A 144,179-nucleotide genomic window follows, 5' to 3' on the forward strand; every position below is an offset into this window, starting at 1 on the left:
ACTGGCTGGGGTCACCAGCTCTGTTGGAGCACTTCTGAGAAAAGGAGGTCACTTCCTGCCATTAGCCCATCCAATTTGGACAACTATATTCTTTCTTTTTTGATTCCAAATCTGTCTTCTACTGAGTTGACTGCATTTATTTTAGTTTTGATCTCTAGAGACTTGCAGTTAATTAAATGCCATGAGACTTTTTCTTGAACTCTCAGGTCAGCCAGTCTCTTGGATCTGCTTTTGGAACCTAGCTTGAAAGTTTGTCTTGTCCCTCATTTTATTTGGGGTCAGTGTTAAAATACATTTACAATGTATTTTTATTATGAAATATTTTAAACATGCAGAAAGACCTAAAATAATAAAATAAATGCTCATATACCAACTAACTTTAGTAAGCTTCATGTTTTTCCATGTTGCTTTAAATATTAAAACAAAGCAAATCAGAGTAAAGTCAAACAAACAACCTAAAACTTCACAAATACTGTTGAATTATTTTGTGTGATCCTTTCAAGTTCTATCTCCTCCTCTCTCTCCCAAGCCATTGTTAATATAACAAGAATGGTTTGTGCAACATCGATGTAACCTGGCAGCCAAGGAGAGTGGACTGGAATGCACATGTGTGAACTTCACAGTACTAGTCACTGGGGGCGGTAGACGCTGTTGAGTGAGCATGTGTGGCCATTGAATTTAAAATGACTGAGTGAGTAGAGCAACGAATCTGCATCAGATTTTGCATTATGCTTGAACATTCCTCCACAGAAACTATTCAAATGGTTCAGAAGGCTGCAGCTATGGGCAGCTGGTGATTGGCAGCTTCATCACAACAATGCATCTGTTCATGCCTCACATCTGGTAGAGTTTTTTGGCAAAACATCTAATCACTCAGGTGGCTCAGCCCCCCTACAGCCCAGGTTTGGCATCCTGCAACTTCTGCCTTTTCCCAAAATTAAAATCACCTTTGAAAGGGAAGAGGTGTCAGACCATCAATGAGATTTAGGAAAATACGATGGGGCAGCTGATGGCAATTGGGAGAACTGTGTGAGGTCCCCAGGTGCCTACTTTGAAAGGGACTTACAAGAAACATTATACATAGGACAATGATGCCTATCTTCTTCAATAAATGTCTCTATTTTTGATATTACATGGCTGGATACCCTCTGGACAATTATATAAGTGTGTGTGTATGCATATATGTACATATATATGCATACACACACACAAGGTGGGGGAAAGTAGGTTTACAGGTATTCTTATGGAAAATAATAATTAATAATACGAGTAAACTGTTTTTGCAAACTCACAACTGTAAACCTATTATACTTTTGCCACACCCTGCATACATAAGTGTCACATTTTGAAAGTTGCTTTATTCAACTTAACTTCTGAGACTTGTCTGAGTTGATATATACAATTCCAATCAATTCATTTTAACCCCTGAATAACAACAACAAAGATATTAAACGCTGGAAGGAGAAAATCTATATATTTGAGCACATGTGGGAGATTTTCTAGGGTATAAACCTAGACATGAAAGAAAGTACATGGCTGTAGAAAAGAGGCATCTTCAACAATGAGCACTACAAAGGGACTGAACCGATTTATACACAAACTAATAGCCCCACTGCTCCACTATCTTGACAATATTTGGTATGATAAGACTTTGTACTTGTTGCCAGTCTGGTGGGAATTATACGTACATGTCATTGTGGTTCTATCTGCATTTATTTCATAACCAGCGAGGCTGAGTGTCTTTGCTTACAGTGCTTGGCCATTAAGTTTTCTTTATCCATAAACTGTTTACTCTTTTTTTCATCCTGAGTTTCTAGTCTGTTACTTTTTAAATTTTCACTTTGTATTCTGACATAAATCATTCAAACCCTCCAGTGTGACTTATAACTTGATCTATAGTTGTGCAGATATTTTTAGCACTAATGTAGTAAAACTTATTAATGTTACTCTTCATGGTTTGTGCTCACTGCATCTAAACAATGTTTTCCTGCAATACGTATATTTAAGAACCTATATTTATTTTAAAAGTTTAAAGTTCTGGTTTTCACATTCATCTTTTTCATCTCTCTGGGACATATCCCTGTGTGTATGGGGTAGACCCTCATCTTACTTTTTATTGACAAAGACAAGTATCATTGTCAAGTATCATTTGCTCAGTATCATTTATTAAGTGCCCCGATCTTTCCCCACTGATTTATAATGTCACCCCTGGCATTTGTCATATTTTCATATTTGAATGGTTCATATTAGGACTGTCTATTCTGTTACGTTATTCTGTTTAATCCCTGAAATAATGCTACAGTGTTTCCACACTATTTAGATTGCTATGTTTACTAATTAGCCTTGGGGTCTGGTAGGGAAGAACCCTCACCATGTTCTCTGCAATGGTTCATTTTATTTCATCTTGCCTGGGCAAGGGGGTACCTGGATTAAACACTACTTCTGAGTGTATCTGTGAGAGTATTTCCAGGTGAGGTAAGCATCCTAATTAATGAAATTAGTAAAGTAGTCACCTCCCCAAAGCGATTCAGCCTCATCTAACCTGGTGAGGGCTGGAATTTGCCCTTTCTGCTTCCTGCCTGCCTGCTTGAGCTAGGCTCTTGGTCTTCTCATGCCCTTGAACTAGTATTTATACCTTGATTTCCTTGGTTCTTAGGCCTTTGGACTCTGTCTGAAATTATACCACCAGCTTTCCTGGGTCTCCAGCTTGCAGATGACAGATCGAGGGTCTTTTCCTCCTCCATAATTGCATGAACCAATTCCTCACAATAAACCTCTTCCTATGTACATGCCTTATTGGTTCTATTTCCCTTGTAGAAGCCATGCTAACACAATCACCTTCAAATTGCCTCAGTTGTACTTGGCATCATGCTCCTCAATGTACATTTTAGTAACTGTCTGTTTAGCTAAATTCTTATTGCATTTTAGAAAGAAATTGCATTAAATTTATAGGTTAATAATGTGTGGTTTTTCAAATTATGTGACCCATACACAATTTTATATCTCTGTACTTAATCAGATTTTTAAAACTTCAGTAATATATCACATTTTCTCCCATAAAAATCTTAGGTACTTTTGTTGAATTTATTCCTACTCACTTACTTTTTGTTCTATGGGCACTTGGAAAGAATATATATCTGTACAAATGGGACATAAGTTTTTAAATATGTTTTAAATCAAGCTTGCTAGTTTTCTTGTTCAAACATTTTAATCCCTCTAATTTTTCAAATGCTTCGCTTCTCCATTTCATAAGGTGTGATAAAAATCGCCCATAATATTGTGGAGTTTTCAAAGTTGCCCATGTTCTGTCCATGAAAGCATAGATTTTTGACATTTTGTTGACTTTTCCTCCCCAATACCCAGAATGATGCTGAGCATCTGGCAGATACTCAATGAATAATCATTGAATAATTGTTTTATATATCATTGTAGACTACCTTTTATTAAAATATAGTATCTCTATTCCTATAAATAATTTTTGCCTTAAATTTTACTTTGTCTAATATTAATTTTGATATAGCAGCTTTCTTTTTTTATTGTTATTCTGTTACAGTTGTCCCAATTTTTCCCCCTTTGCTCTTCTCTGCCCAGCCCACCCCTCACTCCCACAGTCAGTCCCCACACTATTGTCCATGTCCATGGGTCATTCTTATGTGTTCTTTGACTCGTGCCTTCCCCTTCTTCCCACTGTTATCCTTCTTGCCCCTCCCCTCTGGTCACTGTAAGTCTGTTCCATGTTTCTATGCCTCTGATTCAATTTTGCTCATTAGTTTATTTTGTTCATTATATTTTTCTAATAAGTGAGATCATGTGATACTTGTCTTTCACCAACTGGCTTTTTGACTTAGCATAATAGTCTCCACTTCCGACCATGCTGTCACAAAAAGGTAAGAATTCCTTTCTCTCTGCTGCATAGTTATCCATTGTGTAAATGTACCAGTTTTTTGATCCACTCATTTACTGATGGACACTTAGGCTGTTTCCAGTACTTGGCTATTGCAAATAGGGCTACTGTGATCATAGCAGTGCTTAAGTTCTTTTGCATTGGTGATTTGGGATTCTTAGGGTATATTCCCAGCAGTGGAATTGGTAGGTCAAAAGGCATTTGCATTTTCAATTTTTTGAGAAAATTCCATACTGTTTTCCAGAGTGGCTGCACCAGTCTGCATTCCCACCAACAGTGCACTAGGGTTCCCTTTTCCCTACATCCTCACCAGCACTTGTTGTTTGTTGATTTATTAATGATAGCCATTCTGACTGGTGTGAGGTGGTATCTCATTGTGGTTTCAATTTGCATCTCTCTGATGGCTGGCGGTATTGACCCTTTTTCATATGTCTATGGGCCATCTGTATGTTCTCCTTGGAGAAGTGCCTATTCAGGTCCTTTGCCCATTTTTTAATTGGATTGTTTGTCTTCCTGGTGTTGATTTATATGAGTTCTTTATATACTTTGGAGATCAAACCCTTATCCAATGTATCATTGGCAAAGATGTTCTCCCATGCAGTTAGTTCTCTTTTCATTTTGATGATGGTTTCTTTATGAATGGAAGCATACATTATGTTCATGGATTGGAAGAATTGATATCATTAAAATATCCATACTACCCAAAGAAATCTATAGATTCAATGCAATTCCTGTAAAATTACCAATGGCATATTCCACTGATCTAGAACAAATACTCCAGAAATTTATATGGTACCAAAAAAGACCCCAAATAGTCTTAGCAATCTTGAGAAAGAAGAACAAAGCTGGAGAGATCACAGTACCTGATATCAAACTATACTACAAGGTCACTGTAATCGAACAGCCTGGTACTGGCATAAGAACAGACACATCAATCAATGGAACAGAATAGAGAGCCCAGAAATGAATCCATGTCTCTATGGTCAATTAATATTTGACAAAGTGGGACAAGCATACAATGGATAAAAATAGTCTCTTCAATAAATGGTATTGGGAGAACTGGACTGCTACATGCAAAAAAAAAAAAAAAAAGAAACTAGACCACCAACTTATATCATACATGAGAATAAACTCAAAATGGATAAAGACTTAAATATGTCGTGATATCATAAAAGTTTTAGCAGAAAACATAGGCAGTAAAATTTCAGACATCCCACGTAGCAATACTTTTGCTGATATATCTTCTAGGGTAAGGGAAATAAAGGAAAAAAATAAATAAGTGGTACTACATCAAATTAAAAAGCTGCTTTTTTTAATACATACTTGCCTAATATATTCTTTTACATCTCTTATGTTCAAATTTTCTGCATGGTTTTGTTTTAGGTCTTTTTCTTGTCGATATCATATGGCAGAATATTTTTACATCATGTCTGATAATGTGTGGATAATTATCTTACTGACTTCTCTCATCCTATTTTTCTTCTATTTTTGACCTTTCTCTTTATTTGATTGTATTCTTCATTGTTATTTCTTCTATTGGAATTTCTTCTATTGGAATTAATAAAGTATTATATTTGCCCTTTGTTGGTAGGATATCATAGATTATATATCTATTCATTCAGTAATTACCTTCATTTTATTTTTAATTTTTTATTGTGGTAAAATACAAAACAAAATTTACTCTCTTAACCATTTTTAGGTTATACAGATCAGTGGTATTAAACACATTTCATATTGTTTTGCAGTTAGTTACCACAGTCCATGACCAGAATTCTTTTTGTCTGTAAAACTGAAACTCTACACCCATTAGACAACAACTCCTCATCCTCCACCCCCACCCCTGCCCCTAGCAGCCACCATTCTACTTTCTGTCTTTATGTTTTTGACTAGTCTAAGTACATCATTTTGTGACTGGCTTATTTCACTAAGCATAATGACTTCAAGGATCATCCACGCTGTAGCATGTGTTAGAATGTCCTTCCTTTTTTAAGGCTTAAAAATATTCTCTTGTATGTACATCACACATTTTGCTTCTCCATTCAGCTGTCAACAGACACTTGGATCGCTTTCACCTTTTAGCTAATGTGAATAAAGCTACTATGAATGTGTGCGTACAAATATATTTTGGGGACCCTACTTTCAATTATTTTTGATAGATACTAACAGTGGAATTGTTGAATCATACAGTAATTCAATTTTAATTTTTGGAGGCACATTCATGCTGTTTACCACAGCCACGGCACCATCTCATATTTCCACCAACGGAGCACAAGGGTTCCAGGGTCTCCACATCCTCGCCAATGCTTGTTTTTTTATAATAGCCCTCCTAATGGGTATGAAATGGTAATTGTCTTTAAATTTCTAACACTCATACTTAACTATAAATTATTATAACAAGACAAAAGTTAAATTTTCATCTCATTCCAAATATGTCACAGATCCAAACACAGCCTAACTACCCATTGAGATTATTCTCCGGCCGCCTTTAATTCTCGTCCAATGATTTATGTTTATCTTTTTAAAATGCCATTCTACAGTCAGTATATACTTTACATGTTATTAACATCTGTGTTAACATTTTTCTCTGACAGTAGTTTTAGCAAACATTTAAACTCTCAATCGTCATCGGTCTTAAAAAACTCCTCATAATGCAGCTGAAAACAACTCAACCGAAAAGCACCCCAATATCCTTCTGTCATTTTGCCCCTTTTTGGTATTTTATACCTATATTTTTATAAACACGCATTCAGTCAAGAGCTGCTAATAGAGTTAAAGTAGTTTTTGTTAAAAATGGGCGTGAGAATTCTAAAAAACTCTCTGCAAGTAACAGTTGACAGATGTAACTCTACCATGATAACAGGAAGTTTCCCAAATCTTGATAACTCTTGCCTTTTAGAGAGAATGGTTTTCCCTTTACTAAATATTTGAGCTTTGGATTTTTAAGAAATTTTTCAACAAGCATGATCAAAAGGGCTAATGCCTTGAGTTTCTTATACAAGGAAATTTGCCAAATACTAATAGTATTAATATAATATCAATATCTAAACTTGTGAGCACTTGCCACGTACCAGTGCACTTCATCAAGCAGATTACGTGAATTATCTCATGAAATCCTTAACACAACTCTGAGGTAGTGTGCTGGCTTGAAGAGTGTCCCTCCAAAATGTATGTCTCAAAGCGTGATCTTATTGAAAATATGGACCTTGTAAATGTAATTAGTAAAAATGAGGTCACTCTGAATTAGAATGGACCCTAAACCTCTGGCTTGTATCCTTATAAGAAGAGGAAACAGTAGCATTTAGACTCAGAGAGAGTGACACATGAAGACAGAGAGATGGGAGTGATGTGTCTCAAGCCAAGGGATGACACGGATTGCCAGCAATCACCAGGAGATCCCCGGGGCAAAAGGACACCCTCCACTAGAGGCTTCCGAGAGCACACGGCCCTGCCAAAATCTTGACTTCAGACTTCTAGCATCCAGAACTATGAAAGAATAAATTTCTCTTGTTTTAAGCCACCAAGTTTGTGGCACCCGTTATGGAAGCCCTAGGAAACTAATAAAGGTAAGTACTCTTTGTTAATATATTTTATAGATAAATGAACTAAAGTTCAGGAAAGTTAGGTAATTCACTCAAGATCATATGGTTTGTAAACAGCAAAACTAGAATGAAAACCCAGAAGCCTGGCCCCAAACCCAGATATATTTGCATGTGAGAAAGAGATGCATATGTATGAATACATATGTATGTGTACATATAGAAATATACACACAGATACACACACACAGAGACACATGCACCCTCCCAACTACCACAAAGTCATACAGGTATAAGTGCTATGAAAGTTCAGAGGCAGATGAAAGCATTACAAGATAGTCTCACCCAAATTTATCAAGATGATAAAACTTGTGCCTTCGATGTTGACAGAATTAAATGAATCCAATACAATCTGGAGTGCTTGGGAAAAAGAGTGGGCAAAAACACATTAGAAGATGTAGTGTTAAAGCTGTTAAACCATTTTGGCTGTAGCACAGGGAGGGACTAAAGTGAGCATATGGTTGAGAGTGCAGAATGAAGGGAAGGGCTTAGAATACCAGGTACACCAGGAAAAGAAAGGGGGTCTTTATCATAAAGATGTAAATTACTAATGTAATTTAGTGTAAAAAATATTTGTCTTTGCAAAAGAGGACTTAATGAAAACTGTACATTTGGAAGATTAATCTGGCCACTAGACAGAATATGACCTATAGGGGAACAATATTAATTAGAAATAAACTGTTTTAAAGAAAAAAAGCAATAATCTAAGCATGAGGAAATAAAGGCCTAGATTTGAATGACAGCAACGGAAAGCAAAAAGATAAGCTAAAGGGTTGATAAATTTTGCCAAAGAGATTAGCAGACTTAATTTCTGATTGACTTGATTAATAAGGGCAATAAGAGAAAGAAATGGAAGAGAGCAGGCAGAAAGAAATGCCATTTTAAAAAAGATAAAAATATAAAGGGAAATGAGATTAGGACAAAGAATGTTACCTTAAGAAATTTAATTTACTTATATTTATGATCATCTTAACTATTGTCCTTTTTTATCTTGAAGATGAATTGACTCAAAATTTTCTCCTAAAATTGTTCATGTTATATGTTGTGGTCTTTCTCCTATGTTTACATAAAATCCTAAAAGCTACAGACTGTATGAAATAAGAAAAAAAATTATATAGCATTACATTTAACTTGGAAATCATCACACAACACATTTTCCTAGCAAAAAAATAGCAACTGGATTAACTAAAGAAAAAAAAATCTAGTTTTTGTTTTAGACTAATTAGCTCACCCATAAATTTCTCATTTATTAGTAATAAAAAATGAGACTGCTATATTTCATAATTGCCTAGCAAACTGATCTTTAATGTGTAGAACATGGCAAATCAGAAAAGCATTAACCAGATTGCAGAAAGAAAGTTTTACCCAGTCAGCAAAAACCAAGATGTCATTTATAAACTTCCTCTTTTACAAAGGGATGAAAAAGATCAGATTCTTTCGATTTCCTATAGCAGAGCTAACACACATGAAATAAAATACAGTTTCAGTGAGAATCACTCCAAGAATTTCAATTTTTTGCAAAATTATCTGAAGGCTGCATCCAAATGCCTGAGTTTGAATGGAAAACTGCTATTATCAATACATATTTCAATATAAGAAAAAATTGTCCTTCATTCCTCTCCCCCTGGGGTCATGAAGGTAGTATAATAAGGACAGAGACCACCCTGGTTTACACGACATTTGGAAAATTTATGACCCTACCAGCATGATGGAGCAGGCACAGTCCAGCACTAGTAGGCCTTCCCAGGCTTGTGAACCAAATACCCTCTGCACTGTGAAATTCTGTATGACTCCCTCTTCCTTCTCATCACCCAAACAACTGTATCGTAACTCTTTATCTAGTATCTAGCATTAACAGGTAACACAACCACCACACTAACATGGTTTTTCCTAGTAATTAGAGGGAAGGTGAAAAAAAATCTAAGATCTAACTCTTATTATAAATCCATACATAGTTTTAAGATGAAAGGTTAGAAGGTGGTGCTGTTTATTGTCTTCAGGGATGTAATGTTGAGATACTTTTTGCATATATTTCCCCATAGGCTGATCTGTTTCATTTGTTTCAGTGTTCCACAAACACCACCCCCAACACACCTATATATCCCTTCAATAATACTAACCATGTTAAAATGATATGTTAAATGTCTTCCTACTCAGGAGCATGTTTACTACACTAGGAACCTTTTCGTTTTCTCCTGGACTCAATATGTCCTAAATTAATGCAACCTAGCTACTTGGTAAGTTTCTGTCACATAGTGGGAGTGGGAACCATCATATTTACATCAGTCTTTTCATTTCTATTTGAGGATATGAGTGTATTGCTCTCCAATTAGACAAAAGTATCCCAACAGAAGTTTTCCACAGACTAAAAAGGAACTTTGTTTGTGAAATTTACACTTGAAGTTTTCCTCTTCCTAATCTTTAAAACTCTATTAAAACTGATATACATTTATTTCAATAATACACTGCAAGCCCAACCATACTGTAGAGTTCTTAAGGTCAAGTACCATATCTCTGAGTATATTTACAGGTATATTCCCCATAATATCAAGCACAATATCAAATACACACTGGAATATGATTAAATAGTCAGTAACTAAAAAAGGGAAATTACTTTTCAGTCAATTATGAAGTGGTCTGGTATTGCCCAAAATCAGGGAAAATACTTCATGACCTCTAAACTAGGACATTTAGGGGGAGGGGGAAGTATATGAAGACAATTACCATATCTTCCTGATAAACCAACCATTCTCTCCTCTCTTTGTAATTTAGAAATGCACAGCAATAGTTTGACTTCAAATACCAAGCTAAATGACAGCCCCATCATTCAAACACTGCGTGCAAATAGCTGACATTCTAGTCTTGCTGGGAGAGAAAGTTCTGCATTTGTTCAATTTGTAAATGTCTCTGTTAAATAGATTCTTTTTAAATGATCCATTGCTCTAAAGAAAACTAAGTGCTATCAAAATATTATATGTTCCTATTATTGCTTTAATTATGAAAGCATAGGCACTCGATGGAATTCTGAAAATAATCACTCTTACCTGTGCACTCCCTACTTTTCTACAAATTTGACAACAGTAGAGATGTCATATCTACATTAAAAAAAAAACTTATAACAACTTAATTGTCTTGATTCACCAAAACTTTTAGAACCTAAAAATTAAGTTAAAATCTGTTAAAGAAATAAAAAGGAAGAGATAAAAGAGAATGGACTTTGAGTTGGACATAACTGTATTCTATTCATGGCTCATCTACTTACAGCTCTAAAATTTTAGGCAAGTTTCTCTGGACTCTTTTTCTCACAGAATTCATTCTGCTAAAATAGGGTGGTTGTTTGAATTGATACGATAACATATATACAGTAAGTAATCCTGGGCCTGGAGAATAATACCTGCTCAACAAACGATAACACCTACAACTTCAGGGAGGAGAGGATGGGTAGGTGGCATGAAGAAGGGAAGGGCAAGTGTGAGGAAAAACTATTGCCAACAAAGGCATAGTTTTCTTCCTGGAAGAAATGACATAGGTGGCTGGTCACAGGCAGAGATTTGAGGAGATCAATACCTGGTCAGTATTGAGATGTGACTTGATTGAGTGAATGGGAGGGAAGAAAAGAACTAAAAGACAATGGAAAGGAAAAGAAAGAGTTAGAGACACAGAAAAGAAACTGTGCTAAGTATACTCACGCAGTGTGGAACAATTAAGGAAGTACAAACTACAAACACCGGGGTGCTGTCACCGCTGTCAGTAAACGTTAGCGAATGTAAATTGGGTCAAATACAATTTGAAAGAATGAATGAGATAAATGTGCTTGTAACAATGCATGAGAACCATTTATCAAATTAAAGCAACTTGTCAGCATTCATAAAGCCATGTGTGAGGAGGATGTGCATCCCTCAGCGCCATCCTCCATTGCCATGGACGCACTCCTGCCTTTAGGATCCCATCCCTAAATCCCAGACGTGGAGAGGCCAGGGGCAAAATGGTGTCTATGCCGTAGTGTTATTTAATCTACTTGCTCCCGCTTAAAAACTTTCATTTGTGAGTCTATATACTCCTGACTCCAATCGTATAAATATGGACCTAAAGAAAAAGTAGATTATCCAGTAGTGGATTATAAAAGTTGCACTCAAAACAGAGTTGTGGAAGAGGAAATAAACAAACAAAAAAGAATAATAGCCCAGTATCTCAGAAACCAAGTTTTATGACCATACGTTCTCAATTACTATACTACCCTTAAGCAAGGAAGTTTATACACAAATTGATTATGCTTTGGGGGACTGGAATCCAAATTGATTCTTATTACCTCAGAATACAGAGAAACACTGATGACTTAGGCAACAGCTGCAACTCATATGTGGTTTTCAAATGAGATAAATACAGAGAGTTGTGAAAAATAAATTATGAGCACATGTAAATAGAGATGATTCAGCTCACCAGGTTTTTTAGATGTTGCTTCATTTTTCTAAAATGTTTTCTTTAATTGCATCTCATTTGTTTAATGCATTATTTCTGATTTTCCGAGTTGCTTTCCATTACATTGGTTCATGTTATATAATTTCATAAAACTTCCAGTCAAGATGGTGAACATGGTACACAAGGTAAACACGGCTGCCTCCTCACACAACCACATCAAAATTACAACTAAACTATAGAAGAACCATCACCCAGAATCATCAGATATTGAGTTGAATGGAAGTCTGACAACTACAAAATTAAAGAAACCGCATCCATCCAGACTGGTAGAGGGGCAGAGACATGGAACAGGCTACTCCTATATCCACTGATGGTAGTTAAAATTTTGGGAGCAAGGTGTCCCAGCCCCACACCAGGCCCTTCAGCCCGGGAATCCAGTGCCAGGAAGATAAGTTCCCATACTTCTGGCTATAAAAACCAGCAGATACTGAGTCAGTGAAAGAAACTTCTGGAGTCCCAAGCAGTTTCCCTTAAAGAACACATACACGGACTCACTCAGATTCACTCTGTCTGAGCTCCAACACTTGGGTAGCAGTTTAAAAGGTACCAGTGGCATAAAGGGAGGAACTGAAGTGCCTGGCATCAAGGTGGGAGCTGGGAGACAGCTTTCTCCCAAACAGAAGGCTGGGCAGAGGCCACTGTCCCTTTTCAGGACCTTCCCCCAACAGAGCCACAGAGACAGAAGGCATATGCCATTATCAGAGAGTCAATCAACCTGGCTGACACTATTTTCCCTGCCCTGGAAATGCCCTGCGACTCCATCCCACCCAATTTACTTGGCCACCCAAGCTGTTAACAGTGGCTTTCCCACATGAATGGCTGGTCTCGGCTCATGCTTCACAAGTTCCTGAAAACTCTCAAACAAGCAACAGCCAACCTCAGTGAACCCCCAGCCCCCATACCTCTTGCTAAGTGGCCCCAGGCCTGGCACTAACAGCAGTCAGACTAGAGTTACAGCTTGGCTTCATCTGGGAAACTCCAAGCCCATCCAAGGAACAGCCATATCATCTTGCTTTGTAGTTCATGCAGGGTGGTCCCGGGCAGAACACAGGTGAGAGCTGACCTTGGCCTGTACCATCCAGTTAACTCCAGGATCTGTGTACCCAATGGACAGCCACAGACCACTTGGAGCACCACCATTCTTCTCCTGCAAGCTGATCCTCCACGGAGGTTGGAGGATGGTGGTCAGTAGTCACAGCCAGTCCTTGCAGCTAACTGGCCTGAGTAAATACCTCCCATTGACCTGCCAACAGCAATCAAGTCTCAACTACAGGTGAAGGGTGTACTCAGCCCACACAAAGGGCATACCTCGAGTACTCATCTTGAGTGATAGGGCAGGCTGTGCCACTGTACCCTACAGGACATCTAGTACATTAGGCCATGCTGCCAAGACACGGAGTCAAAGCAGCTCTACCTAATACATAGAAAGAAACACAGGAAGGCTGACAAAATGAGCAGACAAAGAAACATGGCCCAAATGAAAGAACTGATCAAAACTTCAGAAAAAGAACTAAACAAAATGGAGATAAGCAATCTATCAGATGCAGAGTTCAAAACACTGGTTATAAGGATGCTCAAGGAACTTAGTGAGGACCTCAACAGTGTAAAAAACATCCCGTCAGAAACAAAGTATACACAAAGTTGAAATAAAGAACAATTTATAGGGAAACAACATTAGAGAAGAAGCTGAAAATCAAATCAATGATTTGGAACATAAGGAAGCAAAAAAACAACCAATCAGAACAAGAAGAGAAAAGAATCCAGAAAAAAATGAAGAAAATATAAGCAGCCTCTGGGTCAACTTCGAGCATTTCAATATTCATATCACAAGGGTGCCAGAAGGAGACAAGAAAGAGCAAGAAATTAGAAATCTATTTGAAAAAATAAAGATAGAAAACTCCCTAATTTGGTAAAGGAAATAGATATCAAGTCCAGGAAGCACAGAGAGTCCCAAACAAGATGGATGCAAAGAGGCCCACTCCAAGACACATCATAACTAAAACACCAAAGTTAAAGAGTGAAACTTAAAATCAGCTAGAGAAATGCGGTTAGTTATCTACAGAAGAGTTCCCATAAGACTGCAGCTGATTTCTCAAAAGAAACTTTGCAGTATAGAAGGGATTGGCAAGAAATATTCAAAGTCATGAAAAGTAGGGACCTACAGCTAAGATTGCTCTGCCCAGCAAAGCTATTATTTAGAATTGAAGGGCAGATAAAGAGCCTCCCAGGCAAGAAAAAACTAAAGGAGTTCATCATCACCAAACCATTATTATATGAAATGCTAAAGGGACTTATTTAAAAAAAAAATAAGATCAAAACTATGAACAATAAAATGGCAAAAATACATATCTATCAACAATTGAATCTAAAAAGAAAACAAACTAAGCAAACAAGAACAGAGACAGAATCATGGGTACAGAGAGCATTTTGTTGGTTGACAGATGGGAGGGATGTGTGGGGAAAATGGGTGAAGAGGTGAGAGAATTAAGAAGTACAAATAGGTAATTACAGAACAGCCATGGGGATGTAAAGTACAGCACAGGACATGGAGTAGCCAAAGAACTTACATGCATGACCCATGGACATGAAAAATGGTGTGGGGATTGCCTAAGGGAGTTGAGGGTGCTGGACGGAGGGGAACAAAGGGGGAAAAGTTAAGACACATTTAAGAGCATGATCAATAAAACATAATTCAAAAAATTTTTTCATAATGAACATGAGAAAATAATGTTTTATCAACTACATTAATTAGACCCAAGTTCTTGTTAAGATAATATGTCATCCACTTTATTAGAAATGAACCTGTTATTTTTGTAACTGTTTTAGCCAACCAATTTTCTTCTAAACACACATTTAAGTCCATTCACAGAAAAATGACAATCCATACAGAGCTACTTGGAAAGGCAACTTTAGAATAAATTCTGTGGAGTAAATATATATAGATTCTCCCACAAACAGCTTCTTGACCATAATAATACATAAAGGTCCAACTATTCGGTTCATTACTAATCTATTCCTTTAGATTATTGCCAGTCTGGTGTACTTTCTGGTCTAGAGTAGAGACTTTACTTTCACACTCAATTTATTAGTTTCACCAAAGTCTCTGAGAACTGACTATGAGCCATTCACTACGCTAGATCCTGGTACCGCCAAGAGAAATAAGACAAGCCTTGTCATCCCCAGCTTACAGCCTCATCAAGAAACAGAGTAAAGTAAAGAAGGAAATAAGGTGTGCTTGCAACAATAGACAACTAAATACAGAGAGGGGGCAGAAAGGAGAATGCATGGATGGAGACACACACACACACACACACACACCCCCAGTGGCTTTGGGGAGTTTATTCTTGAGCTGAGTCTTGGAAGACAAGTAGGTATCTCCTACTATGTAAACATGTGGGGAGGATGCAGAGGGCATACCAGAATGAGCTGTATTATTAAAAAATAAAGAAAAATGACAAATTTGGAGAATTTCAAGTAGATTCATTTGCCTTCAGGATGGGATGCCAGAGGGATATGATGCAGTGAAAAGCTGGAAACAGTAAATAGAACAAGATTGTGGTTTGCTTTGCATGTCACACTAAAAAGTTTGGAATGTTGAAGTGTTTTTCAAAAGGGGAATAAAACATCACATTACTTCTTTTTTACAAAAAAAAAAAAAACCTCTCTACTGGCAGTGGAGAATTTGAATCAAGGAGGTACAAGGCTGTACATAGGGAGATCAACAATACGACATTAAATAATCCATGTGAGAAAAGGTAAAAGCCTTGAAATAAAGCCCTAGATGTAGGGAATAGGAAGGAGAAACAGACAAGAGAAAGTTAAAGAACAGACATTTAGAATAAAACCTAGGTTTACAGCTTAGCAGTTTGGGTGGAGGCTTATGACATTCACAGAAATAGGGAAAAATAAAACAGAAATATCAGAGTGTGGAGGAAAATTTCTTCAGCTTTTGGCCTCTTGAATTTGGGTTCCTGTGGAATATCCAGAGAGATGCCCATAGACTATTAGGAATATGGAAGTAATGCCTACTTTTCCTGCATTTGGACTCAATAAATTATTTTTGTGATGGTTATATATCTCGGGAAGCAGAAACAGATAACTATTAAGATGCACTCTCAAGTTCACACTTAAACAACAAAAAGTCAGATATAAATGGTACCTGCTGAGAGAGAGAACAATAATGATCCCTAGAAGGCATTTATCTTGTCCACCAGAAAAAAGGAGGCACTGGAGAAGCTACATTTTAGAGTCAGATTGGGGTCAAATTGAGCCAAATCCCTGCTTTGAATTTACCAACTAAGCCTAGGCAATTTATCCAGCCTTAATTACCCTATCTGTAAAATGAGGGTGATATCATGCCCTGGCTGGTGTGGCTGAGTAGACTGAGAGCCAGCCTGTGAACCAGAAGATCACTGGTTCGATTCCCAGTCAGGGCACATGCCTGGGTTGTAGGGCAGGTCCCCAGTTGGGGGTGTGCAAGAGGCAATTGGTCTATGTATCTCTCACATGCTGATATTTCTCTCCCTCTCTTTCTCCCTCCCTTCCCCTTTCTCTAAAAATAAATAGAACCTTTTAAAATAAGGTTAATATGAAATTTAGGTTTGTTGAAATAGATATTCTAGATCAGGTACCTAAAGTACTGAGACGGAGCCTTCCCTTTTCTAAAAATACTGTCTAAATTTACTCGTTGTTGATCAGTTCACTGTTTCAGTCCAGCAGCTTGATTCCTGAGGAAGGCGGCATACAGGACACAATGGAGCACTCACAGCCCTGCAAGGCAAAGGCTGAGCTGTGACTAGATGGGAGAAAAGAACAGGTAACTGACAGGCGGCTCCTTGTTCTCACCATTTCTTCTTTTGAGTTTTTCATAAAATTCAATTGCTTTGTTTAAACTAGAAAAAGATGGAAGAATGATTTGTTCCCCAACATCATCTGAAAGCATGAATTTTCACCATTGCTTTCATCTTCCTCCCATATGGGAATGAAAGCCTCATTGCAAAGGCTTATGTGGTTTTCTTAAATACCTTTCTAATTATGGATTTTTACCATTCCTCCTCCATCACATACGAGGGGGCAACCACTTCAGTCAGGACTGTACACAGAACTACTCCAAACATCTCTTCCCCCAAATGCTTAAAAAGTGTTTGTTTGGAGGTGAAGGGGGAGATGAGACTCAGAAGCTCCCCTGAAATAAACCCATTACTGAAGGGGCACAATGACCCACTGAGACAGCCTCAAGAAAGCACAGGCTTCGGCTCTCTCCTCTAGTTGGAGGCATTGTTCTTGGAAAACAAATGCAGAAAACAAAGACTCTTTACTTGCCTTTGATGCCTGGCAATATTTTTATGTTTTTAATGTATTTTATTGTACTTTTCCATAACCATTTATCCCTCTTACACACTCTTCCACATCCACCCATCTCCTCCCCACTGCAATCACCACACTGTTGCTCACGTCCATGAGCCCTTTTTCTTTTTAATGCCTCAATTCCAACGAACTTATGACCACAGCACTAATTTCCCTAGCCCCTTGTATTTCTTTGTAACAAAATGATTGAAAATAAGTTTGTGAGGAGGAAATATGTGAAAACAGATGTTACTTTTAAGAATTTTTTTAAAAAAACTAAAAAACGGGGATAATTTCTACTCTGCAAATCCCCACCTGCTGTAATCATGGTGCAGTAGTAAGCCATACATAAATCCAGACCATGGTTTCTGTGGGGCCTGACTTTACAGCTGTGATCTAGAACTCCCCTCCTGGCTTCTTAAGCCCAGTTCAAACTCTTGACACTCACTTGCAGAGACTCTAAAGGAAACACTCCTGAAGTGTATACCTTTTCTAATGACAATCTGTTGTCCACTTAGGAAAAAAACACCAGTTTTGAGGACACCAAAAGAAGTTCCAGAGAAAACATACGGACATCAGAAAATTATGTTACCTTTTGATCGTGAACAAGTCATCTGAAAGTGTCCCTTGAGAAATGAGATTGGCCGAGGACTTCATTTTCAAAGAGAATTGATGGAGCATTAAAGCCAAAAGCATCTGGGACCAACTAGACAACCCAATCAGCTTATCTTTGCATGAACTGTGACAGACACCAAATGTAACTCCAAAAAAACATCAAAGCTATTGCCTGTGGGTTCTGCCAACAAGGGAAAACACTGCCAGCGAAAAGGAGCATTCTTGGCTTAGCAACTGGAGCCTCACACCGCTTTTTCAAAATGAGCAAAAATAGAAGTACAAAGAAACTATGGTCAGCAATAGTTTGGAGAACATAAAATAAGAATATTCAATAACCGTGTTTCTTAGTCATATTATAAATCTTCCTTTGCCTCGTTGAGTATTTCTGACCCACCCGAACTGATTCTGTATTAATCAGCACATCTTATTCAATTAGATTTTTCTCCAACATGTTTCCTCTAAGAGTCAAGGGAAGACAGTGACTAGGAAAATGGGGCACATACTAGATGTTTTAGAGACATCAACTTCTTTATTTTCTTCTGTATCTTAAGAAGAAAACTGTATGATTTCTTCAAAAGGAGACACTTTGGAATTAAAATAGTTGAAAAAATCAAAATCACTAACAGCCACAGTCTCAGAAAGGACCTTAGACCGTCCTCTGATGATATTCCACCAGGCTCTTCCTGCACACTTGTAGAAATGGGAACACCCTGCTTACATGGTTATGCTTATCATCACTGCACGGCCCTCCTTGGTAGAAAGCTTTTCTCGGCTCTCACCCTCTAACTTCCACGTACCCATTGCAACTCTGCTATCTGATGAAATGAAGCCCAAGACTGCAGTTTCTTCCACATTATGACCCTCATTTCAACTGTTAAGTGACAAGAACTATGGCTTCCCACTTTTTCTTTTTTTTTTTTTCTAAACAAACCTCCAGTTTGTACAACAATTCCAGGGGTAACTCTTGACTCTGACATCCTGTTCGACTCCCTTTCCACATTTGAAGATTTAGTGAGGATTCAGGCATAGGACTGCTCAGATGACTGAATATAATAAATATGGTGAAAAAGTGCAGGTGCAGCCAGCTAAAGTTGATTGTCTGTTGTTAGGTTGCTTATGTCTTGAGGTGTTAAGTTTAGCTAGTGTGACCTGTACCCTACATCCACTATGACACATCAATCTGCTGCCCAAGCTTGACAGTGTTTCTTGGGCCTCTCTAGACTCCTTGTTGGATTTTTCCCCATCTCTCTAATATCCCAAAGCTCAGAAGTTCACCTTGTGCCCCTGGACACACCCTGTGCTCACTCCAAGCTCATATTCACTTCTTTCTTACCCCAATCCAGCCTTATTCCAACCTCACTCTTACCTCGAATCTAAAAGGTTTTTCCAGGCTCCTTCAATCCCTTTTAGTAAATCCTACAGCATCCTTAAAGGTTAAGCAAACAATGTCTTTTTATACAAGTGTATTGTATATAAACTTGATCATTTATTTGTAATCCATCTGAAATGATCCCAAACACAATCATAAGAAATAGTATCTAGATGTGAACTCAATAGTCCAGATGCGGTAGGATCAGCACAGAGAACAGAGAGAATATTACTGCCCCTGATCAAGATGCAATGTTTTATTAGTGTAACCTAAGTTTGCCTTAGCTTTCCAAGTAGTGGTGACACCCCTACACTGGATCTGTAATCAATTAAGTCTCTTTCACAATAGCATTCTGCCAGTGAGTGTGTGATACATGCTATTAAATTATGGCAATAGAAATATTTTAGGGCAGCAGTCTCCAGACTTTTTGGCACCTGGGACCTGTTTCCTGGAAGACAATTTTTCCACGGACTGCGGACTGCAGCAGTTGGGTGGGGGGTATGGTTTCAGGATGATTCAAATGCATTACATTCAAGTGACCTCCTGCTGTGTGGCCCGGTTCCCAAACAGGCCCAGACCAGTACAGGTCCACAACCCAGAGGTTGGGGACCCCTGCTTTAGGGTAATGTTATAGACCAGGGATAAATTTATGTACGAATAGAAGGGCAGTTTGACCATATTTGTAATTTCCGGGTTAACCAGTCTAATTCAGTCCACTATTTCCTTACACACACTTCCACCTAGTACATGACAATCACTACACTTCTGCGCTTAAGGTTTTGATTCCTATTAAAACACATAAACACATTAAGTTGTCAGGCATAGCCAGGAGAGGAAATTTTGGTAGAGAATAAAAGAGAAGCCTAAAGAACACTAAATATCTAAAACAAACAGAAGGCTACTGAACAGAAAGCTAAAAACACGAAGGAAACTGTATCCGCAGTCTTCATTCTGTTGATGACCATGGTAAGGCCCCTCCCCAACCCTCTCTGAGCTTCCTGGGATGCAGATGATCATTGCCACCTTCTTGAAACACAACATACCTTTCCATTACTGAAAGATTCCGAATCTAACGGTGGGAGGGGAAACATGCCTGTCTCTCTCTCACACTTACAGTTTCCAGCTGTCCTTGGGGCAAAAGAAAAGAAACTATTTGAATATGAACTATCCTCATTAATTTTTAAGAATCTTACTTCATTCAGATTTATTTTTAGTAGCTTCTGATGTAAAAAGGCCTTAAAGATGGAGGAATAAAGGGAAAGGGGTCTAAAGACTTATATTCAGGAACTGAGAGTTCATCACCAAGGCAAGATTAAAATCAGATGTATTCAGTACTTTAGGGTATGGATTTACACTCCAGATTTATCAGGCAAAAGGAAAAGACCTAATGTTTCAGGTCGGATTGATTTTACACAGGAGACACTTTCCAGAAATCTCTCTCCACGGCCTAGTCCAGCTCTCCTTGAATAGCCTTAGTTTGATTGTCACATTGCAAATCCCTAATAACTATTGTGTAGTTATCACTCCATCAATAAAATCCTTTAGATTAACACTTGCTTCCAGGAATTAGATTTTGCCAAAAACAGTAATAAACATAGGAGGGGCATTGTCTCACAGTCGGGAGAAAAATGCAGAAAGAAAACTCCTGTTTTGTACAGATGCTTTCGTTTCCATTGAGACATGAAGACATTTATATGCACGACTTCTAACAGGGGTCACTGTATCTGCAGCGGTAAAAAACAAAATTGAAAGGTCAGCCTTCTCGTTTCCTATTTCTGAAAGCTCTGCTCGGACTGCTGTGAAGACGTACTTCCCCAACACTCCCAGACGCTCAGACGGAGCAACGTGTCTATGTCAAGCATGATGTGATGTGACATAATGAGATGCTGACCCCATGATTTGACATGATGCCATGACCGTCACTCAGAGATGCACTTAATGATACATGCATGCCTTCTGTATGCCGTGATCCAGCCAGCAAAAGAGCAGAGTCAAATGTCTCTGAGCTTTGCAGTCTTTGTGGTTAGTAAACAAGGAAGGGAAGGAGAGTGGTGTGAGAATAAATTAGTCAAAATTTAACACACAGAAAACCACCACCCACCATCAGGAAACAATCATGCAAAATAGCAGGAAAGGAAGGTGCTGGACCTAAAGCTCTGCAGGGTGGCTAGTGAGAATGACAATAGCATACGACACTGTTAACTCTCTGCCCTGCTATTCTTTAACCAGACAGCACTTGCACAAAGCAAGCTTATGTATAGAAAGAATATTTGTGCAATGCACGGGTGCTATACCTCGCTATACCTTGCGATTTCCTAGCCTATGGATTCCTATGGAATTTAAGGTAGCCTAAATAATATATTTCTCAAGAGTTTTCTTATCAGATCTCTTCAAAGACTGGCTGCAGTAAGGGGCCAAGCCTTGGTTATTATAATTCACCCTCAGTGTGCTACATAGACACTGACAAAAAGAGAGCCATGAATTCATTGGACAATGTGCTTGCTGCCTTCGTGACACAGATGACTTCTCCCAAGTCGAGACATTTTTATAGGAATCAGAATTACAGTCAAGCCCAGCAAAGATGGGTGATGAGTTACTCAGTTGATTCAAATTTTCCCAATATTATCTACCCTCTAAGAACTTTAGAAAGTACCAGTCAAAAGAATCAGATAAAATTGATGATTTTTTTCCCCACTCAGTCTGCTTGGAAGTGCTGACAAGATCAATCCACAAGTGCCAGTTTAAAAAAACAGTCCTTTGTTTCCCCCACTGAAATATGTTATTTCCATCAGATTACTATACGGTTTACCTTCCTCGTCCTTTGAGGTTTCTGGAATGTCCTCTTTGTACTTGATTTTGATACTTTTACTTCCCAAGAGTTTAAAAGTGCATTTCTCTCCTTTTGGGCCATATTCTTCTGGGATCCTGGCCAATGGACAGGTTTATTGGTCCCTTTCCAAGCTGAAATTTTTACCTGGAGTATTTCTGATACAAACTATTGGCCTACTGATGATGGCTTCCCATCAAATCAGACAAGCTGATAAAAAATTTTCATCTGGACTTTTACTATGCATAAATACATTCAATGGTCTACTTAGAGTGTCCCTAACTTTATAAAATTCAGGTATCAATCAAAGGATAATATTCCGGGATGATGCACCCGAGAAGCATACATTTCATGTAATTGTTCACCAGTTGAAAAGTCCTGCTCCCACTTGTGTGGGGTGCCCCAGGGCTGTGATGGTTCTAGTAGGTACCAAAGACGTGTCTAATCATACCCCAAATATAATTGAGATTCTGTCATGTGAAGTAACATTAAAGAACTTCTTTGCTTTTACTTCCAAGGTCAAATGTATTCTTGTAGTAAGGGGAGACAAACAAATAGACATCAATTCCTTCATATTAATCATGTGTGACTATTTTAGCAAAGTACTTTTAAGTTTCCTTCATTGATCAAGACTCAGGAAAAAAAGTACACAAAGTGGTCTTTTCAGTGGGCTGCCTATAATAATGAAATACAAAAGACCACAGTAGATAAACAATTAAGTTTTCAAATACTTTGAAATCAAAATACAATTTCCTTCTATCTTTCTCTTGGATCCCAAATTTTAAAATACACCATTTCTCCATAGCAATCAAATACAGTCTGATCAGCTCAGTGGGCAAGATTTCCAAAGTATGAAAGTAAAAGACGACAATGAATGTGAAATTAAAGGTGTCCTGTTGAATCACGACAGCAGTCCTTTTAGCTTAAGAATGACTGACATCTCAAACCACTGCAGTGACAATCCGCTGCTGTCACCTTGATCATTCTCTTCACACAAATAGCATTTTCATTTTAAAAATCATATATGCACAGCAAGCCCATGGAAAACTCAGCAATGGACGTGGCTTCAAAGGAAAAATGTCAAGCTTCCATTTTTCTCTTCAGCGGTTATATTGAAAATAAAGTGTGTTGAACGGTTCACCGGACTGCTGATTCCAGCTAGAGGGTTGGCCCTTGCCAAAACTGGTGACATGTCTCTTCCATTAACTACCACGGCAATTTATAAGAAACAAATTCAAAATTCAGTTCTAGAAAAATCATGTCTATTTTTCACCAGGTAGCAAGGGTAAGATGGCTCTGCAGACCCCTTAGATTCCCCCCAGCTGTCTGTGGAATGTTTCCTTTTTTCCTAGTAAGAAAGTAACTGTGATAATGTAATGGAACTGAAGGGTTGGGGGAAAGAGGCACTGTTTTACTGAGGGCATGGAGGGGGACATGTGGCAGATGACATGGTCCACTTGCCTATACTACCTCCTTTTGTGCTCCTTCTCTCCTGATGTAAGCTCAGATCTGCTCAGGTCATCTTCTCTCACATTCTGGGCTTTCTCAAAATTCCCAACTCTCCGTTAGGTCTGATTTGACATGTTTCGCATGTGAAGCCATGATCAGAGCTCAGGTTGAAAGGAAAGAGACAACTTAGAAAAAAAAATAATCCTGGCGATGCAGAAACAGTCATTGTATCTCAAATGTAGAGAATACACTCAAAGGTGACCAAAGGGGACAATTAGTCAAAAGGAATTGAGTATCTACTATATTCTTTACCTTATTTTAGGTGCCATGGGATATTTAATAAAAGTATTAAACACTAACTGCTCAGAAATTAAAATTTAGTTGGAAAGCCAAATAGTATGTACAGTATAATTGCAAGCAAAATTAAAATTTGCAATCATGTGATTATGGCTGCATCTTAAAAGTATGAGAATTTAATGTAGGAAAAGTTATCTGAGTTTCTATCTGACCGTACCTAGCACAGTGATTGACATACAATGCTCTCAATAATTTTTAAATGATATCAATAAATTAATTAGTTAATTCATTAATAGAACCAAACTAGTTGGGATTGACATTAACTAAGAAAGGATTTACTTTTTTGTGCAAAATAAATAAATAAAAATGTATACAATGGGCCAGTTGTTGGAATAACGATGAGGTTCAGAAAGAAAAGCGTCATGCTAATTAATTAAATAATACCCAAGAATGAACCTTTTACCCTTTCTGTCTATATACTCATCAATGTATAAAAAGTTCTATCTTTTCTACTCTGTTCATCTCCTTTCATAAGGCAGATTTTCTGTGAAATAAGACAAGACCCCTCTGGGTTTTCTGGGAACAGAAACAAAGAGCCACCTGCATGGGCCTCCCTGAGCCGAGCTGCCACCAAGCCCAGGAAGCCTGTGTCCTGCTGCTGAGAGCCTCAGGCTGGTGGAGAGGACAGTCCTCCCTTAGTCTCCCTGTGATCGTGGAGGCCATTCTTCTGGGAGGCAACTTTGAATACTTGAGTCCATCTGAGATTTAAGAAAGAAAAAAAAACCAAAAACCTTATCTTCCTAGAAAAGTATTTACTCACTACGTTAACCCTTTAATCTCTTCCATTGCCTAAAAGAGAAAAGCCAAAGGTAGTTACGAGATTGTCAACTTCTTCCCTCAGTTGACTTTAGCTGAGCCCTCAACTTTAAACCAAACAACAGAGGAAATGGGCCACGAGTGGACTGGCAGCGGCAGGAGGAGTTCGCGCACATCATCTCCGCTGCCCGGCACTTCGCAATTTGGAAGTCGATCCATTGGCACTTAGGCAAACAACAGGGCTTTGGGTTTTTTTGACACTTTTTACAAAAAGGCAGCGTATACTCCATGTTTCTTTCATTTTGTTCCCATCATACCATAGGCAAGATGTTAATTTGGTTTAAAAAAAAAAACAAGACTTGCTTCCTTGTCTGTCTACTTTCATTCCTTCAAATGGAGCGACTTCTCCCCAAGTTTTCTGTATAAGAAAAGCCCCCAAACAGAGTGTCCTTCCCTGTGGGACGCATCAGCCATCCTCACATTCTACCCTATTTACAAGCTTCGAATCTGTATTTAATCCCCACTGTGGGCATCTTGGGAAAATTCACTGGCTCATCACAGGGAAAGCAAAAAGCTGAAGAAAACACTCCTTACCCATCAGAGGGACAGTGTTTACTTCCTTTGGGGAACCAGCAACAGAAACCTTCCAGATGGTCACAAAAACCTTGCTCCCCTTCGCGGGGAGAGCCACTTTGCCCAAACTCCTTCTCTCTACGCTCGTACAAACTGCTGTTAGGAAGTACACCAGGGGTTCCCCTTCATTCATGGGAAGGCCCACCTGCAATCTCCAAAGGCAGCTTAAGGTAAGAGTCTTTGGTGGAATATTTTTTCTTTTTCCTTTATGACTAAAAGTCAGGAAAGCTGTTACCTGGATGTACAGAAGCCTCTCCAGGCAGTCAGATCACATTCTCGTTTGATGAGCAAGCCCGGGATTAAGCCAGCTTTCTCTTTACCAAATTCCTGGCAGGCCCTAGGAAGAAGACTGCTGCCTCCCTGGGAGGGTTAAGGAGCTGGTAACAGCGCCAGCTCCTCTGGACTACATTCTCAGAGCAAGAGACAAAGAAAAGGTCTAGGAAACTGACCCCCAAAGGGAAAAAAGCCAAACGTTAAATTTCCTAGTGATTTTTCTAGCAATCAGGCACTGCTTAAAAACACGCATGTCACATACACACACCCTCATCCCCCACCCACATGCAAGTTTGACTTAAATGCAATATAAAGATTGCAAGTTCTCCAAAATGAGATACGCTTTTAAAGCCTGGTTGCAAAAGAATAGCATCCTACTTTTCCATGATACAAAATCACTCTTAAGACATATTATGAGGGCAGGTGGTATGATTACCGTTCAAGGAAAATCGCACAGAACCAGATGAGCAGACAGAAGTTAATTTTATTCCAATGCTATCACCAGCAATAGGGGACAGAGCACAGATACTCTGCTCTGCTCATACACAAGGCAGGAGGTTTTTAAGTGCTGGAGTGAGCTTGTGGAAAAGTACTGGCGGACGCCAGGTGGAGGCTGATCAATGGGATATGCTCAGCATGTTGAATTATTCCTGAGTTTGCAAAAGTTTTTCTCTGTGGTTAAGTAGTCTGTGTTTTCTAATTGGTGTCCATGAAAGTTAGGCTCCTACCCTCAAAGATACTGGCAAATGGGGTGCTATCTCCTTCCATGTTTCTATTTCAGAGAAATAACTTCCAGGTCCCTAAGAAACTTTTTTTTTTAACTTTTAAAAGATTTTTGTATTTATTTATTTTTAGACAGAGGGGAAGGGAGGGAGAGAGAGGGGAGAGAAACATCAGTGTGTGGTTGCTTCTCCCACACCCCCTACTGGGGACCTGACCTGCAACCCAGGCATGTGCTGTGACTAGGAATGGAACCAACGATCCTTTGGTTTGCAGGCCGGTGCTCAATCCACTGAGCCACACCAGCCAGGGCCCTAAGAAACTTTTCCTATATTTTCAACTTCAAGAGGCTGGGGAAAAATTTACATCTCCAAGGGGCAAATAATTTACAATGGCAAGTTTTCTAAACTAAAAGCTCTAGGAAAAGAGAGGACAAGCACCTATAGTCAGGAGAAAACCTGTCTCAAGTTTAGTGGAGCTGAGGGCAACTCCACAGCCCTCTTGGTCATTCCACATTCTCAGCTGTTCCTAGAGGGGTCCTCTCTCTTCCAGGGTGGCCACTGTGCTTTTGGCAAGATAGAAAGCCCGGTTATAGGATCCAGTTGAAGCCATACCCCCTGATGAGTTTTCTCTTGTCCTAGGATTTGTGTCAGCCTTCCTCTCTACGTTCTTGACAAGAAACTTTTTTTCTTCATTTAAGTTTATGCCATCTTCAGTTTAGTATCCTGATATTTAGCACAATCTATAAATGTCTTTAGGCAGGAAAAAAAAACCCTGTGACTGCCAGTTTATGATCATATTGCCAAGGTCTGAGAATTTCAGTAACATCAGGAATAAAATAATCTAAATTTACAGGGCAAATTTTAAGTATTATTGTTTGTAACTTTAAATATAATTAGTCAAGGTGGCATTTAGATTACCAAACCCAAGGACAAACTCATTGACATTAGCAACTGAATTTTATTTTATTTTTTATCACAAATTGGCCTTTTTATTTGTTACCATTATATGTCTGAATTTTAAACAGATGCTTGGACTGGGGGCTCGTATCCATCAGCTTGTGCAACATGAGCACCTGTCCCGTCTCCTGTAGCTTTCCCAGAGCAGCTACCTTCGCCATGAAGCTCCACGAGTTTTCCCAGTTCAAACGTGGGCTTCTTCAGCATTTTGACTTTTCTAACAGAGACATCATGAAGCAGATAAATAGACTGGCAAGACTTTTCTATGTCTTTTCCAATGTTATCTGGGATCAATTTATTGATCACTTCAGTCATGTCCTTTGCACCTCTCAGGTCATGATTTCTATCATCTTCTTCCGGATTTTCTATCCTCTTCTTCCTGTTGATGCTGAGCATAAGAGGTCCTCTGAATCTGACTGTTGTGTTTTTTAGTAAAACCAACCCAAAATAGACAAAGCAAATACCCACTGGTAGTCTTGACATCAACGTGAACTTCAACCATGGTCTGCCATTCTTTGACCAGGGTAAGATCTATGCCAAGGAAATTAGGCAGTTTCTTCCCTGAACATCCTCAGTAATTCGCTTGAATTTTCTAAATGCAACTTCATCATTCTGCAGATGAGCCAGGCTCACTTCAAAAGCATGACCCTTCAGACCACCCGATGTGATGTTGGCTCCCTGAGTTCTCGTGACTGGTGTTTTCCAATAGTTCTTACATCGAACATAGCTGGGGCTTTCACACCACACAAATCCTTAGGAAATGGATCAACCACGTTCTTCTTTGTACCTCTTTGTCACCTTTCATAAGGCACTTGTTCTTGCCCACAGCCATGGTGGTACTCAGAGTCAAAAGGAGCAATTGCATCTTAGATTTGAATTTGCTTTATTGGGGAATTAGGGAAAGAGGTGATACTTCAGGTTTCAAGTTCAATCTTAATATCTCTTTCTCTCTCTCTCTCTCTCTCTCTCTCTCTCTATATATATATATGTATATATATGTGTGTGTATGTATATATATATATATACACATATATGATCTGTCCAGAATGTATCCAGCCATATACTATGAAAAATAGAGATTTATCGAAGAAGATAAAAGATACAAGAAACATTGTACATAGGACAATGATGCCTCGTCCCCTTCAAAATGGGCACCTTGGGACCTCACCCAGTTCTCCCAATTGCTATCAGCTGCCCCATCATATGTTCCTGAAGCTCATCAATGGTCTGAAATTTCTTCTCTTTCAAAGGTGATTTAAGTTTTGGGAAAAGCCAGAAGCCTCAGGGCACCAAACCTGGGCTGTAGTGGGGCTGAGTCATCTGGGTGATTTAATATTTTGCCAAAAAATTCTTCACCAGATGTGATGCATGAGTGGGCACATTGTCATGATGAAGCTGCCAATCACCAGTTGCCCATTGCCATGGTCTTCTGAATCATCCAAATAGCTTCCACAGAGGAATGTCCAAGCTTAACTCAAAATTTGATGCAGATTCTTTGCTCTATTTGCTCAGTCATTTTGAATGCAGGACCACACAGTACTCATGCTCACTCAATGGCATCTACCACCCCCACTGACTGGTACAGTGAAGTTGTCATTGTTCATGCATGTACCTTCCAGTCCACTATCCTAGGCTGCCAGGTTACATCTGATGTCATGCAAACTGTTCTCGTTATATTAATAATGTCTGGACTTTTTCCAGACAGACCTTGTATGTGCCTGTGTGTGTATTTTCTTCCCTAGTTCCTTGCAGTTTTTAAGTTCTCCCATTTTTATGATTGATATGTTCTTAAATATAAATTTAAGCTAACAGTTAATACATGCTGTCATCAAAAGGCACTTTATATCCTTTTGTCTAAGTATAACCCTGACTGAAAGGAATACCCATTATTCAACCAAAAATACTTTTAAATGAACAAATAACTGATCCTACCAACAGCCTCCAGACCACACCATGTCAGTCCACCCCTCACCCGCACTCTCCAATATCCCTATTCCACTCTCAGCTTGACTGGCAGGGCCATTTCTAGATATCAATTTTCTTTTAACCCCTCAAGTTACATTGACACTCTACCACACCCCCAGGCAGGTGACTCCTGAAAGCTTAGGGTTACACAGTCAGGGAGAACAAGGAAAGATCATGGGGCAGGGGATCACTGAAATCAAACCATAGCTCCATCTGCCTCACACTGCTAATCTTCATTGAATCCCAGCCCGTGTTGCTAAGCCTGTGTGTTGCTAAGGGCAGCCTGGTGAAGGTGTGGCTGCCTGGAAAAAAAACTGAAGAGAACCTCTGCTGGAAGGGGTGTGGGGAGGCAGGAGGTGTATTAGGGCCTTTCAAGTTCTAACAGAGAGTTTGAGCCATAGCGGTAGTCCTTCAGAAAAGTTTCAGTGCGTGACAAAGAAAAAGGAGACACTGTAAGAAAATTTTAAAACTCTGTTAAGTCATTTTTTGACACAATTTACTAAAAATAACAACCAAAAACTTAAGTGCCAGACTTCGGGAATTCATTATTAACTCAAAAATCGTTAAATGTATCAAAATTGACAAGACTGCCAAGGAAATAGACTTCTAGAAAAATAAATTGTGAGGAAGCCATTTCTCCTTAGGCTCTGTTTGAATGAAAAAGGCTCTCACTAAATCACTTATAGGATTATTCATTGTCTCTTTAAAAGCCAACAGAAGGCTCAGAGGAAAAAAATCTATTAATTGGGTATCAGGTAGGTTTTCAATTCAGGTCAATATTTTTTAACACCTACCATGTGAGAGACATTGTGCTAAGGAATTTGTGAGGAACAAAACACAATTCTTCCTGCATATAAGCCCTGACTGAAATGATAAAAACAGGATTTGAATAGCTACAATTAAAATCAGAAAAGTATTAAAAGGCATGACAGTGACAATCAGGTGTCATGGGACTCAGAAAGAAAAATCTTGGGAGTAAGAAAAGCTCTATGAAAAATGTGGCATTTGAGTTGTCCTTCAAGGAAAATTCTGGATCTAACATGCCTGAACCCCACCCCAGGGAGTCAGAAGTGTCACTAAAGGCTTGTGAAGACTTCACCTGGAGTATTTAGCCCAAACACGATTATCCTGGGACTGTGGAGACATTCACACAGGTTAATTGGTGAGGCATCCATGAATTAGCCATCTGTCACAAACTGTTACAGTGAACAGGACTGTTGTTAAACCGGCAATGACAGTAATACAACTTGGTACCAAAGCAATACTCTTCAAGTTCATTGCTGTCCATACTTCATTTTGCAGCTATCCTGAAATAATTTTCACAAGGAAAATTCACCCTTAAAAAATTGCATGACATATACAGTAAATGGAACATACTGGAAGGTCTGTGCAATGGAGCATAAGCAGCTGAGGTAAGGGATCTAGATCCGGGTCACACACTGCGGCCTACAGGCCTGTAGTTTTTGTGTAGTAAACTAAAGATAGTCTCTGTGTTGTTAGGGTTGTGAAAACTAAAACAAAGAGATTTGTGACACTGAAGACCATGTAAAGCCATCAAAGTCACAACATTAAGTATCTGACCCTGACCCTTAACAAAAAGTATTTGCTGACCCTGGGCCAGATGGTGAACATCTGAGGTTGCACAACAGAGGAATTGCCAACGATTTGGTGTTTACGTGTTAGTATTAAGATATTTAAAGACAAGTAATGGGAAACGCCCTCAAATGCACTTCTGCATAGTCAGAATTGAAAACACTCTAAAAGGCATATATGGAAACACTGAGGCAGAGACACAAGAGGATAACAACGCACAATAAAAACCAGATTTCCAAATCTAAATTTTTTATTCTAACTCCTACATGCGGCATGCTGATGATAGTTTATTTGTTTAACAAGCATTTATTAAGCACTGGATAGATAGATAGATAGATGATACATAATGTGTGGCTGGATGAATGGTTCGATAGACAGACAGCTACACAGATATTAGGCATTGTTTAAAAGAGTATGATGTAATCCTAATCCAAAAACCAAATAAAAACACAACACAGAAAGAAAACTCCAGGCCAATATCACTCATGAATATAGATGCTAAAATCCTCAACAAAATATTGGCAAACCACCCCCAGCAATACATTAAAAAGATCATACACCATGATCAAGTGGGATTTATCCCAGGGATGCAAGGATGGTACAACATTCACAAATCAATAAATGTAATACATCACATGAACAAAAGGAAAGACAAAATCACATGATCACATCAATAGATGCAGAAAAAGCATTTGATAATGTACAGCACCCATTTGTGATAAAAACACTCAGCAAAGTGGGAGTAGAGGGAGCATTCCTCAACATAATAAAGGTCATACATGACAAACCTACAGCCAACATCATACTCAATGGGCAAAAACTAAAAGCTTTCCCCCTAAGATCAGGAACAAGACCAGGGTGTCCACTTTCACCACCCTATTAACATAGTGTTAGAAGTTCTAGTCACAGCGGTCTGACAAGAAAAATTGGAAAGGAGGAAATAAAACTGTTATTGTTTGCAGATGACATGATAATATATATATAGAAAACCCTATAAACTCCACCAAAAAACTACTCAACCTAATAAGTGAATTCGGCAAAACAGTGGGATACAAAGTCAATATTGAGAAATCAATGGCATTTTTGTACACCAACAATGAAATATCAGAAACAGAAATCAGGAAAAATCCCATTTTCTATAGCAAGAAGAAAAATAAAGTATCTAGGAATAAACCTAACCAAGGAGGTAAAAGAAAACTACACAACACTGGAGAAGGAAATTAAGGAAGACACAAACAAATGGAAGCATATACTGTGTTCATGGATTGAAAGAATTAATATCATCAAAATAGCCATACTACCCAAAGCAATTTAGAGATTCAACACAATCCCTATTAAAATACCAATGACATATTTCACAGATATACAACAAACATTTCAAAAATTAATATGGAACCATAAATGATACCAAATAGCCACAGCAATTTGAGAAACAAGAAGAAAGTAGGAGGGATCACAATACCTGATACCGTATTATATTACAAGACCACGATAATCAAAATAGTCTAGTACTGGCATAAGAACAGGCACATAAATCCATGGAACAGAACAGAGAGCCCAGAAATACATCCATGTATCTATGGTCAATTAATATTAGACAAACGGGGCAGGAGCATAAAATAGAGTAAAAGTAGCCTCTTCAATAAACGGTGTTGGGAGATCTAGACAGCTACATGCAAAAAAATGAAATTCAACCAACTTACACCATATGCAAAAATAAACTCAAGATGGATAAAAGATTCAAATGTAAGTCACAACACCATAAAAGTCCTAGAGGAGAACATAGGCAGGAAAATCTCAGATAGTCCACGCAGCAATATTTTCACTGATATGTCCCCTAGAGCAAGGGACATAAAGGAAAGAATAAACAAATGGGACTTCATCAAAATAAAAAGATTCTGCATGGCTAAAGAAAACATTAACAAAATGAAAAGGAAGCCAACTCTATGGGAAAAATATATTTGCCAATGATATCTCGGACAAGGGTTTGATCTCCAAAATATATAAAGAACTCACATGACTCCACTCCAGGAAGACAATCAATCTAATTAAAAATGGGCAAAGAACCTGAACAGACACTTCTCCAAGGAGGACATACAGAGGGCCCAGAGACATATGAAAGGATGCTCAGCCTCATTAGCCATCAGAGAGATGCAAATTAAAGCCACAATGAGGTACCACTTCCCACCAGTCAGAATGGCCATCATAAACAAATCAACAAACAGTAAGTGCTGACAAGGATACGGAGAAAAGGGAACCCTAGTACAGTGTTGGTGGGAATGCAGACTGGTGCAACCACTGTGGAAAACAGTATGGAATTTCCTCAGAAAACTAAAAATGGAACTGCCTTTTGATCCAGCAATTCCACTGTTGGGATTATACCCTGAGAATCCTGAAACATCAATTCAAAAGAACCTATGTACCCCAGTGTTCATAGCAGCACAATTTACAATAGCCAAGTGCTAGAAACAGCCTAAGTCCCATCAGTAAATGAGTGGATCAAAAAACTGCGGTATGTTTACACAATGGAATATTACACATCAGAAAGGAAGAAGGAACTCCTACCCTTGGTAACAGCATGGATGGAACTGGAGAGCATTAGGCTAAGTGAAATAAGCCAGGTGGTGAAAGACAAATACCATATGATCTCACCTATAAGTGGAGCCCAATCAACAAAACAAACAAGTGTGCAAAATATAACCAGAGACATTGAAATAAAGAACAAACGGACAGTAACCAGAGGGGAGGGGGGAGGGGGGAGGGGGAAGGGGGATAATGGAGAAAGAAGGGGAAGGGTTATCAAGGAACATGTATAAAGGACCCATGAGACAAAGACCAGGGGTGGGGGAGGGTTGAATGTGGGAGGTGTGGGTAGGTAGGACAGGGAAGAGTAATGGGGTGGAAATGGGGACAACTGTAATTGAGCAATAAAAAAATAATAGAATAAATTTCTGGAAGAACTTTAAAAAATGACCTACAGAAGAAAAAAATAAAAGGATATGATCTACAAAATGGTAGCCCCTTGAAACTTCTATAAGCAAATCTCAGAAAGCTACAACAAATACAAGCACATGAGCAACAACAGAGTATCCAAGAAGGGGCTAAGGAGACAAAAAGTCAGGAGTTGTCACTGCCACATGGGCCAAGCAGTGCGAACTCATTGAAGGGCACCATTCCTGACCTGCCCACATCAAACCATGTGGGGCAGGGGTCCCCAGTCCCTCAGCCTCGTGTCTGTGGCCCCTTAGGAACTGGTCTGTGAGCTAAGCTCACTTGAGCTCCACCTCCTGTCTCCTCCCAGCCCCTTCCAGAGGAAAGGTTTGGGACTGCTGATGGAAGGCATTAGGAGGAGGAAAAGGGATTCTTTCTCCAACAAGGAAGGAAACAAGGACAAGAGGCAGGAAGAGATGAAGGGGAAAAGAAGCCAAAAGCCAATCTCAGCAGTAACAAGAGACACTGAGATTGTAAAGTCAGGCAACCAAATACAGAGCTGGCCAAATTAAAAGCTTTGGAAACTTTAAAAATTTTTCTCAACTGTTTAAAAACTAAAACTTGCTTTCTATGCGGTAATACTACAGTTCTAGCTGTTGAGAATGCGAAGCAAACATGGATAGTGCTGAGGATGTGTGTTAACTCATGGAATGCTCATAGTAACACCCTTTACACACGAACCCCTGATGCTCGGAGAGGGCAAGTGAGCATGGGAGCCAGTGAAGATCTCCTCGCCTCTACGGTAAATGGTCTTTGCCAGTCTGCTCTCAGACCTCCTTGTTCAAAGGGGACTTGGCGGCATATGACAAAAATAGAGTGCAAACAGCAAGCCCTATAAAGAAAAAATTATTGCTAGCAATAGTTTCTGGGCCTTTTATTTGAGCTCATAGTGATGCCTGGAAAAGGGGTTCATCACAAGCATCCATTCTGAGGGTTTGGGCCAGATGCAGATAGGAAATGGGATTGAAACTGTCACCAAATAATAAAAGAAAAAATTAATAAACCTCTTATCAGAAAATCGGACATTTGTAAGGACCTCAGCGTTCCATTTGCCCTAATTTTCGGAAAGGCAGGAGGCAAAGTCAGAGCGGGATTCTGTGGGTCAGTGTGTCAGCCATCTCCCTCGTTCCCTCCACTGATGGCACGTGCTCGTCTGTACCCTTTATCTTCACTTTCTGGCATTAGGAAAAGAAATATTTAATAAAGCATAGAGAACACAACTGATCAGTCATATCTTTAGACAAATATTTCAGTTCCAGAATGTTTATAGCAAGTATTTTAATGTTTCTAAATTACCATATGCTTTTATTGTAAACAGGGACTGTTTCATTTGTGGAATAGCAGTGATACATTATGTTGACTGTTTCTGACATTGTATTGAGTTTCAAACTTAATAAGGAAAAAGTAACCTCTAAACATTCCCAACCTTGCCTTCCCTGTTTAAGAGACAGAAGCCCTTTTACCACCTACTGTTACTGTACTGTCTTTCTTGAATTCTTTTCAGTTACTATTGGGCAAAATCAAAGAAGTAAATAATTTTCTTCAGCCTATAAATATTAATAATTTTTTTAAAATCTCCACGTTGCTAAATAGTTAACAACAGTATTGCTAGAATCATAAATTCATAATGCTCCTAGTTTTTATCTCAGAGTGCAACCACTGTTGTTTAAAAGCTCAAAAACAATCCTTCATGCAACTGAATCCCGGCTGGAGTTGTGTGGGTTGATGCGGCAAAGGCTGTAATGAATGACTCCAACACCCCAGAACTGTGCCTGCCTGACAGAGCAATGTACAGAAACCCGTTCCTGGCTTTTATTGGGCTGCACCAAATGTGCAACTCTCCAGTGAGCCCAGGAGTAAGAAACTGTCAATTACAAAGAACTGGTTGGCAGACTGAATGAATATTTGTGTGTAATTATCACAGCACCCATCAGCATCAAAGACTCCAGAATGGCGCACACAAATGTTAGTGTCCTTTCCCTGGATAAAACACCCATTTTTACACTGCATGATATCAATGCCTAACAGAGGTGATGAGGCAGGATGCAGGCAATTTATTTTGCCAGCCACATGTGAACCAAGATGTTACTCACCACTGAACAGTGACTGCTTTTGCCAAAAGCATTATTTTTAAAAATTTAAGAGGATTCCAGCTTTCATTCCTTGGCCACCCTAGAGCCCCTTTCTTCCTTAGCTTTATAGCCTTAAAGGACAATGGTCAGAACGTGCTTGTAAACAGTTACAAGATCTCTAGCAATGAGCCTTTCTAGTGTCCCTTTCCTTATATATAAAAATAGAGGTAATAGGTATTCGAGCTCAGATGTTTAGGACGTTGCAACACTTATATGTCCTTTCAGTGAAACCTTCAGAGGGGTAATTCCAAACTCGATGGCTTTGTGAATGCACTGTGAGTGGCACCGCATCCCCTTGCTTTGAATCAGCTCCTGAGGTTGTTGAAAGAGGGGAGAAATAAGATTTACTACCTTCCCTGCAAAGTGATGAGGTTCTTTTCTGAGCAAGAATACCTCTAATATAGTATTGTCTCATCTTTTATGTGAGGTCAGGCCCTCTTTTAAAAATCTGATAAAGGGTCTGCATTTTCTTTCCAGAAATATATATAATATGTTCCTGTGTGCACATGCACACACCCACAAACACACATGTGCCTGTACATGCTGACTTCGCGGGCATGTGATGTGTGCAGTCACACAGGGTCCCTTGCTCAGAAGGTCCTCATGCATCTTTTAATACTCTGATGTTGCTATCTTGAATACTTAATAATTTTAGCTTTGAACCTGTGTTTGGTAAGAGAGTCCCACGGGATACTGGAACATGAGCAGAGAATGGGTAGTATGCATGTCCCCCGTCCTTGCCACTCCATTTGCATGCAGAATTCACAACGCCTCATGAGCACAGAACTCCAGGGGACTCACGATGTGTGGGAGTTCAGCAAGACTCAAAGCAAAGGCGAGGTTAACGTGTACATCTACCACTGAGTAAGGAGAGGCATCAGTATCCCTAAGTGGCCACACTTTCAAACTGAAACTTATTTCAAATGCAGGAAGAACACAATGATGTCCTAAGATACAAAAATGACTAAGGAAGCTTATTGCATTCTTGGTCATTTCTGTTACTTTCCTGTAATAACTAATCACCTACCCTGAAAGGGATCACACAGAAGGAAAAGATAGAGTGACCCATAGTTCCTTTCCCTTTAAGTCCTTTCTTACATGTCACAGAGTCACAGGTAGTGAGTGTTGCTAGAACATATGTGTACCAAGAAGTGGAGTAAAAACATTTGAGCTAGTTTTGTGCAGTGTTACTACAGTTCTGGTAAGAAATACAAATGTACAAACTACAAAATAACAATTGTGCAAGTTGTTGATTCTGCATACAGGTTAAATGCTTTTATATTGGCATTTAAAACTTGCATTGCCCAATAGAAATATGAATGTGAAAATACATGATAATATATATTTTTTACTTTTCTTTACTTAGAAATTAAAATGGCAAGTTGAAAGACAAATGCCTGGACAAAAGGAAAAAACTTTATATTTTAGTACCTTAAAGGTACTACAGTTTCTTTTAAAAAGGCACATATTTCCTGTGTTTTGAAAAAAGCCCCCCTTATTTTCATTTTACACTGAAATCTAAAAATGATGTAGCCAGCACTGCTCTTAACAAATATTTTTCATAGAATTTAAAGAGATTCCCAGATCCTTACAAGGTAGAAAGAAGTTATGAAGATGTATCCATATACATGTCATTGTATCAGTTAGCTTGGGCCGCTGTAACAAATACTACAGGCTGGGGCATCCCAAGGCAGAGAATGACTAGTGATAATGTCAAAATACAAATATTTTGTTACTGAATTATCTTCTTTCTCTTATTCTCTTGCCACCTCTTCACCTGAAGGGTCTCCTGAAGAATCCTGTGACTTAAGATAGCTCTTATTGTTTTTTAAAAGAAGAGTTATATAATTTAACATGATCAGTAACCAAGACAAAATGAATTTAAAAACTTGTATGCTAATAAACTGAGATTGTTCTTTAATTATCCAGAGCTCTCAAAACAATAGTTGTCTATGCTTCCATGTTATACATTGGTTTTTAATGAATACACATCAAGAAGACATTAAATGTATCTAGCTGATTCCATACAGTAAATTTCATTAATGTGTCTAAATACTTCTGGCCTTTATCTAAAATTAATCTCTAACAGAATTTAGAGCCTTTAAGTTATTTCTGTTCTCAGAAACCTGTACAGTTATCATTAATCATGTTCCCAGATATTGATCAAAGAGGTAGAAATACGGACTGCAATTGTGAAAAGCACACACACCAAGCAGAGTAGCACAATCTTTTCTTGTGCCCGTTAATTTCTGAATACAGGAAGTACAACCAGAAAAGATGGAAAATTTTGGCCCCTGATGCCCATGAGATCCAACACATTTAAACTGATTTTCATGTCATGTAACAATAGCATCCTTTTCATCTATGGGTGGTATATATTCTGTAGCCACGCCCACCTGATTCAGTGAGAAGTGAACTAAGATCAGAAGACTTGAGTTTTAGCACAATTTATGATACTAATTAAGTCCATGGCCAATTTTAGATTAGCTACCCCATTTTCATTTCTTCCTCTATCAAGGGAGGGAAGTGGCACAATCCTATCCAGCTGTTAGGGTGGTTGAAAGAATCAAGAGAATGTTTGCAAACCACTGGAGACATACTCCTAAGTGATACAACAATTTGTAACAGCTCTTTAAAATATTTCATCACACTCTGATTTTTCAGCTAATATTTGGGTCACTTCGGTCAACTTCAAATGTTTCCCCATGCACATGTTTGTACTAAGCAACAGTAACCCTAATCCATAAGGTTAATTTGTATATGCCCTGGATTCTGCATTGAGAAATAATTTAATATTTTCAATATTATTTATTGAGCATGAACTTGCTATCACATACTTCGGTATGTACAAGTCTAAAGAAGCATTTAAACTCACTTCTCTGGAATTGAATAAAGACTATTAGCTTTTGTGTTCACACAGGTTTGTGATAGGTTTCATGTTTGGATTCCCTCTCAAGCCCCAGGATCAAAGAGAGGGCAGTAAATAAAAACTGTAAGACTTTGGGAGCCAGAGCTCATTCAGTCAGAACTGCTAGGCTCCGTCGGTGTCCTGCGTTCACTTGCACAACCCGAATCAAAATGAAAAGGGCTTCATTCCAAGCAGGTGTACACAGTCCAAAGCTGAGCAAAAAGATGCAAGGACCACAGTCAGTTTTGTCACTTTCTCGTACCTACACGTTGTGTATCAAGATGAGTGAATGTCATATTACATAATTCAGCACTGAGACTGATGAAGAAATTTAAATGAAGAAATTGTAAATGCTGTCGACTTGACAACCACTAAATTTCACCATAATTCAATGGGCTGTCCCCAAATCTCTATAACCATCATTTGAGCATTTGAGAAACAGATTTCCTAGTACTGACAGAGGCCTATTGAATCAAATTCTCCAGAAAAGGGGCCCTGGAATCTGGATATGTAAAGCTTCCATGTGTTTCTGAAATCATTCAGGCTTGGCAACCACTAAATTCATAGTTCTGAGTGCCAAGCATATACACAGTGCAAACCAAGTACACCCCATGGCCTTGCTGCTGCTTGTGGGAAGTGGCTCTAGTTCATTGTTTGCTTATTTTAAATTAAATCTAATATCCCCTTGCAAACTTGAAGATTATGTGTCTATGGCAGAGGTTTTTACTTAATTGATTTCAATTCAACACCATACACTGGCTTCAGAGTTTAATGTACATTAGAATCCCCTAGGGTTTTGTTAAAATGCAGAATCCTGGGCCCCATCAGGACTATAGCTCAGTAAGTCCAGTGTAGGACATTGGAAGTGACATTGTAACAGCACCATAGTATGTGCAGTGTGTTCTGAGATTCTATCTTGCATTTGTGTGAATTGTCATTTATGAAGAACTTCCATATTCGTGCTCTGATTTTATCTCTACAGGCTGACAGATGGGATAGGTATCAGTACTTCCACATTAAAGATGCCAGAATCAAAACTAACACCGCATTCCATGCTCCCGTGCTCCCTGATGGCTAAAGACCAAAACAAAAATGTGTCAGTCAAATCAAACTGAAAATCTCAGAAAAAGTTAGATACATTGAGCACCTAAACAGAACTCAAATCCGAATTCCACTCCGAATTCAATTGAACACATTTTTGAGACCCTATTTTGTGCTAGACATCACGGTAGTACTAGTAATTTCCCAGTATTTAATCTATCAAGAAGAAATATATTAATTGGTTATTAAAGGGGTGAGGACTGTTGAAAAACACAGGAGGAGGTATTATTGACTGCTAGTGTTCCCCCAAATCCACACGCTGAAGCCCTAAACCCTCGTAGCTGTATCTGTGACCTCTCAGGAAGTATAAGGTTAAGGATTAGGCCCTGATATGATAGGATCACTGCCCCTATCAGAAGCACCAGAAAGCCGTGCTCCCTCTTTCCTCTCTCCTGTCTCTGTCTCCTCCCACATGTACACACAGAGGAAATATCACATGAAGAAACAGCAGGAAAGGCAGCCATCTACCAGACAGTAAGAGAGCCCTCACTCAGAATTGAATTTGCGGCCACCTTGTTCATGGGTAACTAGTTTTAAGGAATAGAAAACAAATTTATGTTTTTAAAGCCACCAGGCATGCATTTTGTTACAGTAGTCCAAGCAGACTAATACAGGAGGCAGGCCTAGAAACTAAGTGCAGCAATTGAATTTAGCAGAATGTGGTGTAAGGCCTAAAATTAAGATCCAATATTCTGGGTCCTGACATCTGGTGAAACTAGTAAGGCTTCAAATGACCTACTGTAAGCCTCCCCCTGCCCCAACTCCACTCCCACTTACAATGTCCCCTACCCAAACAACCCTTTTAACAAAGGGACCAGGCACAGTTCCTGCCTATACCTGAGTAGTGAGTTCCAGGTCACTTCTAGCTCATGAAATTATTCAACAAGCCAATTACACCCTCTCTTGCAAACCAGGAGTCATTCCATCCTCTTGAGACTAGAAAGTTTGCTTTCAATGGCCCCTGGTTGTTCCTGTTTTCCCAAGTGCAACCCCCCTGTCACCCTGCTTGGCAAGTGGTTCCCTGGGTGGTGAGTATATTGGATAAATAAACTGTCATTGAGCTCATCTGTCCAGTGTCAGGTGTCATGTATTGGACCATCCCCATGACCACAGGTGAGAATCCCTCTTTCACTGAAGGAGTAAAGACGAGATTAAAACAGAGAGATGAGGGCTGGATCTGCTCACCACAGACATACAAAAGGTCCAATTTAATGGAACACAACTTTACCACTGGCTTAGTTAGAATACTTTTTGAAAATGTAACAGAAAGATTTGCAGCCTGTTAGAGCAGGTAGAATGGTGGAAGTAGACCTCTCTTTACACATTAAAGGAGGTCCTCCAAATGAAATGATAAAACACATTAAATTGGGGTGGGGTCATGCTTTACTTTCACTTCTGAGTGATTTTGACTAACCCACTGGCCATACATTTCGCTTTCCATCTTTAATCCACATGACTCTACAACTACATAACCTATTAACAAGGATAGGCAGATACCAGGAAATCTCTATAGTAAAGAAAACTGTGTAACAAATCACTTTAAACTAAGGCATCATTTACAATGCACAGACATGCCTCCTACAAAATGCTTTGAAGAATACTTATAATCCCCTCAAAAAGAAGCACATCTCTGCAGAATTTCTTCTGTTCCCCCAGCTGTTCGCCATGGCCCAAGGTTGCTCAAAAATGACATATTCAAGTGCCACAAGCAAGGCATGAATGAGAAAGACTTTGCAAGTCAGCCTGTGTGATCTTTTATATAACACGGTTGCTTTGAGTTGGATAGTGGAAAAGCCCAGGTTAGCACTGTAATGCCAAAGTGACAGGCACTTTACAACCTCTGACAATATAGCACTATATCAGAATCTTGCTTAAGCATGAAAAAAGAATGTTCCAAAAGTCATCTGAGGTGATAAAGTAGTCCCAAAAGTGATTTAGAGTTGATTTTCCAGCTATTAAGTATTTCTCCACCTTTTCTACTATCTGTACTGAAGATGAGAACACAGAGAAGGGACCATTTTACAAGGAAGTTCTCTGATTCCTCTAGGATGGCGAGCGGTGTGGCTTGGACTCTGGGCTCTTGAGCTTTCCGACTGGTTTGGGATCCTGCTCCACACCTTACTAGCTGCAAGACCTTCAGTAAGTGTCCCTATATCTCTGCACCTCAACTTCCTCATTTTTAAATGGGGATAATTTCAATGACTCAGTGTTGTTTAAAGAATGTATCAGTGAATATATGCTAAGCCCTTAGATCAGTACTTGGCTCATAGTGAATGCTCAAGGACTGTTGGCTACTGTTTTATTAGTTGTTTTGGATTTATTTATTCCTCTTTCGACTAGGGTGAAGCTTATTTAAGCCATTTTCTGCTTAACATAGAATAAAATCATCCACTTATTTGTTAAAAAGGGCATTAGAAATGCTATAATCCGATACTTACTTTTTCTTCCATTTTGTGATTGAGGAAACTGAAACACAGACCGTCTATTTTGCCTACAGCCATGGTAAAGACAAAAATAGTACTGAAGACTCTGCAGAAATGACCTTTCACAAAGAATTATCAGGAGGTCTCATTCAAGTGTCCACTCAGAAATTAGCCATATGCAACCTCCATCTCAAAGAAAATCTCAAGTTCATGTTTGTTCCCTACTTCAGTTTCCTTTTTATTTAGATGGATCCTAATTTTAAAAATTTTTTCTTAATAAGGAACATCTGAGTTGTATAGACCAAATAGCTTCAAGTATCTGTACTAACTCCAGCAGCCAAACAGTTAAGCAAAACTAAAGCATCATTTTAAATGTGAAAAGTCGTATAAAATTAACTTACAAAAATATCTCTGTCAAGTCTATAGGTTGGCATTTGCTTTACATTATTAATCAAAAGCTCAAACTAGGATCTAGTTTTTCAAAATATCAAAGTTTACATTATTCAGACAGATTCAGCATTATTTTTTTTAAATATGCACAATATTCATGAAACACAAACTCTTTAAAAAAATAAAGCAGTATAAAAGATCAGACCTAAGTACTGAGCAGAACATTTTGGTTTATAACATGCAGTTAAAGACTGCTAGCTGATCTGAGTATCTAACAACACTCAACTGATTTTACAGTTTGGAGCAAAGAGCAAAATTAATTTTATATTAAGAATCCACATCTTAGGGTATAATCCCAGCAGTGGAATTGCTGGGTCAGAGGGCAGTTCCATTTTTAGTTTTCTGAGGAAATTCCATACTGTTTTCCACAGTGGCCTCACCAGTCTGCATTCCCACTAACAGTTTGGCTGGGGTGGGGTGGAGGGATGGGGAGGAAAGGCATATAACTATAATTGAATAACAATAAAAATTTTTTTAAAAAAAGAATCTATATCATTATATTGGCATTCTCAAGAAATCTACTAAAATTTCCCCATTTTTCTTAAACTAAAATATGTCTATCCTATTAAGACATGAGTTTAGGCCCTGATCCACGAACCCTGGGTTAGCCTTAGTTAGCATAATATGTTGCTACACATGCTTTCAAAAGCACATGAAGCACTAAGACTGGATGACATATGCCCGTTTCCCCATCCAGAGAATGAGATAATACCATTCCTTAACACATTGGTTTGCTAAAATGATGTACTACCTTTTAAGAGATTAGAAAAGCACTTTGCACATAGGTAACACTCAAATATTAATGATTACTAGTATTGTTATCTTGGTAGCATCTAAGAAGGACATCTAAAATAGAGCAAATATTAATCTTACATAGATGTGGCCTGCAGTAAAGAGCATTATTAGGGTCCATATTGGACCTGCCAGGGTCCCTCTAGCTTACATTGTTGAGCCCTATAAAGAAAGTTACCTAAGAAATTGATTTTTGTCTGGAAAGGCTGAATTTTTGCTCTTGGGTAATCATAACATGAATTTCCCAGCTAAATCTTGTATGAAGAAAATCACTGACAATATTGAATCTAATTTAGACATAGTTGAGATAGTTTACAGGTGATTTTTTTTCCTTCTCCATCTACAATATAAAATTGGAATTTCCATATGCATTTATACTCGGATCTTAGAACACTATTTCAGAATTGAATCAGAAGCATAGTAATAAGGTTGGCACTCATACGCTACTTTTGCAGGAGGGATACAGGGGAGGAGGAAAGGGATGCACTGAGACATAAGGAAAGGAAATGGAAATTGTCTACATCCTTTCACGTGCTAGTCTCAACTTTTAATAATAAAAGTTAGCACCAAAAGGATTAAGTTATAAAGGATACTACAGCAGTATGATTTGGGTTTCTTTTAACCAAAATGAAATTTCATTTCATTTTGCCTTTCTCGTTTTAAATACTTGACATGAAGTGAGCCATTACACTTATCTTATAAATATTTATTTACCAATTCCTGAGTTCAGTTTCCTTTGACTCTGTCAGTGGAAAAACCACAGTCTTTGTTCTCACATATCAGGTGGCAAATGTCACTTACTATAAAACGTACAAAGTGTTATAAGTCTAAGAGAAGAGACCACTTCTATCAGACAGCATGTTCTGTAAAAAGGGAGACCATATATATTCTCTAGTTGGAAGTTGGGAACTGCCCGTGTGCCCTACTTTAAATGACATCATAACGAAGATTCTGAAGGATCACAATAATCTTCTCAAGTCATCTAGATCCATAACAAATGGATCTGAAATCTCCATAGACTCTTCTGCACAAAATAAATTTTGATAATATGGCAAAGGTCAGAAATTCAAATAAGGTGATCATGATGCTCATTAATTGCAAACAGAATGAAATATCATGCTATTTAATATCCTTTTTTCTCCATGCCCTTTTCTTAATTTTCAAAGCAAACAATTAATCCTCTACTTTGCACCAACATGTTTTGATTAATAAGGACTTTATAACTTAGAAGAAAATCCAATAGTTCATTGCATTATATAGTTGGATAGTAAACACAGAGGACTGTAGAATAGATAGTTTGTAACTCCTCACCTATTAGAAAGACATCTTTTTCTTTCCCTGCACATCTGAACTGTAGATTACTCAGTAGGAGAGTTTCCAATTAAGTACATATATTAATTTCTGAGAATAACATAATAGGACTTTTAAAAGAAAGCCCCTGGAAACACACCTATTCTCATCTTGTAAAATGTTAAGTTCATCTTTGCATAGGAAAACAGAAACATGTCCTTAACTTCCAAAAAATAAGATATTGACATAACATTTTGAAAATACAGTTATTAGGGAGAAAATTATTTGTGTATTGAATGGTATCCACTTGTTCAGTGCAATGTCACAGACTTAACGCCCACATAACCCTTCGAGAAAGAAATTCCAAATGGAGATACTAAGAAAACTTTAATTAAAGTGGCATTATCTGTGTCTCTTTCTCCTCCTCTACACAAGAGGCTTACAGCTTTATATGAGCCTTTCCCTTTGAGTTATCTACATACTTGTTTTTCATACGGTATTTTGAGCTAACACCCACCCGTAAGATCAGTAGTAGTCTTAGCCTCTAAAACTATGACAAAGTACATAGAGAAGCCAAGTGTTGTCTTTTATTTTTGTATCTTCAGAGTGATTCACATGCAAGGTGATAATATAAAGAGAATATGGGAGATGGGATAAATAGGGGGAGCATAGCTTACATAGAGTAGGAGGAGAGCCACATGTACTCAAGAAAATATTATTGTGATTCCTTTGGTCCTCAGACTCAGTAGAGAAGAAGAAAGAGGGTGGAAGTCCTATTAGCCTTATCCATAATAACTCTCAGTCATGAGTCCTATGTTCCAGACAAATAGACCTCTCGGTCACCTCACCCACCCTGAACCTTGCCCATCACTGAGTTTTTCCTCGTGTCTTCTCTTCCTAGAGGACCTTCCTCCTCATTCTTCTCTGGGGAGGCACAGACTTCTCAGCCTTCAAAGAGCAGAGTATCAATTCTGCCTCCTCAACAAAGTATGCCCTATCACATCTGCTGTAAGAGATCTTTCCCTCCATGAGCTCCCAGAGCCCTTCAACCTAGCCCCCAATCTGCCACATGTTTATCTCCCAAAGTCCTTTCTTCCTGCATGCACTGTCTTGCTCCTCCCTTTCTTAATAATTCCTATTGTCTGATCAAGATTTCCCTACAGAAAGTGGTGGGAATCGTCCTGCAAATCAAATGGTCACAGGTTCAATTCCTGGTCAGCGCACATGCCTGGGTTGCAGGCCAATTCCCCAGTTGAGGGAGTGAGACAGGCAACCAATTGATGTTTCTCTCCCTCTCTTTCTCCCTCCCTTCCCCTCTCTCTAAAATTAACAGTTTTTTTTTTTTAAAGAAAGGGGGTGGGATATGAGATAGGTCTTGAGTGTTGGCTGGATTATATACATTTGGTAAGGGATATGGAAGGGAATTCCAAGTCAGAAATAAAAGCTCAACCAAGACCTTTGCCCTAAACTTGGGCAGGGCTTGCACAGGGTAAAACGACTCTCCAAGACTAATTGTGGAGGGCAGTTCATGCAGGGCACAGTCCTCACTCTTGTTCAGGTGACAGAAGTCATAAACTGATACATACAACATCACATACATATATACAATGTCCATAATGGAAACCACTTTAAAAGATAATATGATAAAATATAGCTGTAGACAGCACACAATCACAAGCATATATCTACAAAATACAAGTCTGTCCAACTAGACTCACCCTTTTCTCAACATTCCCTGTTTGCTGTTTGGTCATTGATCTGATTATATGTTGAAGCAGATTTGAAAGATTGGTGGAGAGGAATGGAATATGGAGGAAAAAGTGAATTTCAGGAAAGTTTATTTATTAACTTTATGTTTTCTAGGTATTTTAGAAAAAACTTCTCTTTTTCCTTATTCCAAGACCTTCACTGAGCATCACTGATTTAGGGCAGTCATGAAAAGTGATTTCATATTTATAAATATAAAATCATGTAGACAGAGAGAGAGACAGAGGAAGAGAGGTCAGCTTACACTAGTCTGGGCCCAGGTACATACATGCACTCAGGAAAGTATTTACTGCTTCTCTTCCTTAAGTCTCAGCAGAATTTAATGCAGCTGAATGCTGGATTCTGATATGCTGCTTTAAAATATGCATTCCCTCCATTTTCCCCTGAACCATTTTCTTCTTGCCTAGTTGATTGGTGTAACTGTGTAAGCATTTGGCATCCTAGCTGAATGAGAATGAGGTGAAATGGCAGCTCTCCCAGCCCTCTTATTTCACAACCTAGAAGTAAAACAGGCAATGCAGAGAATGTCATAATTCAGATGTGTCAGCCCTGAGATGTGTGAAAGTGGCTGGGAGCAGGAATACCACAGCCCATTCTGAACCACAGCTAAGAAGAGAGGTACTCTATCCTGCTGTCCAGAGTGACATCTACTGGTATCATCAAGTTCAAGGCATAGCTGTGAAACATTTTGGCCCTTTTCCTCAGTATAAGCAGGAAAAGCGTCTTTGCAAAGATCTGCAGTAGACTGAAAAAAAAACAATCAAACAAGAAGCTTATGTGGGGCCAGAGCTTCAGGAAACCCTTATACCCTAGAAAAGAAAAGGTTTCAGAACAGGTGAAATGGAGAGAAACAAGGATGATGTCACAATTTTCTCCCTCCTTTTTTTTTTCCTACTTTGAGAGCATGTTATCCTGATCCAAAGTATAGAGTTACCAATTCCCTAATCTTACCAAAAACCAAGCCAATTATCTTATTTAAAAAGAAGTAACAGTGTTCAAATCCACCAAAACTAAGTGGGCCAACTCAAGTGTGAGACTGCATCCTGTCCTACAAAGCACGAGGCCTGACGCTGGCTGCGGAGGGGTCCATGGCACTGTTTCAACATTAAGTCTACTTTAAAAACATGACTGAAAGGATCCAGGGGTGTTCAACCCACGGTCCGTAGGCCAAATGCATCCCAGGATGGCTATGAATAAAGCCCAACGCAGTATTGTAAATTTACTTAAAATATTATGAGATTTTTTTGTTTTCGTTAGTGTTTGTATATTTAATGTGTGGTCCAAGACAACTCTTCTTCTTCTAGTGTGTCCCAGAGATGCCAAAAGGTTGGACACCCTCCCCCAAACATTCTTACATGGTGACATTAAAGAGCTATACTCAAGCAATAATAGCCAACTACATGCCCTGTATTAAGCAGGCTGTGGAAGGATAGAAGTATAGGGTGAGACTTCTGCCTCTTAACAACTGATGGTCTCATTGCACATAAATGACATACAATCAATCTCTCTCTCTCTCTCTCTCTCTCTCTCTCTCTCTCACACACACACACACACACACACACAAAAAAAAAAAAAAATCATGAGGTGATGAATTTTCAGTACCAAGTGAGTAGTCACTGTTTCTTTTCCTTCCCTCCACTTTTCATTCTATAGTCTTTTCTTTCTCAGGCCCCTTCATTCCCCACAAAATTGTCAAATAGGAACCCTTATTAGTAGGTACCATTTTTACCCTTTATCTTATAAATATCACCTTCCTTTCACAGTCTGATTCTTCAAAGATTAATACAGTTTCTATCCTTTCCTTGTCTAGCACAAATCCCTCAATACATGCAATACTGCCCTGGCTCCACCATCCCACTAAAACACAAATTCTTGCTGAGGTGGAAAATGACCTCCTCATTGTCGAATCCCAAGGGCATTTCTCATCTTATTTAATGTCTGCTTCTTGCTTGCATTTTTCTCTTGCTGGGAACCTCCCTTCCTGGTTTCAGAAGCTGTAACCCCCAGTGGCTAAGGCTGAGTAAAAAGACCTTGGGACCATAAGCCATTTAGGAGACAAAGCTTATCTTCCCTGGCAGGGGTGCTGCCTCTGCCCTCTTTCACTTCACCCTGCTTGGCCCTGGGTGGATGACTGGTTAGCCAATGATGGGTAAGACTCCTCAAAGGAGGGATGACCTAAGACAGGCACGGTCACAAAAGGGCCCTTGGAAGGACTTGAAGGGCTATAGAAAAAAGGGGTGATGGACCTTTGCCCCTCAGCTTTGACATAGCCTGAGTCCTCATTCTGTCTCCAATAAGTCTCCTAATCTCTTGGCTGCCTTACTTCCCCTCCCTGACTTAAGCCTGAAACAATGCCTTAAGCCTGAAACAATGCCTTAAGCCTGAAACAATTCAGGAGGTGAGTGCGGCCCTGTGCTGGAAAGGGTGGGTCCCCTGGGGTGATTAGGCCTGACAAAGAATGTATAAAATCCTGTGAAACCTGCTTTGCAAATACCCTCAATTTAAATGATAAGGATCCAAGCCTGAAATGAGCTTGTTTCCCCAAAGTTTTATGGCCCTTTAGGATCTGTCCCTGACTCTAAATAAGCCCTCATAGTTCTGTAAATGTTATCTATTATTTGATCATTTCTGCCTGACAATGACTGATGAGCTTTCCATATACGCCCCGTATTCCTATGCAAACTAAGCCAATAAAAGCCTGTCAAGGCAAGGGTTGGCGGCATGTTCTCCTCTTGAGAGAGTGGCTGTGCCGTCCCTTTTCCTCCACAGGACTCGGTTGTCCATGTGAATTTGTCTCATCTCAGCCACAACGCCACAGACACTGTGGGACGGTGTCCGCATCACTCTCTGCCTTTGCTTTCTAGAACACTAATAGGTCTGATTTCACTTCTTCATTCTTAAATTCTTCTCTAAGTCTCATGAAATCCAGCAATAAGCATTTGTGTTACTGACTGTCAGACACTGAGGACATACAGATGAATAAGGTGCTTTTCTAACCACTGATTCCTCTTCCTCCAATCATCTCTCAAACACATGTGGTCCCTAGGTTTTACTCCTTAGACTTCTTTTTGCGCAACAGAGTCTCTCCAAAAGGAGCTTATCCAATTTCACTGGCAATAGCCTCTATATGGATGATTCTTAGGGCTGTGTGTATCCAGGTCTCCTTTCTGTTGATCTCTAGTTCTTGGCTTCCAACTACCAATTAAGCATCTCTGTCTGGATATCCTAGAAGCATATAAACACCAATATCCAACACTAGATTCTTTATCTTCTTCCCCAAAGCTTACTCTTATGCTCACATTATAACTTTGTCTTCAACTCCTCTTTTTTTCATCTGTTATATCTAACTGAATAGTACATCCTGATAATTCTATTTATAACTGTATTGATGTTCAGCTTTCACTGCCAAATATTTCAGTGCAACAGCCTCCAATCAATTCATTCTGTCTCTCTCTTTTCTCTCTCTCTCTCTCTCTGGTTTCTCCTTTTTGTAATCATCTTCAAAGCTTCCACCACAGATTTTTCTTCTAAAACACAAGTCTGATCATGGCACTCCTCTGCTAAAATTCCTTTCATAATTCCCTGTAGCCCCGAATGAATTTCAAATTACTTGGCAAATTGTTCTACATACTTTGTGACCTCCCACAAGTTCCCTATCCAGCCTGATCTTTCATTACTCACTCAGACCCTCTCCTAACTGCAGACATGCTGAGCTGATCACTGTTCTCCAATCATAAGTGATCATCCTAAAATGAATGCCTCTAAACAAGGCTTTCCTGCACAACTCGTCTTAGGGAAGCAGGCCACTAAGGCTGTTTGAACAATTCTCAAAATTCAGTCTAGGAGTCTTGACCTTGAATAAAGTACTAGAGAAGTAGTACATGAGAATAGAAGTTAAAGCACCAACTGAACATGCAAAATGATACCCAGTTTATTTCCGAGTTTTTTCCAGAGGAAGAAAATTCTCAAGAACTCAGAGTTACAGCTAGCCAATCTGAAGCATTAAACCAGAATAATGAGATGGAAAATGCACAAAGAGAAAAAGTCAGTCAATTCTATTTGTGACTGTCTTGTAGAGCTGCTGGTCTTTGAGGCCAGCCAGAGAATCAAATCTGGTTCTTAAACAGCCTCAAGATCAACATCAAATTATAACTCAATAATCTATAAGAAAAAAGTCTAAGTTGCTACTGTATTTTCAATCTCTATTTAAATTAATTTAACAAAGAAGTTCCTGGGAGAGGTTAACAATGTGATGAGGGCATTTCTGTCTTCCATTAACAGACCAGATGAAAACCAATTAGAAATTCCAGGCAAAACAAAAAGTTGAATAAGAAAGTCATAGTTGAAACATGAAGTAAACTAATACGTTTCATGAACTTGAATAATTAGTGGAATGGACAGAGGAAAAGAAAAACCATTTGACTCTGATTCTTAGGATATCGTCCCTCAGGCAGTATAGGTTTAGTGACACAGGTTCACTACGCGGCTCTCCAAGAGAGAATTATTACGGAGCATGTACTAGAACAATGCCGTGCACTGTTCTAGGGACTTTACAAGTATCCACTCATTTAATGCTCACACAGCACTATCAGGTAGATACTACTCTATGACCATTTTACATTGGAGGAAATTATGGCACAGAGGAGTTAAGTACCTTATCCAAAATTACAAAGGCCAAGACAGAAAGTGGCAGAACTGGACTTTGAAGCCAGGTAGTACAGTTTCAGGGCCTGTGCTTTTACCAACTACATTATTTCACTGGTTTTTAATTTTTACCGCCAACTTTAAAACAGTACATACAATAATTATGGTTACAGGTCATAAGATCAATGTTACACACTTTGATGATGTACAACTAATGGAATGGGGGAGAAAATTAAAGAAAAATAAGGTGTGATTTTTCCCCACCTTACATAGAAGAGAGTTCTTGGGTATCTTCCAAAGTTTATTTATTTCAACATGTACTTTTCAATATATAAATTGTAGTTATCAGAGAACCCACCAAAAGACAAAAGATAGTAATAACTTTAGAATAGGAAGTAGAGAGAAGAGAAAAGAAAGGTAGGAATTTAGTCCTGATTTCTCATTTTCTGTGTAACAAGGAGTAAGATATTGGAATAAAATTAAGAAACATACTCAAGTATATTAATTAGAATACCTAAAACTGAAATAGTTGAAAATAGTTACCCATAGAAAGTAGATAGAACTTTAAAGAGAAAGGGATAATAAAGAAAACTTCTAATTTTTCTATGGTATGATTATTTTCTTTGTCATTTGATTTTTTCTTAAGAGGCAAAATAATTTGAATGACTCTAAAGATATAAATTATTAAGTAATATAGCAAGTTATAAAATGGTACCCATACTCACATATGTGTATATGGGTGTGGATATGTATATAGAGATATACACACACACACACATACACACATATTCACAAAAAACAGTGAGAGAGGACAGACATAGATATACAGGGTGGGGCAAAAGCAGGCTGACAGTTATTTGTGAGAAGAATAATACAATAATTAACCAATAAAAATACAAGAATAACATCAGTTTCCCATGCTCACGACTATAAACCTACTTTTGCCTCATCCTATACAGATATATTGAAAGAGAAGTGTTCATGTTTACTGTAGTTATTTGTAGGGGATAATTTTAATTTTCTTCTTCAGGCTTTTCTTCATCTTTGTTCTTCTTATAATAAATATTTCCATCATCTTGCCATGAGAAATATGTTTTTAAACAATGTGGTTGTGCTTATATGGCATTCGAAAGGGGTAGAAATGAAAAAAGATTATTCACCTGATTAAAAGGAATTTCTTCTGTTAAAAAGCAAAAGTGATTTAAGAAATAGTCTTATTTAACCTTCTAGAACATGCCAAGATCTTTTCAAGTTAAAAAATTATATTTATTTCAGAGTTCTACCATTATGGAACATTCAACTATCTTTTCAGTCCTATACATTTCAGATTTTGAGGCAATATCAACTTCTAACATTCTCTTATTATAATAGAAAGCTTATCTGGCTTAAATGTACATTTTCAATACTACAAACAAGAAAGTCTTTTCCAAGGTGACCATGCTCAGGGTCACGTGCCCTGTTTGTGATATGTGACTTCTATCCATCATGGACCTCCATAATGAGATAATTTAAACAATAAACTCCTAAGAAAACCCATGTTAATTGACAAAATGTAGAATTTCCAGGGAGAGATAATGTATTTTATAGTAGCAGAAGAGCTCAATAAATCATTCAGCACAATCCTTTCCCTTCAGGCAGATAAAATGTCATTATTACCATATAATAAATAAATCAACTGAGACCCAGCGAGGGTAGTAACTTCCCCCAGGTCATACAGCTAACACATGAGAGGAAAGGATTCGCATCTCACCTGTCTGCCTTCCCAAGGAAGAGCTTCTCCTGCCACAATGCACCGCCTCATGGGTGCTGGTGAAAGCAAACAACAGCACTGTGAACCTGGGGGTGCTCTTCTGGGGAACTTGTCTCGGGGAGAGTTAGCAACACGGTCCACCATGGTTCACCCCTCGACTGGATTTCCAACACAGCCTCTCTCTGAGGCATCAGCGTCCCCGGCTCTAGTTGCACCCTCTCCAGATATTTTTTCCCCAAGTGATCTTCTACACTCAGGGTCACTCTGCCTTCCTCTTAAAGACCAGTGTCAATGGCCTCATCTCTACTTCAAACCCTTCACCAGAGAAGCCTATACTCTCCGCACCCTCTCAGAATGTCTTCTTGCAGTATTGTATTATCCACCCTGCGTGTTTCCTCAGTTGTAAAGCCTTAGCATTCATTCCCTTTGTTTATGAATCTCAAGAGATTCTGACTTCTTCACAACACTCCAAAGCAGATAGCTAGTCACCACCCTTTACTTACTCTCCAACACTTTTCTCTTTATCCTTTGTTCCCATGTAAATATTTGCAAAATCAGTTCCCTGTAAATTCATGCTCCTGTCTGGGACAATACTTGAGGACAGTATTAGCTATGAGATCTAGGTACAAGAGTAATATTTACATTTATTCACTATAAATGTAAATATTTAATAAATATCTTTTAAGTTACCACTATATAGCTGACCCTGGGCTAGATGCTGGGGATTTGAGAAAGAATAAGGTATGAGACACATTCGTTAATCTCAGGCATCTCGTAACCTTGGGTGAGAGGAGTGAGTGTGCTACGCTGTTAGGTACATGGACAATTAGTCATTCTGTGCAGTGAGTATAGTAGCACTATAGTCAACATATGTGAAAAATGCTATGGCAACAGAGAAGAAAGCAGTATTAATTCTACATGACATTTGAGCCAGGTTTGAAGAATTAGTATAAAGCCACCAGGATAAAGGGCAAGGAGCCTCTAAACAGAAGAAACGTAAGTTTGGAATACAAGAAGCTGAGAGGGAGTATTATTATTATTATTATTATTATTATTATTATTATTATTATTTAACCAATTTGCAAAGACAGTGTATGGAGCGTGCTAGAAGGCAGTGAGAAATGCTACTGCCTAGAATGAGATACAGGATGGAGTTAAACCTGAGTAAACTTGGCTGCCTAGGTGAACCGTCACCCTGAACAAACCAACACTGCCTGACTTCTGTGGCGTCTTTGCTGGGCATAAAGTGTCATTAAAAGACATTGGGAAGCCAATCATGAAGAGGCAGAAACAAAAGCTGTCTATATCCCCCTGCCTCAAAAACTCTCCTTTAGAGGAGATATTGAAGCTAAGAAAACAAATAAAGGGTGTTCTGAAGAGAGAGGCAATTGAATCTTTGCCAAACATGACAGGAAGCTGAGAACTGCAGCCGAGTAATGTCTATCTTTGGCACAGCAGACAGGGAGGAGAAGAGTGTGTCTTTGACGGCAGACTTCATTTTAAAGGTGTAGACTGACATTTTGAAAGGACATAAAAACACAGAGAAGAGAGAACTCTCCAGGCCCCTGCTGTCTGTCTGGGTCGCAGAAGCTCCCCAGTACTCCCAGGATTTTCATTTTCCCAGTCCAAAACTAATGCAAGATAAGGTGCAGAAAAGAAATGTTTAAAAAAAAAAAAAAAAAAAAAGGAGTCCCTATCTTAAAGCAGCCACACAAATCCACACAATGAATGTCAGTTGAAAGGATAAAGAGAAAGACACATCGTGGCTTCTGACGGAGCCTCGCAGAAGGGACCGTCAGTGGTTACCGAAGAGCGCAGTATGTCCATCATCTGAGTAGTCATACATGTTTTTGTAAGGAGCCTTGTGCCAAAAGCAGAACAGACACAAAAGCTCACTGCTGCAGCCACCCGTTACTCCAGTCTTGAAGAAAGCTTCCCCCCCAGCCCCGGCTTTCCCAAAGACACACTGACAACTGAACATCTGCCTGCCGTCGGGAACCCAGCAGAGGAGGTGTCTCCAGCTCCAGTGCCTTTCTCTTACTGACTCTGTGCCCCTACTCACTGAAGGCACAATTTGTGCTTATTGTCTCTGATCCTCCTAGAGCATTTTGCCTCGTCCAAGTTTAGTTTTGAATGTTACATACATCCTCATTGAACTTTGAACCTCTCATGATCCAAATTTCTCCCTCTGTACCCAGGTCATGTAGACTTTTCACTGTATCTATAAAATGAGTAAAGTGATAAGCCAGTTCACTGCTCTTCTGGTAAAGGGAATTCGTATCATTCTGCTAAGGGGAATGAAGGGCAGAAACTGGAAAAGTGGGGTAACCAACGACAATATTATTCAGAGGCATGATCTGTTTCCAGTCCTACTCTGACCAACACTTCAGCTCAATGAGAGTAAATGCAGAAGAGGAAGAGGAGAGGAAGTGCCCAGGAAAATAGCCCAGGTACCCACTCCATCCTTCCTGGCTTTCTCACGTGAGGATTCCTTCCAAAATCTGAACCACCCAGCATTTCCAACCCAGCTCTGACAAACTCACTGTGTGCTACAGTTGATACTATCGATCAGCAAATATTTATAGAGACCCCACTCTGGGACAGATTCTATGTGAGAGGATACAAGAATGAAGAAGACACAGCACCAGATTACAACAATGGAAGTTTAAGCAGGGGGGGGGGGGGGGGGGACCTCACAGGATGCTCAAAGGTAAGGTGAGCAGAAGTCTGGAAGGGAGTTCAGTTAGAGCAGACATCTGACAGAGCAAGTCGGTCCAAACAGGCAAGCCCCAAGGTCTCCAAGTTCAGTCAAGGAACCAGAAAGGGCAGTCCTAGCAAGGAGCAGACCAGTGAAATGTGTGCAAATCCTAGGACAAAGGTTATTTCCTTGCTAAGCCATCTTAAACTTCTCGCTGTCTGTGAAGACCCTGCACCTGGGAAAATAAACGTATTTATGTAAGAGTTAGGGAACAAACTACTAGATTACTCCATGACCTCAGAAGCATGCTGTGTTATTTAAATGGCTAAAACGAAAGTATATTTGCCTATACACTAAAATAGTGCATCCAGCAAGATTTCAAAAAAGGACAATTAGAAAAGGAAAGAAAAAGAAAGGGAAAGAGAAAATTAAGTTCGTTCTTTCTTAAATGACTAATGTATACACAAAAGCTCAAGGAAAACAAAATTTCTGCATAAATTACAAAAAGGCTTCTCCATTGTTTTCAGAAATACAATTTAACCGTGAGGAAAACCTGACTTTTAAGATGATGAAAGGGAAGGCCAGTTTCTTAATTGCCTGGTTGCTAAACACATTAGGAAATGGCCAAGATTGAGATTCTGACCAAAGGTTATCTGCGTATTCCCTCTTTGCTTCAAAAAATAAAAATAATAAAAGCACAATGACTCAGGAAAATACGGAGCTGTTTTTATCAAGCAAAGTTGAAAAGAAATTATAGCTGAGAGAAACAATGAATCGTACAAGATGACAGATAAAGAGTAATAGTTAGGAACCTAAATATCTCAGGATGGTTCTCAAAACTAAGTGGAAATAAAATTAAAACATACATTTTCAATTTTGTTATTGGGAAATCGCTGCAGGAAGCAGATACGAAATACTCTCTTTTTCCATTATTTTGCAAAGCACAGAGAGAGTGGTTTTCCAGACAATTTCAGTGCTTTACAAAATGCCCAGAAGCAGCAGACCTCTGCAGAAGGGGTCACACACTCATAGGTTCCAGATATAAAGCAGACAGATTCAAGTCAATAGGAACATCAAATTAGTTTGCTGGTTATTGAGTGGAGAGGGCACTTGAATGCCCTGGTTTCTGAACTACTGCCTCAGCCACACGTCTCAACTCTGCTATCGGCCTACAGGAAATATCAATTTGCTCAAAGAAAGAAAAAAATCCATAATGATCCAGATTGGCCATCTGTGTGTTTTAATTTTCAGAAGGTTAAAAACAAATAAATGAAAGAAGTGCTTAGCATTTTAAAATATTAGCCAAACCTTCATAGGCTGCAATAATTTTTTTCAGCTTCTTAACTGTAAGTTTCTTTTTCTTCCCTCAGTTACTGAGAAGCCAAAAAGTGTTCACATTATGCGTGTGGATAATGTGATCCCTATTTATGAAAGGAGAAGTGGCAGGGAGAGGGGAGTGACCGAATGACCTCTTTGGGTCCCTCTTGTTGTGAAACTGTATAGTTTAATGGCGTTCACAACTGTTATTTTACGTGACATAGCTTAAGAAAATAATACAAAAATATTAAGCATTGGGCATTTTTTTTTGAAGGCACACATTAGGTCCTCAAGTGCTTGTTGAATGAATGAATGCTTTTTTACAAAATATACATTTTTTACAACAGGAAACTTTCCTATAAAATAAAAGGTTTCCATAGAAATATATACATGAAACATGTATAGATATATATTATTTATGATTGTATATATTTTTCAAATTCTATATAATTTGTTCTCTATTTACTAGCTAACATTCCTCCTAGAGGAAACGTCCACTCATGAATTAGTCTGCTTGGTTTGTCAGAACTGTAGTTTCCATGGACCACTCAGGATAAATGTCTAGTAATTTCTCTTTAATTGCCGATTTTCAGGAGTTCATTTAACAGTCATCTTCAATAGTGGCAAGTAACTCATTTTTAAAACTTTCCCTTCTTTTATATCTTTATGGACTCTTAAATACTGAAGTACTCCATGTATTTCAATCAATTAGAGTCATGACCCTTTTGGGTGCTCAGAATATCCCAAATTTAGCCAATGAGAATTTTTCTTTTTTTAATTATTTTATTGTCGTTCAAGTACAGTTGTCTGCATTTACCCCCACCACTCCTCCCCACCCCAGCCATCCCCACCTCCCTCCACTGATTCCACTCCCCCTTGGTTTTGTCCATGTGTCCTTCATAATTGTTCCTGAAAACCCTTCCCCCTGACCTCCCACGTTATCCCCTCCCACCTCCCCTCTGGTTACTGTTAGATTGTTCTTACTTTCAATGTCTCTCGTTATATTTTGCTTGCTTGTTTGTTTTGTTGATTAGGTTCCACTTAAAGGTGAGATCATATGGTACTTGTCCCTCACTGCCTGGCTTATGTCACTTAGCATAATTTCTTAATGCTTGTCCCAGGACCTTTAACCCAACCAATTAGCCTGTTCCCTTGCTTTCTAGCACAACAAGGTACCCTAAGTTCACCCGGTACTGCATTTTGCTTGCCTCAAGCCTGAAATCGGCTATTTCTCCATGGAAACCTGATTCCTTTTTGTGAAAAACGGTATTTAGAAAACACTTGGGCAGTAGCATTGTGATTCCAGGTAGAGTGCCATTGCTCCTGTGCCCTTCTGCCGGGTAGAAATAGGAAATATTTTATATCACCACAAACCAGATCGATATTCCCAAAGCAAATTTAACACCACAGGATTTTCATTTAATTTCTTTGATTTGATACTTGTATCTGTTCTTTTCATGCACTGAAAAATCTCAGTTTATATTGGCTTATTCTTCAATACATAAAAACCACAAACAATATTAATATTTTACTGGTATTAACATTACCAAATGGTGTTTAAGATTTCCTTGCAGTTATTTTCACCCTTTAAATATAAGCCACTAAGTTTTGTTCTGTAGTGCTCTTTGGGCATCAGGGGAATTGATATTTTGTTCTATTAATTATATTTTTATTAATATTTCTGGTAATGCCTGTAGCCCCCTTTTCCTTCAGACATACTGTTTCATCACTACGAACCACAAGAAAATCCATTTATACTACCTTTCCCACCCTTTTCTCTACCATGAACTTTTAGTTTAGCACTAAGCTACTAATGAACTTCAGCACTAAGATATTAATATATATAAGATCTTAATACATCAATAAGATATTAATATATGTTAATATCTTAGTGCTAAATCTTTCTACTCTTAAATGTATTGAAGCTTCTATCATTTGTTTGTCTGCTCTCGATAATATCCAAAGACATCATTTAATTTTCCTCCCTCCCTCCCTCCTTTCCCTGTGCTTTAATTGTGTTATTTTTACCTTGGTATTGCATTTAACACTAACAACTCCTCTTTAGCCCTGTCTGTAACTTTAAGATTCTCACGCTACAGTCAAGAATATAAAATATTCACTGCAGATCTCATTGTCAAAGTGTCCCCTGTCACTTTTTATACCTAAAGCTTATCTTGTAGTCATTTCCTTAGGAAGAACCTCTAGGAACACTATCTCCTGAGTTTCTGCGTGTTCCCTAGTTTTCCTACAGCCTTCAGACTTATGACTGGAATGGAATAACATCCTCCATGTCTCTTCTTGATTACTTGGAAGACATTATTTCACTACTTGTTGTTCTAATATATATTAAGAAATTTGATGTCAACCTACTTCCTTTTATTTATAATGACTTTGTCTTCTTTCTTTGCTATATTTTGAAGATTCATTTGGATCTATTTTGGCAGACACGATATGATCCTTGTAATATATAGATTCAGATCTTCATTTATTTCAATAACATTTTTGAATATGATTTTAAATCTGCCCCACTTTTGCTTTTCTTCTCCAGGGTCACCAAATATGTGGATCCTGCATCTTGAACATTGAACACATCCCCGTAGCTTTTTAGTTGAAGGCCATGAAAAGTGAGAGCCACCTCCCTCAACTGAGTCATTTCTAGCTGCCTAAACTGTGTATAGCCTTTGATTTGTGAGCCTGTCGTGCCTCCTGTTTGATACCAGGACCACATGTTGTAGTCTGTCACATGCTGTTACTCTTTTCCTTTTTTAAATGTATTTCAATTGTATCACATTTTAATAAGTCTGGTAGGATTGCCAGTCAACTGCACCAGCTACTTTCATGGTCCTTCTAGTCCCCTGACAGAAACTGTAAGTGATATGGATGGGCCACTAACTACCACGTAACCTCTCACATAGTTTCATCATGAAATAGAGTCACTCAGTTATTCTCTACAGTAAAATTATTTATTTGAGGGTCCTTTTACTCTGCATTTCCATAATCCTACAATTTTGGCCATAGATTAATATACACAAGCCTCACCAAATTCCAAATTAGGAATGATTATTAGATGCTACTATAGAAATGACAGTATAGGAAAAAAGTGGAACGATGAAGATTATACCATTATTTTATACCATTATTTTCTTTAGTGGGTTTAGTCTAGTAAAGTAAATCAGACAGGTATAAACTATATGTATTTATATACATATACATATATTTTAGGATAGAAAGTGCTATGTGATCAAAATGCATAAATAAAGCATACTGGGAGTTTATGCAAAAGAGAGATGACTTAGGCACTGGAGATCCCGGGAAGACCGTGTAAGTAGAAGACTTTCAGTCTTGAACTCTAGAAACACATTAGGTGTAAGGAGATCAGAGAAAGTGCATTTTAAAAAAATAGAGAAAGCACTAAAGGAGAGTGCTTAGAAATAGAAAAGTTTGTATTGGATGTGGCAAAAAATAGTTTTACTGATACAAACTAATAAAACACATGTAAATAATATTTTAAAAGATCAACTAAATATTTTTCAAATACCAGGATAAAATATTTGACCCTTGTTATTGAAATGACATGAGGCCATTTAAAGTTTTGAATGGAAGAGTGATACAAGGGTTTCCCAAAGAGTAATCCAATAGCAGAATGCAAAACTGATTTAAATAGGGAGATATTGGGGGCAGTGAGACCAGTTAAAAGGCAATTCCAATTATTCAGACAAGAGAGAATAAACTATACCTCTGTATTTAAACACAAACCAAAACAACTAATCCTTTTACAAGATGATACCCCTTTTCCACAAAAGAAATATTTGATCAGAGGGCTTTATGGTTTATGTTATTTCAGCATCTACAAGAAGGGGAATGTATTTCTGACTCATTCATTCATACAACCTGACAGCATTCCTCTTCTCTCATCTCTAGAATAAGTAATGCACTCTGCACCATGACAAAGCAGTCTGCCATACTGTGTTCACATTTAGAATTTAGCAGCTGCAATAGAGAAACTAAAAATAAAGCCTACTCATTTCCTCTCTCACTTATTTTACCTAATTGTATCTCTTTCACCTCTAAAACAAATTTCTAGAGGTTAGCATTGCCCTGTAATTACATTTTATCTTATGCAAGGATGGTCACTGACAATCTAAACTAATCCAGGATTTTGTTAAATAAAATGTCCAAATAGGGTCACTTAGGTTGAATAGAGCAATTTTATCCTTTCATCAAATCAAATATGAGGGATTCACTTCTGCTCAAATTACCTCTGCGGGTCTTTGCCTAGAACGTGATGAAGGTCACTGAGTTCACTGAAGAATCTGTGGTCATAATGGGGTCTTCTGCAGATGCAGTCTGAACTGATCAAAAAATTGAGAGCAAAGGGGACTTCCATGGTTCAGTGGAGATGATGCGCCTGAAAAAAATCCAGGCCCTGTGTTAAATGATTATTCCTCCAAGCAGAAAGGATTCTGTGAGAGTAGTGGGGCTAGATCCTTTCCCTTTGAAACTCAGAATGTGAGAAAGAAGTTTAAAAATGAAGAGTGAAAGATGAAAGTAAAGGGAAGAATTCTAGTGTGGAAATGTAACTCACTGGAAGAATTAGGAAGCTCCAGCCATGGACTGTATGAGGAAAACATCTATTTGTCCGGAACACAGAGGAAAGGACAAAGTGAGCAGCACTCGTCTGTCACCACGATGGCCTTACACGGCAAGTCTTCTAGTCGTAGGTATAGATCGCACCCTCTAATTGATGCGTAAGCTGCCTGAGGGCAACAGTGCTTCATTAATGTTCTTGGTCTCTCCAGCTCAAGACATATGGCCATCCATTCGGGATGGTTAATACCATATATACGTTAACCAAATGGCCTTAGAAGTTTCTTTATCGTCCTGTGATAACTGAGTTCCTTGAGGGCAAAGACTATCTCTTGTTCATCATTGTATAACCTGGAATCTAATGCATTACAGGCCCATAATTAGTATTCTTTCAATTGTGCAGAAATGCATGTTTAGACAATTGAATTTTTAAATGAATGAAAGGAAATTGACAACATCCATAGTCAACTAATCCACATCAGTTCATTGAGTATTTGCTAGGTAAATAGCACTGTGCTAGCTGAACGTTTTGAAGAACACTACTGCTAGAAATATCTGCTACTTTATTTCATGCCATGTAAGTAAAGAAGTCACAATTTGCATAGTTAACATGATTAAATATTAAAAAGGCTGTTTTCCTAGGGTTAGTCCTGTAAAAAAAATATTTCAAGTAACTAAAATACTGTCAGTCTCTAAAATCATGATTCCTTTAAGGGAATTTATATTTTAAGTATTTGTATTGTATCTTTTCCATTACCATTTATCCCCCTTATACCTCCCTCCCCTCCCCTGCAATCACCACTCTGTTGTCCATGTCCATGAGTCCCTTTTCCTTTTTGCTCAATCCCTGCGCCCCCTAAGGGGTTTGCTCCCTAACCCCCCTAAGTATTCTTTCTTAGCTCTAAGAAGTAAAGTCCTAGGATAGTAACAGAAGATTAGACAGGCCTAGATACAAGGAAAGAAAAGAAGGAAAAACCAAGCAATTAGAGACTCTCTAGACACACTCGTGTGCTTGTGCACGTGGACGCACACACACACACACACAGAACAGCTCCTCACTCAGACAAGGAAAACAGCTTTCCATGAATCACCTGCATCTAATCACCATGACTGTGACCTCACAAACATCCTGACAAATTTTCAGTATCCCTGGCAGAAAACAGTCACTGAAGATGTCCTCTGTGAGTAGATATCATAGAAACCGTCTCTATAATGCAACGTACATGTGAGAGAGGATGCAGCTGGTTGCATTAATAAGGGCTTACTTCATACACAATTAAGCTGCTCACCAAATCAAAATGTTACAAATCCCAACCCCAATGTCTATGGAACCATGAAATGAGGTGCAAAACACTAAAACTTCATTCCTAATTACAGAGATTGGTGAATATTTTGCATTAAATATAAGAGCTTCCAAGATGCACTGTGCTTGAAACAGGCCCTTGCTGGGGAACTCCTCCCGCCTATATTCACCCACAAATGTCTGTTGAGGAGTGGAGCAGACTAGAGCTGAATGATGCACAAAGAATTAAGCAGTCACTGCAGCCAAATCCAAATCAATAGGTCAGAAAGAACCAGCTGCTCTGCCCACTGTAAGGGAGGAAAATAGAAATTTTTTTAAAAGTCTGTTGGAAGAGAAATGGGAGATCCAGCTCTATTATAAAGATGGAATAATATCATCAGTGTCTTTAGAAATCAATGCCTTGCCAAAGCTCATTACTTTGAAAGAATATGAATGACAGAGGAGAAAAATGTTCTGCTTGGGGTTTATTTTCCAAATTTCCTGGCCATATCTTAGATCTGAGTTCCAGAGTTCTCTACTGGCCACTATTGCAATGGTGCTTCTGGTTGGATACTAGGAATAAACACTATCAGAAAAACGATATGCAGATTTAGTATGGATCTTCACAAATATTATTTTGTTCAGTTCAGTTTAACAAGCATTTTGAAAGCCATTTCATTTCTTCGTTATTCAGTGAGGGGGTTGACGCAGATTGTTTCTAGGGTCACTTTCAATTTTAATATAAATTCCTAGGTCACCAGTTACCTAAGCCAAATACGAGTACACACAAACCCATGGGCAGAAAGCACTCAAACCTGGAGCACACAGCTTGCTCCACGGGCTCAAGACCTCCTGGGAAGGTCCTGGCCTGCTGTGGTCTCCGCTCTAACTCAGCAAACACTGGAGTGCAGAAAGCTCCCGTCTCTATTCACATGTTCACAGGGAGTGTTGCCCCTTCACCAGCCTTCGCTTTAACAAGCAAGTTATTTACCTTCTACACAGACCAGGTCTTAAGAATCACCTCCCAATGAGTACTTCCCTAGCCAACCTAAAGTTTCAATCTCTAGACCAACACTTGCATCTCTTTTCCTCTGTTTCTTTCTCCTTAGCACTTTTGACCCCATATTTATTTATCAATATAGTTTATTGTTCAGGAGAATGAATTTCTTGAAGGCAAGGATTTTTGTCCCCTTTTTTCACTGCTGTATTTCCAGTGCCTAAAATAACAATTAGCACATAGTACTGTTCAATTAGTGCTTAAGTTAATGAACAAATAAATCTGTATTTTGCTCCTAGGATAATTGTGAATTTCATTTCCAGTTAACTGCTGAAATTTTACCTCGTCATCTTTCCAATTATACATTTTCAGTGTTCTACCTGCTACACAGATTATAAAAGAACTTTTAAACTCTGATTTTAAATCTTGGCATCAGGATACTTCTAATTTGCAATATAACACCCACTCTGAAGCGTACCAGAAATCAGCAAATGCATCACCCATGACTCCTTTAAAACCTACATAAAGAATTGAGTCAAAGCTAAACTGCAGATATGTGAAAAAATGTGTTAAAATGCTTCACAGTAAGCACTGGTTAAATATAAATGTAGAACCAAGACTAAAAAGTGTTATTATAGAGCTTCTTCTCATACTGATCCCTCAAAAGCACCAAGTGCATGCAGTTGAAGAGGCTTGAAAACAGCTTGGACATTTAGAGACGTTTCAGAACCATGACCATGTTATAACTCTGTGGTTTGCCTTGAAAAAAAGAAGGAGTTCAATGTAGGCCTTGGCCAGTGTGGCCCAGTTGGTTGGAGCATCATCCCATAAACCAAAAGGTCGCGGGTTCAATTCCTGGTTAGAGCACATGCCTAGGTTGTGGGTTCAGTCCCTGGCTCGGGCATGTATGAGAGGTAAGTGATAAATGTTTCTCTCTCATATAATGTTTCTCTCCCTCTCTCTCTTCCTCCTTCCCCTTATCTCTAAAATCAATAAACATGTCCTTGAGTGAGGATTTAAAAAAGAGTTGAATGTAGGAAGAAATTGAGGCAGGTAAATGGTCTCAAAGATAGTTTCAAAATCTCCCCAAGTAAGGAAGAGGCAAGATTACCCAAGGGATGATGGGAGGATGAAAACTGGATATGTATGAGAAAGGTTTAGAACAGTTACTGGAAAATTCACTAGGGAGTTAAGGAAATGAATAACAATAGCTTTAGGGCTTTGCCAAGAGCTTTGTAATGCACCAACTCAGAATTATTTTACTGCCCCCACACATACCACTGTCAAGGTTCTATTTCCAATCAACTCATCCATCTCACAATCAAGCAGCAAAAATTAAGACAAATAATTGAATAACACCTTTATGTCAAGATCAAGAGCCAAGTTCTAGAAGTTAATTAATAATCTGCACACTATGGGAGAACATTGAAGATATATACCTGTTTTACTTTCATAGAAAATACAGATGAATGCAGACTCTCACACCTTATTTCTGCATATAAAGAGGAAATCTACTAAATGATAAATGGAATGTGGAAAAAAAACACTCACTCCCAGAAAAAGTCCCTAATACATTCTCTCTGATTTGGGGCTTTGGGAATCAGATATATTATCTTTTTAAAGTCCATCTGGAGAAGTTTCTTTGCTTTGCAAAATTAATGTTTGGATGATAAAAAGTAAACCAACCAACTAAATTTAGTCCTTTTGACAGGAAAGAAATGAAAGCAGAGACCCTCATCTTCGGCATTTGTAAAAATGAAGAGATTGCAATCTTAAATTTATAATGTAGAATCTATAAAGGTTCTACCTATTCTCGTGTTTTGTGGATTGACTATATAGAGCAATTATTTTCGAGAACAGCAGCAGGAAGTAAAAAGCGATGGGAGGCAAGGTTCTGCATTTTGAGCACCTTTCTCAGGCAGGAGACAATTTTGCACAGGCTGTGAATGTAAAGAGACTCAATGAGGGAAGCAGACCTCACAATGGAAAGAGCAGAGAATTTTAAATGTCAGTGCAAATGACAGCAGCCACTAGGGTCCCAAGAGCATCAGAGGGGTAAACAGGGCCGTCCCTACTTCTATTAATTAATGTTGATCCACCCTGAAGTAGGAAGCAGATGCTGTCTTGCTGCTCTGAGTGCCCTGCAATTGCAGTCTCAGATGAGAAGCCTCAGTCCTTCCAATTAAAACTGATTTAACATTCTTAATCCAAGAAACATGCTTCTCAGCTTCCATGTACAATATGCCCAAATAAAAGAGGCTGGTGGAGTGATAAAACACACGGGCTTTTATAAGTGAGGTCAGAATGGAGAGATGGGGTTCTGGATGGTCGGAGTGTTTCCAATGGCGAATAAGTCACCATACAGGAGAAACAATATTCTTTGGTACTTGGATGTTGTCTACTCTGATCATGCATGGCCTTTTAACTACATAAAGCTGGACAAGCTGCCACACTCACTTCAGGGACCTCTCCAAGGCCCACATATAAGCACCACTTCCTGCATGCCTGCTTGGCCCTTCCATCTCCAAGTAGCCTTCCAGTTACCCAACTGCCACAGTCTCCTCTGCTTTCCTCTTCCTGGTCCTCAGACCTCCCAGCTATATGCCTCACAGGGCGTCAGTGCTGTCTCATTGGATGACTCAATTGTATCTATTTCTCCAGTTGATTCTGCTGATCCCATTCAACTATTAGTTTTGTATGCCCTCTGGTCTTCAATGTCCCTGAAATTCCAGATTAAGGACAGTCTCCCTGGACCAAGGCAAACCAGAATTATTCCTCAGCCTTTCCATCAGGGAAGAGGGATCAGACAGGATCACCCATCTCCTAAGTGGTGAAGGATTTTATTTATTTATTTATTTAAATATCGTTGCATCATCTACAGACCCCTTGGATCATGTCCCCTTATTCCTTGAAAAATTTAGCACTTGGCTCACTGTAAGTCTTTCCAACACCCTTCCTGTCATAGTTTTTTGGTGATTTTAGTATCCACGAGGTCTCAGGGGTGTCAAACTCATTTTCACCAGGGGCCACGTCAGCCTTGCAGTTGCCTTCAAAGAGCTGAAATAATTGTAGGACTGTATAAATGTAACTACTCCTTAACTGTTAAGGAGTTGAAATTACACTTGGCCCTTTGAAGGAAACTGCGAGGCTGATGTGGCCCCCAGTAAAAGCGAGTTTGACACCCCTGCACTAGGTAATTATCAAATAATGCCCTGGTTCCTCATTCCTTGAACTTTTCTGTCCCAGACACCCTGTTCTTGACCTAATCCTCCACACCTGCTCCCATGGCCAAACCATGGCATTATCAATAACTGCACCTCTCCATAAATCTCAGTTTTCAGCATTCCACGTATCCATGCTCCTACCTAAATCCAAGTCTCCACTTTATACTACTAGACCTCATTTTCCCAATGCTCAGTCAAGAACTCCTTTTATGATTATGATTTTATTCTCTGATGAATCCTTTTTTCTCTCTTTTTCAGATCATTCCTATCAATGTTCACACACTGCAGTGTCTCCCACTTTAAAGGAAGCTTCTTAATCTCCTCCCCCAGCTTTATAAAATAGCAATAAAACCTCTCTCCCTGTCACACCCTATTCCATCTATCCAACTGCATACTTCATTTTTTCCAAAGCGCTTATTATACCATGGAAAAGAAACTATATATTTATTTCCTTATCATCCGTGTATCCTCACTAGAATGTAAATTTTACAGTGGGAGACTGCTTTGTTCTCTTCAATAAATCCAATGCCTAGACCTAGGCCTAAAACATGATGTCACTCAGTTAAAAAGAGATAAATGAATGAGTGAATGAATGAGTAATCACTCATGCAAGATTCAAGGCATCTTCATGAGTTACTCACCAGTAACAACCTCTAGAGATCAAGGCTATTCCCTCTTCTGTCTTCACTACTACAGTATCTTCAGATGTTTTGACCAAGGTCACTTATGATCTTTCAGCTCCCTCTGTAGCATGTCAAACTCAATAAATAAAACTGTTTCCTGATTTCTTCTAAGTATCATCCACAGTATATTTCTCTCTTTTTCTCCATAATTGATATTGTCAGTCTTTCCTTATTTTGTTGCACATTTGAAACCCAGTTCACATCATGACTGTCTGTGCTTCAATGATATTCACGTGACATGTCAACAGACAATATCAGAAGTCATCCCTAAGCATAATACTCAACAAGGGTGATCTACTATTACCAGTATGGGAGGCAGTGAAGGGAGTGCAAGGATTCACAAGCTACTTGAGTATTATACTGCTTCTATTTATGTCTACAAAAATAACTTCAAGATAGTTTTAGTACTATTAACTGAAACATCTAGCTGAATCTTCTGATTACCATGTCTTATATGACAGACCAAGTGTATTCCCAGTTGCCAGGGTGCTAGGTGGGTGAATGCATGGAATAGGGAGCATTGATCGTGTTAATTGGAACTTTAGAGAAGTCCAACTAGCATAGGATAAAAATGCATCCTACCTAAAACTGTGCGGACCTTTTTTCAAACCTTCTGCTGCTAGTCTATTACTCAAGTATAAATAATAGTGGTTAATAAGTTAATATAAAACCTTAGTCATTATTCTTTTCTTGGCATTCCCTTTTGTATTGTATTTTTTCATTATTTATCAACCTTTTGCCCCCTCCCCACACAAGTACCATGCTGTTGTCCATGTTCATGAGTCCTTTTTCCTTTTTGCTCAATCCTTTCACCCTCCACCACCAGAGCTGGCATCCTGCTCTCTATCTACGCATCTCTATTTTGCTTGTTATTTCACTTTGTGCATTATATTCCACAAATAAGTCAAGTCATATGGAGTTTGTCTTTCTCTCACTGGCTTATTTCACTTAGCATAATGTTCTCCAGGTCCATCCAATCCATCGCAAAGGGTAAAATTTTCTTCTTTTTTTTTTTTTTTTTTACAGCTGAATAGTATTCCATTGTGTAAATGCCCCATAGTTGTTTTATCTACTCATCTACTGATGGACACTTGAGCTGCTTTAATATCTTGGTGATTGTAAATAATGCTGTAATGAATATAGGGGTGCTTATGCTCTTTCAAATTAGTGTTTTAGGTTCCTTCAGATACATTCCCAGAAGTGGGATCTCTAGGTCAAAAGGCAGATCCATTTTTCATTCTTTGAGGTATCTTCATACTGCTTTCCACAGGGGTTGCACAAGTCTGCATTCCCACCAACAATGCAAAAGGGTTGCTCTTTCTCCACATCCTCACCAGCACTTGTTGGCTGATTTATTGATGATAGCCATTCTGACTTATGTGAGGTGATACCTCATTAGGGTTTTAATTTGCATTTCTCTGATTTTTAGTGACATTGAACATCTTTTCATATGTCTATTGGCCATCTGGATGTCCTCTTTGGAGACATGTCTGTTCAGGTTCTTGGCCCAGTTTGTAATTGCATTGTTTGTTTTGGTGTTGAGTTTTATAAGTTCTTTATAAACTTTGGATTAACTCCTTACCAGATATATCAGCAAATGCGTTCTCCCATTCAGTGAGTTGTCTTTTCATTTGGTTGATGGTTTCCTTTGCTGTGCAAAAACTTTTTAGTTTGATGCAGCCTGATTTATTTTCTTCTTTTGTTTCCCTTGCTCAAGGAGACATATCAGAAAAAATATTGCTATGAGAAATGTCCAACATTTTACTGCCTATGTTTTCTTCTAGAACATTTATGGTTTTGAGTCTTACATTTAAGTTGTAGAAATCATGCTATCTAATATCAAACTATAACACCATAGTAATCAACACAGCATGATAGTGGCATAAAAATAGACACATAGATCAGTGGAAGAGAATAGAGAACCCAGAAGTAAACCCACACTTTGATAGTAAATTAATATCCGGCAGAAGAAGCAAACACATACATTGGACTGAAGATAGTTTATGCAATAAGTGGTGTAATTGTAAAGATACATGCAGAAAAATGAAACTAGACCACCTTCTTACACCACACACAAGAATAAATTCAAAATAGGCATCGTTCTGTAATAGCCTGTCTTCATTGTCAAGCAAGCACACGAAGCTTGTTTGTTACTCCATGATGATACAACAAACCACTCGTGTTAAAGCATACTACTCTTTATTTACCTTCGTTCCCTTGGGAATAATAATAGAAATAATATCTTCTTTACTAATGGCACTGCTATTTAGTAAATATTCAAGCACTGCTCTTATGAATTTAACCTCATTTCCACTGATAAGATCTTTGATTTGAAAAGGGAAAAATGGTACTTAAATATGTATAGTATGATTATTTATACACAATTCCAATCATCCTTAGAAATATTTACATGAGAGCCAATGGCAAGAAAGCCACACTGTAGCTTCAAAATGGCAATATTCAATCCTCATAGTTATATTGAATTTAATGCCAAACAAGAGTTATTTTGAAGCCTGATTAAAACTATAAATAGAAAGAAGCTATCTAGTATTTTAATCAAAATAATCTCTTTAATACCATCTTATAGCCTTTGAAATAAAAAGGCAGAAAAATACCATCTTGGGAGGATGACTTATGAAAGCCAAAACAATCTACCTAAGCTCATTTCTGCACAAAAGCTGTTAACTCCCTAAAACAATGCTGCTGCTAATTTGCTTAAATTAGAATTGTATAAGTTGGAGAATACTTGTGTCATTTTCCATGTCCCTCAGACCCTGGAAAAATTTGCAAGTTCTTGCTTATTTGTTACTTGATGTGACACTAAATATTATATAATCAATACATTGCTCTAAATGGATATGCTCAAAACTTTCATGATATAGACCCATGCGCTTCATTAGCACAAGTTTCGTGGATGATGAAGGTGGCGATGCCTTATTTATAGACTATGGGTCTCTAGGATAAGAAACCTTCTTAAAGTAACCAGAGCTGTAACTATATTCGCTTTAATGTTAAACATACAAAAACACAGACTAATTTTTTACTGTGCCTTTTTTTGGAGGGGGTGGGGGTAGAGTTTGAGGAATGATACTGATCAAAGGCCAGAATAAGAAGCTTTAAAGATTCAAGTGAACAACAGTTAGGAACGGATAGATTTAAAGCCACACCTTTCCCCGTGAGCCCAAATTTAATTACATTGTCCCTTCTCTCACCATGGAGTATTGCTTACTTACAATTCCAAATATTGTCCTCTGACATTTTATCTGTAGCATTTAGGACAAACCACTGCATACCCAGACAAGAACTTCACACTCTCCTGTCCACACATTTGGCTCATCTGATTCCCAGCTCCTGAAAGTCCTGCACCTTCATCCTCATGATAAATCCTAAATTCCTTACGGTTTGATTTCATTCTTACTTCTTCTCTGACAGTGAAACTATAAAATGTAGAATAATGCCGTAATTCTAAAAATCATTTGTGACCAAACTTTTGCTGATAAGGACTTAGGAGTTGCAGAAAGTATATGTGACTGTTCAAGTGTAAAAGGCAGATACAGACTGGCTCCCGGGCTCATATTCCCCTAACTCCTAGTCCATAGCATCCTACAGTTTCTCCAGCTCAGCTGTGACCATCTCTTTCTCTATCTCCCTGGCCTTTAATGTCTATTGCATTTGTTTGCAAGCACTAGGCACCGCCAATGGCGTCTCACCCTGTGGTCACACATGCATCCAATACCCCCCACGTAGATTGTAAAGTTCTCCCTACAGCATCTACCACAAAGTGGCCCTCGACAGCATCTGTTCCAAATTACCACAATGTTTGCAACAACCAGTGCTCTTACTTTCTAATAGGTCTGTTAGACTCATGAACTCAACTGAAGTTATATGCCAGTAATCAGCACGGTCAAACTTAGTTTTCTTAGTCCTAACACTCTAAAAATGTGGAACTTTTTTTTCTTTTAATCTGGTACAGAAGGTCCCTGTGAGAAGCCTATCTTTTGAGCAAAAAACTTAGAAATTCTTCATTACCACATTTTGTTTAAGTTGTCCAGCATTGTTAATAACAACCCATATTCCCCCTGTAACAGGCAACCCCGAAATTTTTGTCATTCACACACTTCAATGGCAGCAGCCACTAAATACTCCCTGGTCTTCAGTGGACACAACATTCTAAGGGACCTTAGCATATTTTGACTGCAAGTAAAAAATTACTTGAGAATAAATATAAATAGACCTATACACAGATATAGATGTATATAAAATATGGACATGAATAAAAATTGTACATATATACTCATTTTTATATATGCCTAAACTGCCTTTCTTTGTTCCAGACTTAGGGTCAATGAACTTACTTTGTAAAGGAACAGATAGTACATTATTTTAGGCTTTCTACGTGTGCAGTCTCGGTGGCAACTCCACAAACAGCAGCCATAGCCAAAGTGTAAATAAATGAATGGGCATGGCTGTGTTCCCACAGCCTCTACCAAACAGTCAGCAGACTCGGCCCTGGCCACAGCTTCTGACCCTTGTTCTCAACCAGCGTTTTCTAAAATGCAGATAGTTCCACTGAGTGTTATCAGTTTTGTGAATTACAGAAGGCATTTTCAAAAGTGAAGTAGGATTGGCTAGGAAAATTATAGTATGTGCCACACTGCTAGTATTAACATTATTTTCTTAAATCTTTTAGCTTTGTATGTGTATAGGTTTGTGTAATGGGGCATGACACAGTGAATTTCCTCTTACAGGTCATGGAGTAAAAATGAAGAAAATCACTGCTGGAGTCTACTACACTGTTTTACTCTACTCTAGGACCTATTCGTGGAAAAATAGGTGATTTAAGAAATTTTAAATTCATAAGTTAAATATGTGCAAAAACAATGTACATTACACTGTTCTGTGCATGGAACCAAGATCCTCTGAAGACTCCGGGAGAGGGAACATCAGAGCAAGGGGACTGAATTTGAAGGGACAAAAAAATGTGGAGCCAGGTGGTTAAGCTGAGTGATGGACCAAGTGATGCTCTGATGCATGGCAGAGACTGTGCGCTGTGGACTGGGCATCCATCACAATTTCTTAGGAAGATCCCCTGGTTTCTGATGTGCTGATGCTGGGGAACCTGAGGAGTCTGACCCCTCGATCCCCCTCCTCTGACCCAGGCGGTGGGACAAAGATTTCTGAGGTCTCTCACATCTGTTCTACTTCTTACATGGCTGCCACTTCCACCTCCAACTGGCCAATTCTGCAGGTCCAAAGGATTGCATCACCACTCGTTATATCAGATGCCACCCTTGCTGACCTGCTACCACTTGTGCCGAGAATAACTTCACATATATGAAGGCTTTGATCAGGAGAACAATTAAGACGTTGTATGGCAGGTGGATAAACACTCCTGCTCTTGCCTCTGCTGCTCCTTCCAGTCAAAGCCACCTCAAATAGCTTTTCACTAGAGTACTTTGCTGCTACTGTGCCAGACATCTCTCACAGTTTCTACCTCTCACCATGCCACACTCCCTAAGTTTCAGGAATCCCTATGTCCCAGCGATCAGGTAGACCTGTCCCACCCCCTCCCCACGCACTACAACATTCCCTGTGCACAAGGCTATTTTCTCTTAAATTAACTTTCCCAGTCTTTTAAATGCATCTGATCTGTCTCTTTTCTGACAACTTTGTTCTAGCACATCAAAAGAAAGAATGGAAAACAAAGTTTTCACTGCACTACTATTTTCAAAAATGTATTTGGTGTTATGCTCTTGCTTAAAATTCCTGTTAAGGTAAGAGTCTTCATGAAAGTTATGGCTAAAGATCTTCGCTCTTCTTCAGGAAGCGCTGCAAGGCACATGGTATTGGTTTTGCTTTCTCCTCTAGCAATACCTGCTGTTGCAGCCAGGGCTCTACCCTGCACCTTCAGACTGTGGTTCTTTCTGTGTAGCATCTGACACTCTGAAGCTCTGTCGCAGGGGTATCCTGCAACTCTTGGCAAGACAGACTTCTGTTTGTCATTCAAGCTGGAAACTGATTTTTTGATTTGATGGAAAGATGCTAAGCCAATTTCAAAACCCATCACATCCAGCTCCAAAGCAGGTCAATTAGGTTAATGTTGAAAACAAATGTATAGTATATAAAATTGTCACCACCACTATCATGTTCAAACAACATTAGCTATACAACTATTTGCTTATAATATGGCACAAAACAGTTAACCACCATGGATGCTGTCCTCTTGAAAATTACAACCCAAAACAGATACACCATAATAGGCATTCAGGAATGTGTAAGCCAATATATCAATATAATAGTTGAATACATTCATACTAGGTAGGTGAATATTTTACCCTCATAATTTGTTTGCCCTTGGTTACTACAACTCTCCAAGGAAAAAAGCCGAACGACAATGTATTTTTTAAAATAGTCAAGCACAAAGCTTTGCTTCAGAACTTATAACCAGAAACTGAGATCTCTCCAGCTCATTGCTATCTGATAGGAAATGCAGAGATGAGCTATGGTAATTTGGGGTTTGTACATAGAGTGCTGTTTCCTTGGTCCTGAAACCACCCAAAGGTCCTAGTGGTACAAATGGGCAGAAGCAAACTTGCTTACAAGTGCCCCCTCAGGCACCAAATGGGCTTTCCCACAGGGATAAACAGGCAATGGACCCAAATTCAAAGCTTTGCTAAAACTACTTATTAGCTACAATTTGCTTATTGTCCCTTGTGGTTTAAGTGTCTCGACTATGCTAAGTCCTGAAGACAGCGGGCCTTAACTTCCGTTTGAAGCACAAGAGTAATTGTTATTTTCAGCTGCTTGATTCTGAGCCCACAGATCCAAAGATGTTGGCAAAGGCCACACTGGTATTTGTAATAAATCAGTAGTCTGGGTAGAAGTTTTTATTGCTGTTAAGGGCAACTTTAAGTCACTAATGCAAAAATACTTCTAGAACTTGGCTGATTCTGAATCATAACATTCTGAATCAGAATGGCCTATACGTAAGCACGATTGGGAGGAAGAAGAGCTACCTTCACTTCACTCCATTTACATTCTTCTGAAAGTATGTTATTAATGTTACCTCCAAGTGATGATCAGTCAGCCCCATCTGTCATTACCCAGCTGCCCTGCTGGACCAGACAGTCTAGACGCAGCTAGTAAATCATGGCTTTTGACATATTTGTCATAGAAGTGTATTCTTTGCAATTAATTTCCTTTAATTCCCGACCAACATGTATGGTAAAACCTGACATGTATTAATGGTCCTCTAGTTGCCCACAATGTTATTAGTAATAGGAAGAAGGTAGGAGATATAATTTCTTTCATATCCAAAAATGAGGCTCAGAGGGTAGTCCACGGGGGAGAGGTCGCTGCAAAAATCTCCAGAAAGCTGATTCTCTGAGGCCAGGGCAGCCAGCTGCCTCCTCCTCCTGAGATTATCCCAAAGCTTTCCTGCAGACCTCCCTGTCACCACAAACTTGGGTATCTTCTCTGTCCAGGTCGCCCCAGTGCGAGTTCAGGGCACGCACACGGTGGCCACAGCTTGTCTAGCTCTGTGCCTCCAGGCGTGGGCAGTCAGGTGGTCTCCAGGCCATTTTCTGCTGCTGGGAAGAGATACTGCCAATTCTTCTAGGACTACTGAAAAACTGAAACCTAGATTTATCTTCATCTCAGAGACACAATATGGAAAAAGATCATTTCTCTCAGAAAACATAAAAGAACTTGGATTACTTTCTCAGGAATTTTATTTCAAAACTGCCAGATTGATTCTTTATACATGCCTACATCTAAGTATAGGCTTCAGCAATCTTATTTGAAAAAAAATAATATGTGAAGAGGAAAAGCTCCATGCCTTCGAAATTGGCTACAGAAATAAAGATGCACTTCATTTTAACCCCCACTACTTTCAATTCATTGATGTCCAACTCAAAAATTCTGTGCATATTTTGGTTAGGATTCTTTCAGTTGCAAAAGACAGAAAGCCCAATTCAAACCAGCGTAAATGAAAAGAGAGACTTCTGGGAAAAGTTACTAAAAACTCTAGGTCTTTTTTCCAGAGTTTCAAGAAATCACTGAACCTTGGAGTTACCCCTGATGTTTATTCTACTTTCCTCCATGTTAACTTCATTCTCAAGATCCTTACAGTTAACACAATAGTGTGCTCATATCCTCATCCCCGAGCCAACACTGTGGCTGTAGGAATGTAATGCTCTGATTGGCCAGATCTGAGCCACATACTCCCTTCCCCTGAAGATGAATAAGTGACAGAGGGTTTTCCAGGAGAGAAATGGGGTGATTTTATCCAGAGAATGGTGAGTAGATGCTGTGTAACCAAAACAATAGGTGTCCACTACAACCCTAATTAAATTAAATAATAATGGTGATTAACACATTTGTGTTTCATATACAAATTCAGGGATACCTGAAATCATTTTTTTACTCTAGGGGTTTATTTAACTTGCATTAAAAATAAAAGATCTATATTCAAAGAACGCCTTCTAGACATTCCCCATTCATTTTAATCAACTGAATAGGACAAATGAATGAAATCTCACAGGCTGTCTGAACAATTTGTTGCTGAGGTTGTTTCAGTGATGATGAAGAGGCATTAAAAATCAAGTATCCAAATTCAGCTTGATCCCGGAATTCTAGTCTTGAGAAACAAAATGTGAGTAAGCCAGCCTTAAGTGTAATGTTCCCTCTCTGGTGTTTGTTGTCTTTATTTTTTACATTAAAAATGTATGTCTGGTTCCTAAGAGAGCTAAAGTAATTAGAGATGAAAAATCTTTAATTTTCAATGATTCATACTCCCTCCCATCTCCGTGAGATTTCGTCGGAAACTGCTTTGACATATCATCAGCTGTAAATTACTTTAATGACTCCTCTACCACATTGAACTCCTACCTATGAAAGTGATTTAGTTCCTTAATTTGTGGAACACCTGAACACATAAACATCAATACTATTCAGAGATCTAGAAGAATGTCATTTGCTATCGTACTTAGAAGCAAATTAAATTTGTCTCCAAAAAAATATTAGTCATTTTAACATTCAGCTCCAAGTAATCAAATACTTTCAATTAGATTAACAGCACTGAATTCTTTGCAGACATATTCATAGATAAGAATTATATTAAATATGAGAATAGATATTGCTAAAATAATAGTATTTCAAGTACACTGATTTCTCATATATCTGAAAATTAAGGCTAACACTTGCTGAGTACCTCTGTGTGCAGCAAGAACATTATATTCTCTAAAAGCATTCAAATCCACTGACAATATGAATTGATTTGGAAACATTAACTGATAAGGATTTTATTTTAAATTTTAAGTCTATTCATATGTGCCCCTTTAAGTAATAAAAACCACAGGTATTTGCCATTTTGGATACACTACCTGAATCAATTCACATCTCAAGTGTCATAGGTTCAAGACCTTGGAGAATTTAGGCTAAATTTAAAAGAAGGTCACAGGCAAAGACAATTTAATAAAAATGATAGCACATGTTTGTGAACTAAACAAATGGAGCATTTTTTCTTATGAATCATGTTGTCACTCAGTCACCGCCATATTGCTACTCTGTACCCACTTTTCCCAATAGCTCACAAGATAGTCAGGAAGTTTAGGAAAAGGTGTTTCACTCAAAATGGTCTTATATTTTCAAAATGGTAAGATACATATATGTACACACATGGAAATACACTCATATATAAATTCTACAAGCTTGTTGCTATGAAAAATAGAATTTAGAGCCTAATTACATATAAAACAACACTGCACAAAATAAAGAATGCTCAATAAAAGGTGGTTTAAATAAAAGAAAGTAGGTATATTTTTAAAATACTTGCTATTAAATAAAGCAAGATAAAAAATAGAAAACCTTAGCCTTCATAACATAAATACAAGGCAAAGGGTAAATGGGAATGTACTTCTAATTGAAAGTCTATATTTATTAGTTAAATTATGGAAGTAATAAATCCATATTGAGAAACTAGCTAACTGGAAATAAAGAGACCCAAAAGTGGCAATTTCTTATTAGACTTAAATTATTTTCTGATATCGAGAAAGCCTTTAAAAGGTAAAGAATAATTCTGTAAGATATTAAAAAGCCAAGTTGCACACCTGACGAAAAACACTATAAGCATTCTAGAAAGCCTCCTTCTCCACAGCCTTAGCCCTCCTCCCCTAAACACCACGCATTTTCATTCCATCTGTGTGCCTTTGAAGGTCTCACCCAACCCCGCTCAGCTCGGATGGGACCAGAACCTTCTGAGTCATTTTTCATTGCCCCTTTCCCTGTGCTCCCAAGTGTTTCGTTCATGCTGTGTTTAATAATGCTCAGATTAGCTATAACAACACCCATGCAGAATTTTTGGCCATCCAAGGCCTTGACAGTCTCACGACAACCCTGTGAGGTGGTACTCTTGTCATAAACACAGAGTCTGAGACCCAAGTGGTGTGGCGATGGGCCCTGGGCAGGAGGCTGGCGTGTGAGGGCACCAAGTTTATGCCGGGGAGATCTCACATCTCCGGGGATCCCTCCCTATAGAAGCTGACTACAGTGACCCCTGGCATATTGGGCAGGGTTTTTAAAAGGGATCACTTCTCATTCATATTTCACATCACAGAATAACAAAGGCCCTAGCACCTTGTCGACACTCAAATGTCTGCTTAGTGAATAAATAAATGTAAAAATGAATGAATACTTGCTAAACCACATAAAATAAAAATTGTCTTGGTAAAAACAAAGTAATGCTTATTCAGTCCTGTGCAAACACTAGGTGGCCCGGCAGTCTGTTCTTTTTCTATAATATGGTGTTGTGTGTGTGTGGCACACACGTACACATCAGAACTTACTAAAAAATAAGTGGAAATTTATCTAATTCACAATCAAATAAATTTTATCAGTTATTCTTAGTCCTCCAAATTTAAGCTGTAAGACTGTTTAAGTGCCTTTTTTTATTCAACTTTTTCAAAAGAAGGATTTGCCTTTTAATGGGAAGTCTGCATTTCATCATAAAGATGAAATACAATGTGCTCAACTTATTCTTACTTTTAGAAGATTCTTTTTCATCATAAATACTCAGCCAGTAGAAAAGATAGATTTTGAAAGAAAATACATTTCTGGCATGAGAGACCAGAGTTCTACTAGACTAAAAAGAATGAAAAATGAAACTTCCATTTCCATTCTACTAAAAAACATAATTTGCAAATGCTCCATTATCACTGAACTTCTGTTCCAGAGTCCATGAGAGCAGAACAAGCAAAGAACTGGCATATCGGAAATAAATCAGTCAGTTCGGAGTTTAAGTGAAAGTTTGAACCATGAGGCATTCCACAAAGTGTTGATTATTGGGATACTATGAATTTTTACTCAAATAGCATTTTGTGTATCCAGTAGCAAATGATTTCTAATTAATCACTCTCATAATTGCATTTTTAAAGCCCCAGCACCTAGCATACTTAGTAGTTCAGTTACAGAGCCTGCCTGTAATGATTGCTGATGACCTCTATTGCAGTGATCCTTCAGTTAGGGAACCCAGACCTTTTTGAGCACTGATAAGAGCTACTTTCATGACATCTCAGGAGAGTTGAGAATGCCCCAAAGTTCACTCATGGACCCCACCTGTTCACTCATGGGTCCTACTCATAGTTCCCCACTTCCCCATTAACTACTTATGTTCTGGGGAAAAGCCCAAGACTTTCTCCCTCCCTGGCTGTTTTCTAAGGAGGAACTGCTCTGAAAGACAAGGACAATGGAGGCCTCAGAACGACACACACACATACATGTCACTACATGGTAGAACTTTCAGCAGAAATAGAATAGTTTTCAATAGAATTAGGTTCAGGAAAATGTTCATTTCTCAATCACTTGAACTCTTTTCTGCAGGATTCAGGCCTATTTAACAAGCATTTGGTGAGTTACACTCCAGGCCTCCACCTCCTGCTGCCTCTCGAGTCCAGAGAGGCCCTGTGCATACCAAGTGGGCTGCTAGGGCCTGAATGCACCTGAAAGGAAGGGTCCTGTGACCATCACATGGTCCAGGGCATCGAGCCAGGATAAGCAACCAGGCAGGCTGTAAAGCCCACATCCTTACCAGCGACAGAGTGTGCACGTGTCTAGAGAGTTAAGGTGCACAATTTCCAGTGAATTCCAAAAGAGCAGCAGATGTGAGAGTCCCTCAGTTAGAACCCATCCTGCCCAAATCAATGACGACAGAAATGACCTTGGCAAATTTTCAATTTAAAACATTGCAGTTCCAAATTGTGTTTATTCATAAATGATGGAATCCCTGAAGTTATTTAATGCCAATCTGATCAGCGTTCATGAAACCTATTCCATGCTGTTGTGGGTATTTTGGAATAATATTTCTGTATTTTTGAAAGACATCCAATCTAAGAGCAACGAAAATTAAAGGTGGCTCATGAGATTTGCATAATGCTTAAAATTAACATTATCTAACTGGGAGTTATGTGTATGTTATTTAGGAGTACTTCCTTCAAGATAATAAATGAACGTCTAGTATGCACATGGCAGAATTGTAGAACACTTCTTGCATTGGAAAGAAATAAGATGGTCCACAGAGGAAGCCTGGAGAAGAATAATCAGGTTTCCCAGTTGCTCTTTTGCCTTGGCTCATGTAGAAATTAATGTTAGGAAAATCTGAAAGGAGCAGCACAGCTGGAATCTGGCAGTTTAATTGCTCTGCACAAGAAACCAGCAGCCCCGCAGGGCCTTGGTTGTGCCCATATGTGCACCAAGGCACAGCTTTGCAAAGCTCCACGCCCTTGACTGCTGTAGACAGTCAAGGAGGAGAATTGTGTCCAGATAGAGTGGTGTGGATTTTGCTGAATAGGAATCTATTTTTAGACCTATTCATTTGCCTCTCTAGATTCATTATAATTTTAGCTCATAGACCAGAACATTTCTTCCAAAAAAGCACTGATTAATGTCCTCCAAGGACAAATAGAACAGAAGCAGGCATATTCCAGATGAAGATTAGTTCTGCTTTTAAGCATGCTCAGGATGGTAGGCAGCCCCTGCTTACACACTGCTGTTCTGGAAATAGGCGCCCTAAGACACACCTCAGCAGAGGTGCTGCAAAGACAGACTTGAGAAATTTAGGCTGATTCAAATGAAAGTAATTTTTCTGGTATCTGTTTCATTGATACACCATGGCTGAACCTCGAACATACTCTGAATATTTTTGCCATATTCTGTACTACTGTGTTGTCCAAGACAAAGAGGTGCTGTTTAGTTTTAGCAGAAGTGTTATTTTAAATAAAATGAATTTTATTAAATAATAAAATTGCATGGACTTGTCCAAACTGTTCTGTGCTATTAAAACCTATACTCACTATCTCAGAGAATTAATGGCCCCCATTTAGGAAAGCTCACAGGATCTATCTTAGGCCATTCTTAACGTTTGAAAGTCATTCTCTGCCTGAATAGGAAATGGATTTGAATTCAACTAATTGACTGATTACTCTTGTGGGGTTTTTTTGTTTTTTGTTTTTTTTAAAAGGGTTAGAGGGACCTGGAACAAAGGTGGGAAATGGAGTTCTAGCCATGAATGCTTCTGCCCATCTGGAAAGCTTGGATAAATCACAGATCCTTTTAGTACTTTCTCACTTTATTAAGTCAGAGTAATATCATCTGAGTCTCTGAGATAATGGAAGTAAAACTACGCTGCCCTGGCCAGGTGGCTCGGTTAGTTGGAGCTTTGTCCCACACACCAAAAGGCTGCGGATTCGAATCCCAGTCAAAGCACATACCTAGGTGGTGGGTTCAATCCCCCAGGGCACAGACAAAAGGCAACCAATCGATGTTTCTCTCTCACATCAATGCCTGTCTGTCTGTCTCTCTCTCTCTTTCTCTCAAATCAATAAATGAATAAATGTATCCTCACTTAAATAAATGTTTATTATGCTTTACAAAAGAAGCTGTATTATGAATTAAAACATTAGTGAAATATAAAGACATTTCACTTAAATAGAACATTAAATTGAACACTAGGCTACAGTTATCTCACAGGAGCATCCCACTCAGATCTTATGTCAGAGAAAAAAAGTGAAACCAATTCTGATTGGTGGTTCTTTGCAGTATCTCATGGTAAAATTTAAGACAAAATATCTGGCTCCTGTATGCTCTCTGTCCATTACCCTAAATACAAAAGGAGGAAAACAGAGCATGTAAAGAGAAAAAGCTAACTTCAGACCAGAAGCAGATTCTACCTTAATCTATATTTTATTCCCAACAAAGGAGATACCTCTCCGACTCTCCAAAGGAAAGGAGAAAAAAAAAAGGAGGGAGCTGCCTAAATGATAATTAATAATGACCATGACTACAAGATTTGTTGGAGGAAATTCTTTTCACATTAAGCATCAGGAGCATTCTCATCTCTTCAGTCAACACCCCAAGATACTGTCAAACAGGTTTCAACATTAGTAGAGAATCGAATTTCCTTCGCTATTCCAGGCAATGTATATTTACTAACATGATAAGGAGGAAAGAAATTAAAATAGAAAAGCCAGGTTTTCTTGAACACTTTCAATGTTCAAGAAAACCTAATGATTTATTTTCCTATATTTGGAGGGAAAAGATTTACCTTTGTTCTATCTCATCTGTATTAGTTATCTTTTGCCACATAACAGATTACTCCAAAATTCAGCAGACTAAAACAACAGAGATTTATTTTCTACAGTGGTTTCTGATAGCCATGATCTGGGAAGAGGTTAGCTGGGTGGTTCCAGCCCAGCTTGTCTCACTAGGTTTCGGTCAAACTGTCAGCTAGAACAAGAGTCACCTGAAGACTCAACTGAGGCAACAGAACCTGCTCCCAACCTCACTCAGGTGCTTGTTGGCAGGTCTCACTTTCTCACTGGCTGTTGGGTAGACTTCAGTGCCTTCCACTGTGGACTACTCACAATATGGCTGCCTTCTTTCTCCTGAGCCAGGGAGAGACAGAGGGAGAGATCTGAGAGAGAAGAGAGAGAGTCAACACCCAAGATGGAAGTTTCACTCTTTTACAATCTAAACTCATAAGTGAATTACCATCGTATCTGGCCCATGCTGCTGTTCACTTGAACCAGCCCTGGTACAATGTGGGAAGAGTCAATACAAGGATATGACTACCAGGAGGTATGCACCTTTGCGGGCCACCTTAGAGGCTGGCCACCACATCCTCCAACAAGAGCTCTGCAAGAAAGCCCTACTGGTAAGCCATAAAAATGGCTCAGTTGGTGGGATCTGGGCATGAGGTAAACTAATTAATCATAAATACAGCATCTTTCACCCAGGTTTGTCTCTTTAAGGTAAATCTGTGTCCTCTATTTGTGAAGTCTGCATGCAAGCAATGTAGCGTGAGGGACAAGACAATTTCCTTAAAAATGCTTGTCTTTCAAAATACATTCCCTTTCTAGCTGGCACTCTGCCTTTTTCTGGACTGCACAGAACAGTTTTCCTGGGAAAAAGAAGCAAAGAGAGGGAAATGACACCTTCCTGGGATAATTAGAAGTGATGTTAGGGGTAAAATATTTCGATCAGTGTTTTCTCAAAAGAAAGGAGACACCGTCCATAGCCGGCTTGCACTCGGCTTCTCTCTAGCCAAGAACATTTCTACCCACCTCAGCCCAAGAACCACTCGTCAGTTCAACCCTGGGAGTGTGCAGTACAGTAAGGTAACCCAATATTCTGATAAGGGAGAGCTCTTTCTCTTCTTAAAGATTACTTAGGAGATAAGTATAAAACATTCTACAAGAATATGGAGAAAGAGTGGAGTTATGATAATGTGGCAGTGAAGGAGTGTGTTACTATTTAAATATCTGTCCGTATCAGTGGCACTGGAGGTGTGTGTGTTGGGGGCACAGGGTGAATTCCACCTTCCTCATTCCCTCCCTGAACATTCTAATGAGTCCTCCTGTGGGGTCTATCCCTCCCTCCTGAATTGAAAATCCTTATGAAATTGAGCCATTACTACTAATGGGAGTATTTTACCTCTCGAGGGGTTTACGGAAGAGTACCTTCATCAATTAGTGGTCTCAGTGATAACTACATGAGGGAGTTTGTTTACCTCTTTACTTATGCCCCATTTAAAAATATATATCTATTGTGGTTTATAAACATTTATAAAATAAAACAAAACTAATACGAACTAGTTGTGAAAGAAATAACGTAAGAAAACTAAGTCCATGGGGCATAAAACTGAGCAAGGAAAACAGTTGCTACAGATGGGCAACACATTTGGCTCTAAACTTCCCAGGAGCCTGCCAACTGGAAAAGGGAAGTCTGATCTCAATTCCCTTTCCATAAAAGAAATACTAACAATTTTCCTAGGAAAGGCACAGCTATTCTTAATCTAAGCTCAGGCCCGGGGTTTCGCCGGAGACTCACACGAAGAGGACACTACTCAATAAAAAGAAGATAAATAAAAAAGATCATGTCGCATTGAACTGTTTCTCTCACTGGCTTGATCAGAGCCCGGTAAAAATGAGTGCGCGGGACCATATGTGACAGAGACTGCCTCAGCGTTGTGTCCTCTTTGTGCACGCCCAGAAACTCTCCATTTCCCACCCACGTCAGATTAGGTTGGGGCCATGTGATTAGGTTCTAGACAATACAAAGGAATGGGCCCTCAGTAGCCTGGGCAAACCACCATCTCCCTTTCTTCTCCACAGTGACCTCGAAGGCTCATGTTGAGGACGGCAGTACCACACAGTGGAAGGAGCCTATATTCTTAGCTCGCAGGAGTATCTTCAAGTCGTTCAACCTGAATTAGACCATGACATGGATTTGATCAGTGGGCCAAATAGATAAACTCTAAATCTCATAAATCCCTCAATACTGTTTTGCTCAACTGGGTGTTATGATATAATGATAATGATGATGAGGTAATAACAATGATAATAGGAGTAGCTAACACTTGGATATCACTTGCTATGTGCTACAAATTGTTTATTCTATGCCCTTTTAATATGTTAGCGCATTTAATCTTTATAATATATTAATTTATTTAATCCTCATAATTATCTCTAATTCTCAGATGGGGAAACTTTGAAAGAGAAAAACTAAGTGACTTATCCAAGTTCACGCAGCAAGGGGTGGCACCAGAATTAGTTTCAGGGAGTCTGACTCCAGGATTCATGCTACTGACCTCAACATACTTTATTTCATATGATCATTATAAGATTAGTATTGTGCTCCCTGAAAAGCTGCTAAATATGTACTTCTAGTTGCCTAAGGCTTCAAAGACCTCAAAATAATACCAACTAAAGTAGGGCTGGCATCCTCCTGGAATAGCTGAGGAGCCTAACATGTCACTAATCTCAATAGATGTCTCCTTCATCTCAAAAAAAAAAAATTATCCTACATGATTATCTTTTGATAGAAATTTGCAATATAGTCCAACTGAATGATACCTTCCTGGGTTGCTGGAACCATCCCTATAATTTACTGTAACATAACTTAGCATAGATGGTGTAATATTGTATACATGCTTGTTAGCTTAAGTTTTAACTTTATAGCCATTTAGTTGCCCTATTTCAACTTCACAGTGAAACACACACACAAAACTATTATCTTAGTACAGGTAAAAAATAAAAGTGATCGTACTGGTCACACTGATTTCATGGTGCACATTCTCACATGATCCAGTCATTAACCATGTATGGTCCCTGCAAAGAAAATCAATGTAACACAAGAGGGCCCTCGAGTTAGTTCTTCTGCTATAATTAGTCTTTTGGAAAACAAATTTAACCTTCCTCTTAACACTTGTTAGCTTCATGCAGTTTTTTGCTAAAATGAATAATAATGAATTTTCTAGTTTCATGTAAAATTCCTTGTAATACCTCAAGTATACAGAAATCATAAAACTGTACACCAAGAAGGCAACTATAAATATCACCTAATTGAAATTCTTTTTCCATAGAGGGAAAGACTGAGGCCCAGCCAGGCTAAAGAACGATGCCAGGTCTTAAGCTAGTTAGTGGCAGAGGTGGACTCAGAACCCAGAGTCCCATGACCTCACTGGTATAGCTCAGTTGGTTGGGCATCATCGGGCAAAGTGAAAGTCTCTGGTTTGATTCCCAGTCAGGGCACATGCCTAAGTTGTGGGCCCAGACCTCAGTCAGGGCATGTGTGAGAGGCAACAATTGATGTTTCTCTCTCACACTGATGTTACTCTCTCCCCCTTTCTCCCTCCCTTCCCTTCTCTCTAAGAATAAATAAATAAAATCTTCAAAGGAAAAAAAAAACCCACAGTGTCCCAGATTTCTCCACCAAGCCTTTCCACACCATCACCCTGAGCTACATCCATTGTTCTCAAGAGCACATTTAAATACTGAGCCTGCAATATTGATCAAGAGTCAGGGGTAAAGCGTGGGCATAAATTTTTAAGTATTTATCACAATAAAATAAACTAAAGCAGTCTCAACTGAGGTGGGAAACGATTGCTGCTGAAATACATGCAACAACTTAATTCTGAGGGTAAGAGGCAACTCAAAATCCTCTTCCAAAACGGCCTTTCCTATCAAATAGTACGACTGAATTTTCAGACACTTTCCTTGTCATCTGGAGGCATAAGCATACTCATCACTGATCGCTCAGACATTATGGGTTTGCCAGCAACAAGCTAGGGAAACATCTCTTGTTTGGAGTTAACTTGTCTGTCACTAGGTAGCCCGGGGTTCTGCTCTCCCAAATGCCAGCCCAGCCTCTGTAGGGGATGTTTCCCAGCTCCCTAGCTGCCCCTAATAGTTCAATTATTTAGAGTGCCGTTTTGACACACAACGGCAGATTGAAAAACAGCTTTCTAAAGAAATAACAGGCAAGTAGTATTCAATAAAGCCCCTGCTTGTGATTTGAGGATATTTTGCCTGAAGAATAAAAATCTCTCTGAGGGCACTGCAAAAATGTTTACAACAGAAACAAAAAAGAGCCTGCTCAAAAGGCAGGAGAGGTAAACGCAGAAGCGATGTCAGTTAAAAAGAGACAACAGTCATTATGTCCAGCGTTCTGCTTAATGTGCACAAGTATGTATTGTATGATGCTTTTTAAACTAAATTTATTGAGAGGACATTGGTTAATAAGATCATGTAGGCTTCAAGGGCACATTTCTATGATACGTGATGTGTACATTGCATTGCGTGCCCACCACCCACACTCAGATCATCTTCTGTCACCGTGTGTTTGGCTCCCTTTACTACCCCCTGACTCCCTTCCCTCCAGCAACCGCCACACTGTTGTCTGTGTCTAGAATTTCAGTTGGATATCCTCCATATGAGTAAAATCATATGGTTCTCAGCTTTTTCTGACTGACAGATTTTGCTTAGCATTATATTCTCAAGGTCCATCCATGTTGTCACAAACAGCAGTAATTCAACTTTTCTTATGGCTGAGCAGTATCCATGGTATCCATGTGAACCACATCTTTACCCAATCCTCTACTGAAGGCCACTTTGGTCGTTTCCATGTCTTGGCCACCATGAATAGTGCTGCAATGAATATACGGCTGCACATATCTTTGCAAATAACTATTCTCTAGTTTTTCAGGTAGATAGAAGAGGGATTGCTGGGTCATATGGTAATTTAGCAAATTAAGTTAAATAATGAAATCTTAATTTTTTGAGGAAGTACCATACTGTTTTCCATAGTGGCTGTCCCAGTTTACATGACATAACCACCAGCAGTGAATGAGGATTTCTTTTTCTCCACAACCTCTCCAAAACTTGTTATTGCCTGTCTTGTTGAGAGTAGCCATTGTAACAGGTGTGAGGTGGTATCTCACTGTAGTTTTGATTTGCATTTCCCTAGCAGCTAGTGAAGTCAAGCATCTTTTTACATATCTGTTGGCCATTTGTTTGTCTTCTTGGGAGAGGTGTTGGTTCAGGTCCTCTGCTCACTTTTTAATTGGATTGTTTGTTTGTTTGGTGTTGAGTTGTATGAGCTCTTTATATATTTTGGATATTAAGCCCTTGTCAGAGTTGTTGTTTGCAAATATCATCTCCCATTCAGCTGGTTGCCTTTTTGTTTTGTTGGTGGTTTCTTTTGTTGTGCAGAAGCTTTTTAATTTGATATAGTCCCTTTCATTTATTCTTGCCTTTACTTCCCTTGCCTTTGGGGTCAAATTCATAAAATATCCTCTATACCCAAGGACCATACGTTTAGTGTCTATCTTTTCTTCTATGTAATTTATAGTTTCAGATCTTATATTTAGGTCTTTAATCCATTTAGAATTAATTTTTGTACATGGGAACACACTTTAATCTAGTTTCATTCTTTTGCATGTGGTTTTCCAATTCTCCCAGCAACAATAACTGAAAATTTATTGAAAAGGCTTTCTTTTCTCCATTGTGTGTTTTTGGCTCCTTTGTCAAAAATGATTTGTCCATATACATGTGGTTTATTTCTGGGCTCTCAATTTCATTCCATTGGTCTGTGTGTCTGTTCTTTTGCCAGTGCCATGCTGTTTGACTCATAGCTCTGCACTATAATTTGAAGTCAGATAGTGTGATACCTCTGGCTTCATTCTTTTTTTTTTTTTTTTCCCCAGGATTGCTTTGGTTATTCAGGGTCTTCTGTGGTTCCATAAAAATCTGATGATTTTTTGTTCTATTTCTTTAAAAAATGATTAAAATTTTGATGGGGATTGCATTAAATCTGTACATTGCTTTGAGTAATATGGCCATTTTAACTATGTTGACTCTTCTAATCCAAGAACATGGAATATCTTTCTATTTCATTGTGTCTTTTTCAAACTCTTAATAATGCTTTGTAGTTTTCAGTATATAGGTCTTTCACATCCTTTGTTAAGTTTATTCCTAGGTATTTTATTCTTTTGGTTGCAGTTGCAAAAGGAATTATTTTTTGTTATTCAAGTACAGTTTGCTCCATTTTCCTCCCACCCCAGCCATCCCCACCTCCCACCCTCAATTCTACCCACCTTTGGCTTTGTCCATGTGTCCTTTATACATGCTCCTTGACAACCCTTCCTCTTCTTCCCCCATTACCCCCCTTCCCCTTCCCCTTCCCCTCTGGTTACTGTCAGTTTGTTCTTTATTTCAATGTCTCTGGTTATATTTTGCTTGCTTGTTTGTTTTGTTGATTAGGTTCCATTTAAAGGTGAGATCATATGGTATTTGTCTTTCACTACTGGCTTACTTCACTTAGCATAATGCTCTCCAGATCTACCCATGCTGTCAGGAAGGGTAGGAGCTCCTTCTTTCTGCTATGGAGTATTCCATCATGTAAATGTACCATAGTTTTTTGATCCACTTGTTTGCTGATGGGCACTTAGGTTGCTTCCAGCACTTGGCTATTGTAAATTGTGCTGCTATGAACATTGGGGTGCATAGGTTCTTTGGAATTGGTAATTTCAGGATTCTTAGGGTATAATCCCAGCAGTGGAATTGCTGGTTCAAAAGGCAGTTCTATTTTTAGTTTTCAGAGGAAATTCCATACTGTTTTCCACAGTGGCTGCACTAGTCTGCATTCCCACCAACAGTGCACCAGGGTTCCCTTTTCTCCACATCCTCTCCAACACTCGTTTGTTGATTGTTGATGATGGCCGTTCTCACTGGTATGAAGTGGTATTTCATTGTGGTTTTAATTTGCATCTCTCTGATGGCTAGTGATGCTGAGCAACACCATTTCATATGTCTCTGGGCCTTCTGTATGTCCTCCTTGGAGAAGTGTCTGTTCAAGTCCTTTGCCCAGTTTTTAATTGGATTGCAAAAGGAATTATTTTTTAATTTATTTTTATGAAGTTTCATTTTTAGTTTATAGGCTTTATTAAGTCAGAGAAAGGAAATTTGGTGATTTAAAAAGACAAATGGACTTTCGCATGAACTTAGCAAATAACTGTAAGTACCGTATTCTTTTAAAAGTATAAAACCACCTGAACCCTTTTGAGTAAATACATCACCAAGGTTCAGATTGACCTGGATAATATAAAAGCAAAAGGAATAGGGTGTATTCAAAGGAAGCAAGTCTTTCAGGATCACAGGGTGTTATGGACTAACTGTTTGTGTCCCCCAAGTCCATATGTTGAAATACTAACCCCAAAGTGATGGTACCTGGAGATTGGGCCTTCGGGATGAATTGTAACAGTGGAGAGTTGTATTGATAGCCCACCCCACCATTCTTCTGACATTGTTTCTATAAGTGGTAACTCTGACTAATATGCAGCTTTTAGATAAACAGCATGTTTGTGTAAGAATCCTAGGAATGAACTTCAAAAGATACAGACTCTGATACATGCTTTCAGGCACCCCAGCTCCAGGAGATATGCTGACCTTCAACCATGGAGCCAGGATGACTAAACCAAGACGATGCGCACGGGACCATAACTTGCCTTATCAGAATGGACTGTGCTCATCTGCACGTAGAGAACTTCCCAACCCCTCCCTTCATCTCTGTGTTCTGTTCCCCTCTCCATCCTTATAAAAACCTCTGCCTCCCCTGAGATGTGGAGACGGGCTTTGAGATGGGAGTCACCCATCTTCTCAGGAGATGGGCTTTCACATGCGAGTCCCCCATCTTCCAGGTGGCCAGCATCTGCAGATAAACCACTTTCCTTTACATCTTTGGGGGGGGAAAAAAAAGTAATGTTCATCTCCTATTCTTACTTTATGTCCAACAAAGTTTCGCAGAGTACTCTGCTCACATTAGTCTTTTACTCCTGAGCTATTTTGTCCAATTGGAAAGACTTACTTGGTGTCGTGCCTTTAGTTTAACATTGAGGGAGATATCTTTACTTATTCAGAGGATTTAATAATAAATGTAATAGCCATACATTTAAATTTCATCAGCCTTTCTTGACTGAAAGCTTTTTCAATTTTATTTTTCACTCTTGATATTAGGAGAAAGTTGCCTCTTCCAAGCCTACAACTCCTTGAATTTATGAACTCTATTACTTTTATTCCTGCTTGTAAATTTTTCAGTTCTCATCTGAATTCATCTTTCTTAAAGTATCTTGTCAGTAAAGAGTAAACAGCAACCAACATGCATTATGAACATTCTACTTGCTACCTCTTCTCCTGGAGATACAAATTAAGTAGGTCCATCAACTCCCTTTCAAATTATCACAGGAGACAGTTTACCATTTATCCAGCCTGTAATAACACTTTTCTGCCAACCAGCACCAATAAGACAAAGCCAACCGATGAGACAAAGCCACATCCTCCAGGCTTTAAAGCGACAACCCCCACTCAGTGTACAATATCTGTTTCTGTTGTTGTGGGCCACGTTACACTGCTGTAACAAACAGTCTTAAAATTGCAGTTTGAAATTTTATTACTCATTCACACTACATACTCAGCGTGTTGCTGAAGGGTCACCTCTATTCATCGTAGTCACTCAGGGACTCCAGCTATCCAAAATCCCACCTCAGCACACATTTCCAGTCACTGCCCTCTGTGGGAGGTCTCAGGGGTCACCAGACCGTGGCAAGGCAGGGAAGGCAAGGCTAGCTGGGGACTCAGGTGGCACAGAGCGGAGACTCAGAAAAGCTGTCCTGGGGAGGAGGTGGGACACATGGTGCTGAGGCTACGGGCCTTGCACATGCCCCACTGTCCCATTGAACTTGATTTACAAAACACAGATTCAAAGGTAAAGTTATTAATCATTCCAACACAAAGAACACAGTGCAGCAAACCGAAAGTGGGGTCCTTCTGAGAGAGGGGTCCTATGAAGCCATCCTGGCTAACCTACTAGCCCTCCTGTGCACAGAGCAACCAGATCGTCCGCCCCTCACTGAACGGAAAATAAGACTACGTTCCAGCATCCAGGGTCTCTGAGCTACTGCCCCACGGCAGAGGCCCCCAGTGGACAGGTCCTACCCACGCACACGGAGCCCTCAGCTTTTCATAACTTCATTCTAAAAGACCTAAGGAGACCTTAACACTAAGATCACCTAGCATTTGAAGGATATTTCCAAAGGGAAGGCACAGATAAGAGAAAGAATAATTTAAAGGAATCAGGTAAAAATTTTAAAAACTTCTAATTATTATCTTGAGAAACATCAAGATAATATTTTATCCACAAAACAATAAGAGATTACTTAAAAGGAAAAGCCAGTGAAAAACCAGAAATTTCTACATGTTGAAAATATATGAAGTTAAAATATTAATGTATCATTTGGAAATAAAGTCAAAGAAATATCCCAGGATGAAGAATAAAAAAGCAAAGAAATGAAAAACTATATAAGTAAAAAATAATCCATATGACTTGAGCATCAGACATTCCAGTCTAACAGGAAATCTAGAAAGAGATAGAAAAAAATGAAAGGAAAAATTATCTAATAGTACAAAAAATTTTTCATAAGTGAAAGACACAAATTTCCAAATTAAAAGACCTACTTTGAATGAAAAATCTTAGCCAAATATTTATAAAACTTTACAATAGTAAGGATAAAGATGATAAAAAAAAAAACAAAACAACTTTCAGATAAGGCAAAAAACAAAGTCACCAACAGAAGAATAAGAAGCTGGCTGCCTTCAGACTTCTCACAATAATACCAAATGCCTTTACCATTGTAAGGGGAAATAATTCTCACCCAATTAAAGTGTCGATCAAGTCTGAAGGTAGAAAAACTATTTTCAGACAGGCTTAGAAAATTTACTCTTCACACACCATTTCCTAGTAAGTTACTTGAGAATAGGTTGGAGCAAAAAGATATAAGAACGAGAAATGAGAGGAACATTCTGGAGACACGGTAAGGAGATGGCACTGCCTAAACGCTGCACAACAGTCAGAGAACGATAGTCCTTGTGGAGCAACAGAATGGATGGATGGCCCTGAAGGAAGATCTCTGAGAAGGAAAGCCCATAATTACTTTATTGAAAAAAAAATTTTTAAGGATATGATAAAGAAAAATAAGGCAAGAAAACAAAATGCCATCAGAAATAAAAACTAAAAGCTACATTTAAAAAAATCAGAGTATGCTACAATTTCTCTCATGTGGAATCTAATGAACAAACTGAACTAACAAGCAAAATAGAGACAGACTCCTAGATACAGAGCAGGCTGACAGCTCTGGGGGTGGGGCACTAGGGCAGGTAGAGGGATAGAGCAAAAAAGAAAAAAAGGAGAAAGAACTTGTGGGCATGGACACCTGTGGTGATTGTGGACAGAGGTGGAGGAGGGTACAGGTGAAATAAATGTTAATAGAAAACATACAATTTCTTTTTTCAAAATCAGGTAGTGTACTCTTTGGGCATATTTGCATAGTTACAATAATGTGAATGCCATTTGTCAATTTTCAGCTTTTAGATTCCACTTACAAACAAAGCACATAGTCCAAGTTAACATTAGAAAGGATATTGATTATAAAATAAATTGGAGGGTGAAAAGGAAAAGAAAACTGAAAGGAGAGGTGGCATCGTCATTATACAAAGTCAGGAGTCCAGATATAATATAGTTCATAAAAAGTAAAGTTTTAAGCATTTTTATTGTAAGTATAAAGACAGCCAATAAAGAATTAAATGCAATGTTTGGATTACACCGGAGAAGATGGGGAAGGAGGTAGCAATAGTATAAGGAAGGGTAATCTTATTCACGCAGAACGCCAGTATAGTGTCCAATATGGGTAACTCATTAATACTGATGTGGCCATAGAGTCCTTAGGCACGTGGAGATAATAACCACAGGCTGCTGCTCACAGTAATTGCCTGTAGGAAGTGGGACTGAACTGGGGGCCGTGGAGCAGCAGATTGTTGCATCTTATAAGCCTTTCTTGCTCTTTTTTGATTTTTTAATCAAGGGCATTTATTGCTTTGATATAAATATATTTAGGGGGGAAAATACTGAAGTAGATTTGTATGTATCATTATCAAAAATCTCTAAGGTACATTATTCAACGATAAATGCATTTGAGAGAATGATATATATAGAATGATATCATTTATCTTGGAAACGAAAAACGACAAAAATCTACAATACACTATTGTAAAATATGTACAAGTAAATATAGATAAATGCAATTAAAATGCATCAGAAACCATTCAGAAGTGTCTACACCAAATCAACAGCAAGTGCTTCCTCTAAAGAAGGCACAGCTATTTGGTGATGGTCAGAGGTATTGTAACATTTTACAAAGGAAATAAATGCATGCATTTCCTTGTAATTAAAAATAAATATTAAAACAATACTAGCAGATCATGATCTACTGGTGAAATTGGTAAGTTCTGATTAGTGTTTCAGGCTTGGGTAGCTTTAATCCAGTTTTCCTTTTTAATGCAAAGAATTTGGCTTGTAAACAAATAACCATTAATACTGGAGACACTTTCTTATCTTAAAAAGAATCAATATCTCCTTCAATAGCTCTTGCTACATCCTTGAATAATTAGAGTTGCCTTCACTGATAATGTGTGTGCTGTTTAGGGAGGCATGCACACAATTTGCTCTGCTTTAATTTGTTTATCTATTGAATGTGGTTTAATTTTAATTATCCTGCACTTTTATGTAGAGAGGAAAGGCAAGCTTAAATGTACACTACCTGAATATCACTATAACATTTTTTCAGTGGGTAAAATAACTTTAAAATCCTTGCAGAAATTTAGAGACACAACTAAAGACATTCAAGCTCTCTCCATTGCAGGGCTGTGCATCAAAGTACCATGAGTGTTTCAGAAAGTCAAGTCAGTGGAGCAAAGTATCTACAGTCATTCTTGCAAGGAGGTGAAGCAGGTGGTTGTCTTTTCCTTGGCATCCCAGTGCGACATCTATTTCAATGTTCCATTCCATTGTCTCTATGGACCACTAAAGTACTCACAAAAACTTGAACAACTTGGGATTCCAACAACATCACATTTAGTAACCATACATTCTAAACCATAGGTGCAAGAGATGCTAAACTCCAAGTACTGGATACAATGTACCAGGCTGAGATAGGTTATCTGCTAAGGTACTAAGATTCTCAGCAGGTATGGCAAGGCAGCAGGGTAAATATACAACATGCATGGGAAATGTTGAGTTTTGGAAGAAAAGCCAGATACCCAGGATGATGTTTCCAGGAATTTGGTCATGGGAGGCAAGAGAGAAGCAGGAAGCCATCTTAGTCTGCTGGCCTCCTAGTCTGCCTGCCATCTGGAAGGACAGATTGGGGGCAACAGAATGTGGGCACCTGACATTGCTAGCTTGACTTGGTTGTAAATGTGAGTGACCAGATCTCTCCCACCCAGCCTTCCATAAAACTGCTTCAAAATGTAATAAAGTAAGACTAACTTGCAACTAGTGGGCAAGTAAGTTCTGCAGATCTCATCCGATTACTTTCTCCCACACTTCCATATCCAAGGACCAGAAATCTCTTCTCCAGAGCAAAGCCGATCCTTCCACTGGTGCTCCAAGTGTTGTCTCCTTCCGACCCCAGCAGGGATGTTTTACCACACAATTCCCCATTTGTCTGCAGACACCTCTCTGCTAGCCTCTCTGTGTATTACACAAACGTGTCTGGGCCCCACCCTTGCTTCTCCTAAATAGGCAGAGAAAGAGAATGTTTCCATTTCCCTACCACTCATTTGATCCTCAAGGTAATCTGCTCTAGCTTCATCTCCTCACTCAAATGCCTCTGAAGGTCAGTAGGAATGTCACAGGTGTTAAATCTAAAAACTCTTTCATTTCCTGCCTCACTAGACCTCTGGGAAGCAGTTGACCCAGGATGGCCTCTCCCTCTCAGGCACACTGTCGTTGGCGTTTCCATGACACCCATCCTCCTGCTTTCTTTCCTGTCTTTAGGCCACTCCTTGCTGTTGTTTGAAGGAGCCCAATACATGAAGCCTTTCTCTTCTCATCAAAACCTGTAGTCAACCAGAGACAAACTCAGGAGCCAAACAACTAGATATAAAAGTATTACCTTTTTATTAATATACACTATTAAAGAATATGATTTAGATCAGACTTAGATCAGTTTTCTCAACCTTGGCACTACTGACATGCTGGACCAAATAATTCTTTGTTAGGGGAGATGACTTGGCCTGTGCACGGTCAGATCTTTAGCAGCATCCCTGGCCTCTTCCCATTAGATGCCCATAGTTCTCTCTTCCTCGCCCCAATTATAACAACCAAAAGTATCTCCAGACACTGCCAAATTACCCCCTGGAGTGGGGTAATTTGAGAATCACTGATTAGGTGGGCAGTCAGGGAGGCATGTTGATACTCTACCTTGAATTAACATATTTATTCATAAGGCAACAGCACAGCTGGACAGCCTCAGGGTGTCCCAAAGAGACACGTCTCTTACCACAAGGCGGAGTGCAGACAGGAACACTCACTTTACACAGAGAAGCATAAGGGGAGAGATTGTGCAACCTTTCTGAGAATAATAAGTGAGGAAGCAAAGGGAGTTGACAGGCGATGGTGAGAAGGGTTTCTCCCCACACTGACACCGACAGTTTCCTTCACGGGCTGCACCGCATCCTTCTCACGTGCTGGCATCTCGCAGGGTTCCGCTCGTTGCCCTCTTTCTCCTAATCTCACTGTGCATTGTTACCCTATCCAAGCTCCAACTACAGCCTAAAACCTGACAAATCCATGTCTCTAGTCTAGGCCTTTCTCTTGAACTCCATTCCCACATAATCAACTGCCAACTAACTGCACGTGTCTCCTTGGATGTTCCCCTTAACAGACACCCAAAGGTGAAACCATGGACTTTCTCCCAGAGAAATACCCTGTCTGGAGGAGCGGCAACACCGTCCATTCAGTTGTCCAAATTATATGTCTGGAAATTATCTTTGCCTAAACCCTCTCCTGGACTCCCTACATCCAATTAGTCTATGTTTCATTAATCCTCTCATATAAGTATCTTTGGAATCCATTTCATTTTCTCCATCTTCACATGTATGGCCTCTTCATTTCCTGATAGGATTACTGGAACATTCCCAAACTCATTTCCATCTTCATCATTCTTCATCCCATTTCTCTGTGTTCAAACAAATCACTAACACACACCTAACTGAACTCCTCCAGTGGTTTTCCGTTGTCCTTGTAACACGGGGCCTGGCCCCACTCGGCCTGCCTCTCCAGGCTCAGCTCTCCTAGTCCCATATCATGGTCTCCTCTTATAGCAGTTTCCCTAAACGTCCTTTCAATGCCTCTGTGACACATGCCTGCCTCTGGCCCATGCTGTTCTCTATAATACTCCCATATCCACCATTTGCCTGGCTAACTCCTCAGTCTTTTTTTTTTTAATTTTTTTTTTATTGTACCTTTTCCATTACCATTTAGTCTCCTTATACTTCCCTCCTCCCCCTGACCCTCAAATGAATTACTCATTTTAGAAAGCCAGCTTTGGCACCTCCCAGACTAAGTTAAATATGTAGTATCTCTAGTCTCATAGTACCCTATCTTTTCTCTTTTGTATAATTCGATTATTGCTGTATTCCCACTTGCTTGTGACCTTCTTAAGGGTAGTGATAAAATTTTTCATGTAGTAGGCACTCAAATATTTGCCAGATGAGTAAATGAATCATTTTTCACTGATTCCTTCATTTTTTTTTCTGTTTTAAAGGTACAAAATTTAGAGTTTCTTCCCCCAGTATTCTTCCTATTGCAGTGCCTAGCAACAAAGAAGCTGAAGTGCAAAAAATAAAAGCTCTCCGTGGAGCATGTTCTGTCCAAAGTAATCAAGAACCTCTCACATGGTCTTATGTAAGGAATACACTGAGAAAAAAAATCACACACACCCTGAATCCTCCAAAGTTTTTTCTCACAGTAGAAAACCTTTTGTGACTCAACTGTATTTCTCCTGTGGAAAGAGAGATTTTTTTTTTCCTGTTTCAACTAATTTTTTTTCCCAAAGAAATTCTCAGAAAAGCTTTTCTTCCTTTACTAAGTATTTCCCTGAGGAGGAAAGGACAATTTTTTTCAACCAACATGATATTAGAGTTAGTCTTTAAATGAAATATTCCTAAGTAGAAGAATATAAAAGAAAGCATTTCTTTTAAAATAGTTCTTGATAAATTATATGCTGAAATCTACTTGCGATAAAAATTGATTTTCAATCAGAGGACCATTAATTAATTCAGCACTAGAAACCAGCAACCCACCATGCATAGGAAAGCCGCCTATGTGCCCGCATTCAGATACGACAAATGTGATGCAGACCTTTTGTTCATTTTGACAACACAGTCCCTTTGAGCACGATTGTCCCATGACTCATGGCAAGAGGCAGAGAACACCTCCCACTACAGAAGCCTGCCCAGCTGGCCTTGGAGCTGGCTGCAGACTGTGTCCAAAATATGCCAATCAGAGTAGATGGCTGGTCTTTGCATTAACCTAGCAAAGCAGGTTCCACATGGAATCCTTCCTAGTTTCCTTCCCAGCTACATGCAGTTTCTGGACATGGCTGGGGCGGCTGGAGTGGAGCTTCTGGTGGTACAACCCAGTGCTCAGAGTTGGGGCTATCATCTGGATAAGCCACAGAAACTCTGCCCAGGCCAGCAACAGCGGCCCAGCCAATGGAGCAGCTCTGAGGCAGACTCTAGGCATTGTTCCTGGATGCTTATCTCTGCGCCTGGCTCTCCAGCCCTCCCGGAGTTACTCTGAGCTGCCTGATACACTTTAATACAATCTTTTTGTGCTTCAAACAGCCACAGTTCATTTTTATGGTTTGTGACAAAGGGCTCTGATACAGACATAAATATTTGTATATGTCAAATCCCTCCAAATTTTACCCTCAGTAGAACAGAACAGGAGGAGAGGAGAGGTGAGGGAGGGAGAATCAGACTGGTCTATGGAATTCAGTGAGCCAGCATTTAGGGAAAGGTCGATCAATCACCTGCATTATAGTTACATGGAACAGGCTTATCAAAATGTCGATTCCATCCCCCAGACCCACAGAACCCAGATCTCTGCAGGTGACCTGAGAAATCACATTTCTAACAAGAAGCCAAGTGATTATTACAAAAGTTTGGGAGCCACTGCCATAAACTGAAATTCTCAAGTATGAAGACCATTCCTTACTTATGTCTATACCCACAAATTCCAATATACTAACTATTGGAAGTGTCTTGTTACAAAGTAGAAAATTAGCAAAGGTTGGACAAGTCACATGATACCTCCTGCCTCCAGTTTTCTTAAAGTACTTTCAACGTACGATTGTAATAGTGAATAGAAACTTGTGAAAGGTAAATGGCCACTGCTAATTTTTCCATAATCTGAGGAATGGATGAAATTACAGCAGTAATGGCACATGCCTGTGTAGATAAAATTACACATTAACACTTGAGGTGGAAGGATTTCAATTTAAATAGATAAGGTGAGCACAAGCAATGATGAGATCTTAAGACCCATTTCCGTTATGAGTAAGTCTGAAACAGCTACAGGCCCTCACCTTCAGGAAAACATGGACATTTTAACTAAAAGATGAGACACCTTGGCCATAATATTTCACAACAATTCCATTTCCACGGACTTAAACCGGAAAATTCACAATCAATCCCCTACGAGTCTTTAGCAAAGTCCCCAGATGTGATAATAACATGTTACCCTAGCAATGCCCAAACAGTCTTAGCATTAAACTCCCACAACACTGATGCCCCAGTTCCCACCCATCTGGAGTCACCTGCCTCATGCACATCCTCGAAAATACTCTCTCGTTACTTATGCTTAGGAAAACTTCATGACAGACGTACTTACCAAACAGTCCATTTGTTGCCTGTTGTCCTCTGTAATTCCTAGTCTTCTTGCAATTAGGGGAAGTCACGCATCTATTTCTTACCCGTGCAGAGGAAGTGACATTGACACTGGATGTGCTGCTCCTGGTCCAAGGTGATGAAAACCCGCCTGAAATTCTGCGGTCCTCTCCCTTACCTGCCATGGATCCTGAAGCAGCCTGCGTGTTCCAGATGGGGCAGCCAGCAGTGGTCATGGCCTTGGTGGCGAAGTGATAATGCAGGACTCGGCCCCCTAACATCCCTGCAAGAACATAAAAGGCAGCAAAGAAATTTCTATCACGTCAGACGCCTGAGCATTTAGATTGTTTCTGCATCATAACTGAACTACTAAAAATATTTTCTAATATAAACATTTTTCCCCACTCTATAGCTTATGAATCCATAGGAGTCGTAGGGACTAGAGTGAAGAAGGAAGGAGACAAGTTAAGGTTAGCTGTGCTTCGCCCTGATGGAGCCGGGCAGCCTCTACTCACCTGCACCACAGAGGGTGAGAAGCAAGAACAGCCCACACAGATGTGTGCACTCCCCACCGTGGAACACGCAATTTTCTGCACATCAGAAACTGAGACCATCCAGGAACTGATTTAATAATGACCCACTTTAAAGTACTTGAAAAGAGGCAATTTAGGGAATGGTCCACATTTCCTCTTGGAAAAGCTCATATTCTTTACCAAGGTAAAACCAGAACCTTGGCCTCATATTCCTGATTTTAACTTTACTATTTGAAGGTCCAGGTGAGAAGAAAAAGGACTAGTAGAAAAACCAGAGACATTTTATTGAATAAACCAAGTTCATTCAGAATACATTTTACCGAGGGCTTTGTATATCCATGAAGGGTCTGGTTTTGTTTTTCTAAGATATACGGCATTGGCTGTTTTCTCTGTTGAAAGAGACTAATAACCCAGAACACTGTAGGTATTATGAAGGAAAGAGATTTCTTTCTTTTTTTTCATTTGCAAGTAAATGTAAAATTACAACTGTTCTAAGTGCTAAATACCATAAAGGAAAAAGACACAGTTCTGTGAGAGGGTAAAACAGAGAGACTCAACCCAGTCAGGGAGATCACAGAGGGCTTCTGAGCCAGGAGCAGCACGGACTGGCCTCAAATAAGTGCCCGGGTGGGGGGGGGGGGACAACTGTAATAGCATAATCAACTAAATATATTTTAAAAAAATAAACAAAACTGAACTCCAGGGAAAAAAAAAAGAAACACCAGTAATTTAGGTGACAGGAAATCACAGAGGAGATGAGCATGTAATGGAGTTGGAGGAAATGATTTGTAGCAAAAACCATGAAATATCTGGAAAATTTAGAGAAGACAAGTATAAATATAATCAGAGAAAAGTGAGAGTTCATTCTTTCCACATACTGCTAGTAAATTGCTTTGTTGTCTACAACTATTAATAACAAAAAGAGCATTACCGAGAACTTTTTTCTTTTACTTCTCTTTTGTTACTTTGCACTGAAAATACAACCTCCTTCAAAGAATAAAAAAGGCAAATTGCCAGAGTCCGTATAATGTGATTCCATTTGTAAATACTTCCAGAAGAATATATAGTTATCTTCTGCTATATAGCAATATTATCACAAGTTTAGCAGCTTTTCATCATATTCATTTATTAGTCCACAATCTCTGTGAGTCAGATATCCGGGCTTGACTTAGCCAAGTCTTCAGCTTCAGTGTCTCTTAAAAGCTGCAATCAGCTTGCCAGCCAGGGTTGGGGGTCTCACCTGAATCTTGATTGGGGCAGGATCCATTTCCAAGTCCACAATGCCATCGGCAAGATTCTCGCAGGCCAATGAGAGCCTCAGTCCTCGCTGCCTGTTGACAAGAGGTCGTCCTTAATTTCTTCCACATGCGACTCTCCACATGACAACTTACTTCATCAAAGCCAGCAAGGGAGAGAATCTGTTGAAAGAGCCTGTGAGCAAAACAGAAGTTCTCATTTTGCGATGTAACCAAAGTGACATCCGTCACCTTTGCCATGTTCCATTGTTCAGAGGGCACTTACTAATGCTGCCCACGCTCACAGGGTAGAGACCACACAAAGACAGGGACACCAGCGGGGGGAGTCACTCAAAGCCATCTTAGAGTCTCACAGAACAAAAGTTATCATTGAGCCAAACTTCTGGGTACAGGGCAACGGGTTCTGGGGAGGAAGGTTTTCCCTTTTATTTTACATCTTTCTGAGTAATTTACATTTTGATTCCTTGTATGCTTTGGTTTTTACTGAATATTTTCACACTGTCCTCTCTTTGACAGAAAAGATGGAATTAGCAAGTTTCCATAGATAAAAGGTATCATCTCTCTTGGCATAAGGAGAAGATATACATAAGGAACTGTTTCGCCACCGTCAAAACAACATGCTAGTGACTTACAGGTAAATACAGGTTGTTTGTTTAAACTCAGTTACTTGAACAATGGCCTAACTTCCTGGGAATATTCAGGTTATAAAAGCTAATGTAATGGCAACCGGAAAAAGTTTGATAATTTGGAACAATTATTCTGTGATTAAATATAATTTATACTGTTAATTCATTCCACAAATATTTTTGAATGCTTATCATTTGCCTGACATTGAATCACTCTCCATAATGAACTAAATAGGACTTAAAAACAAGTCTAGGATAATTTCCCAATTAGGTCTTTCCCAAGAACATTAAAATGAATTTTCTAATGATGGTAAAGTGGTTAATAAGAAACTATTTTTCCTCCATAAGATATTGTGACCCCGCCCCTTGCTGCGTTGTTGGCATAGACCAAAGGACCTCAGGCTCTCCTGACCCACAGCCCCCTTCGCGCCTCAGAGATTTCAGGGCACTCCAAACCCAAAGAGACAGATAACCATTCTGTTTGTTCAGGTGAGGTCCAAATGACTTAACAAATATTTATGTTCCAACAACTTACTAGACATCTGAAAATAATATATATAACTTAAAAGAGAAAATAATTTTTGCATTTACCAGTGTGAGGTCTGTACTTCATAGGCATTACCCACAGTTGCCCAAACTTTGAAATAGATCAGACTCTGCCGCCCTCATTTGCTGCTTGGTGGTTTGCAAACTGCCCCACTCCCGCCCCCAGTCCCTGGTCCTCACCCTTCTGGACAGGGAGGACAAGGAGATACCGTAGAAAGAGGCACACCACTCTAGACTGGCAGGCAGCAGGTTTATTAGGCAAGGGAAGGTACAGAAGAGGTTCGTCGTGGGTGGCTACAAGATGAGTAGATCTACTCATCCACCAGAATCTTCAAAGTTTATGTAGAACCCTTACCTGGGTTGCCACATACACCATCCAGATTGTCTCGACACCACCTATTCGCTCAAGGTTACATCCTTACACCTCCCAGTGTGGGGATGGTAGGTGGAACGTATGTTGAAAGGACAAAAAAACGGGGCTGAGAAGCCCCTGCTTGCCTGGGTCCAGCTCACAGGTCAACCAGCGGCCATGCCCTCTCAATGACCTCCTTCAACACTCTTCCACATTGGTTTTTCTGAGGTACTTTTTTATTGTATCAAAGCGATCGCCTAATTGCAAAGATGTGACATTTTAAAAGAACAGAGTACAACCGAAACTTGAAACGGGGAACTGCCTTGATCTAGTTAACAGCCTCCAACGGATGGTGAGGACTGCTGTTTTCTCTAAAGATTTAAAATCCCCTGAGGTGCCCCTGTGCACCAGGGCACCTAAGCACCCAGTTTGGTGTTTGAGGCACAGACATAATAAATGTTTAGGAAAAAGAAAAATGCACAATCAACATCCACATACCTATGTTCTAAAGAAATCTTTCTACTAACCTGAAAGTTTAACTGAATCCAATTTGACCTCTGATATATTAAGACACCAAACCAGGGTGAAGTGAGCAAAAAAAAAAAAAAAAAACCACAGATAAATTTAAGTCTAAAGGTTCCAACATATTCACTTTTTATTAGTGGGAGACACTAGTCACGCATAATATACATGAAAATGCCCACGCCCCTAAAAATTCTGCTGCATTAACAAAAGGAATTCATTCTTTTGGTTTCAAACTTTTCATTATTTGCAAAAAGCCTAAAACTAGAGGCATTCTGAGCAGGAGGGTTCTACGTTAATCATACTCATGGAGAATTTGAGGGAGTTACTTGCAAATCATTCTTTTCTAAAGAAGATACACACTGTCTGGATTCTTCTTCCAGACACACACAAAGAAAAGCAGGGGCTCCCCCCCGCCCACGCTTCTCGCTGTGCACTCAGGGATGAGTCTGTTCCCCCTTGAAAGCAAGCACACTGCTGTTCCTCTCTTCTGACCACAACTGATCACTGTCCTCCTGACCTTCTCCCCCAGCCTAGGAATGGAAATTTCTCCTGCCAGACACTGTGAGGAAACTACAAAGTGCCCCCACCAGAATTCCTTCCCCGTGGAGAATCAAATTAGATAAGACCTATAGAGTGAGAAACAAATTGAATTCATTTAACCGAATTGCTGTCCGACCGATAAGGCTCGTCTTCAAGCACAGGCACAAGTTTCAAGGCAGGACCGGCGTCAGCAAGATGAATTACGCTCGCAGACCGCGAGGCAGAGCTGGATGCTGACTGCACAATTATTGAAAGGCGAACCAGCGAGTCCACTTCATTTTTGGAACTGTCTTGGTCTCCATTTCACATTAAAAAAAAAAATAGCTTGTCGATATCTGAACAGTTCTATCTATCTCTATAGAAAATTTCTTATCAGACAATTGTATGTCAGCATAATTAACCTTTTAGTGGATGGAAAACCTGAAGAAAAGCGTTTTTCATAATGACATTTTTAGGCAATGGTGTCTATATTATCCATCAACTCTAAAATCACTTTACAGAAATAGTTAGAAAGTATTATACTAATTAGACAAATCAGGCCACGTGTTCTAGAATGAAGCACAATCTGGGTGTCAGACTATCACATCGTGGTATCTCGCTGACCCAAAAAATGTCATCAGCATTGACTCATGAGCCAAAGCCTTGTTGGCAGATGTGGTAGTTTCTCCTTCACATGTAAAGACAAACCCATGCTTTCAACACTATCTTTGATGGTGGATACACACTCTCAGTCAACCTAGCCTTCAAAGAGGGAGCCTGCTTTATTGTGGTAATGTGCACCCTGACCCGCCTCCAAGGCTTCTTACTGTCCTAATCTGCATTCGTCCTCCCTTCACACACAGAAGTCCTGGGGAAACACACACCAGTTTTGGACTCAGTTCAACCTGGACTTGATTCCAGTTCTACTGCTTTCTAACTGTGAGACCACGGAGGGAGCACTGAGGCACTCTGAGCATCTGCTCACCTATAAGATACGTCACAACATTATTTGTGGAACTAACGAGGCAGTAAATGATATGTTTCCAAGAAATGAAATATTCCATAAATGATATATTCTCAAATAGGTCTTCCCTATGTTGTTCACAAGTTTAAAGACTAGGGAAGCATAAGAAATTTCCCTGGCCCAATCCTGACCTTGAGGAATACTCTTTTCTTCCAGACGTCTTTTCAGATTACAAGAACCATTTGTCTAACCTGAGGGATCCAGACCTACTTTATTCAAGTCAAGGTTCAGGGTTATGAAATCCAGCCTGAGTTGACAAGTACAAGGTACTCAGAAAGCACTCAGGACAGAAGCTCAGAGGTCACCGTAAATTTGGTGACCTTATGGAGCAGACAAGAAAGCCAAGCCCGTCTGAAGTTCTTACAGATCTCAGGAATTACCAGGTTCTTGAAAACTGAAACTCCATTAATCTTGAAAATGGTACTACATTAAAGACAAAGTCCAACTTCTCCTTGCAGATATTAAAGTAAAGCAGGCAGAATTTCCTGACCTTCAAACACTACAACAAGAAAAGGATGGCTAATTTTATTTTTCAGCAAATTCACTTTTGTCTAAACTGTTTTCTAATTTCACTGTTAATTTGTTGCCTCTGTTTTTTATTGATGCTTTCTAATGTGGTGCTGAATATCATACAATATTTTTTCAGTTTCCAAATATTTCAGAAACATTTTTGCTAAAACATGTCAGTAGCTAATCTACATTGAGCGATGCCCTGTCTTCGAGAAACCCTGATATTCATGAAGAATATTACTGATGAACTATTAAACAATTAGAAGATAAATGCCAAGTGGAAATTACATTCATTTCAATCAGTCACTATTTAGGGTTATAGCTGTAAAGTTGTCATAAGCTATTTAACTGCAACTGTGTAGAATCATGTAGCTGGAATTTTTAAAACTGGATTTTGCCTCCTATTAGCCTCCTTCTTAGTTACTAAAAGAACTGGCTAAATCTGCTAGTAGGGGAATTTTTCTCACACAGCACTTAAGAATTAATAAGTAACATGACTATGAATTTAATCAGATGATATAAGTATAATAAGCATCAGATTTGGCAACCATGAAAACAAAAATAATATATAGTTATTTATGTTATTACAGAAAAAGGATTTACAGGCATGAAATATGCTTCATTATGTTCATTTCCTCTGTTCTCCACATAATACATCTTTAATGGAAAAAGAATCTTTATCTTTTATGAAGTTGCACAATTTCCTTAATCATTAGAATCAAAGCAAATGATAAAAACCAATTTAGAAGGCCATAAAGAATGTTATTTTTGAAAAAAGAGCCTTTCAGACCTAAGGGATTCTAATAATAAAAAGAGGAACATGTATGATTGTTTACACTGAATAGAGTTCAGTGAGCATTTTTTTTAAATAACGTGAGACAATAAACGTGTTAATACACTGCCCCAATACCTTCACCAGTGATGTGATTACCACTCCAGGCTTTCCTACAAGCCATCTCCAAAGGGCAAGCCCACACAGCCAGATGCATAATCATACCCACCTTCTCTACACCTCTCACGTTTTCTCGGTGTGCTCTCCCACTACGGATTACATCAAGACCAAAGACCTGAGTAAGGGGCGAGCCTTCTTTTTGGGTCATTGAAGCATAAAGGAGTTGTCATAAATTCTAATCTCATATCAACACCATATACTTACTCCCTAATCAAGTCCCTAATTTGATATAATTTCCATCTTAGACATTTAAAGAACATTTTCTACTACAAATTCAAATAGTGACAGACTTCTGAATTTAAAAAGACTGATCTTAATAATGATTTAAAATCTAAGGTAAAATATTTATATATACCCATGCAATTTTGGAAAGTTACACTCCTTATGCTTCCTCATTAAAAAGTCCACAAGAAACGATCACGTGGTTTGGGGGTATCTCTTTATGAATGATTAAAAACAAAGTAAAGCAGCTTGTATGAAGCTAACACAAGATTCTCCTTACCCAGACTGTTGAGTAGTCAGAAGCGCCAGACGCAATTATAAGTAGAAAAGGACCACATGTGATATCTAAGTTGGAGAGCTCGACCAAAGTTCATAATATAGCCACTTTAAAATATTGATGATTGTAACAAGAGCAAAAACGTGACTTTGGAGGAAGGGTTTTGAAGATAGAAATTTATATTAGAAAGTTGAATGAAGCTTAATAGAATGACCAAACTTTCAATGGGCAATTGAGAGAGGCTAAGTGAAGTGGAAAAATTAAAATTGTTTCCTATAAAATTGAAAATACAAAAGAATATGCACTCAGACTTGCATAATGTGGAAGACCATAAATATTGAATTGTGCTACTTATTAATAATACATTTAAAGCATCTTAAGATCCATAAGAGAAACTTGAAGTGAAGAAAATGCAACTTATCCAAACGCATTGGGGTATCCTCTTAAAAAAAAAAAATCAAATGGTAGAATCATAACCAAAAAAAGAAAAAAATTCACTGCTTTCCCTCAATTCACATATTTTTAAATAACTTGGGTCTAAGTTCACATGTTACATTCTTCCTGGGTACTCATAGGTTTTTTAAATGTGTGTTAGATAACAAAAATATACCATAAAAACAAAATATATGACATTCCAAACTTAGGTATAACTCATGACTTTTTGGTCTCTATTCAAACCCACCAAAGACCACCCAGGAGTATGGAATTTAAACTTTTATGAGTTCCAACAAGGATAGGAAGAAGTTTAAAGCTCACAGTGAACTTCAAGTTATAAGTAAAATGTGGAAGGATATCAGGGCTCTAGAACTCCCCAACTAACATTCTGGTATAATGTTCCAAAATACAAAAAGTAAACATTTTGTAAGCAGCATGAAAACAGCCATGTAATACATGGTTCTACTTCTTCAAAGAATACAGAAACAAAGAGATTTTGAGTGTTACCTTGTAAGAAATCTATCACTGGGAAAAAGAGAAAGAAACAAAATCTACCACTACTATATTCAAACTAGCTAAGCTCCACCTTCTTCCACACACAGCCATTTTTTCCACTCTGATTCTGTGCTCCTCAAAAGGTCTAAAATATGACCATACATCCTCCCCACGCATATTTTCCCCACACTGTAATTTTATCATTTTAATTTTCACTTTGTTATACTAGGAATTGGCTGAGAAATGACCTTTAGGAAGTTCCTGGCTCTGTGCTTTATATATAATATCTCAGTTTATTGATCTAAGCTTCTGTATACACATATACATTTGAATTATCAAGCATCTTTTTAAAATACAAACCCCTCTGAGAGAATTGAACCTTTATCATCCACTCACATTGTCCTGCAATGTATGGTAAGTCTTAGGAAGGGAGGAGGCAGGGGAATTAAAAAAATGAGGAAATGGATTCTGGACCAGCATTTATGGCTCTCTAGGAGGCAAGAGGGCAGCCCTCATTAGAATGCTCTAGTGAGGAATACAAGGCAATATCTGTTAAGAACAGGGTACCTGGGCCCTGGCTGGTGTGGCTCAGTGGACTGAGCACCAGCCTGTGAACCAAAGGGTTGCTGGTTCAATTCCCAGTCAGGGCACATGCCTGGGTTACGGGCCAGGTCCCCAGCAGGGACACTCAAAAGGCAACCAGACGTTAATGTATTTCTCCCTCTCTTTCTCCCTCCCTTCCCCTCTGTCTAAAAATAAATAAATAAAGTCTTTTTAAAAATCATGTTAAAAAAAAGATCAGGGCACCTGGGATGAACAATATTAGGAAATGGAAGGTGGAAGGATATTTGAAAGAATTTCTGTTTCAAGATTTTCCTAGAGGCCTGTGACAGGATTGGGAAATGACACCTGTCTTTTCTTCTTTCTGACTCCAAATTTTAAAAAACTTGTACTATTTTCTCATTGGATGTTGAATGAGTATTTTAAGACTGACCAGGAACTTGTTTTGCTACCTTATTATAGCTATGCTTCTTAATTCCAAACATCTATCTGGCTTTTAGCTGAATTTAGAAGATGACCCATTTTTCATTTTGTGACTACTTTAATAAACTATCTAATTACTTATTCCCAAACCTAAGAGTTATGAGTCTTGAGAACTTCTCTCTGGTGGAGTTGGCAGTTGAAAAATGAAAGTCATTTTGGGGAATATAAAGGTGGGGGGCAAGATTACAAATAAAACTATGAAAGCCTTCATAGGCATGTTTATTTTCTCTAGAATAAAGCAAGTCCACCATCCCATGAATAACTTTGGCTACGTCTAAAAACAGGAACAAAGGGGACTGCACGATAAACTTCCATTTGTCAGTCTCTGACCCTCCAGAAATTACCAGGATTTCCTTTTGTCACATTTTCACTACACGTTTGTAATTTGGTGTCATTGAAAATAACATCCCTTTCTTGTTGCCCCTCCTTCTCTCTCCAAAGTTCAAAGCTTTTTGTGATTTGGCAATTTAAAATAGTTTCCTTGCCTGTGACTTGTTCTCAGTGAGACTGGCTCAGAGCACAGCTTGTCACCCTCTGGTCTGGCAGCTACAGGATCACAGGCCTTGGGTCTCTGCTCTGGTCTTCAGCATCTTCGTCTCTTCCAGGACTTCATTGCAAAAACCTTACATTTTCTGTGCTGTATCAAGTGCCTAGTATTGTATGTGCTTGATAAATATTTTTAAATTATACTTAGGTTATTTTCTTCAATGGTGCAGCTGTACTTCTTCTTCTTGTTCTTCAAGGCAAATTTAGACTATCTAATCAAAATAAATGAATATTTTCAATAATGCCAAAACAGAGCAAAGCATAAAAAATGAGTTATTGGCTGAAAAAATGTTTTGAAATGGAACATCAGTCTCTTGGGGCTTTTATAACAATGCCGTAGAGTGGATGGCTTATAAACAACAAAAATTTATTTTTCACAGCTCTGGAGGGTGAAAAGTCCAAGATTAAGGTACCAGCATATTTGGTGCCTGGTACAAACCTGCTGCCTGGTCCACAAACTATTGCCATCTCCCTGGGGCCTCCATGGTGGAAGAAGCGAGGAAGTTCTCTGGAATCTGAGGGCACTGATCCCATTCATGAGGTCTCGACCCTTATTCTATAATCAAGCCCTACAGGCCCCACCTCCAAATACTGCCACATTGGAAATTAGGCTTTACCATATGACTTTTGCAGAGACGTGTGCATTCAGTGTGTGTTTAACTTGCAAGAGTTTGTGACATAACTATAAAGAAAACAAAGAGCAAGCAACTTACTGTAATAGTCACTGGTTTTTGAAATTGGTTTTCATCCACTTTGCAAAAAGAAAAATACCCATGAAAATATTATCAAATAAGGAGAGCATCATAATTGATTTTAAATTATTTAAAACCAAAGGAAATAAAGAGTTTTTTAAAGCTTGAAAAATTCTGAAGAAAATAACAAGACAATTTAATAATTATAAAATGCCTCAAACCAATTGAAAGTCATCAAGCATGTTCAGTTATGAAAGCTGTACCTGCCATCGAGCCACTAGTTACCTGACATACCTGGCTGTGATAAATTATTATAATTAAATCCATACGGTCTCATTAACACAAAGTCCATACTGTATTCAGATTTCTTTTTTTTTAGTTTTTTGTTTTGTTTTGTTTTTGCCTAATATCCCTCCTCTGCTCTGGGATCTCATCCAGGACACTACATCACATTTCGTCATCATGTCTCTTAGGCCCCTGTGACTGGGACAGTTTCTCGGATGGCCTTGTTTTGGATGACCTTGACTGTTCTGAGGAGTGCTGAATGAGTGTTTTGCAGACCGTCCCTCTCTTTGGATCGGACTGTTTTTTCTCATAATTAGACTGAGGTTATGGATTTGTGGGAGGAAGGCCGCAGAGGGAAAGTGACATTTATATACTTCATATCAAAAGTACACACTAGTAACATGACTTACTACTGTTGATGTTGACCTTGAGCACCTGTCTGAGGTAGCGTGTGTCCTGTTTCTACTGTAAAATCACTCTTCCCGCTTCCTTACTGCACTCAGGAAGCAGGTCACTGTGCACAGCCCGTGCTCACAGCATGGGAGTTCCGTTCCACGCCGTAAGGACAGAGTTACCTTGTTTGGAAATGTTGTACATGAGAGATCTGTCATTCCTCCCCTGTTTATTTATTCATTAATTTATCTATATCAGTATGGACTCAAATTTATTTTATACTTGGGGATATAATACAATTCTACTGTATTTTTTTGCTCAATTTTTTTCTTCTTTACCCATTGGGAGCTCTTTCTATTGGCTCCTGTGTCCCCGTGACGTGCCTGCATCTGTAGGGTCTGAGTGTTTTGTTTGTTCAATTTATTTTGCTTTGTTTTCTCAGCATTCATTACTTCCTGTTACTACAAGTTACTCCAGGTTCATCTTGTATATTCCCTTTCCAGCCCTGGGATCAGCTATTTCTCCAAGGAGCCCTGATTCTTCTTACGGGGGAATGGCATTTGCAACCAAAATCTGGGCACTGGGTGTGCTCTTTACTACTAAAGTGTCCTTGCTTCCAGGGCCTCTCAGCAGACAGAGCAAGGAAATGGATGGGTATATGCTAATCTATGTATATGCACGTATCTATAAATAGCTGTTCATATGTAACTATAGTAAGCAAAGCATGAGATAACTGTAATGTCTCCAACTCTAATCCATGGCCACCTGGGTCATTCTAGCCTTTTTCCCCATTTTTTGTCTGCAGACTTCTACTCCAACAGAGAGAAAACATCCGCCAGCCACGCACTTAATTGTTCGATTCCGGTATATACGTACAGTTGTTTCAAAATTAACTTGCACTTAAAATGTGTTTTTCAGAAAGCTATAATGTAGCAAAAAGCTAATGGCTGAAAATTCCAATGACCAATAGAAACATTAATTAGTATCGTATTTACACTTTGCTCATCAACCTTACTCTTATTTTAAGTAACATTCCTATACTTTTGACTCAATCCTCAGCAGTCATCAATTTATATTAGTGTGTCCCAGTGTCAATTGTCAGCCTGGACCTGGAATCAGTCGATATTTTTGTGTGAGAAGGATTATAATCACTATGCAGGATCTCATTAAATTAACAAATAGACATTTTCCACAGTAGAAATGTAGATAGCCTCCTGAAGCATCAGTCACTAATTATTCTCTCCAGCTTAAAATATTAGCTTCAGATACTTCGAAAGGGGCAAGGAAAAATGATGTTTCTGTGTATCTTAACCATTTTTCCTACAACCATAATGAAAGCATTTTAAAATTAAAAAAAAAAAAAAACTTGGGGAGAAATTTTAATCTTTTGCACTCCTAAAGCTTCAAGGCCACCGCATAAAGTTAAACTCCTTAAAAACAGCAACAGCCCTTTCCTGAGTACATGCCGTTAGCCAGACGCTGTTCAGACGGGTTCTGTCCATTACATACAATCCTCTCACAAGGCCTACAAGGTAAATAAACCACCCCCATTTTAGAGATGAAAGACATGAAGCTCAGAGAAATGAAATAATTTATGCAAGGTTGAACAGCCAGTCAAAAGCTTAAACAAGTCTCTGACTTCAAAGGCTACACTCTTTCTACTGCGGCAGGTGGAGTGTGGCAAAGACTATCCTGGGAAATCAATGTCCACACTGCACAACCAGCTCCTGTTTGTAGAAGAGAAAAATCTAGAGTGAAAATAACTCTTTCCCTAATGTCACTGAGGACCTTGCGCGGTAAGCTAGGGTCCCAAAAGGAAAGTAATTCTGACAAATGACTTGGGCAAAATCAGTCGCCATATCGATACTCATTTTAGTTGTCTCTAATTCAAACGAGAAAATAAAACCTGGCAACAAATAAAGTGGTTCCCAGGGAACGTAGAGCCATCTTAAATTCATTAACACTTCTTAGTGTTGCTTTTCAAAAACCTACACAAAGGAATGTGAATAGTTGAAAGATGATGTCAACATTAAGTATAACTAATTCAGGTTAAAGATTTTTAATTACTACTTGTTTACAGTACAAGCTAATTTTAATTTCCTTGCTTTTCTGTCTCTTGACAAATGGCTTGTGTTTTGTTTGTGCCAAAACAAAATATAAAGTATATAAATGAATTAAAATTCTTCCTCTTCATACATTTAGTGTGAAAGATCTTATAGTGCTGAAAATTTGAGAAGAGGAAGGACAAAAACATATCAGCTATCAAACATGAACTCTTCTCCAAATTAATTCGGAAGGCTCTTTGGATTTTGTTTTCTGTTATGGACAGAGAATTTGGACATAAATTGGCTTCCCTTCTACACCTGTATCTTTTTCTTGATATGAAGAATAAATAAATAAAGGGGAAGCAATCTCCCACAAATAAGATAGTGCCTGCCGACCTGCATGCAGTAACGGTGCTGGGATTTGGTCGGAAGCCCACCACTTGTTTACGCCTACAGTTAGGAAACAAGCCTCTGCCAAGTAAACTTATGCTTTTGAGTCCTTTTTGACTATACCAATTATAATTTAGATCTTCCCCTTAAAATGTGTAATCCAGCGTGAAGAAAACATTTTTATACCTGCATAAATAGGCCACATTTCCAACTGGGTAATTATATGAGGCCGCGTGAAAAGAACCCTCATTGAGGATTAGAATTGAGCCCCGTGAACCCAGATTCGGGCTTCCCATGATATTTAAAGAGTGGCCTCTTCTGTGAGTGTACTGGACCCTCAGAGGGGGTGGGTGGCAGCAGAATTTGAAGGGTATTTACTATAGACAGATGCTCAAGGGAAGAGGCTGGCTAGATAAAGAGAAAAATGGTAACAATAAATTGGAGACATTAAACAAAAATCTTCCAGATCTAAAGATGATATATCACGTGTATGAACATCTACCGCTTCAGCAACAGCAACTTAAAATCTTTTAAATTATCAAACAGCTCATTGTCAGTGAGTAACTGTGCTGACATAGTTTTATTAAGACTCCTTCTCATTTACTCTATAGAGAAATTTTGAGTGATTGAGCATCGCCTAAATGACATTATCCAACAGAACTTGCTGCATTAATAGAAATGCCTGATACCTGTGCCGTCTCATACAGTAGTCACCAGCACTGGGAGGCTACTGAGCTGTTGTGACTGAGAAAATGAATTTTAAGTTTTAATTAACTTAAATTTAAATAGCTACATGTAGCTACTGGCTACCATATTGAATGGTGCTGGCCTATAAACTAACTCTAGTTTCATCTCGTAGGGGAAAGATAAATGTATATTTACTACTAAGCTTGTCAATTACAGAAAGACCAATATCTTTATGTTAATAATATAAATGAATATAAATAACTCAGCTTTACCAGATTCATTAAGTTATTTCTTCAATAAATATTTATTGAGCACCTACTATGGAAGTTGTTGGCTGAGTAGCAAGATCATTTTATGGAAAGGAGGAAAAATACTTAGAAAGATTAAAATTTTAAAACATGTTGGTTACCGAGTTAAATGAAATGTAAGATTTTTTTATTCACTATCATTAATATCCTGATTAGAAAGAAAATTTGCTCATTAGCTCCATACATAGCTATTGTTTTCTTTACAGACTCCATAGCCTTTCTCCACATGAATGTTATTATTTCATAAAACTCTACTTCCCAGCAGCAGGCATGGGTGAATCAGATCCGTGGTTTCGTGTGTAGGTTCCCATTAAAGAGATCAAAAGGCCGCCACCCAGTCACCCCACATGTTCAGGGCAAACGAGCCTCATAAGCAACCCTTCTGGATTTCTCTCTCTTTTGAAATATAAATAAAAATGCTACAGGAAACAATTCCACCAACAGATTTAGCTCGCTCTTATAGTGGGTGATTACAGTAAATAAAATTCAAGGCTCTGTCAAAGCTGTGGTCTCAGTAGACCATATAAATTTTCTACAGTGAATGGAACTTTTCCAGTGAGACATGTATTAAGAAAAAACGTCATAGTCTAGACAGAAACTTGAGAGACCTTGGCCGTGAGTACTAACCAAGCTTATACTCTTTTTGTGACATGTGAAAAATCTTTCTGACTCTGAGTTTTCTAACTTCAAAAGTAACCTTATCCAGAAATCCCACTTAAGAGACCAGCATAAGGAGAAACCGCAGAAGAGGAAAATGTAATTTCAGGAGACAGGATTTCATAGTAGTCCCACGTGCATGCACTATCAAAAATTGACAAACCCGTATGTCCGTGAAATGCTATGTTTTATTTTAAATTACCTATATGTATTGCCAGAGAAAGGAGCTCATGACATATTGTTGACTGAAAAAAAGAAAAAGTAAGTCATAAAGAGTATGGAAAGTTCCAAAACGACGTTCATCAAAACAGTACCACCGTTAACACAGAGTTGTGATATTTGAGAGTGGTTTTTACACTTTGCTTTTACTTCTGTGTTATTTGAATTTTTAATAGCTAGTATAAATTATTTCCTTAAAAAATTATAATACTGTGTTTGCAAATAACAAAGAGTGAAACCTATGCCTGTTGGTTGTATTGGGTAGGTTATTTCAGAAAAATAGAACTGACAGGACAGAGAGAAAAACATATATTGATTGATCGATTTCAGGGAACTGGCTCCCATGACAGTGGATCCCTGATGTGATGAGAAGTAGCTTTATTGTATCTCAGAACTTTTTGTCAAAAATGAACAGGCCAGTTAGAAAAGGGAAAGAAATTTGAGGAACTACTCCTGGAATGCTTTAAGGGCTAATAATTCCCTTTCCTTTTGTGGCTTGGTAGAGGAAAAACAGAAAGGATTAACAGATCAACCTAGAGTACCTTATAGGACAGGAAGTCAGGCTGTACCCTGTATCACTGAACTTGTTCCGTCTATCAAACCAGCATTCATGGAGAGAGAGCATGGAGGCAGGGATGATAACAAGGAGAGATATATTTGTAACTAACTGGCACGCAGTGTAAAATCTGCTGGGATGGAGCTAGAGATAGAGGACCTGCTTACTGTATTATTTGGTGTAGTACCAATGGACCTGGTCTGGTTTCTCAGGCACAGAACAAGTGAGAATGAGCCTGTTGGTAACTGCCAGACATTATAGCTGTCACCTCTCATACCTGCAACAGTAAATGACAGCTGAGACAATACAAATGAAGTGATACTCAACTGGCATTTTTTTAGTTTTGAGCAGTTAATTTTTTTTCTGTTTTTGAAGTCATCAATATGAGTATGAAAAAGTTAAAATTTTTTATATAATGAAAATACTAAAATATATTTCTCAGCCTTGGTCATGTGGCTCAGCTGGTTAGAGGATCATCTCATAAACCAAAAGGCTGCAGGTTCAATTCCCAGCCAGGGAACATGCCCAGGCTGTGGGTTTGATCCCTGATCTGAATGAATAACAGAGGCAGCCAATCAATATTTCTCTCTTACATCAATGTTTGTCTCCCTCTCTCTCTTCCTCCCTTCCCCTCTCTAAAATTAGTAAGCATGACTTCAGGTGAGGATAAAAAATAAATATAAATAAAATATATTTCTTGTAGCTTTGAAAGCAAGGAAAAATGTAGTACATTTTTTGGAAGTTATTAGAATGGTTTTAAAAAGTGACAATCTTCTGTTATTTGGAAATTTATGAATGACGGCTTGGTAAATCTGAAATCTGCAGGGTACACCAAGAGGCTAGAGACCCAGGGAAGAGTTGTAGGTCATGTCCAAAAAAGAGTCTGCTGGCAGAATTCCTTCTTGCTCTAGAAAAATCAAGCTTTGTTCTACTTCAACTGACTGGTTGAGGCCTACCCAGCTTATGAAAAGTAATTTGCTTTACTTAAACTCATTAATTTAAAGGTTGATGTCATAAAAAAAAATTCACAGAAACATTGAAAATAATGTTTAACCAAAAATCTGGGCATTGCAGCCCAGCCAAGCTAACGCAGTGAAGTAACCATCAGCCTGTAACCCTACATTGTTACAATGGAATATAAATGTTTGATATAAATGCAAATTTTGCATGTCACACGATAACATCAATCCTTAAGAGAAAGGTCAGTTTGAATTAGTGAAAAGTCTTCTTCAAACATTTCTTTAAAAAAACATAAAGCTGATTTTCCTATATTTCCAACTCCAACTCCATTCCCATCCATCTTTATCCTCTTGACTTTCAGAGGATACTCTTGCCAAATATTTCCCAGAGAAAATAAAAACTATCAGAGCATTAGTTTGGTAAGGGTTGCCGTAACTAAGTGCCACAACCTGGGTAGCTTAATAACAGAAATTTATTGTCTCACAGTTCTGGAGGCCGGAAGGTGTCAGATGGGTTGGCTCCCCTGCCTCTCTCCTCATTTCTAGTGATTCCTGGCAATCGTTAGCATCCCTTGGCTTGTGGATACATCTCCCCATTCTCTGCTTTCTCTTCACATGGCATTCTTCTTGTGTGTGTGTTTCTGTGCCCAAATGTCTCCTTTTTATATGGACATAGTCATATGGGATTAGGACCTTCCCTAAAGATTTCAACTTAATCATGTGCAAAGATCCTATGTCCCAATAAAGTCACATTCACTGGGCGTTAGAGGACTTCAATGGAAAGAGGAGTGCCGTAACGGCAGGCACTCCGTTAACCTGTGAAAGCTTTGAGATCTTCATGTGAAATTTTTTACTATCCAAGCTCAAACTATTCAGTTCAGAAAAAAAGGCCATGACTGGATTCATGTTGGAAGAAGAAAAGAAGGGCATACGGAGAATCTGCTGGGGGAAAAAATAGAGTATGTGATGTTTTATTTGCTTTTGGTTTGGTTTGATTTTTGTTTCTTGATATATTGACTCATTATTTCGATCTCTCCACACTATTCTATTGGCCTGAGAGTCTCTAACCGCCCAACTCTCTTGGTCCTCAATAATCTGCTAAATCAAGAGACCAAAATCTAACTAGTAGAGTAAAAGAATCATTGAAAAACACAGATTCACACATTTTCAGTAGCCCATCCCTGTACCATGTACCATACTAAATTCTTTGCTTCCATTTTGTCGTTTAGCTCTCAAAATGTTCTTGTGAAATGGGAGATACTATTATCCCCAGATGGAGAGGAGGAAAATGAGAAAAAGAAAATAAACAAATTAAGACACTTGTCTCTATAAAACAATTAATAATTTTAGCACCTGGCTTCGAACTCCAGGTAGTTTACCTCTGGAGACCACACTAGCTGTTATGCTATATTGCCTCTCTAATAGAGCTGGAGATCATATTATATGGTTTTAATTAGCATTGGTACTCGGGAGTTTTAAAGGTTTTGTAGGGCCACCCTTATTTTCTCCACAATGGAAATGTGGCCCATGGAGCACTGCTGGCCTCAAGGGATCTAACAAGAGATCCACAGGCAATTTATTTCAAAGACAAAGCAACGGAACAATGTTCTTCACATTCATCCAGTAAATTTCACAAGGTAGATTAAAGATGGCTGTACATGTTTGATATTTCTGCCGCTGAGAGATAGTATAATTCCCTTGCCCTTGAAGCCAGCCTGGTCTCAGTGACTTACTAACTTAATAGAATGCAAAAGGGACTCCCAGGACCTCCAAGTCTGTGTTGCAAAATAAAAATGAAAATAATAAAATAATAAAACCTTAAAGCTTCTCCCTGTGTCTCTTGGGAAAATTACTCTTAAGTCCCTAAACCACTATGTTAGACATCTACCTACCCTGTTTTACACCCCTACACCTACCTGGACATAGAGGGAGGCCCTGCTGACCTCAGCCTTCTAGTCACACAGACTAAAGCACCAGGCAGGTGAATGAGATGCCTTGGAGTCCCCAGCTCCGCCAGCCACTATCACTGCATACCACTGAGTGATCTCAGCCAAGGCCATGGGGAGCAGACGAGTCGGCCAGCCAAGCCCTGCCCCAATTCCAACCCACACACTGTGAGATGCAGTTTGAGGGTGTTGTTTTAAGACACTGGGTTTGGGGGTAGCTTGTTAGACAGCACTAGATAACCAGAACAATAAGATTAATAATGATTCTCACAGAATCTCTGTGAGATTCCTACTAATCATTGAGTCTGTAAAGGTCACGGAAGTGCTTCAAAGACAACATTGATCTGTTTATTTTGGCTGATATTTGTTGACAGTATGCAGCCTGTCTGAGCCAATGTACTTACATTTCTATGTAGTTGTTTACAGTTGTTAAATTTATACTTTTACTGGTACTATAGTCTCATTATGCCACCAATTCCCTAACATGGAACAATGGCTCTAATACTGTGCATGGATGAGCAAATATAAGTTTGAAACTGTAATGCAGAAAGTAAAACATAAAAATGTCATAAACATCATTTAATTTGACTCCAGATAGAATACAGAAAGTGAATTTGTACATGCTCAGTCAAGTGAATCTCTGAATATAAGAATTTAGCAGAAACAGCCAAAACAACAGAGTGGGAATACAAAATACAATGATAATTATCTGAAAAACCAGGTTTTCCTGGACTGGTGATTCACTCCCCTGTGTGCTGTCTGTAATGAAAAGTCAAAGAGTAACACGCAAGCATTTTAGCCATTTTTAAGCAAAACACAACAACCTTTCTAGCAAACCAATGAAGTCTGTCCCAAACAAGGATGAAATGGTTATACAGGTTATGGTGCTTGGTTTAAAGTAATTGAAACTGACTCTACCTATAATAGGCAAATGGCAGGTTATTGGATGGACAATTAAGAACTTAGTACAGAATCAGCACAAGGCTGAGGAACAGACTTAAAAATGGGTAGAAACGAAAGCATCTCTGAGGGTTCTGGCTGGAACAACACTCTCCTTCCCTACCTGAGTCAGAGCCCTGGGGGTCAAATTTTCAAAGTTGGTGTTGAAAAGCTAGGTTGCAGATGGTGGCTTTAGACAGGGCAATCTCCCTGCATAGATTTACCACCCCTCTTATTCCACACTTGGACAGCATCGGCCTCCCTCGACAGATGCTGCAAGGCCATTGCTGAGAGGCAGGAGCAGGGCAGAGTGCGGCCTTCCTGTGGACAGACAGACATGAAGAAGAGAGGATGGGGCTGGCTGAGCATACCCGCTTTCTTCTTCCAAACTCACGAATCATATGGTCCTCTCCCTCCCATTAGCAGTGGGAGTAGGTACAGTGTATTGAGAAAGACCAGGAAGATTTCTCCACATGGAGCCAAGAGATGCGGAACTGAGTGTTCCCTGTTGCTGATGCTGTCACAACCACGATCTTCCATCCACCTAACATCATGTCTTACAGCCCTATTTGTTTAGCTGTCTCAAGAGTCCCTGGAATCCCAGCCACCCCTCCCTCAACTAGACTCTCACCTCCATGCACCTCCGTACAATGATATGGACCACTGCCCTCCCTACACACTTGAAACACCCTTGAACTTCAGAGTAATCATGCATCACAAGCAAAATGCCCTCTATTATAACTCTTTTCTCCAAATATTTGCTTTACCTTCTTGTTCCAAACAAAATCTTGCTGTCTCTTACTAACAACCTAATTTAGTGGGTTGGGTTTTTTTTTTCTTTTTTTGCCAAACTCAAAGATATAAGGCCACTGTCATTTCTTAAAATTCTCATAAATTCCCCCAAAGGCTCATGCCACCAGATCATACAGTTATTGACCCTTCATTGTTGCATTAACGACAGACCTCAGAGTCACTCTCTCTCATTCTCAGAAAATGTTACTCTTGGCTCTCACTCTCTCCACCACTGCTCCTGTCACAATTCTTGATTACTGTTGCTATCCCCATAACCTTCCCTTTTTCCCCACCCTCTGCATTCAGTGACCTCCTCATCTCCTTGTTTCTAGTAATCTTGTCCCCCGCCCACCCCCAGTCACCTACTCTATAAATATCCCTTGAGCCTTGTTGTGCTTACAACTGAACATCCTCTACAACCCCATTCTCAAAATCCCACAGTGCAACCACATTCTCCTATCCATACACTTCACTCCCTCGAAAGCCCAAATCATTCATACTGAGAATGGCCATCTACTGACCCTATGATATTTCCACCATCCAGCAACCCCTGAAGGTCCCCACTTTCCTGCTAAATTGGCTTAGATTCCATGGCTTATCACTGTAGTGCCCTTGATATCCTTCTCTCCTTCCACCTTTCAAGACTGGCAAATCACAACCCCCTGGCTAAATCTCGTGCTCTTTCCTCTTCTTCCCAAGGACTTGCATGTGACCTAAGAAAAACACACAACTTTGTTGACTGTGCTGCCTGACCATTTTGCTGTATTTACTTAGTTGTTTCTCTTTCCCATGTCTCCTCCCCCTCAAATTCGAATGCTTCCTTCCCTCTACCGATCTACTGACAACCTTGCCTGTTCAATACAAAAGACAGAATTAAAAGCAAAATTAAAAGCAACTTGTTTAAGTTCTCATGACCAAATATGTCATCCTCTCTGCATCAGACCCATAGTCTTGGCCTTCTTTTCCATTACAAAAGATAATGCTTCCATCAGAAATATGGGATAGCATTCCTCATATTAAATGTATAGATTACATATATTTATATAAATATATCACCATTGACCCACATCCCTCTCCAGTTACCTCCCTATTTCTCCTCTCTTCTTTACAGCAAAGCTTGAAAGTACCACCTACATTTGCTGTTTTCACTCATCTCATTCCCTGTTAAGCCCACTCCAAACAGACTTTTGTTCCTTTGCTCCAAGATAATTACACCTAATAAAGCCATGAATGACTTCTGCTGGGCCTAATCCACTGGTCCATTCTAGGTCTTCCTCTGACCTATCAACAGGATTTGACACAGTTGATAATATCCTGCTTCTTTCTCCACTCTTTCTTCCTCCTTTCACCTCCTGGCTTCTAAGATATCACTCACTTGTCTTTATCCTACTCAGCTAGTCACTCCTTCCTGTTTTCTTTGCTCAGTCTTCCTCATCTGACTGATCCCCAGATAAGAGCAGGATCCAGGTCTCAGTGTACAAGTTGCATCTCCTCACTCCCTCTTCTGCTCTGTTGCTAGATCTCATGTAGCACATGGTTTTAAGTGCTGTTCATCTGCTGCAGACTTTATATCCTAACTTCTCAACTGAATGTCACACATATTTTATAAATCCATATGTAATGCCTGGGTTTGGAAATCAAGTAGAGGTCTCAAACATCAAGATACCTAAAACTGGAAGCTTTGAGTCAACTTTCAGAATAAAACCTGCTTCTCCCCCAACTCCCTTACTCAGTTTCTTAGGGGGGAAAAAAATCTTACAATGGTCTTTGACTCTTTTACCTTATATCCTACATACTAATATTACCCAATACTTCTGGCTCCACCTTTTAAATATATTCAGAATGTAACAACTTTTCAACAATTGTCCCACTAACAATCCTTGAATAGTTCTCAAAGTGTGGTCACCAGACCAGCATTATCAGCATTACCTGGGAATTTGCTAGAAATTTTAATGCTTTGGCCCCACCAAACTCACGCATTCAAAACTCCGAGGATAGAGCCCCATAACTCTGTTTTAACAAACCCTCCAGTTGATTCCAAAGCTAAGCCACTTCAGATGGGAAACCACTGCCCTAGACCAAGCCAGCACCGATTCTGATCCAGACTATGCCCAACAGACTTCTAAGGCACCACAGTGCTTCCACCTCTGCCTCTCACTGCCTGTTCTCCAGACGAGAGCTAGAGTGATCTTTTGAAAATGTAAGCCACTTATGTGACTCCTCTTCAACCCCCTTTCCAGTAAGTTTCCCTTTGCACTTAGAATAGAATATAAAGTCTTTACGATGGTCCACAAAACCCTACTTAATCTGGCCGCCATGAGCTCTCTGACCCGATCTCCCACCCTTGCCCCTCCCTATACTCAGGCCCTATAGTTGTCCCATGAACAAGTCAATCATATACTCATTTAGACCCTTTGTTCCGATTACTTCCTCTTTTCTTCCTCCAGATATGGGAACCCCCGAGTCCTTCACTTGCTTTAGGTCTCTGCTAAATATCACTTATAATAAGGGCTGCTTTCCCTGTCTACCTTTTCTAGAAAACTACCTTCCATTGGTCATGCTAAAAATCCATTAGCTGGAATGTAGATGGAGGAGAACTATATTGAGGCAGGTACTGATCAATATCAGCTAAGTGTACAGCAAGAAAGAACATGACTAAAGAGAAGTATTTCTTCTGAATGTCATTCCAAACACAGCCTTTTCAAAAATCAGGTTTTGGTCAACCGTTGTTAATTAAATGTTAAAGGAAATAGCACAGATACAAATATGATCAAATTGAAACCACTGAGCATAAGACATTTCAGTGGGCTCTGGGAAAAATGAGCATGAATATACAACCCTCCTGATTAACACTGCATCATGCTGACTATTGAGTAGAAAGGTCTGTATATAAGGTTGCTATTTTTTTTTAATTACAGAAAAGATAGCATTTCTTTATAACACTGATAACTAGATGAAGAATAATTCTATTATTTTATGTGACTTCATTAAGTAGCATACTTCAGCAATACATTCAGAATATTTAGCAACTTGAACCTAAGAATTCCAAAATATTATGATTTTTTAATATGTTGAGAATAAGATACTACCAGACTTCCTTAAAAAGCCAAACTGTGATATGAATGGCTCAATCTGAGATAATTTTATTCTTTTTTAATACTTGATTTTTTCCACCCATTGGGAAAGTAGATGATAATGCATTAATAATTTTAAGTAAAAACAAATATTTCAAAAGAATGTGAATATTTCCAAAGCTGAGTATCATTCACCATTTATTCTAAGAAGCATTCACTATTTCTGCTTTCAAGGATGGAATGCTCATATGAGCATTTCACCAAAAGCTAAATTCTTTGCTGAAAGGTCTCCTATTAATTTTGTTCTAATTCTGCTCACAGATGAAAAGGAGCAGAAATGTAGCAACTTCCTCCTCAACCTGACTAGTGTTCCTGACTAGGAACACTACCCCCTTAAAAAATGGAGGAGTCGTGCCCACGGCCCAGCCCATGGAGTTCAAGGTGTGACTCTCCCGGATGTTCCAGTCAGAGTGCCCATCTCGGTCCACACTCATTATTTAAATGTATTGTTTCAAAGTAAGTCTCCCATTCACATGTTCAAACCAGGACCCGGGCTTATAATGAGCTCCACCGACAGAATCTGATAACAGCAGTACATTTATAAATATAGTAATAGAATGATTGCTCTTATTTTAAAGAAGGAAACAGATGTGGAAATTTCCCTCCTGTTTTATTTCTGCTTCACATGTAAATGGTCCCTTACATAAAATATAACATTTTATGTAATATTATATTTACATATAGCCAGGTTCAAAGGTGATAGAACGTGCACAATCTAAATAGAGAAAATCTGTCACTGTCCAAACAAAGCCATAAAATTGGACCCAGAAAAGGGATTAAGGGGTCTTCTCTGGGGAAATGATGAAACTAAAACAAAAGGATTGAGATTGAAATTTGGAGATTCCCTAACAAAATAGACTGGTAACCTGTCCCACCAGACTCACTCTATGAGAGACATATCTGCCTTAGATATCTGAGCTCCCCATTCTTAAATATAAAGCAGACAGGGGTCAGGAGACACTTGAGGCACACCTCTCACATAAGGCAGAGACACTAAAACAAACCAAAAAGGAATGCAGATGACACAGAGGCAATGGAGGCAGAAGAAAACTTAAAAGGACAACATTATCATAGCCAGGAAGGGAACAAAATGTTATTAAATGAGAGAAAGGAAAGAGAGACAGACATGGAGGGGAGTGGGGAAGGGGAGAGCTTCAGAGACACAAAGAAAGCCCCAAGAAATTAGAATACATGATGGCAGATAATTACAAAGCAAAATTAATAGATTTAAAAACAGCACTAAGAAAATCTCCAACAAAGAAGAATATGAAGAGTGTTCAGAAATAATAGTAAAAAGATATAAATATAAAAGGATCTTGCAAGGTAGTCCAACCTTTGAATAATAGGAGTTATAGAAAGAGAGAATAGAAAAAGTAGGGGAAAAACTTACCAAAGAAGTAATTCAAGAAAGTTTCCCAGATCACAAAAATCATGAATTTACACATTGAAAAGAGCCCACAGAGTGACGGAAAATATAAAATTTAAAGAGACCTAATCAGGGCATATAAAATATTAAAAATAATAATATTAAGACAGGAATAAAGAAAATATTCTAAAAGCTTCTAGAGAGAAGTTAAAGAATATATATACAAATGATTAGGAATCAAATTGGAAAAATATTTGCCAGCCACAACACTGGAAGCTAGAAGACAATGTACAAAATATTAAGACTTATGGCCTGAAAAATCATTAGGGAAAAAAATCAAAGACAAACTCAAAAATACATCTATATCCATGTTCATTATAGCATTATTAGGAAACAGAAAATAATCAAAATGTCCAGAAAGAGAAGACTAGTTCAATTTATTCTGGTATATATTATTGAATACCAACATGAAATATGCAGCTGAAGATAAATTTTGACACCATATATTTTCATAATATATTATTAAGTAAAAGTGGTACATGAATAATTCCATATGTTATAAGTATGTAAGAAAAAGACACATAGAAAAAGTCTGCTAGGACCTTAATGAAGATACAGTGACATTAACTATTATTAATTCTGCATGGAAGGAATAGAGAGATTTTTTTCTTTTTATCATCACAACAGAAATATGGTGGTGGATTAGAAAAAATGACAGCAATACTTTGCAGCTCTTCACGTGAAGAGATGAAGTCTATTTCGTTAACCCTTTCCAAGGTGGCCTTGTGACTTGCTTCCACCAATAGAATGTGGCAAAGCTAACATTGTGTCATTCCTGAATCTACACTTTGTTGGAAGGAAGACTTTTCCTCCACCCATTTAGGTGCTTGGGGGTCTACAAATTAATTGACAACAGATAGATTAAGAGAACAAAATTCACATGTATGTGGGTCATCACTCACTAAGGAATGGATCACCAAACAGCTGGGAGTAAAGGTTTATATACCAGCTTATTAGGGAGAGAGAGGTTTCTTTGGGAAACACATAGGCTTCTAAGGGAAACAGATGGGAGATACGGAGCCTTCTGAAAAAGTTTGTTTATGCAATTTCTCATTCCAGTGCTACTGACCAGTCTCGTTCCTATTTGGACACTCCTTCAGAAAGGGAAGTATGGCAGCTTCATTCGCAGAAAGCTCTGTAAAACTTTAATCAGATAAGGGAAGTTCAGAAAGCATTTCTTTGTGTGTCAGCTGTATCTCAAATATCTTCAGCTCAATGTAATCTTTGTACCGTCCTGGTTCAGTGTGGGTCCCACAATTCAACCTCAGGAGACTTGTGCAGCTTCTGCTCTCCTATTCCTATTCTCTCTTGCACACTGGTCACCACATGAGCAAGCCTGGACTAGCTTGCTGGAGAATGACACCACATGGGGAGAGCCCCAATCTCCCCAGCCATCCAAGACGACTCACTGCAAACCAGCTACTCCCAACTGCCCCAAAGCTGGACTCAGACCCACGAGCCAGACCAGATGAGCAGCCAAACAAGGCCCAGACAAAATAAACCACCAAATGAGCTCAACCTAAAATGCCAATCCACAAAATCATCATTGTTTTAAGCTACTAAGTTCTGGGTTAGTTTGCTATTTAGCAATAGATATCTGATAGAGAACTATATTGATTTTTATAATTCTCACCCAAGGATATTTTTGTATTGAAACTTTGGAGAGAGAGGAAGGGGGAGAGAGAGGAAGGGGGAGAGAGAGAAACATCCATGTGAGAGAGAAACATCGATTGGATGCCTCCTGTACACACCCCAACCAGGGATCGAACCCGCAACCTAGTATGTGCCCTGGCCAGGATGGAACCTGCAACCTGTTGGTGTACAACACAACACTCCAACCAACTGAGCCACCCAGCCAGGGCAGAAATGTATTGTTTTTGAGAAAGTAAGGCAATAAATGATTTACTAGGAAAGCAACAAATGGTTATTTAATCATGAAAGCTTAGTAGTTGGTGACATGAAAAAGTTCATCTCAAAATGATGGACAATATTAAAATTTTTCCTGTTGTTTGTCTCTATATGAGAAAAATAAGATGATTTAAAATTTAAAGCCAACAAAACAGAAACTTTCTTTATACTCAAGGCATAGTAATTAAAGGCTTTACTATACCCACTGGGCATTATGGAGTCAAATAGCTTAGCAAGAACCCCAGGAATACTGAACAGCTAGCCTTTCAGTAGAAATTTGAACGATTATTTGAAAGGTCATTAAAAGATAAAAACATAAGGGTAAAATGCTTAGATATTGAAACAAAAGGCCATGGAGAAGAGAGCGTGGCAACAACACACACTTGAGATTGTACAGAAATGTGGGCCTTGGAATGGGAAAATGCTGGGTGGCCGGGAAGTTAAGGCCATGTGGCCAGAAGATGTGGAAACCACTGTTCCATATGCACAATAGATGATCAAGGTTTGGCCACTATATGACCTTCCTAGGGGGGCAGAAAGTGAGCAACACCATCATCTTGTCCCCCTCAGCCTAGGCATGGAGATAGTGGCCAAGCAACCCTGACATGGAAAATTCCACTCTCTGCACCCTTCACAAACCTGCCTTTTCATGCAAGCAAGCCTGCCTTTTCAAAAAGCCTGCTTTGTTCCCAGCTTGTAGAAGCAGCCAAGCACAGACAGCGCCCAAGTCAGTCCAAAGGGCCTTCCTTTCCTCTGTGCTATCTCCGTTGTGCTCAAGCATAAGCTTAATAAAATCTGTCTGGAAATTTCTCTGGGGTTTCTTCTCCATCTCTACCTTGGGGAACCCAAGAACCCCAACACCAGTAACACAGTGGGTTACACTCAGCTGTTACTCACCCGAAGAGGTTGTTACTGAAAAGAGCACTGTTTCTCAGCCTCGAGTTTCACACAAAAATTACTAGCCTATTTTGTTTTTAATTGTTATCACCACCACAAGCTGTGGTACAGGAGTAGACAACTGGGTGTACTGATGGTGTCTGAAGCCTTTCCTAGAAGCATCTGGTATTAAACACTACCAGTTGGAATGGGAAACTAGACGAGAAAGGCAAGCCACCCTGCCCACCATTGTCACTCAGAATCACATTACTATTCAGTGAAGATCCTAGGAACAAGCTAATTGTTTAAAAAATAAAAATAAAAAGATAAAGTAAGTTTTCTTTTTCCTGATTTCTGCAACAGAGATGTCTGGAAGCATATTGTGTATGCAACATTCACTGTTGCAAAGATGGCATTTTTGCCCCTAGAGAGAGCCATTTAGCATTGCTCTGTTTTGTCATTTGGGCCTGTGAGAGAGAGCAGCTACTTTGATTTTACAGAGATTTATGGGACTAGTCAATCTCAATCATTTCTGCTTCAATGCAGAGCAGTTGTGGAAAGTCTGGTTGGTCCCTGATATGACATACATGGTGAGGATAAGAATACTTTTAATGAAAAAGCCCCTTTCATGATAGAGAAAGGGCCACACAGTAATTAAAAATTACACTGTGTTGCAGTATGAGATACAAAATTGTGTCCACCCTATAGTTGCATCCCCTAAAGATTACATATGGGAGTGTACAAGGCCACAGATATTAAAAATATATGTTAATCTACTGGCAAATAAATTCATTTTAATATATTTACTAGTGTTTTTGATAGTGTTGATACAATTAAGTAGCTAACAAATACTTAAATACTTTTTTGCAGATTCCAATTTAATGTAACCAATCACTGCTTTGAGACATATTAAAAGCCTTGAGATACTAGCCTCTTCCTGAAATTCATATCGTTTTATTCCATCCTGAAGTCAACATATAAAGAAAGAATCATTGAAAATCCAAGGGGCCTGAGTATGTGCTATAATGTTTCTCAAAGCGCTTGCTTTAGCAAGAACTAGGAAAAATAATGAATATTCAGGATTCAGGGAACAGATACGTAAATTTTACAAATTAGATTAACAGTGTGATGAGGGCACCATTTTTTAAACTACAAATTTCTGCTGCCTCAAGACTATAATGTCCCTTCTGGGCCCCAGCAGTAGTGTATAAGGCAATGATCTACAGAAGGGAATGACTCCTTCTAAATGGGCTGTTTTTATTACAGGAATCGAGAAGTTTTATAATTACTTCTACACATGTACTTCAACTGACAGCGCTGATTACAAGCCTCACCTTTAACAGTTACATCTTCCTTTTTAATTATGTCACATTCAAGTTGCTGAGTGACTACATTACCTGCAAGGCCTAAAAGCATTCTATTGAATATTGAATTTCTAAGCCATCTCTTATTGTAAAGAATTTATGCTTGCAATGAAACAGCTACTATTGTTGAGAGCATGGGACGTACCCTATCAGGCACACCACAGTAATCCTCGCTATAACACTGGGTGGATGAAAAAGGGGGCCACCTACTGACCCTGACAGGTTCAGGGGAGGCTTGCACAACGGCTTCACAAACTCAGAGACCTAAAGTACCCACATAGGATGGTCTGGAATTAAAACGACCTAAGAGCAGGTCATGGCAGGTAGTTATGTCCTAGGCCAGTCCCTCCATTGACGAAGGTCAATCTTTACCTTACATGAGGCTGTCTATTGTCTTTTTGCATCTAGGATAACATACCCTTGGAAGGTCAGAGTGATCCCCCTTTTCCAGACCCCTCTGGGCACAATCTCCCACCAGAACCTGAGACCACAGAGCCCCTCACTGTTGTCTTGTTCTCCATACACCATCTCTATGTGCTGTAAATGTTAATTGTTAACTATCTGGTACCCACCAATGTAAAAGAATATGTGTCTATTCATTTTACTTTTTCCAATGCCAGCGATTTCCTCACTTTGCCTTCCACTGCCCCTGTAATCTATCACCAATGGATTTCATGTAATCCTCTTTACATCTTCTCCTTTGATTGTGATACATAAAATAAGGGGTAAAACTGCCATTTGGGGGAGCATTTTTTCAGGCAGTTGAGATTTTGCTTTCTGGTAATTGTCATCAGTTTGGCTCAAATAAACTCATAAAAATTATCTACAGATTTGGATGTTTCTTATATCCACAGTTATATATTATATATGTGGATCCACATAAAAATTAACCCTCAGAAAAGTTAAATTATTTACCAAGTAATAAATGATAAAACCAAATATAATTCTAGATTAATCACATTCTGTCACCTCCACTGGATGTCGCTTCTCTCTAAGCAGTTCAAATCCAAAGATTCTGCATGAAATTAAACAGCTAAGGAAACCGATTCCCCCATGATCAGACCTTCACCCGTCGGTGGAGTTGCACTAGGTCCGGGGTGCCTACGACAGTTGCATATTGTGCCTGTGGTCTCTCCGTAATTATTCACTGTGGCTTATTTCATCTCAGGGGTGCCCCAGTTAGAGAAACAAATTAATGGTCGCCCTACTCCTGAGGGCCATTTTGTATGAGTTAGTAACTGGGTGCAGCCCAGTGGAAAGCAGCATTACAAAGATGCTGGTAAAGCTACATGTGGGGGATTCTGTTTTATGTAACAAGATAGCCTAACTCACATGCAGATTTAAAAATAGGGTTTTTTAAGTCTTTCTTCACAAAAATTGGCCACTGCCTTGAGGGCATTAGTCAGGTGAGGTGAACTTGGGTTTCCAAAGTCTCACAGACAACAAAGGACTGAAGACAGAGCCTGGGGCCTGCCCGAGTAAGAAATGTAATAGAATAAGCCCTCTCCAAAAGTTGGGGTGACAAAGGTATTGAGGAAAAATAAACGACTCCAACAGAGAAACCTAAAAAACACTTGACGCTGAGTACTTTTTACATCAAGGGGGCCTCCTCATGGGTTTCCAGCCTGAGTTCTTTTCATGCAACATCAATTTAAAGGAGTGACAAAGTAGAGAAATGAGAGAAATTGTGTAAATATTCTCTAAAGAAATCCACCTCCAAAACAAACCTCAAAAGATTTCTATGGCTAATGTTCTAAGAAACAGGAGATCAAAGTCAAAAATCATAAAACACGCAAGGAGCCAAGGCACCTGACTGCAAGCCAACAGGAGCAATAGCAGAATTAGGCCCAAAAGTCACTTAACATTATAATTATCAAATATAAAGTATAAAAATATATAATTATTATGTTCTTCAAAAGAATGGAAACATGAAAAATATCAAGACTAAAATAATGCCTAGTAAATTTGAGGACAACACGAAAAGAACTTCTATAAAATGATAAGCATAACAGTTCAAATTTAAAAACTCTGACTTGCGTTAATGAATCAAGACATACTATAAAGATACAGTGATCAGCATAGTACAATCATAACAGACTTCAACAAAAAATAAATAGGGACAGAAGAGAACACCCAAAACATATGAAATAGAGCACCATTTATGGAATTTGATATGCAAAAAAGCTGGCACTGCAAAACAGGAGGTGAGGAACAGATTTCTCACAAATGAAAATGATGGTGGGACAACTGAGAACACATATGAAGAAAAAGGAAACCCAACCCCTACTTTATTTTTTTAATCTATTCCAACTGGACTACACACCTAAATGTGAAATGCAAATTGTAAAAATTTTATATGCTAACATAGGAGAGAATCTTTATGACCTCGAGACTTCAAAGAAGGTATTCTTAAACACACGTCGGCCTGATTATAAATTAAAAGAATGATACATGCGACCATATTAAACATTAGAACTCCTTATAACCATAAACACGTTAAAATCAGAGAGAGAGTGAAAACCCGAGCCACAGAACAGGAGATACTTGCAATCACCATCAAGAAGCGGCTCATACACAGAATGCATGAACGTGTCCTACAAGTCACTGAGAAAAAGACAACTCAATTTAAAAATACACACAAAAGTCTGGGACATGCTCTTTTTTTTATTTTGTAGATGGAAGATTTAATAAGCAAGGGAACTTACACAGAAGGCTTGTCTTGGGTGTAAGACAAATAGATTTCTGCACTTGCCCTTCAGAATCTTAAAAGTTTATAGAGAGAACAGCACAGGGTTCAATCCTTATGCAGATGGTTTCAAAACCACACACCTCTCTTGAGTCTGCACCCTTAAAACCTGCTCCTGCTGTGAGAATGCGGGCAGAACGCACATTCCAAGGAATGAGGAGCCTCCTAATGCTGGGGTCCAGCTCTCAGGTCGACCAAATGTTATGCCCTCTGAATGACCTGCTCTAACACCCCTCAAGACGGGCTCTTCCAGTCTTACATGCCCCCTTTTCATAATGTGCCCTGATGGGTCAGCAAGGGCTTTCATTATCACAGAGATGGCTAATCTGGCAGAGCTCTGGCTGCCCTGGAGACAGATATCACAGTTGTAAAACAGGCATGTGCAAGAGAAAGCACAGAAGAGAACAAATCCCAAAATAAGTAACATTTTTTTCCACCAAAACCCCATGATCCAAACTACTGATTTATTAAGTCCCCAGGGCTGGGGGTCACATCACTTAGGGTGCCCATTTGGGTTCTCAAGTGATTTAATAAAGGGGATACATTAGCAGACTCATCAGGTATGAACATACAATATCTACTCAATATTTCAATTAAAAAAGAAACTATGCCTGCTGACTTTTGAGACTGAGAAATTGAGAAGGAACATAATACATATTGGGAACTTATCACAATCGGCAGCATAGCTCCTTTCCATGGAAAGGGACCAGGAAGCACAAGTCAAGAACCCCTGTTGATTTCACAATACCATGTTGCAGGAAGAACACCAGACTGGTGGTAACTGCCTTGTCTCTAGTTCCAAAGATCTGGCCTATTCATTTTCAGTTCATAGTTTAACTGACAATGTAATATTTGGTGGTTGTTCTACATCTACATCCTGAGGAGTTTCAGGGTTTCTTTAAAGTTTTTAAAAAAGGTGATTTCACTGCATCTCATCAATATACAACTGCAAAAGATGTTAAAAACTATTAAGAATTCTGGGAAACATGTGTTCAAGGGCAGTGACCCATGAGGTTTACCAGTTTCCTAAGTGTTTAACCTGGCAATGAATGTTCACCACAAAAAGTCTGCCTCAGCAAATTACAATTAGAGTGTTGACACTAGATTTAAACATCCTTGACATCTCAGTTCACATAGTATTCTCTATTATCTAGGATGCCTTGGAGGCATTTAATGAATACTTTTTGAATAAATATGTAAATGATGAGTGAATGGAAGACTTCCTGTCTTTCTTCTATCATCTCCATTCAGATGATGGTAAGAAATCAAAAATCAGGAAATGCTTTGTAAAACACACAGTTAAAATCTTCAAAATTCATATGTCTCTGGGCCCTCTGTAAGTCTTCCTTGGAGAAGTATCTGTTCAAGTCCTTTGCCCATTTTTTAATTGGGTTGTTTGTCTTCCTGGAGTGGAGTTGTGTAAGTTCTTTATATATTTTGGAGATCAGGCCCTTGTCTGAGGTATCATTGGCAAATATGTTTTCCCATACTGACAAATACCATATGATCTCACCTTTAACTGGAACATAATCAACAAAAGAAAAAAGCAAACAAAATATAACCAGAGACATTGAAATTAAGAACATTGTAACAATAGCCACAGGGGAGTGGGGAGGGAATAGTGGGGAGAGGGGTCTATAGGAGCTACTGTAAAGGACACAAGAACAAAATCAAGGGGGAGAGTAGAGGTGGGGGGAGGGAGGTGGGACTGGCTGGGGTGGGGTGGAGGGAAGGGGAGAAAATGCAGACAATTGTAACTGAATAAAAATAAATTAATTAATTTTTTAAAATCTTCAAAATTCATATATAAAAAAGGGACATCTATCTTTACAAGTTCTCTGTTATATATTATATTACTCTTTCTGCATAACTTAACATTTTCTAAAGTCCAAGAGGCTGTATGAAAAAAGCATTACCAGTTAAGGTCCAGAGTGAAGAAAGGTTTGTAAGTTTGAAAAACACTGACTGCCCTTCCCCTATGAACTAATTTTTGAATTATAAGGGATAAAACTTCTAGAACGACACAGAAATTATTTTCAACTGCATCGCTTTGGGACTCATGCGAGTCTCAAAATGAAGACAGAGATTACTGTCCCAATCGCTATTGCTGGCACGGTTCAACCCTCTGTTACAGCACAGGAGGGACGTATATTATTTTTAAGTTTTGTTGAGATGTATTTCACACTCTAAAATTCATCTATGGGGTGTGGGTCAGGGTTTTTTAGTACATGCACAGAATTGTGCAACCATGACCTTAATCTGAATTTAGATCATTTCCATAACCTCAAAAAATACACCATGCCCGTTTGTAGGCCTTCCCCATATCCTATCCCATCCTACCACCCACAGCCACAGCAATCACTAATCTACTTCATATCTCTATAGGTTTGCTTACTTTGAGCATTCCACACACATAGAATCATACAATGTGTGATATTCTGTGACAGACTTCTTTTACTTAACATGATGTTCTCAGGGTTCACCAGTTTTGTAGCGTATATCAAGGAAGGCACTTCCTTGTTAACAGCAGAATGATATTCCACTGTATAGATGTATTATATTTTGTTTATCTATTTGTCAGCTGATGAACAATTGAGTTGATTCCACTTTTTAATAACTATGAACAATATTGCTATGGACATTGTTGTACAAGCTTTTGTGTAGACATATGGTCTCACTTCTCTTGAGAATGTTATCTAGTAGAATTGCTGGGACATAAGGTAACTCCATGTTTAAAATTCTCAAAGACTGGCAAGATACTTTCCAAAGCAGCTGCACCATTTTACATTTCTAATAGCAATGAAGAGGGTCCCAATTTCTCCACATGCTTACCATCCCTTTGGGGTTTTTTATCATAGCCAGGCTAATAGATGTGAAGTGGTATCTCACTGTGGTTTTGATTTGCATTTCCCTAGTGACTACTGATGTTGATCATGAGCTCATTAGTCATTTGTGTATCTTTCTAAAGAACTATCTATTCATATCCTCCACCCAGTTTTTAATTGGATTGTCATTTTATTATTGAGTTACAACTGTTTTTTATATATTCTGCAGGCAAATCTCTTATCAGATACATGATTTGTAAATATTTTCTCCCACTCAATGGGTAGTTTTTCACTTACTTGATGGTATCTTCTGCAGCACAAACAATTAATTTAAGGTAGACAATTTAAATATTTTCCCTTTGTTCCTTATGCTTTTGGTGTCATACCTTAGCAACCATTACCTAACCCAAGGTCATAAGGGTTTATTACTAGTTTTTATTTTAAATTTTTACAGTTCTTGCTCTTATATTTGAGACATTGATCCACTAGAGTTAATTATCTCATCCTTTGATATGAGATGAAGATCCAGCTTAATTCTTTTGTGTATGGATATCCGGTTGTCCAGCACTATTTGTTGAAAAGTCTATTCTTTTCCTGTTGAATTGTCTTGACATTCTTGCTGCAAATTCACTCATATGCTATTGTAAATTCAACTAGTTACTGAATATTTTGAGATGGTTCATTAACAGTATACAGAAATTAAATAGATTTTGACATACTGGTTTTGTGCTCTGCAACTTCACCGGACTTGTCAACCATTTCAGTTTTTAGTGGGTTCTCTAGGATTTTCTGTATATAAGATTATAGCATTTGCAAATAGAAATAGTTTTACTTCTTCCTTTCTCATCTGGATGGCTTTTATTTCCTTTGTTGCCAAATTGCTCTGGCTAGAATTTGAGGTACAATGTTGAATACAAGTGGTGGGGGCAAACATCCACAGGAAGCATGATGTTAATTGCGGTTTATTGTAGGTATCCCTTATCAGATTAAGGAAGTTACCTTCCATATCTAGTTTATTAAGTGTTTTTATCATGAAAGGATGTTATGTTTTATTGAATGCTTTTTCTCCATCTATTGAGATGACTATGTAGTTTCTGTTCTTTTTTGTATTTATATGTTGATTTTATATTAAACCAACCTTGCATTGTTGGGATAAATCCCACTTGGTTGTGGTGTATAATCTTTTTAAATTCCTACTTAGGATCTTGTTCAACTCAACTGAAACTGCAGCCTTAGGCAGCTGTGATGTTGCTAGCAGATTGCTACTATTTTCAGTAATATCCTGGGCACATGATGCTTCCACCAACCTGAACTCTAAGTTCATCAAATAGCCATAACACCCTAGAAATAGGCACACTCATTCTGCTCTGCAGGTAGAACATTTAATGGAGCTCCAAAAAGATGGTCCTCATTAGTTACAAGGCCACCCACAACTACCATGCCACTCACCTGGGAAAGGAGAGAGAATGGGAAGAGCCCCAAACACAAACATCAAAGACCATCCTGTCTGACCTAAATTCAATCATATCTCTTGAATAGATGCCTTATTGTTTTTTTTCTGGGTTATCTGGTTCATTTATAAAGTTCTAAAATGGTTGTTTTTGTTATTTTGCCATATTCGTTTTTGTGGAAAACTGAGTTCACTGAAGTCACCAATCGGTTCACTCTTCCCCAATGACACATTCTCGGTTCACTCTCCCCTGGTTCACAGACCCACCCTCAACAAGAGTAGAGTCTAGTGGGAGCAGAGGAACTAGCTGTTGTTGCACATATACTATTTGCCCCTATTAGTCATATCACTGTCTTACACAGGAGGAAAAAAAATTGTCAAAACATTCATCTAAAAGACAATACATTAAGCTGAGTTGCTAAGGATGAATAGGACATTTCCAGTTGGGCCTAATACAGGAGAACATTCCTTGGTAGAAAGAACATGGACTCCAGAGATAAAAGATCACATTCAATAAGAGATTATTGCTGAAGGCAAGATGGTTCTTGCCTATTTAGTGTAACCCACCTCAACACAAATAGAAATAAGCATTGTTTTTAAAGGAATACCTAAATCTTGACTAAGATTTTAATCACTGAAAACACAAACTTTAGATAACTGAAAGGTAACTTATTATCACATAAACCTAAGAGTTTCACAACAATTAGGAGATGACAACTGGCTGCATTAGTTATGCTGTATAGTCACAGTCAGCTTCAGAGTCTGTAAGTGTATGAGTTCCTCTTTATTTCTGAAAAGCCAAAAACTAAACTAAAACATATTAAACTCCTTAAAAATGATTAGATCCAATTTTGTTAGAAAAATAACATGGAAGGAAGAAAAATAAGAAAATCAGTTTGGTTTTGACCTTCCATTACACGCAGTCTGAGCTGCTCTGGTTAATGAAGATATTAACCAATTAGAATAAAAGGTGAAAGAAGTGCTTCATGTCCCAGAGCTGGATGACTTCAGGTGGGAGTTGTGGGGGAGATTCCCAAATGCCAACTGCCTTTGCCTTCAGCTTCCATGTCATGGTGTGCACCTCAGGGAGGAAGAGTGGATCCTGCACACTGGCATTTGACCAGAGCTGCCTCTGGTGAAAACATATGTTTCACAAGGCTGCAGATTCATGTTGCAATATTTCCCAGTGCTTCCAGGGCTACTGCCCTCTTCCCTCAAATGCAAGAAATCAACTCTGAATGAAAAGAGTTTCAAGACATGCCAGCGGCTGCTAAAAAAAAATGTTGTGCTGTAATTATTTATAGGATAAATATGAGCCTAGCTAAGTGGAAAAGTCCAAAGACAAAGAAAATGCCCACTGCATGCCTGTTAGAATGTCTTTCATGAAAAGCAGCAAAAAAGGATCTTAAACAGTAAGGGCATTTATTATGTCACATACAAGAGCCTGGAAAGAGACTTGTGCAGAGTTGATTAGCCTAGCAGCACGATGACATAACCTGGGATTACACTCTCCACTTTCATCCTCAGAGTGCTGCTTTCATCAGCAAGTTTGTCACATGAAGATCACAATATGGCTGCCATCACTCAGGCATCCACCCAACAACAAACAGCCACATCTAAAATCCAGAAGGTGGCAGACTGGTGCAGCCACTGTGGAAGACAAGATGGAATTTCCTCAGAAAACTAAAAATGGAACTGCCTTTTCACCCAGCAATTCCACTGCCAAGATTTTACCCTAAGAATCCTGAAACACGAATTCCAAAAGGACCTACACACCCCAATGTTCATAGCAGCACAATTTACAATAGCCAAGTGCTGGAAGCAACCTAAGTGCTCATCAGTAAATGAGTGGATCAAAAAGCTATGGTACATTTACACAATGGAATACTACGCAGCAGAAAGAAAGAAGGAACTCCTGCCCTTTGGGGCAGCATGGACGGAACTGGAGAGCATTATGTTAAGTGAAATAAGCCAGGAGGTGAAAGACAAATACCATATGATCTCACCTTTAAGTGGAACCTAATCAACAAAACAAACAAGCAAGCAAAATATAACCAGAGACATTGAAATTAAGAACAATCTGACAGTAACCAGAAGGGAGTTGGGAGGGAATAATGGGGAGGGAAGGGGGAAGGGTTTTCAGGAACATGTATAAAAGACACATGGACAAAACCAAAGGGGAGTGGAATCAGGGGAGGGAAGTGGGAATGACTGGGGTGGGGTGCGGGGGGAGTAGTGAGGGGTAAATGCAAACAACTGTACTTGAACAACAATAATAAATAAATAAATAAAATCCAGCAGATGAGTTACTTTATACAAGTATCTACCAGGGTGGGAAGACCAGAGTGCATAGGTTGTACCCCGAAACCCCAGAGGGGCTATCACATATGCCACAATGAGCGTGGCACCCTGTAGAGATGACCACCTTTTCTAAACAGCTTCAATAATACTGTAAACAGCTATAATAATATTTATTTATATGAGGCTAAATAAATTGTGATAAAATGTTATGCCTTCAAGTACCTTTAAGTATTTTTAAAGAGGCAAAAATCAGGTGTGGAAGCTGTAGGTAGAAATATATGGTAATTGGTCACTTTAATTTTCACACACTGGTTCTCAGTTTTTCAAACCCAACAATTCCAGTACTTGCTTTATTTTTCCCAGAAGGTGTCGGAAAGTAAACATCATTTATTCTATAATTTCAGGTCATTTTCTTTCCCATAACCACAACCATGTATAGTATAAGATTAGACGCTCTATTGTTCCTAACACGTCATTAAACCACCTTTTAATTGTCCCCCTTAAATCAAAAGTACTCCTAAATGTCACCTCAAAAATTTGACAAGTCACTCCATTATTCGAGTTGTTCTTTAAGTGATCCACAATGGTCTCTGTGAGAGAAAACACATTTTCTTTCATAAAAACTAGTTTAATGTTCTCAGCCGCTCATTTTTTACAGAAAATATTTTCATTCCTGCTGCTATGTAATTTCAATCACAGCCAACTCCAAGCATATAAATTCAAAGGACATGCTGAAATGAACTATTTATTAACTAAAGTATATTATCAACCCTGTCCACTCCTCCCTTAGATTCCCAGTTTGGCGTTACTTCAAAAGATAGAGCCACATAAGTTATTGGGGGTTTGTCCAGGACTTAATAAGCACATAAACTTAAAGGACTGTGATAGTCACTTCAGCTTCAGAAAATATAATCTTTATGACTGCTATTTAAGTGTACTGAGACCTCAGCATGGCTTGCAGATTTACTCAACAGCAGATGATCGCAGTCATGCTGACTTGTAACATACCAGTGTTAAGTACGGAACCTATGCTGTATTCTTGGTAGACATTAATGCCAGGGCTAGATGTGTGGGTTGCTGTCACAGACACATGACGTAGGATTCCCAGCCCATCCAAAAGAAAATGTGTTTTATTCTCAGGGCGGCGGCAAGGTGGGGGGGGGGGGTTATGTTTGTTTTAAGCAAGAAAGAGATGTCAGTGAGATGAGCACTGATTCTTGTGTTTGCATATTGGCAAGGATCTCCAGGGCCATAGGTAGTGAAGAGGGATAGTGGATGAGTCAGTAATGGGAAACCAGAGGAGAAAATTGCAGCAAATGAGCCAACCAGCATGCTAGTTCATTTCCTCTTTCAGGGCAGAACTTCTAGAAATACTTTTCTACCCAAGTACACACTCTAAAGCTGGCGTTTCCCATTTCTCTCCCCACCTGTCCCTATTCTAAACATGTAATCTATCATTTTAAAATACTGCTGCATTAAGAAAACCTAAGGAAGTCTCCAGTATCTTAAAATAACTCTAAATGTGGCAAGTGCTTGATTTTGAAAGGCCTTACTGTACATTATTTTGTGTCACATAATAGTCACATTGCTGTATTGATAATAAGCTTTTTCAGAGATTTAATGGCTTTTTCAAAAACTGCTTCCTCATTTGTCTAAGCCACCTGGGGAGATTATACATCTCCCCGTGCCTTTTCCTCGTGCCCCACCAAGAAATAAATCATTTCTGTAGAATCCCACCCAATTTAAAACTCACCCTTCAGTGGGAATGCCAGGCTTTATTTCTATGTGAACTCCAGACTTCAGGAAGACTTACTGACGATGTGCTCACATGTAAAGATTCAGAAATAAAGAGATGCCCTTGAAATAAGGCCAAGAACTGACGATCCTGGACTGCTTTTAACCACGGTAGTTCCATGTGTATACCTCCAGATCCAAAATCTTTAGCACCTTAATAAATGAAGTATTTCATGTACATCTACCAACTGAATCCTATTGATAGGCATATAAAAATTAAAGTCAGATATCTCAAAGGCATATAAAGTCAGATATCTCAAAGTTAAGTTTGTTCTAATTTTGAATACTGACTTTCCTTTCTATCCTGCTGGTAACTAGTGTAATGTTTTTACTACTGAGAAGTAATTAAAAACATCAAGAAAAACAAAAGGCTGTATAAAAATTAATGGTCTGTATATGAAGCAAACTAAAAAGTATCAATTTTGAGACATATTCCAAATACTTTTAGAATATTAAAAAAGAGAGACAGCCCTGACCAGTGTGGCTCAGTTGGTTGGAACATCATCCCATACAGCAAAAGGTTGCAGGTTTGATCCCCAGTCAGGGCACTTTCCTAGGTTGTAGATTTGTTCCCTGGTAACAGCATGTATGCGAGGCAAGCAATCAATGTTTCTCTCTCTTCCTCTCTCTCTAAAAATCAGTAAACCTATCTCAGGAGGGGGAAGAAGAGAATCCTTTGTCCTTACTATATTCTTTTGAGAGGCATGAGGTTGGTGTTAACAGATTCCATTTCTTTTCCCAAGGTCCCATATGTACTATTTGGTTTTATAGTGAAAACCACTTTTATACTCATAATACTGTTAAGTCTGTTTATTGGATATAATTTTTAGACTCAACCTGTACACAAAGCATGACAGACTTAATAATATCTGAAATAATATCTATCCCTATACCTCTAATGTGATACAAAAGCAAACCCAGAAAAAGAAAAGCTGACTATTTGAGATTTAATAGACTCTATTTATAAAATTAAAAATAAGTGGCACACTAGTTTGGCCTCCTTGCACAGCCATAAGACAGATCACAACTAATGGTAAAACAATACCCAGAACTGCCAGAAAATCGAACTGCATGGAAGTCCAACCACCAAGGATTGAAAGAAGCCATATTCATCCATACAGGTAGGAGGGGTGAGGACAGGGACAGGGTGGAGAGGATGTAGTGTAGAGGTGGTGGCAGCGGCAGTGGCAAGGTGGCAGCAAGGCAGCAGCAGCAGCCAGCAGAACGAGCAGTCCCACATTCATGCATGGTGAATAAAAATTGGGAGGATACCTGGAAGGAGCAATCCCACCCCAGGCCAGATGGTGCAGCCCAGGGTTCCAGTGCTGGGAAAACAAAGCCTCATAACTTCTGGCTATAAAAACCTGTGGAGGTTAAGGGAGTGGAAGAAACTGCCAGTTCTCAGAAGAGTCCATTTAAAGGGCCCACACAGTCCTAGAACATATGCAAACCCACCCACTCTGGGAACCAACACCAATCCAACAACAAGAGGGTCACCAGTCACATATGGAAAGTGGGTAAAGTGACTGGAAGTGGGGCAAGTGCCATGCCAAGCAAGTCTCCAGCAGCCAGATAGCAACACTGTCCCCTCTCTAACCCCTTCCCCACATACAGAACCACAAAGCAGTGAAGTTGGTTGCCCTGCTCTGATGAATACCTAAGGCTCCACCCCATACAACTTAATAGGTGTGCTAAGACAGGGAGTCAAAGCAGCTCTACCTAATACACAGAAACAAACACAGGGAGGCTGATGAATTGAGGAGACAGAGAAATATGGCCTAAATGAAAGAACAGAACAAAACCCCAGAAAAAGAACTAAACAAAATGGAGATAGCCAACCTATCAGATGCCAAGTTCAAAACACTGGTGATAAGGATGCTCAGAGAACTCACTGAGTATGGCAAAAGCATAAGGGAAGAAATGAAGGTCACACAGAGTGACTTTCATATTTTACTTTATTTAAGTAAAATAAAGAAAAATCCACAGAGAACCAACAGTGAAGGGAAGGATGCTGGAATTCAAATCAACAATTTGGAACAAAAGAAAGAAACAAACAGTCAAACAAGAACAGAATGAAGAAACAAGAATTCAAAAAAAAAAAAATGAGGAGAGTTTAAGACTCTGGGACATCTCCAAAAGTTCCCACATCCAAATCATAGGGATGCCAGAAGGAAAAGAGGAAGAGCAAGAAATTGAAAACTTATTTGAAAAAAATACTGAAAGAAACTTCCCTAATTCAGTGAAGGAAATAGACATACAAGTACAAGAAGCACAAAGACTCCCAAAAAAGTTGGACCTAAAGAGGACCACACCAAGACACATCGTTATTAAAATGCCAAAGGCTAAAAATAAAGAGAGAATTTTTTTAAATATGTTTATTGATTATGCTATTACAGTTGTCCCTTTTCCGCCCCTTCACTCAACTCCATCCTGCCCACCCCCTCCCTCCCACATTCCCCCCTATAGTTCATGTCCATGGGTCATGCATATAAGTTCTCTGGCTTCTACATTTCCTATACTATTCTTACCCTCCCCCTGTCTATTTTCTACCTACCATTTATGCTACTTATTCTCTGTACCTTTCCCCCCTCTCTCCCCCCTCCCACTCCCACTCCCCTATTGAAAACCCTCCATGTAATCTCCATTTCTGTGGTTCTGTTCCTGTTCTAGTTGTTTGCTTAGTTTGCTTTTGTTTTTGTTTTTGGTGTGGTTGTTAATAACTGAGTTTGCTGTCATTTTTACTGTTCATATTTTTTATCTTCTTTTTCTTAGATAAATCCCTTTAATATTTCATATAATAAGGGCTTGGTGATGATGAACTCCTTTAACTTGACCTTATCTGAGAAGCACTAAGATAAAGAGAGAATCTTGAAGGCAGCAAGAGAAAAGAAGATAGTTACCTACAAAGGAGATCTCATTAGATTGTCAGCTGATTTCTCAAAAGAAACTTTGCAGGCAAGGACAGACTGGCAGTAAGTATTCAAAGTGATTAAAAGCAAGGACCTACAACCAAGATTACTCTATCCAGAAAAGCTATCATTTAGAATTGAAAGGCAGACAAAGTGCTTCCCAGACAAGGTAAAGCTAAAGAAGTTCATCATCACCAAGCTCTTACTATAGGAAACATTAAAGGGACTTATTTAAGAAAAAGAAGAACATCAAAACTATCAATAGTAACATTCCACACAGCAACATTCTCACAGACACATTCCCTAAAGCAAGGGGCTTAAGGGAAAGAATAAACAAATGGGACTTCATCAAAATAAAAAGCTTCTGCATGGCTAAAGAAAACAGCATTAAAATGAAAAGAGAACCAACTCTTTATGTAGGGGAAAACATATTTGCCAATGATACCTCAGACAAGGGCCTGATCTCCAAAATATATAAAGAACTCATATGACTCCACTCCAGGAAGACAAACAACCCAATTAAAAAATGGGCAAAGGACTTGAACAGACACTTCTCTGAGAAGGACATACAGAGGGGCCAGAGACATATGAAAAGATGCTCAGCATCACCAGCCATCAGAGAGATGCAAATTAAAACCACAATGAGGTACCATCTCACACCAGTCAGAGTGGCTAACATAAACAAATCAACAAATGTTGGAGAGGATGCAGAGAAAAGGGAACCCTAGTACATTGCTGGTGGGAATGCAGACTGGTGAGGCCACTGTGGAAAACAGTATGGAACTTCCTCAGAAAACTAAAAATAGAACTGCCTTTTGACCCAGCAATTCCACTGCTTGGATTATACCCTAAGAACCCTGAAACACCAATCCAAATGAACCTATGCACCCCAGTGTTCACAGCAGCACAATTTATAATAGCCAAGTACTGGAAGCAACCTAAGTGCCCATCAGCAAATGAGTGGATCAAAAAACTATGGTACATCTACACAGCAGAGAGAAAGAAGGAGCTCATACCCTTTATGACAGGATGGATGGAACTGGAGAGCATTATGCTAAGTGAAATAAGCCAGGTGGTGAGGGACAAATACCACATGATCTCACCCTTAACTGGAACATAATCAATAGAAGAAAAAACAAAATATAACCAGAGACATTGAAGTTAAGAACAATCTAACAATAGCCAGAGGGGAGTGGGGAGGGGAGAGTAGGGAGAGGGGATTACAG

At 38.9% G+C, this 144,179-nt stretch overlaps 1 pseudogene; it reads right to left on the reverse strand.

Annotated features, from left to right (window-relative positions):
• Positions 1–27,343: 27,343 nt before the first annotated feature.
• LOC112297934 (small ribosomal subunit protein eS1-like) lies at positions 27,344–101,519 on the reverse strand (annotated as a pseudogene).
• Between the last annotated feature and the right edge of the window lie 42,660 nt (positions 101,520–144,179).

The sequence above is a fragment of the Desmodus rotundus genome, chromosome 5 (genome assembly GCF_022682495.2).
Source record: "Desmodus rotundus isolate HL8 chromosome 5, HLdesRot8A.1, whole genome shotgun sequence".
NCBI lineage: Eukaryota > Metazoa > Chordata > Mammalia > Chiroptera > Phyllostomidae > Desmodus > Desmodus rotundus.